The sequence below is a fragment of the Toxotes jaculatrix genome, chromosome 4 (genome assembly GCF_017976425.1).
Source record: "Toxotes jaculatrix isolate fToxJac2 chromosome 4, fToxJac2.pri, whole genome shotgun sequence".
Taxonomy (NCBI): Eukaryota; Metazoa; Chordata; class Actinopteri; family Toxotidae; genus Toxotes; species Toxotes jaculatrix.
The window spans coordinates 11,090,837-11,232,672 of NC_054397.1; the positions used below are offsets into that span (position 1 = coordinate 11,090,837).

A 141,836-nucleotide genomic window follows, 5' to 3' on the forward strand; every position below is an offset into this window, starting at 1 on the left:
TGCTGAAAGAAGACGAACCACACATAAAGCAACAAATGAATAAATAAACCAGTGTATGTATATATATTTTGAAGCATTGACACCCCAACCATCAATGACACATTATGAATACAGTTACTACCATTTAGTTATTATTGTCATTTTTTGTATAACAAACACTCCCGCAACAATCATGACAATACTACTACTACTACTACTACTACTACTACTACTACTACTACTACTACTAATACTAATAATAATTTATCTCTTTCATGTCATAGTTTAATACTGTGTGTGTGTGTGTGTGTGTGTGTGTACATATTTGAGCTATGCTTACTGTAGCAAGTGCTAATAAATGTCGTCTGCATGCTGGATATCCAGTCTGTTTAAATTTGTACGTCATTAAATCAGTCTGGCAGTTGACTACTGGGAACCACAACCCACTCCTTTTCTCTAATGCACAGGGTATTTGTCAGAGTTGTAGTTGTCTAAATGATTTATAAATCAATGCATGTAACCAGCAGAGAAAACAAACATGCAGTAATGCTTTTAATTATTTGATGGCACGTGTGTTTCAAAGAAATGTTTGGCCACTTGTTTGTTTTTAATGACATTATCACATTGCAAAACATTTGAGGTGGTTTCATGTCATCTGTGATTGGCTGACAGACACTATATATATCAGACTGAATATTGGTTCTACACTAACAGTGAATATCACAGCACTTTTTGTTTACAATAAATTGAAAGAGGCAAATATTCAGAAAGGTAAGGATGAATTATACGTGTAGTAATGAAAGGAACATGCTGATGAGATCTTTGCATTTTGGCTGCAGCGGTAATTTTCAGTAATTTTCATGTGACAAGTTGTTTTGTTTGTCTCTTTGTAGATGCAGGCTTTCAGAGTGACGATTGTTGCTCTTGTTGTCATCATGATGCTGGTCTCCATCTCTTTGGTAAGGCACGACCTTTCTGTACTCGACCACAATTTACAACAAGGACACAGTGTGGAAATCTGACTGCTTGCTTGTAGCACTGATTTACCAAAATGTTTTGCTTACTTGTAAAGGCTAAACCAGCCCATGTGATTGAGAAGCGCTCAAGTGAAGAGGTCAGTGTTTACTATGTGTGTAATTACAAAAATCAAAACATTTTCATTAATTCAATTTTACATTTTTCAACCAGCTACTGAGAAACAGAGTTGAGATAGAAATATATTGTAATGAACCGCTCATTTTCTTTTTTCACTTGTTTTTTCCAACAGTATCGCCGCCCTATGATCACCAACAACATGTCGATCACCCAGCTTATTCAGCTGCTGCAGCTTGCGGGGCTCCTTAGAACATGATGGGATCGTGTTTTGAATAAATAACCTACTGGTTTAACGCAAATGAAAGCAATAAAGAACATTTAAAATGCAACTCATTTCATCCTGCTCTTTATTTTCCAAGTGCCTCAGTCTGAAAATCTAATCGCTGATGTGTTCACGTGAAATGTGCTGTGGTGGTGTGACATTGCAGTATAAACATACACTTGCTGTCTGGTATGGACACAAAACCTTTTATGAAAACACGCTCTCTGAGGTTTAAATACCAAAATTAAAATTTACTTATAATTTTCCACATGAATGTTTTAACAATCAGTATGAATATTTTCAACATTTATTTAATTTCTTTGCTTTTGGGAAAATCACAGTGGATATATTTTGGTTATCTATGACTACACCACCAGCAAGCAAATATTCTGGCACCACACAGGCAGGGGCAGCGTATCGGGGAGAACCTGTTCACTGATCATCATTTATAGAGCATTTTATTTCCAATGTGTTTCTTGTCTTTGGCAAAAAGTAAACATCCACAGAGTCTGTACATGCCCACATTGTAAAAGATTATCTGTACATTTCTGTACACAGTGTATCAGTCTTGAGCCAAATAGTGAATTCCATTTTCCCTGCACACAGAGTTCAAGTACAGACAACAATTGCCATAGCAACCCAACTGCAAGAAAAAAAAAAAAAAAAAAAAAATCACAAATGTGCCATGTCACAGTAACAGCACAGGTATGTGTCAGACCCTGTGAGATTCTGTCTGGAAACCCAGTGGGCTGAAAAACATGAACATGCCCTATGAAATAGGAGGTTTTGTTGAATATGTCATCCTCCAGACCTGTGCACTGCTTATAAAAGTCAGATATACACTGTTTTTCTTGGCACATTTCAGGGGTTTAAAGTGAAAATCCATAAGATCTTCAAATAAACATTCAGGCTTTGAGAGTCTCTTGTCCAGTTTGACTCTGTAACAGAGTGAGGACTTCCTGAAATCCTTTGCATTACCACATTGCTGTTTTAAACTGTGCCAGCAGCTGTTTCTGGTGTTCTCCAGTGATGCGTCTTCACCCTGATTTCACACCGAGGGTGAAAACACCATAATTTGACTTTTCTGTTGGTTGTAATACAAAGGAAAGTGGCAGTTTGCCTGACAGACAATGGAAGGCTGCACATTGTTATCGGTTTGCTGTGTGAGTTGCTACGTAATTATTGATATTTGGAATTTGGAATAACTGGAAAAAGACCTGTGGCATGAATACTACACAATGACACCATATGGAAAAAAGATTTCTGCACGATTTTATACATTTCCACCATTATTTAAAAGTTGTGTGAGTTTGTGCAAAGCTTGGCTGTGTATCATGATTGTAAAGAAAATACATTTTTTATTGTTATGATTTTATGTCAGACACTGTGTGCCTCTAGCGTTACTGAAAGCATGTCAGGAAACGACACATCATAAAACCTGCTGCCAAAATGATATTTTTATGAACTGCTCATCAATGCTGTGTTGCTTTGGTCCCTAAGGGCTCAGTTTTTTTTTTTTTAATGCATGTTACTGAGAGTCTTTGCATAGCTGTTAGAGCCACTGTTTTTGTTGTGATTGTGTTCCAATGAAAAAGGAGATGTTACAACCTTAGATACACCTTGTGTTTCTTTATGTTGCCTGCACTTTTTTTTTGCTATAATTTCTATAATAAAACAAAAAACAAACAAAAAACAAAAAAAAAAAAACACTTAGCACATGTAGGATTTTGCTCCATATTTTTGCACAGATGTGAGGGTAGTTCATACACACATCCTGTCTCGATCTTCAAGTCATTTCTGACCTTTTAAGCATTTAACCAAGACCACAGTCTTTCCCTAACCTTAAACATTAGGCACAATAATCATACTTTTGTTGCAGTGAACTGATATTTTGTTGCTGGAGTGGATGTTGTTGTGGTTATTATGAGAGACTGCTACAAGAGATGAAACACATGGTCTTCTGATATTTTTTTACAGATGTCCTGAGTTAATATTTCTCAAATTGGCAGATAGATTGATTCAAAAACTTTTCTTCATTGATAAACATGAAAACATTATTCAGGCATTATTAAATTTTGCTGTTTGCTGTTATAAATGAAAATAAAAATGTCTAGGAGACAGGATTGACTGTGAAGCATGAAATCTTACATCAAATACTTTAGAGTAATATTAATGATACTAAACAGTCTGAACTATGACTCTTCTACTTTATACTGTACATATCAAAGTTTTCAAACCAGTGTTGGTCTTCACACTTCTGCCCCTCATTGGGAAATAAAACTTTTTAAATCTCTTGATAGTCAGAGGAAAAAAAAATCTCTGGATTACACTTGCAACAGGTCGTAAAATTTAATGACTGCTCCAGAGGACATAAATGAGGTCCACCATGAGTAAACAAGATGATTACAGTATTTCAAAAGGATTGAGCAAGTATTGTTTTGCAGGTGAAAATGTGGCTCCAGGGCAACAGATATTACTGTTTCGCAAGAATGGATGGCTCAAATGGCACATCATTCTTCCCTGAATTCAATGGCAAATGTTTGAAATTCTTTTCTAAATGCAGCTGTGTTGTGGCATCGCCTGTCAACGCCTGTTTATGTTCTGCATTTAACTCAGAATTCAAATACTGCATGCTTTGAACAAAGGGAAGTGACACGTGAGTGTGATTATCATCTGTACAAATTGGGCTTAGTGTTTAATTCAGCTCACCTTGGGTCGGAAAATACTTTAAGCCTATCAGGATTATAAACAGGATGTGGCCCTTAATGTTACAAAAATACACCGTCTAGTTGAGCAAGGAAATTGTGTTCACGCCTATTTTGGTTTTGTCTCAGGAGGCTGCCATGAGACCGACCACATCTGAGATGAAGTAACACACCTTTCAAGCGTGAGCCTAATGTGGGCACACGGAGGCTGTTTAAAAGCTAATGGAGCTTCCCGAAGGTACCAGCGTGAAGGTAGAGAACACAAGCTTGATATTTAATTCATTATTAAGCCGTTTACACTCGAACTCCACAGTGGCACGCAGGCAGCTCTAACTTTCAAGGGATCTGAATTGCAGATTGAAGTGCAAGATGAAGTTTTTTCTTCTGATGATTTTCTACTTGGTCAATTCCCCTGTAGCTGTAAGTACAAAAAGAAAAAAAAATCAATACATACTCTTTCCACGTGTAATTTGTGTGAGCTGTGAATAATTTTCAGCTAATATGAAAAACTAAGTATTTTCTTGTGTTTTTTTACAGAATTGTCATCATTATCACAGCAGTGATTCAGATAGTGATGAGGTAAGAATGAATTCTCACCACTTTAGCAGTGAGTCTGACAGTGATGAGGTAAGAATCCTAACATTTATCAACAACAGTGAGTGTATAGCAAGACAACTTTGGGTTTTTTTTTTTTTTTTTTTTTAAATGATTGTGTTTTATTTTGTTGTGCTGCAGAGAGGCAATCGTTACCCAGGGCTTTGGCCCAAGCCATTTCCTCACTGGCCTTCCTTCCCTCTCTGGCCTCTGTTTCCTGGTCTGTGGCCGCAGCCGCCACCTGCTCCTGTCCCACCTCCACCTCCAATCCCACCACCAAAACCAACCACAACCACAACCCCAAGCCCAACTCCAAACCCAGGCACGCAGCCTCCCCAGACCACCGAGAATCCACGAGGAGACAATGGGTGAACGGTGCTGGTCTGAGAGCAGGAACAGCTGATTGAATTACTTTACTTTTATTCTCCAACAGAAAGGGTACTCAGTGATATAGAAATGTATGCTGTGTCTGTGTATGTTTGCATTTATATATGATTTAGGTGTTTTTTAAATTTTGAAGTCACTTTTGAAACAGATTTTATTGTCTTTTACAAAAATACAGATGTATTTGTTTGCAAGTCTTTACATTTCAGTATTGGTTCAGCAGCTTTTCCATATTCTTATGTATCCCTCTGTTAACCACTTTCATGCTTGTCACTTTAAATATAATTTTCTCAGCACAATGTCTTGTTTAACTCTTTTTCACATCAAATCATACCACAGTCCCTAAGAAAATGTAAAGAATGTACTGAAATGTTGTGATTTGGAAGATATAAAATAGAGATAGGCATTTGGTCAAGGTGTGATTATGAGTTTTGTAGAAGGTTGTGTCTTGGAGACGCCCGTGGGAGAATGCTGACGACACACCGCTGTAATATCCACTCAGTGGGCACACACTTCACCATCCCTGGATCAACATAGCTTAAGAGAGGGATGAGCGCTGAGCCTGTAATACCAGCTCTCTGCTTCATCAGTGAAGTCTCTCGGACTGTATTTTTTATCATGACTCAGCCTCTTGACCAATATGTTCATTCACTGAGCTGCACTGTCGACTATGCATTTATTCACAAAAGCTTTGTCAAAAACATGTACCACTGCAATCTCATTCTCACTAATATACATACATATACATTTTAATATACAACTTAATCCCAGTTCTTTCGTGTGTCATGTCTGTGCTCAATTACTCATGAATGTAATATTATTTCCACGTTTGTTGCAAGTTTGTTTGTCAATGTCAATTTAACTTGAAAACTTTATTAAGTAAAATGTCAACCTGCCAAACATCAGGCATAGGCTGGTGCAGGCAAATACTTTTGAATCATGTACTGAACAGTGTTTTTGCATGTTATTTGTAATAATTAATTAGTATTGATGATGAAAGTATGAGGCTTTTTGAAAAATAAATTCTAAGTTGAATGATCTTTGTGGAGGTAACATTTTTGTGGTAAAATGTATTTTTATCTCGGATGATGGTGGGATCTGTCTGTTTGAAGACAACATGACCAATACATGTTAGCAATGTCAATGTCAGGCCTTGCTGCAAAGAGTATTACATTAATAAGAAGTAGAAGTAATATTAATATTAATATTAATATTAATATTAATACAAGAGTTGTTGAATCTTTTGGACATGTGTGGAGGTTATATCCCATCCCAGTTACAATGATAATTTTAATTTTTTTGTGTGTGCAAAACCAGGTTCTCTCATCACTGGAGATTTCAGCTGGAAATTTAGAACCTTAAAAAAACAAAACACATTCTTTTCGCATCTCCTTTGATTTTTGCGTGCCTATTTTTACACCACTGTTATTTTATATTGTGAACTTAATACCTGATGAAGGTCTGTGACTGAAATCTTATTCCTGCTTTCCTTATTCATCTTCTCTTCATTCTTCTTTCTCAGTTTAGTTGCACATCACGCACATTTGGTTTGACCATAATTGCAGCAGTGAGACTCTTGACACATCAGCCGCACCCACAGGTGTTCTGAGTAACAGGAAAACCACAAGTCCTGGGTTCTTATGTGTTTTGTTTGTTCGTTTCTGTAGACATTACAGCATCATAATTGAGGGAAAACAGGCAGTTTAGAGAATTCAGTGGATTTTCTTTGGTTTTGACGTCACTGCTTCATTCACACAAAAAGAAGAGGTTGAATTTGTCTGTGTTTTTTCTGTCTTGTGATTGGTTGTTTCATGCTGTGAGCAGGGCATAAGTCAATGTTCCCTTCCATGCAGCTTCATTGAATTTACTGCATTCCTTGACAGCTTTCATTGATCTTGTGGAAACCAATTCAAAGCAATACTTTTTTTTTTCTTTTTGGAAATGATTACTTTGATCCTATTGTCATGTTTCACCATATTAGTGTCTGCAGTACCAGTAAGTACACTCACATTTTTTCAGTATTTTTCTGTTTAACATTTATAATTTCTCTACATTGAGTTGAAATTTAACTCAGTGTGTGAGATCTGCTGTGACAATGGTCATTTTGGGATTTTTCTTTTATGTTTGCAGGTCCATCCTAACGTCCTTCCTCCCCTGCTGTCACAACGAGGAACCACTCAAGCTCAAGCTCAAGTTCAGCCTATTGAAGCAACAAACCAGAAACCTGAATCTCACACTCTAGCACCGCTTTCCCCTAGCGTGAATCAACCACAGCCTGGGGTCCCGCAGCAGCTGGGTCCCCAGGGTGGACCCCAGCTTGTTCCTTCACCGCAACACTACATCTGGTCTCCACTAGGGGACAATCTGATGATCATCCCCCTACAGCCGAGCATCCGTGGATCTCAGCCTGCTAACCAGCCAGCACTCCCACAGCAGCCTCTGGTAGGACATAAAGAAACAAAAAAAAAAAAATCTAAAAAAAAAAAAAAAAAAATATATATATATATATATATGTATATATATAGCCCTTTTTTATTTATCAATTGTTATTTTCTTGTTTACAGCAATAAAAAATTAAAGCTAATTTTGAGTTTGTTGATGCTGTTGCTGTTTTTTTTTTTTTCAGATTTTCCCTCCTTATGGATACTTCCCTCTGTTTTCATTACCACACAGAAATCAGGTAATGTATTATTAAGAGACACAGTGTGTGACTGATCTCTCACTATCCATACTGCGCTGTACTATAGACTGTAGAAACAAAAATATTTTCCAACCACAATCCAGCTTGAAAGATTTAACCTTGGGGGGCTGGGGGTGGGGGTGTTTAACATATTTCTACAGTGTAGTGCAGGATTTTTTTTTCCTCTCACGTGCACTGTCAACAAGTACCATATAGGAAAACTGAAACTCTTTCATAACAGGCAGTGTTGTGGAAATAAAGACATCTGTACTTTGCCACAAGTTGATTTATGACTCTGAGATGGAAACTGAGGTGATGTTGTAATTGCAATCCTTTGTACTTAATTGACTGGTGTTTGGTGTAGGAGATGGTTAGAGTTGCATTTTTGTCTTATCTCATTGCAGAAATCTTTGACAAAAATTAAAATGTAAATGTCATGTTTCTCTCCATGCAGTTCTCCCCATATGGATTCCCAACGACCCTTGAAGCACCTCTCCCACAAACACCAGCTAATCAACCTCCAAACAGCCCAGTCTTACCTGCAGAAACGCCCGCTGAAGCTGCAGCTGCAGCTGCTCCTCAGCCAGTTCAGCAACAACAGGTATCTCTTGTGTACCTTTATAAAGCTAAATCTGACAGTGGAGCTCATACTTGCTCATACTTGCATTATGATCAGTCTAATTTTCATCCACAGGCTCCCCAAATTGTATACATGCTACAGCAGCCCATGGTAAATGCAAAATACTCAAACTTGGATATTAACCTAATCAATGGTCTTTGAAGTTTCACAGTTTTCTTTCTGATATATATGTATTTTATTTTATTTATTAATTTTTTTTTTAACGTGTTGCGTCATTCTTTACTAGAGCTCTCCTCTTGGCAGTCTCAGCTCAGAAGAGCTTCAGGTACATTAATGCAGCCAAGATTTTTATCTATCTCCCTTAGCTTGTTCAAACAATCTGCTCCGTGAACTCACTGATCCTATTGTTGATCCAACTGTCCTCCCTCCCTTTCCGCTTACTGCACCATGTCTTCTCTGTTTCAGATGGCAGCTAAAATGAGCCAGCTGGGTGCCTATGTGCCCACTGTGCTTACAAACCTGCCTACGGGAGCTGTTCAAACCGTAAGCCAGGCCGCTGGGCTCACCAACGTAGGACAGGCAGGCGTCGTGCCAACTGTGGTGACCTCGTCATCTGGAGTCCCACAGGCCCAGGGGCTGGCCAGCACTGGACCTCAGCCCAACACTAACTGTGTCCCTGCAGCTTTGGAGAGAGCAGCACAGGAGGTGGTCACTGTCCAAACGCCTGTTCAACCTGCACTTCAACCCACACAGGGAAACCTTGTCTGAGGCTTCAGCTATCAGCAGAGATAACACAGAAAGAGAGAAGATAAAACATGTTTCTGATTAAAACTAACAATGAAGTTTCTTGTGTTTAATCATAGTATTTTGCTAACTATGGACAGTTTGTTTTCTTACTTTCATTGTCTTTCCTTTTTTTATACAATATATAATAATAAAAATTGGTAGATGAAACATGAACTGTTCCCCCCTTTTAAAGCCGTGTATTCTTTGTTTTTGTATTTTAGTTTAAATGTGTTCTTTTAAATCAGCATTAACTAATTTTTTTGGCTTCTTGGGTGCAGCAGAGAGGAGCTGTCAGCAACACTTGCATCACCTTTAAAGCTGATGTGATGAACATGCTACGTGTCCCCCAAACACAGAGTAACAGTAGGATCAGTTAGGAGTCAGGTTTCTGGGCACCTGATGAAAGTACATCTAACGTTTACTCTCATTTTACTCTGTTTTGGTTTCCACCAACTCTTGAAGCAAAAAGCTGGTTCTTTAACTGCTAAATACTGTCATGACTAGTCCTTTTGTTTTGTTTTGAACCCTTTTGTGGACTCTTGGACCTTTGTGGACTCATTTTTAGTTTGTTTGGTCAAGTTTTATTAGTAGTTCCTGTTTTATTTTGAAGAGTTGGCCCTTGTGTATCTTGTCTTGTTCTACTTCCTGTCTTTGTCTTGTTTCCCGCCATTTGTGATTGTCTGCCCCGCCCTAATTATTGTCACTTGTTTCCCATTATCTTGTGTCTATATATTGTCTGCATCTCCCTTTGTTTGGTGCCAGTTTGTCTTGTCTCTCGTCCAGTGAACTAGTCTTATCTCTCATCATTGTAAACTCAAGTCAGGTTCTGTATTTATTTGTTACTTTATTTCTTGTTTGGTTTTTGCTCCTTGTTCTATTTTGCTAGATTGATTTTGTGTTTTGTACTTTTGTTTTTTTGTGCCCTTTTCCCCTTTAAGGGTGACTCTTATTTTGCTACTTTGTAAGAATAAACGTTATTGCTTTTGATTTTGTCTGTGGAGTCGTGCATTTGGGTCCAAGTCCTTGCTCTGTTGTGACAAATACTCCATTATGTTCACTAGCTAATCTCTAACTTTGGCTGTTTAAAAAAAAAAAAAAAAAAAAAAAAAAAAGAAGAAGTTGAGCAAATGCTCCATATGCTGAGAAGAACTGCTGAGTCAGATGATAATTATCAATGCTTTTGTAATTAGACAAAGTTTAACAGATTTAGTTTCATGTAACCTACATGCCATTAATTTGGCACTGTGTCTTTGACTTTCTTTGCTGCACCTGATTTTTCTCGGCAACACCCTGATCGTGTTCATACAGTGAGACACATTAGAAACAGCCCTACAGCGTTCTTCGCTATGTAAAATGCACATTGTCCTTCATTAGTCTTTAAAATTTAATTGTGTTTCATGAACCTGATGTTGTTTTCTCAAATGCTTTATGTGTGAACCTGAAATAACTTCACCTGTATGAGAATTTTAAATTTACTCAACTGCCACCGATGGTGCTTACACAAGTGCTTTTTTTTCTCCACCCAATAACACCATAATGTCAGGGGAGTGGACACAGCGGTTGTCTAATCATCAAGTTGAGACGTTTTCTTCCCAGTTAATGGATTTTGGCGCAAGTGCAGCACTTAAGTGTCCCCACCGGCTCAGATACAGTGAGTGTTTGAGTGGTGTATTTTCATTTTTTATTTTTCTGTCACTAATTCACTGTTCCAGTACAGCCATTAAATCAGTCTAAATATAACAAAATGGCGTATGACAGAGTCCAAATGAGTCCAAATTAACAGACTTGACACATGTTGTGAAGCAATGCAGAAGTGGAAGCACTGTAATACAATCATAGCATTCATCATCAAATTATCATCAGCTCTAATACAGTGCATTGCCTGTTACAAAGTTCTGCAAGAGCTCTGTGATGAGATGTGATATTTTAGAATGATCTACCACAGATATAATGTTAAATATCCATTCCCCGAATTGGATTCCAGTTTATATGCGAACCTGTTGACCTCTCTGAGTGTAAAAGATGTTGCAAGGGGCCACTTGATAAAACACATCACGGAGGGATCAAATATGATTAATGTGTGTTTCAAGCCAAGAAATGTATTGCGAGACTTCTCATGGAAAGATAGCTGCCAATGTTGTAATCGTAAAAAAATGAAAATACTTGGCTCATCACCAATACCTGTCAAAGGTTTGCTCGTCCTTTGTTTTCCCAGCAAATAAATAGGAGTAGGTCTCTCTCCACAAATCACACCCCTCCTCAGCAATCCTTCAGTACTCGTGTGCTGCCAGAAAGGAAAGGTAATGTAGACAACTAATATCATATGACATTTCTTAAATAAAACATAATGCAATGACCTGTTTCAAGCTGTTGGAGTGAATGCTGTTGAGAACAATAACAAAAAAAAACCCTTTCTTTGACAGCTTATTTCAAAATGAAATTCATCCTCCTTGCTGCTTGCATCCTTGGGATGGCTCTCTGTGCACCTGTAAGAAAAATATCATCAATTTCTAAATATTTCATGTATAAAATATTGCTCTTCCACATCCCACCACAATATTCAGTGCTGTAAATGACTGACCAAAAAAAAAAGAAAAGAAAAGAAAAGAAAAATCAAACCTTAAGCCCAATGTGCTGGCTGTTTTGAGGCTTTTGATTATTGCATCTTCATCAGCAGATGGAGGTTCCTTAATTGCCATGGACATGTAATTACATATATATTCAAATTCAAATTGTCCTCTTTATTTTCTGAGCATTGCAAAGAATTCTTCTCCATGTTGATTGCAGACAATATACTATTTAAAAATCTAAAGGTTAGTCGAAATTATAATTTTTTTCACTGACCTTCAATCCACTGAAGCTGCAGTATTTTGTCTTTTAAATCCTTTTAGCAGCGGGAGATGTACATGGAGTTTGATATCCATCATGCTCCAGCTCAGGTACGGTAAGACGCAGCTCAGGTGCACTGGTGTGTGCCATGACATACACACAAAGAAACCACAGTAAAGGACCCATTTTCAGTTACAGGTCTGCTATTATCTGTTAACCACTGATGGCAATCTCCACAGCTGTTGATGGCTTTATTACCTAAAGTTTGCTGCTTTTTGTTGTAACCTACATTCATATAAAGGTTAATAGGATTAATATGATGTTTACAGGCAGCCCAGGCCATCCCTGCTGGAGCCCCTGTTGGAACTCTGGAAGTTGTAAGAGCTTAATTGTATTCTATTTAACACTTCACAACAGATTAAACAGTGGTTGTCAAGTGTGCATGTAAAAACATTTGGGCAGTGCTTTGTAAAAAAGACTGCAAAAAATTTATAGTTATAATAATGACAATAGTCAATTAAATGCAATTGTGAAAATTTGGATCTTTAGTCAGATTTGTCTTTTCAGATATCTGAATAATCTTGACTGTTTCATTTCCAGCTTCTCCCGGTCGATGCCCAGAGACAGCTTGTTGGAGGACCTGTGAGTGACACAGTACAGCTTGATATTTACATTACTATTGTGTGTGAATGTGATAGTTTGCAAAAGCTCAGTTCAAAGAATTTGAGATGCACTGAAAGCCTACACTACCATCATCCAGTCCAACAAAAAGCAGCTTTAGAGACCTCATGTAAGCCACACAATAAAGCTAGATAATGTGTGAACCATTACACCTTTAACCACGTGTGTGTGCCTGCATGGCTTTTTACTGAAAGGTCCGTGGTTTCATCAAGCAAGAAATCCCCGAGCCAAACGGCAGAGAGACCAAGGAGGTGGTAAGTGTCTGTAGATTTTATTCTTTCTCACAGAACTCACGTGAGATTTTATTGAGCTAATGATCTCTTTTCTTTCTCATCTCTTCTTCCAGTTCTACCCTTTTGGTTTTGACCTGCCGGATCCTGCTGCTGCTGCTCCCGTTGCCCCTGCTGCTCCCGCTGCCCCTGCTGCTCCAGCTGTCCCTGCTGCCCCCGCTGCCCCCGTTGAACCTATCATTTCTGCTGGTGCCTCTGTAAGAATGGCTATGGATTTGCAGTTTGAGCCATTAAAGTTTAATGAACCAGTAGGATTTGGTCACATTCAGCTGTCAACCATTTAAATGGTTAGACTAATTTGAAAGTAAAATAATAGCCTAAAATTACTGCAGCAGGTAGGAAACTGAGATTGAGTTGGAGTTGAGGGCAACGGGTTCATTCTAAGAAATGAGGGTTGCATCAGAGAAACAGTCTTCCAAGTTTTTTTCTGCTGAGGCGTTGAGAAACATCAACTCATCAGTAAACATGTGAGAAGCTGTCCTCACTCCTGATTGGCTCATCAGAAACCTCTGTCATTTCAGCCTGCCAAACCCAGCGGTGATGATGATGATGATGACGATGACTAAAAAAAATCAGAGTCAGCAGAATGTGCACATTTGTGCGTACACAGGTACACAAATACACAAAATACACATTGACATACATTTAGCACACAGAGTGTGCTCTACTCCTGCATAATTTAGACTTTTACATTTTAACAAAATTTCTTTGTATTCCTGGGTGAAAAAAAAATGAAAGTTTTGTCATCACAAGAACAGTTAAGATGTATTTGCCTCTCTTCCCACTTTAGGTGACTCACAGCTTACCAGAGTGAAAGATGACGAGCCAACACTGCAGTTTCCCAAAGTATGAAAAATGTGATGTCATGCCTTTGAAAAGAAAAGGGTGCTGTGCAACTGCTATTTTACAAAAAAATTGGTGCAATGCTTTCCTATGGAAAAGAAGGCAAAAAGTGCAAGTCTTGTGATCAAAAAAACAAAAAAATGGTTATATGCAACAACTGTTTTTCATCCCTGGTTATCTAAGTTTACTCCCTCTTCTCCGGGATAGGAGATAAGAACAAGCAACAAGTTTCTTCAATTGAATTTTCCTGTCTCTATGCTTTATAACAAAATAAAAATACCTGATTCATTCTCTGGTTCTTTTCTTCAAATAACTATATAACAGTGTCATCAAAATGAAATCTCTAATTACATTTCACATTTTGTAATGAACATTTGTAGCTTTTGGACTCATTCTGCACAAGTTCAATAGTCACAACCAAACAAACACACATCCAGTAAGATTTGAAGACCATACTGTCTCATACATGAAGGAAGTTTTATTCAGTTTTCATACTGTTTAAACATGTGAATAGTTTCTAATTATCTCCTCTGTGTACACCTTTATTACTGTTATCCTCAGTTACTTGGCTTGGATTCTTTCAGCTCGGTTGCTGTCATTAATTAGAAACACGATGAAAATTCAAGCAACTAGAAAATAAAGATCATTACACTTCATTATGTTTTTATATTAGTATTAGGTGTGATGTTGCCATTTCAGATTTTTATGCCTCAGCACTGCAGTAGTGCAGAGTTAATAAAACTGTTGTGATGGCAAAATGAGGAGCAAGCAGAGTGAAGGTGTTCTGTACTCTAGACAGTGTAATCAAACAGTCTGCTATTACACAGAAAGTGGATTTGACCACTGGTCATTTAGTAAAGCTGAAGACTAGACACCTGTACTGTACCTACTCATTGGGTAACATCACTCCCATAGGCTGTGATTGGCTCTCAGGTGAGCTGGCATCCTATAAAAGCCAAAGAAACTCTGTGGAAGATACAACTGGCATCACCTCCAGCATTCGTCAGTCTCTCCAGTGGTGTATTGTTTTTGTCGTGTTTGCAGAAGGTGAGTTGAACATAAGTTATTGGAGGCTCTTTTAATACGTATAAACCGGATGATTTGTAATGATGGATTTTATGTCTATAGGACTTTGACACTGCAAAAATGAGACTGGCCATCCTCTGCCTCTGTCTGGCAAGCACAGCCTCAGCTGCACCAGTATGTTTGAAAAAATAGACAAAGCTTTTTCTCTCACAGCGGGAACTTTATTCTCTCATTTCAGGCAAAGTTCTGTTTGATTTGACTATTATTTAAATTTTCATTGTCTGTTTCTGCTTGTGTTTTTATTTTCAGTCAGCCTTTCATTACCTAACTCATTACACAGGATCCAGACCACAGGTACCACCCCCACAGGTAATCATGCACATACATTGTGAGCTGTTAAACAACTGTGTCAAAAATTGTTGTTTCTACTGTGCAAAAATTTCCAAGTGGACTCAACTATTCTCTGACCATTTTGATGATTTTATGTCCTTTCAGGTGAAAAATCCTTTCACAGCTGGTCAGCCTCTCCCACAAACTGGAATCCCTGGCGCTTACAGTGTGGAACTAGTATGTCACACTCTTTCATACTCCATGTGCAGGCTGTGCTGCCTCTTAGGTGTAGTTTATATGAAAAGTTGCTCTTGTTGTAATTACTTATTGTGCTTACAGTACAACAGTACACTTACACATATTTGTGTTTTGAAGATTTACCCCCACAGATTTCCTGCTGGTGTAGGTGGACCAAATGGTGGCCAGGTAAGTAAACACACATTTTTCAGAACCATGTTCTCTTAAAAAAAAAAAAAAAAAAAAAAAAAAAAAAAGGGGATAAAACATCACCCAACAATTTTCCTTTTTTCTTTTCTCTCTTACTGCAGCCCTATCATGGTTTCATCAAATACTCCATTCCTCAGCCACCAGGCAGACAAAGTGTGGAAGTCGTAAGTGTTTTTTTTCCCCCTTTTTTATTCAGATTACACACAATATTGTGACTGAAAACGCTGTAGTCACTGCTTGTAGGTGATGTATTAAAATTTTTGTGTTCTTGTGTTGTTACATTTGCAGTACTACCCCTATGACTTCTCTCAGCAAAGGGTAAACACATGTCACAAGATACATGATGTAAATATAAAATAACCTGTGACCTGTACAGTACTAAATTAGTGCTTTTACTTTTGTTTCAGATTATGGCAAACATCCCGCCTTTGACAAACGTCCCTCAGGTGAAAAATATGAGACATTATCTATTTTAAATCTCAGTTATGCCCTTTACTGGTTTTCATTTCTTTGTGAGAGCATATTTTAATCGTGGTTTTAATTTTCTTTTTTTCCACAGGTTCTCCCGTTTGAATATCCTCCTCAAACTATTCCTCAGCAAACCCTGAATGTGAGAAAAAGAAAAAAACAAAAATGTCATCTCAGTGCACTTTGAAAATATTCAGTCGATTGATTGTGGGTCTTTGTTTACATTTCTCCCATAAAGTTGGTGTTTTTCTTTTCATTTTTCAGATTCCATCATTTGATGCCAATCCTCTCCCATCCCAGGATCCCCTGCAACCTCTCCAGCAGGACCAGCCCACGCAGGTAAACCAGGTAATTATACAATTACATATCTCTTCAAATTTATTAAAGTTTAATGAAACTTGTACTGCAAAATAGTGCACATACTGAAAATAACATGACTAAATGCCATCTGTAGGGAGAGAAATCAAGAATACTTGCTTTAAATAGCTTCTTTGTCTTTGCAGATGCCAGCAAAGGTGTGACGTGGATGAGAGGCATGAAAAGGAGGTGAAACTGTTTCTTCCTCCTCAACAGTCAGACACATGTATTGGAACAAATTACCTTAAATGATTAGGACTGAATATCTGTTTCATATGTTCTTACTAAAGCTAAAGTGAAATGCCAAGGTGATCATAAAATAACCCATTTTTATTAAGAACACTGTTGCAATAGTAACTTTGTAACTTAACTTTGTAGTCATAGCTTCACAATAACCTGTTAAGACCTGTAAAACCTTTCAGCAGATATCTTCTGTCAGCTATCAACTACAGAATTAGTCTTCAATATTATTGTGGAAATGGAGCATTTTACTACATCTAAGAATTATGCTGCATATTGCTATTAATTAATTTAGAGTTTTCTTTAAATGTCATTTTCTTTTAAGAAATAAACTTTACTTTTTCAAGCAAATTTTTTTGCTCTCACTGTTGCCTCCCACACACCCAAATGGTTTTTCATTTACACTCATTCTCTTCAGGCCTCGGCCTCCCACACGCCCACCCACAGCCCCCTGACTCATGGTTTTTCACGCCACCCTAAATGATAACTTGAAATTGCCCACTTTAAAAGTAACAGTAAGTTTCAACTTACGTCACAAAGTTCATTGTTGAAAGATGGGCTTACTTCATATTCTCTGTTGGCAAAATTCTTATAACAACCCTAGCACAGTAAACAGATTAAAACCTTGATCAAATCAATATTTGCTGTGGCAGGTAGGTTCCAAGCATCTTGGAGAACTTGCCACAGTCCTTCTGTCTCAGTGTCTTCTGTCTCTTCATTTCATCCAGGCTGACTCCATGACGTTGAGACCAGGTCTCTGTGGGGGCCATGCCATTTGTTGCAGGAATCTGAAGATAGTTCTCTATGAATCTGTCTGTATGGATGGATGGATGGTGGTTCATGATAAAAAAGAATTGTGCTGTATTGTAACATATGTAGTCAGAAACTCAAAACCATAATATAAACCATAAACTTGTGAAAAATTCTCAACATTCACAGTGGCACTGCTCAGCAGGTATCATCAAGTAAGGGATCACAACTCAAAGGGTATTGTTTGCACCCCATAGACTTGTCACATGACTTATCAGTGCCTCCCTCTTTGTTCACTCTCTGTCCTTGGTCTTCTGGGGAGCTGCTGGAGCCAACATAACAGGTGCAATGCATCACCCTGATTGAAGGAAAAGTCAGCGCTTGATCAAAAAGATGGCCAGTGTTTCGAGTTCCAGAGCGAGCAGGGCTGAGGCTGTGTGAGTTCCACCTGTGGTATCATGATGGGGGGCAAAATTTAGATTGGCTGTGGGGTCAGAAGTTTGCTTTATTGGTTTTATTCACATTGTGTAAATTGGGGAAATTTCTGAAGTAGGTAGTCACTCTGCTGTTTCTCGGCCCAGCCCACACCGGGACATTCACTGCATACAGGCAATTTAAACTGCCATTGTCTTAGTTTGAGAATTTTATTAGTCTAACCACTATCCTGTTGCCATAGTTTTATCTATTTTAATTACTGTATTTTTCATGTATTTGTTTAAGGCAAATCTTAATTGTGTCACTGTGTGCTCATTCAGTTTGTGCATGTGTGTGAACAACAGTGTTAAGACTTAACTGATGTAATTGATAGACCAGCTTTTTTTAAATTTCATAGTTTGACTTGTTTTTACCGTTCACCTCATTGAGTGTTGGTTTTGTCACTGTTTGTACAGAGCAGAGCATTTTATTACAGTCCTTTGCATAAGGGTCTTAAAATGGGTCTTTAAAATCAATTAAATTGTGATCTACATTTGGAGTCTGTTGTTGATTCATTGGCATGTCTTCACCAGGCATGTCCAGCAAACCAAATCAGAGTAGCATGGGAAGTTGCCATTGTAATGGCACATGTTTTTTTTCCCCCAGCAATATGGGAGGACAGAGACTCCCAGGTGAAAATTAAGATGTGAGCTTTCAATAGTGGAAAGGTAATTTGAAAATGATTTTCCACATGTACAAATTGCCTGTGCAGAAAGGACCATTAGCTCACAAAAAAGGGGAAGCTAAAAGATATATTCTTGTTTTAGAGGAGACTAAAAGGAAAAGCATCAGATATGATTTTCCAGGGGCTAAATTTTCTTAATGGTGATTAAAAAAAAAACAAAAAAAACACACACCCTTTGTTCTTTGTGTTTCAGCTGCTGACAGGACCCTGGGGGAGACTAGTCTGTAGACAATGTTATTGACCAAACCTGGATCAGAGATCTGAAATCATTAATTTGTGCTGCACCCACTGTGACTTTTTTTTAGATGTCATGGAGGAGGCTAGCGCTATGGCGGAGGGGGGGCTTGGAACCAGCGGCCCACTGCCACAGCAGGGCAGACACAACAGTCACAACCTGCTTTAAATGTCCAGAAGCTGAAGCAAGACATCTGTCAAGAGGTGGCAGCTGAGATCCAAGCCCAGGTATCTTGCATTGCACAAGATATGGTTAGATAGTTCAAAGCAGATCTAGGAGCAGGAACACTCACTCCATTTACCCCACCACCTGCCAGTTTCTATGCCTGGACTAGTCATCCCCACCACTGAGGCATGATTATACAGTAGTTTATTGTAATGGAGGGATGAAGAATGTCATGTGGTCACGCCTCTGGATTTTGAAGTAGCTTGAAGCATGGGGGTGCGAATGTGTGAATAACAATAATAATCAAAAATAACCTAATCTTAGCTACATTTCTCACTAGAGGGGATGAAATTCACAACAGCAAATGCATTTAAACTTGTAGAACTCCACAGCACAGAAGGCAAGGGAAGGAGAGGTACCATAGAACAGAAATAACACAGAAAATTACAGTTGCTGTTGGAAAGTGTCTGGCACAGTATCGGTTTCAAGTCTATACTTCTCAATCAGAGCACAGCACATATAATAAAGTTACAGTATATGTGTCTTAAATATTGCATACGCTGCATCATAAATACAACATTTATGATGTACCGTAGCAATATTGGTTACAGCGATTGAGTACATTTGCCCACAGTGAAATGTAACTGTCTTAGGAAAAAAAAAAAAAAAAGAATACCATAATGGGAAAATATCTTCCTGATCCTCACTCCCTGGGGACAAAAACCTGTCACGACAAGTCTTAACATTCATCTCTTCACTTAAGATACACAGGCGCCATCCTCTCACGCTATAGTGGTCTCTCCTTCAGAAGTTTTCTTTCCTGGAACTTCAGATCACAGAAATTCATAACTTCTATCACCCACAGCTGAGGACATGTTGACAGCAGGTTTAAAAGCCCTAATTTGACTTGTCACATGCTCAGTATGATGGCCTTTGCTCAACATAACACTTCTATAGTATTATGAAAGTACCAGGACAAGTATACAAAAAGGTAGTTTTCTAGAAATAAACACTGTGATTGAGAATATGATGGAAAGTGAAAGCAATATATTTTCAGGTCTGGATGGATACAAGGAAAGGAAAGACGACAGCATGTGTGTGATTTTTGATCCCAAACTGTTTGACCAACATTTTTCAGTAAAGATGTTTAGAGGGTGATAACAGAAGAACTGAGCGAAACACAGCTCTACTTCAGAAGTGCTTTCTTGCAGTCAGACAGAAAACAGAAAAATGGAAACAATGCAAAAGCAGAGAGGAGCAACGTAAAAAAAAAAATGGTTTGAAGTTTTCAGACTGTGAAACACATAGAAAGACTCTAGTGCTCTTCATGCCCTTTGATGTGTTTTTAAGCTGGTTATGTCCATAGTACCCAAAAAGTGCACTCTGATTTTGGACAAACTTTACAAAGTGCAGGGAGAAAACACAGTGCGATCCAACAAAATGGGTTATTTCAACTTTATTTCTTTCCATCATGGTTCGATTTTAGCTGTTGTTTAGTTACTTGTTATGAACTGAATTCCCAAGATATCACTTCATCAGAACTGATATTTTTTCAATAACACATAAAAGCTAACCATGTTAGTGATTACATTTAAATTAGGCAATGAATCCACAGATCACATATTTTTATATACATATACTGTACAATGCTTCAACAGGCCCATATAAGGCTAAAGAAAGAATTGATTAAAATTATAGTTTTACAGTAACATAGTTACTGTATTTGTTCATCGAGCCTTGAGAATCACAGAAGGCGTAAACTGGTATGATATAAATCCTGTAATTCCGATGTATTTGTTCTTTAGAAATCAACCCATTGTTTTCTTTACTCAAACCAAGCACAGTTTATTTAAGTTGGCAAAAGGTAGGAATTCCTGTTGATACAGAAAGTCTTCAGTATATAACCTCATTAACCTTCTCATTGCCCCTTTTTTCAAGGTAGAAAACAAAGAAACAATTTCATTGTGTGCCAAGATAATAACAGTAAAAGCTGTGAAGGGCCAATGAAGAGATTATTATCTTAGTTAAACTCATTAGCTCAGCAGGTTTCAGGCAAGAATGTCTAGAATACATTTCTGTAGATTACAGAGTAAGTCCTTCATTATCTGATTTGGACCCACAAAAAAAGAGAAACATGAGAAACCCGCAATGTTCCAAACCGCTCTGATGTGGCGCCACACCAAATACAAACAAGGATAACTGAAAACTCAGACAGTGAAAAAGAGGAACTTCCCATTGGCTGTGTGTGTGTGTGTGTGTGTGTGTGTGTGTGTGTGTGTGTGTGTGTGTGTGTGTGTGTGTTTGTGTGTGTGTGTGTGTGTGTGTGTGTGTGTGTGTGTGCGCGCACGCGTGTGTATTTTTCTACCACACAGACCTGCTATAAATTTGAATGTTTTTGTGCTTGCAAATTGTGTTTGGAAAACTGATGTTAAATGGGCCAAATGGTCTCATTTGAAACATGACAGAAATCATGAAAGAAAGAAGTGTTCAGTGGTTTTACTTAAGTGAAAGTACCAACACAATAATGTAAAAAATAAGTCCTGAAAGTGTCAAACGTTTCTGCAGCAAAGTGTATCCTGTTGCTGATTAATATGTGATGTTATTAGATTGTTATTGTTATAGCTGGAGAAAATGAAGCTAGTTTTTTTTTTGTTTTTTTTACAATTAGATAGGGTCATCTTGTGAGATGATTAATAGATGAGGGGGAAAAAATGCTGCTTCACAGATCTGCACTCTTTTTTGGCTTTGTCTTTGATCTTGTCTTCTAAGAAATATTAGATAACTGGTAACAATTTGTAGGCATGAAATATGTCTGAAATGTGACATGGGGCCCCAAATAAACAACACATTCTTTGTAAACGGGCACAAGCAAAAACATTTAGAAACCGCCGGTTTAATCTTTAATAATGCATTGCATTTTATAAGTTAATAATCAGATTTTTACAGTTAAGCAGCAGATGACATGACATAATATTGTTTTTACATAAAATGTTAATCTGAAACGCACTTCTAAAATGAACCTAGTGGAGTGAAAAGTGTAAAGTATCAAAAAAACTAAAATACTGTAAAATAAAATTCTCTTTAAGTGCATCATTTGAATGAATATACTTTCCATTGCTGCTAAAGTGTGCATTGTAGTACTTTCATGATCCCTGTTACGATCATCACTGTTTTCAGTATTTTGATTTTAATAACTAAACAACTAAAAGCTATTTTTTACAGTACAAGTATCAAGTCAAACTAAGTGGTGCTTCTCAGTCATTATCATTACTATACATGCTTATGTCAGCTTCATGTCAGCTTTTTTTTTTTTTTTGGTTTTAGGGCAATAAAGAGAGCGACATGGGTGCTAAGTCTACTTGCACAGTGTGTAATTACCTATAAGAGGGGCCTTAACCCTACATGCCTCCCTTTTTTTTTTGTAAGTGTAAGGAGATTTCTTCAAACACATAGCTCTGCGTGTTTTACTGGATGTGATTGGCTGTCGCAGGGTGTTCCAGTATATATATGGCATCCATTATAGAGAAGAAGCACTTTTCATCCCTGAGGAGACACATATTCAACTGCTCTCTGCGCCAAGAATAAAAGGTGATGGATTTTCATACAAATTTTACACTGTTAGAAACATTGTCCTGCATATCATGTAGTCTTTCATAGTCAATTATCTACCCTTAATTTATTTTCATTATTTGTTATTTTTAATATTTAAATTTCCTTTATCTAAAATTAAGAAAAAAATATTTTTATACGTCATATGATATGTTTTCTCTAGGAAGAATCACAATGAAGCTGTTGGTGTTCATGATGTGCCTGCTGGCCACTACTTTGGCTGCTCCTGTAAGTCTTTTCCTGACATTATGAAGCTTTTAGTCTGCTCACTGATCCATTTAAAAACTGCACTCAGCACTACAGACAACACTATTGTCCTTTGGACATTGGACATTGCATAAAGCTGTTCCTGTTTGCTCACTCTCCTTTTTAAAATTGCAGGCTCCGGAGAGTGAAAGCAATGAGGTAAATGTGGCTTTTTTTTCTTTTTGCTTTTCTGTGAAGTTTTATATCTGTCTGCCACTGCATGTCACACCATGTTTCTGTCATGTCATCAAATGTACAGTATGATAGATGTCTGACATTGGGAGGATAATTGGCTTAATTGCAGAGCATGTCTGGAGATGTCTGGTATTTCTTCAGCAGGTCGCAGCACATGCTAATGAGGCCCTGAGGTGGATGGAGATGTACAGGATGTACCAGCAGCAGGTAGTGGGGGCTTCACTGTAGTTTGCCAAAAAAAAAAAGAAAGGAAAAGAAAGAAATTTAAAAAGAAACATACATAATCCACTCATAAATTCAGATAGTTTGGCACTGATCATAATCATCAATCTGTATTTTTTCAGGGAGTAGTTGGAAACCCCTTCCTTCCTGCTGCTGATGCTCCTGTAAGTTTATTTACCTACTGTTAGACTTTATCATGACATTAGCCATGGATTTACAGAATATGAAAACTTTTAACATCATCTAAACTTTGGCATACGATCACTGAAGTTTGTGTGTGATACCCATTCATGAATTATTCATTTGTTCAGGCTGATCCAGCTGTGGCAGCAGTGGTAAGCACACATACAGCACCATGGCATCTAATCTGTCACAACTGAATATGAGTTTAAAGTGTTATATTTATGCAGGTGGATGCTGCACCAGCCCAGCCAGCTGATGTTCCCCCTCCAGCTCCTGTGGCTGTTGGAGATGCGTCAGAGGAGGAGACAGAGGTAAGCAGACATCTTCATTAAACTGAATAGAACATAGTTTTTTTTCCCACACATATTACAGATAAACTATATGCGTAGGTCTCCATTTGTTTGGTGTATTTCTCCCTGTTTGGAGGGAGATATTTGCTCCAAAATGTGTTGCAGTTCAGTAGTTTGTACATTTACTACTGCTTACACACAAATGCCACTCCTGCTGAATGTCCCAAAAAAAAAAAAAAAAAAAAAAAGCACGCAGTTGGCTAATTGTGATTTGCCATGCGTAAACAACAAAAAACACCTCCATTGGATTTACCCTGAACAAACACGGGTGGAGACTACCTGTGGACACTGTAAAAATTCACACATTCAGAAGGGGAACAGGAGCTCTGCATGGAAACAGACCCACAGTGTTTGTTTCCCCCAAAACAAACACAGAACACTTATTTTTATTTATTATTTTGAACCAGTTTGTCTTTTTCACAGCAGATATTTCTGATTTCTCATAGCAGACAAAGCACAGGTGTTACAATAACATTAACAACGGCCCTGTCTAATTAAATGTCCCTCTAAGCTGTGAAAGTGTATATGCACAATACCAGTACCCTGAATTTGAAGCAGAGATTACAGCCACCATTAATTCTTTTGGTCATATTTGTGCTTGTCTTCCTGTTTGACTGCATGATGTGTCCTTTAAAAACAGAGGAGAGTTGCTGCTTCGCTGACAGTGACACTGACATTAGTTGAAAATAAATGAATTTGCTTTGCGGTAACAATCACACAGCATGTTTATGTTCTTTGCAGTGGTTTTAAAGTGGCACTCCCGCTACTTAGTTTAAAGGATTTTTAAAAGTGAAGCAGTATCAGAGTCAGAGATATTGTAGGCCAAGCTCCAGTGATGCTGGATCCTATATTTCCTATAATGCGACCGCAATCCTTTGACCCTCTCTGCATCGTCTGTAACCATATCTTATAAACTCCACACCACCAATTTTTTGGATTGTCCCAATATCATCTCTAAATCATTTCTTATTTGCCATGCAAAGGATGAGAACCCTGCCCCCAAAGCTGCTGCTCCTGCTGCCCCCCTAAACTCTGATGAGGTAGAAGAGGCTGAAGAGGTGGAGGCAGCTGAGGCTGTGCCAGCTGTGGTTGAAGCAGCACCAGCAGAGCCGGCAGCAGACCCTGCAGCTGCTGTTGAGCCAGCTGTGGTTGATGTCCCTGTAGACGCGGCACCAGTTGATGCTGCTGCTGTGGATGCTGCTGCTGTGGATGCTGCTGCTGTGGATGTGCCTCCTGTGGATGTGGTTCCCGTTGATGTAGTTCCCGTTGACGTTGCCCCAGCAGCCCCCGAGGTGGTGGCTGTTGATGCAGCCGCTCCTGCCGCAGCCGATGTCCCTGCTGCTGTTGATGCTGGTGCCGCTGATGCCGGTGCTGCCCCACCGGCAGCTGAGGCTGACGCAGCTGGCGTGGCAGCAGATCCTGCTCCACTGTAGTTATCTTCCTCTTATTACCAGCCTGCCCCTCTCTTAGCAGTTAAAACAGAAGCTGAAAACAGCCATGGGTGCTGTAGGGTGCGTTTTCAAAGGATGAAAAAGCTGGGGCGTGCTGAAAAGAGACTGAGGAAAAAATGAGAAAAAAAAAAAGTCTGTAATCCTTTGTAAAGTAAAACAACAAAAGTGTTTTCATTTCAGAAATGTACAATTAAAGCTTTTCTTTGTAATCTTTTTTTTCTCTTTGATTAAAATACGTTTTGCAGTACTACACTTGAAATTCAGATGTGATTGATTAGTCATTGAATTTCCAAAACATGGTAATGGTGAAGATGAGTCCTGTGTAACTGTGAAATTTTGTCATAAAAATGCAAACACCACATCAGCCAACAGGGAGAGCCACAGAACCGCAGGATATCTATCACACCCCAGGGAGGGGGATCTCCTGCTATTAGGACACAATTCAGCACTGACAGAGGGTCAGATTTAATCTCACTCTCATGATTCTCATTCACATAAAAGGAACTGGATCCACCTGATCTGAAATCTGTATTGCCCAGCACGATCTAATAGGATCAGAGTTGGATATGGCTGAGAGTGCTGACTGAGCAGGAGATGCCGGTGTGTGCTTGTGTGTATGTGTGCGTGCGTGTGTGCGTGCAAGCAGACTAAATCCTCTGCTGTTTCGCAAATGGTCAGGAAAATTAGAGCCTGCTGCGGTTAAAAAAAAAAAAAAAAAGACTGTCAACAGAAAATAGTTTTCAGTGTTGTGGATCCTCTCTGAGGATCAAATTACTTAACTGAGTGTTGTCAAAACTTCGCTTGAACGTACCTTGTCTCCCACTGGAGTGGACAAATAAGGAGGATGAGTGACTTTGCCTCTCCTCTTCTCAGCCAACACTAATCCCCAAATCCTTGTCAGGGTCACTGAGACTCCATGACACAGTTAGTTAGACTCAATGCTTATAGGTGTCTAGCAATATTTTGATGTTATTTTTAATTAACATCCTATGATTGAAACAATACGTCTGCTGCTGTTGCTGTGAGTGGTCAGTTACCAGATCTTAAAAAATTACCCTACGATCAAAGGAAAATGGACTTCCCATTACATTAGCGAGTGGAAAAGGTACGTTTGGTTACATGAACCTGAATGGATTATGTTTCATTGCTATACTTTGGAAGCTATATTTTTGTAGCATCACCTATTTGTGCAACCACATTAAATGTAGCATGATATAGTTTTTCTCAGCTGACTTGTTGCGCTTTATTTTCACTTGTAACAGTGTCTGGTTACTTTTGCAAAGCAGTCTTAAATTTTCACAGAACTGGGTATGTCACACAATACTATTACTAAACTATACATACTATTTTACATCATTTAAGATGTCTGACCAAGAAGAATATAACAGCAGGATTGATTAAGATAAAAATCTATGACCTGATGTGAATAGCAGGAGAGGCATACTGCATGGATTTTGTTAAATTTATGTTGTAGTTTGTGTATCATCGACTGCAGACACCTTTTGGAGAATTAGCTGTTATGCAACTGGAAATATACTTGTGCTTGTGTTACCCACTCTTAAGCTTGCTTATAATCTATCAAAATGATGGGCAAAAGTGTAATACATGTAGCTAGGGCTGCATTATTATTTCCATCATGGAGTTCACTGCAAATTTTTTTTCCTTTTTTTTTTGTTTAATTTCAATAAATAGTGATAGTAAATTGTGATAGTGATGATAAAAGTGAAAACTGTCCATTATAAGCTCCCACAGACGAATGATGTCTTCAAATGTCATCACAGGTGGTCTGTCACACTTGTTGTGTGACATCATATAACTGGGACAAACCAGTTCTGTCTGTAAGAGTATTTGACCTCTAGTCGTGTCCAAAGCTTACTCAAGATCTCCACTTATGACTTGTCTTGGCAGGCTAAATTGCAGATCTGCTGCCATGACCACTTCAACCACCTTTCCCCTCCTCACTGCGCCACTGCACAGTGCACAGCACATTGCCACAGACAGTGAAGAGCACAGCGAGGATGACCTGTAAGCAAAACCCCACAGAGGGCTTTCAGTACATTAATGAGAGATGACCTGTCAGTTAATTAACTGTACATATAACATGGTGTGTTCTTTGTAGACGCGCGCCTCAATCAAATCCTCATCATCTGCTCAATATGAATAACAATAACAACAGTGAAGAGTAAGTACAATTATAGTCATGAAGCGATAAGTGAAGCCCTTGTAAAACAGTTTCTGTTTGATGTTTCTTAAAAGTCGCTTTAGAAAGGCATATTAAATGTGTTAATTAATCTTTTTTCCAGGGAGAAAAAGAAAAAAAGGAAAAAAGAGAAGAAAGAGAAGAAGGAGAAAAAAGAGTAATTATGTTATATTACAAAACTCTTAGGAAATGTGGTTTAAAAAAACTGTTTGATGAACAGTTTTCTCCAACACGTTGAATCCCATTACAGGAAGAAGGAGAAGGGGGGGACGGAAAAGGAAAAGGAAAAAGAAAAGGAAGAAAAGGAGAAGGAAAAGGAAAAAGAGAAAGAAAAGGAAAAAGAGAAAGAAAAGGAAAAAGAGAAAGAAAAGGAAAAAGAGAAAGAGAAAGAAAAGCAAAAGGACAAAGATAAGTAAGTACATAATTTAGAGCAGCTTCTTTAAGACAACTTTTCTGACACTGAGTGCTTTCAGGTACAAATTTACACTGCTTTGCTCTTTTCCTAGACCCAAAGAACTTTTTGTCATTAATCCTGCTGGGAATTTGTATTACAACTGGCTGTTCATCATCACGATACCGGTCATGTACAACTGGACCATGATCATAGCCAGGTGACATCTATAAATCAGTGATTCTTTTTCAGCACTACGATCTCCCTGCAGGTCAAACATTCATGAGATTCCATTTGGTTTCATTAAGTGCTAATCATATCCCAGTCCATGTGAAGCTGTCACAATTCGTTGCAATTTTACCAGTGGGCTGGTTTTGTGCAAGGAAATAGCCTTGTTCTTTCAAAAGCTGATGGCAAGTTCTTTGATTTAATTTGAGGTGAACAGCCTTATTCATTTACAAAACCCACTACTGGTGACCTTCTTCTCGTGCAAACAGGGCTTGCTTTGAGGAGCTGCAACATGACTACATCATTTACTGGATTATTTTGGACTATACCTCAGACCTAGTCTACCTGGCTGATATGTTCGTGAGAACCAGAACAGGTAGGTTTCTCAAGTTTTCAAGTACATTGATGAAGTTTCTGTTTTCTGGTAGAAAAACATTCACCCATTTTAGATCTATTGTTTAATTGTTTGTCAAATTTTAACCGCAATGGATCTAATTAGGATTTTTGGGGACACTGATCAACATAAAATAAAAAACTAATTACAATGCGAGACCAATCTTTGCAAACTGATCCAAACTGTGAATAAATATAAAACACTAAATTGCATGAGTGCTGATGCCAAAATCATCACTGCTGCAACCAACTGTTTGTAAAAATTACCTAATAGCTTGAATTTGAAGAGCGATTATCTGTGTGCAGTCAGGGGGTGATTATAGAAAATAATAGGGAATAGTTTTGGTTAACATTAAATTCCAACATTTGTCTGGGACTTTTACTTACACAAAACCTTGTATATTTGCACCTCTCTAAATGCAGGTTACCTCGAGCAAGGTCTGTTGGTGAAAGATAAGAAGCTGCTACGAGATTGCTACATCAACAGCTTCCAGTTTTATCTCGATGTCCTCTCCATGCTGCCTACTGACATCTTCTATTTCGTCCTCGGCCTTGACTACCCAGAGATCCGCATTAACAAGCTGCTGAGAATAGGCCGCATGATGGAGTTCTTCACGAGGACAGAAACTAAAACCAACTACCCAAACATCTTCCGCATCGCAAACTTGATCATGTACATCCTCATTATCATCCACTGGAATGCCTGTTTCTACTTCTCCTTCTCCAAGTCTATTGGTTTTGGGGCAGATGACTGGGTTTACCCGGCTCTGGATGACCCAGAGGAGCCTGACTTTGGGAAGCCAATGAGGAAGTATGCGTTCAGTCTTTACTGGTCCACACTGACCCTGACCACCATTGGAGAAACACCACCACCAGCTCTGGACTCAGAGTTTTTCTTCCACGTGTTCGATTTCTTAGTTGGAGTCTTGATCTTTGCCACAATTGTAGGAAACATCGCCACCATGATCTCCAACATGAATGCTGCCCAAGCTCAGTTTCAGGCCCGAATTGACAACATCAAGCAGTACATGCAGGTAGATGGCTCTCCTCTTCCCATTAAAAAAAATTGTAACAAGGATTTGCGTAATTCAACTGTTGATTGTGTTTTTAATTAATTTTTCTTTTCATTAATAGGTTCGAAAAGTCAGCAAGGAACTTGAGTTGCGGGTCATCAAGTGGTTTGACTATCTGTGGAATAATGGCAAGGCGCAGGATGAAAGAGAAGTGTTGAGGTATCTTCCAGACAAGCTAAAGGCTGAAATTGCCATCCAGGTCCACATGGAGACTCTGAGAAAAGTTCGTATTTTTGCAGACTGCGAGGCAGGCCTGCTGATCGAGCTGGTGCTCAAACTGCGGCCTCAAGTCTTTAGCCCTGGAGACTACATCTGCAAAAAGGGCGACATCGGCCGTGAGATGTACATTATCAAAGATGGAAAACTTGCGGTTGTTGCTGATGATGGTGTCACACAGTTTGTTGTGCTGGGAAGTGGCAGCTACTTTGGGGAGATCAGTATCCTTAATATTAAAGGCAGCAAAGCAGGGAACAGGCGGACAGCAAACATCCGCAGCATAGGATATTCAGACCTCTTCTGCCTGTCCAAGGATGACTTGATGGAGTCACTGACAGAGTATCCGGATGCTAAAAGCATGCTAGAGGACAAAGGTCGGCAGATCCTGATGAAAGATGGCCTGATAGAGCTAGACCCAGCTAACATCATGCCTGAGGTACAGGAGCTAGAGGAGAAGGTCAACAAATTGTACAATACAATGGAGCTGATGCAGACCAAGCTGAAGAAAATTCTGGGAAATTACAAGAATGCTGACAAGGCCCTGAGAGACCGCATCAAAGATCTGGAGCTACTGATAGGAGAGGAGGTAGAAGATGAGGATGAGGAGGATGAAGAGGTGAAAAAAGTAGAGGAAAAAGTGGAAGAAGGAGAAGGAGATGGGGAAAAAAAGGAAGGGGAAGAGGAAAAGGGCGAGGAGACTAAAGAAGACGCAGGAAAAGGAGAAGAGGAAAAGATGGAAGAGGAAAAAACTGAGGAAGCAAAAGACGAGGAAGGAAAGGGTGAAGAAGCAAAAGAAGAGGGGAAGAAAGATGAAGAAACGACAGAGGAAGAGAAAAAATAAAACCATAGCTCCTGTAAAAAAAAAAAAAAAAAAAGCACAATAGAATCTTTCCCACAACAAAATCTTTCTCACTGGACTTGCTTCTTAAATGACTCACACATAATTAAAAATTACAAAAGACAAAAAATAACAAACACTAGAGATGGACTGAATTACATACTGAAACTTCTTCGTCTTCAAAGGTATTGCCACTGTGTATATGTATATATTATAACATTTAAGACTGTAATTCACTGGACAAATATTGCCAATGACAATATTGACATTCAATTTAAATAAAGTATTGGCTTCAGTTGTCCTATTTATTGTGATTTTCATGACTGGATGTGCACAGAGTCAAATACTGAAAAACCTAATGCTGTTCCCAACCCTGCAGTAAACACTGCTGGCCACATGAGGATAGTAAATAGCAAGGATTTACAGGTAATCCCATGGCATACAGTGGCTCTGCAGCTCTGGAAGCTCTGGGGCTGCAGTACGCTCCGCAAAATAACTCAAATCAGTAAGTAACCGATAATAAGTGTAATTAAAGCCGATAGAGGGTTTGAATTAACGCAGTTTATTTCTGTAGCACTTACTCATACACACTTCACAGGGCTTTAGAAATTGGCTTTAATTAAAAAGTAAGATAGGATTAAAAAAAAAACATTTAAAACATCAAAACAATACAAAGAGACTATATTTTCTCTGCAGTATTACAATACGCACACCCTTTACTCCAGAGAGGTTGGTATGGAAAAGGCAAACAGCTCTTTACATTCTGTGATCTCAGTTCCCGTTTCAATCTGTGTTCACACTAACATCACACATCACTGCCGCGGTGCTGATGACGGTATTTGAAAAAAATTGGGACTATTTCTGTGGCTTGACTGATTTTCACAGAGGGATTGTTTTTGTTTTTTTTTCCTTCAAGTGAACCAAGAAGAGAGCAAATGTATGAGCTGAAACAAAAATTCATTACCATAAACAAAACAGAAAGGAAAGACAGTTGTTGGGAGATCACACGGTTGTCCGGTTTCTGGTTTTGAGCTCAGATTCAGTTGGAAAGATAGATTATTCAGCGGAGAGTCAGAAAATACCAGACATTTTGGCATTTACCATTCAAATGTGTGTGTGTGTTTCACATCAAAAGCTCACAAATCGTTCTCTCGCCAGTGTTTTAAGTCAAACATACGTCACTGCCACAATTCACCTGTGAACAGAATTGAACGGTTTATGCTCAAAGCCAGACAAAATAAAAGGCCACACATTTACTCTCTCCTCTAAATAACAGTGTGAGAGCAGCCGAGCATGTGACTATTGATCGTCTTTTGTGTTGGTCTGTTGGCACTGAAGACTAGGTGGCGCCAGCAGAATTGCATTCAAAAGCTCTAATACATTAATCAAGGCACTGATAAAGCCAAACTGAGAAGAAAAGCAACCAATTTGTGATAACTGGCGCAGCTGAATGAGTAACACAGAGATGGCGCTTATTTGTTGGCTTTTATGGAGGAGCTGCATGCACCACCTTTCTGCCATTTTTTCTGACTTATAACTGACAGTGCGGTAGAATAATGTCGTTGTGTTAATTAATGGAGACGCAATGACAGCAGATGGCTTGCATTGCTGTACTGCAGATGGAAGCAGTTTATCAATAAGGTAGAAAGTAATATTTTTTCTCATTTAGTGGAACAAACACATTTACAAGTGGGTTTCATGTTCAAACATTTTTCTGTTTTCATTAATTATTCCACTGATAGATTCATTGCTTATGTAAGTGTCCACTTTATTTTCCAAGAGCCTAAAGTACTGTAACATCTTCAAATGTCTTATTTTGTTGACCCAGCAATTCAGAGCTCAAATAAGTAAATAAATGAAAATAAAATTTGCAATGGAACAAAACAAAGTAACATATTTTTCACACATTTTTCTTCTTGATTATGAAATTTTCTGTCAGTGGCTGTAACTGGCTAACTGTGCAAATTTGTTGCTGTTACACTCTACTATAGCGTAATGTTAACAGAAACAATGAGGACCTTAAAGCCCCATTTCCTCCATTGTGTTTACATCCCATTTTTCCTGGCATATTGATGTTGGTAATTGTCCTTATTTCCTTCCAGGAAATTGTCACTACATTTGATTCCATATTTATTTTGGAATTAAATGTAGAGATTGCTTCTATATTTGCATCAGGTTTCCTCTTTCTCAACAGACTGTAAATCCTTTGCTTTTATCTGGAAGCATACAGTACATTGTACACATATTAATACAAATGTATTAACGGCACATTGTATAAATATTAATGTCACATACTCAACTGTGATAGCTAGTGAAAATGTCTTCACAGACTGGGCAGAGTGGAGTGATGGAGCGCATGCAATTTATCCTGGGGAAATTGCTGCCTATAAGGCTGATTTCCCAAAGGAGATATTTCACTGTGGGATTCAGAGCCTAAGGGGCTTCACTGTATTGAACAGTATTAGGACAACAATCATCACACTTACAGTGGCTACAAATAAAGACATTAGGTCTACTAGCAAAACTATTTACTTGGATCTACCATATATAGTATGGGTCTTAAAGCATAAGGCTGGCCTTGTTCTACATCTTTGTTACTGTCAACAAATCTCTGTGTCTTTACTACACTTTCCAACCTCGTCTGTGGCTCTCAGTCACAATAATACTAATTATGTGTTTGAGTCTTTTAAATTATTTCTTGAAACAGCTGGACACTGTAGTTTTTGGCAAAAGTTACTAAAATAGGAGTTAAAAACTGCATTTGATGGGGATTAATTTTTGCGGCAGATTAATCCACATTTGGTGCACTAGTACTTACAACAGAGCATATAACATCAACTTAAAGTAAACAGAAGTTCATCGAAATGAATGAACATGTCCAACATGGGGCTCATTTGTGTGTTTGCCTAAACCACAGAAGGGACTGTGGATGCGAACCCTGGTTCGTAGTGTGACAGACCACAGATCTGCGGTGTGCATAGTGGGTGCACAAATAGTCTACAACCCCAAATGCCTCCTCCTGGAGACTCTGCTGCCATTAATAAATGTGGGCTTCATTCATTTGTTAAAAAAATTGATTTTGAATGTAATTCAGAAATTTCCTACAAAACATTGTTTGCTGTTTTATATTTTATATTTTAAAATAAGATAAATCTATTTTACGTAGCCTTAAATTTTTAGATACACTTTAACTAGCTGCAAAATTAAACTGTTGCTGATATGTTAATGAATCAGTAATAATAAACCAGTAATGTACAGTAAAATAATATAACGCTTTGAAAGGGGCAGTTTTGCATGGGGAATAACTTTGTTATATTAAGGTATTGCTGATTTTATTTGAGTGAGGGATATATCTGAATACTTCTTCCATTGTTGTCTCTCTGAGAGCATTAAGATATTTTGAAACAGATTGTCCTTCTGGTCCTTCCTGAAATCCAGAACAACAACTGGTACATGAAAGCTTCACTCCTCTTACTCATTTAATGGAGCCATATTGACATGAACTGCCAATACCCTGCCGAGCCTTGTTCCCTCAGGTCTCAGATCATAAAACACAAAAAGTCACGCCCACAGATTGGTGTCACAGTGTGAAACTACAGTATATGTCAGCACGGGAGGGGGACAGACTTCTAGAAATCCTGGATTAACAGAAGGACAGAGAACCATATTTCTTGGTAACATTCCAACATTTTTCCCTATAGCTTATCTTAATGTATAATTATCATTACGATCATTGTCTGGAGTGCACAAAAGTGCACATCAATCATTTCCAGATGGAAGTTAGTCCTCAGTCTTATTGTACTTGCACAGGCAGGAGAAGGTGTAGGAGGTGTGCGCTAAGCGGTCTGTCCATCTGCATGTAAAATGTCTTGTCACTGCTCATTTTTCGTGAGGCTACATTGATAAAACTGCCTGACTCTGAGTTTGTATCAAAATGTTTTAACTGCACTCTAATAACCTTTAATTGATTAGTGTGTGACAGTCTGTTGTCAGTCAACAGTCACACTAGCTGTGTACACAAAACCTAAAGTACTAGAAAGTAAAGCTCTCACATGCTGTTCTTCTTAGGAACGTAATGTTCGGCTGTTAATGACCAAGGTAAGGACTAATTAAGAAATAATTGAGGAGCAATGCTCTTTCATTAGCAAAAAAAAATGCTGTCCCTGGGTACATTTTGAATTGATTAAAGAAAATAGCCCCGAGCCCTGACACGAGTTCTGACACACCACAGAGGTAGCTGTGAAAAGAGCTGACGACAACACTGCAGCTGAAACTATGTAACGACTGCCCTGATATTTTTACAGGAAACTGAAATGCTATAAGAGACATGCAAAAAATGTAATTACCTAATGACAATCAAGTCTCTGCCATGCAGTATACACCATAACAAAGCCACAGCCAGACAATGAGCCCATGGCACCTCATTAAGCAGAAGAGAACAGAGAAGGGTCAGAACTGGACTCTGTGAAAATATTCATCACATGCAAATAAAGCATGTTTTAACCTTGGATAATGTAAACCATATGAGACTTTATGTGTGTGTGTGTGTGTGTGTGTGTGTGTGTGTGTGTGTGTGTGTGTGTGTGTGTGTGTGTGTATGTACTTGTACCATGTACTTAGCAGAGAAAACACTGCCTCTCTCTGCTGTCTACCTTCAGCTCCTTAATTATTTCGTCCCGCATTGTTGCTTAATTCATGTATTTTTACAGAGACACATCTCTGTAAAAAAACACACACACACACGTATGTATATGGCCCATTCCACTCTCCTTTATTGTCAGACTTTAGTCTGACAATAAAGATTAAAAAGGGGCAGAACAAATAGTGATTTCTTCCATTGTTCTAAGCATTAATTTACTTATTTTGCTGAGTGCAGTTTTTATCATTAGGTGAATCTTAAATGTCAGTCTCAGAGTTTTGTCAGAAAAATGGAAGGAGGAATGAAAAAAAAAGAGCAACAATTTGAATGTAAACCTCTTTGACAGCTTTTCAAAATTCACTGGGTCTCGACTTGTCATTGTCAAATCATAAACAGTGTCAGTCTAGGCATCATAAGCAGTCACATTTCCTTGATTCTGTGCAGCATTTATCCAGCTACCTAGAATATATTTCCACAGTATTCCTCAGAGAGCTGAGCTTAATATTTCCATCAGAACCCCTCCATCTATTCAAAGGAGCTGAAAGGTTCAGGAACTAAAAAAGAAAAAATCCAGTACCTCGAAAATAATGACTTGAAAGACCTTAAAATGTGGTCTTTCATTTTTTTTCCAAAATCCTGTTATCAAAACCAGAGTTTTTGTCAGTGATTAGTTTGTATGTGACTCACGGTATTCCTCCTTGCTACAAACATGTTTCTGCAAACTGAATTGCCCATTTATGTGGATTTAACTTAAGACTGGTTCATCCCTGAATATATCAAATGTGTTTTCTTTCAGTTACAATATAACAGCAAGACTTTCATTGCTCTTTAACAGAGGTTGCTCAGATCGTGCAGGAGACAACTGGAGAGCCCCTCAGGGTTTTTAATGGTGATCAAAGACCCCATGTGAAAGCCATGGAGATGATGTCCATGCCTTCGGTAAGTGGTTGCCTCTTTTCTTTTTTTTCTAATAATTGAGTTTTTTTCCCCCTTTTCAATTAATGGACAAACTCTCTTTGGGGTAAATATAGATTTAATATGGCTTGCTGCTTTGAGGTTTTCTTACAGTTTGCAGAAGAAAAACAACACAATACGTTTCATGGTGAAATCATATCAATATTCAAATTTATAGGAATGTCCATGAATTCATATGAACTCAATCACTGAATATGTATGCCCTATTTTCATACTGCACACACTGTCTTATTATTAAATTGAATCTCCATCATGATACTTTTGGCAGTGTTTACATATCCTGGGGGACAAAACTTCAAAATTGCTAGGGTCTGATATGAATTTCAATCAGCATTAGCATGCAGAATTGCAAAGCCAAACAAACAAACTCATTTGATTTATGTGGGCTGGGCCTATAATACATAAAATCCCCTGTTTCAAATCACTACAATATCGTTGTTCACAACATCTCGAAAAGATTCACTGATTTGTTCATTTGGAGTAACTCAGGTTTTACTACTGTGCCACATGTAATATTAATATGAATTTGTTTGTTTACCTTTTGCAGCTCTGTAAACACTATAAATAAGTTAGAATACATTTTAGGAAGTGTGAAATGGGGTGACTCTTTTTTCTCCAGCAGTGAAAACATATGGCTCGTTGTGTTGTACTACAATATAATGCATCTGCATGACACCATAAGTGAGACCTAGAATAGAGTGCAATCACATACTGCATTGTGGTCTAGTGCACTACAGTGAGAATGTCTTATGACTGCCCTCTCAGATTTAAATGTAGCATAAAATGTGCTGCTGTTTCAGTATTCATTCCAACTCCTCTTTAATTCAGAGTGCTGATATAGCTACGCTAAAATGTGAGTTTTCAGGAAAATCCACTTTACTGTGAACTGTGATGGAGCCTTCCTATACTATAACTAGGAATGTGTTGTTTCTAAGAAGAGAATGACTCTGGGTGCCTGCCATTGGACAGTGAGAAACATTGTTGTGAGCTGAAAAGCTTTACTGGATTGATTGGATTTGATCAGCCATGGAAGACATGTAAATGTAACACATGCAGAGCTTACCATAGCACTAAAGGCTATGTAAGCAGATGAAGGAGGTTTATCGGATGTGAACAGTTGGATGTCTGGAGGGGACTTTCAGCCGGTTAGTTGTGAATGTTGGTCTGAGAGGAAAGAGGAGAGCCATCCTAGCATGTTGATAGAGCACTGTACATTTCTACTCTCTCTGGTACAAAAGGAGGATGATATAAGACCTTAATAAGAGAGGCATTAAGACAGTAGCTGATCCAAGTAAAGATGATGATCTGACATCAGTGGAAATCTCAACAGAGATGGCAGTGAACTCTATCAAGTCTTTTGAGACCATAGGTGAAGGGCTGAAAAGAGAGAGTGGTTGTACGCACACAGCCCCTGCAATATTTCAATATCCTGTTTGTGACTCCTTTGATATGCTGCTGACACAAGATCATCTGAAGGGTTGGAGAAGATAAATGTACATAATGTGCGCTGACTGATTATATTGCGCAGAGAGAAAGACCGCGCGGCCCATCTGTTATTCATGAAGTTTAAAACAGCAGCTACAAGTATCAATCAATCTCTTTCACCATTTGTGCCATTTGTGCGTCACTGAGTGCGCACGGCGCCCTGCCTGTTGCTGCTGCTGCTGCTGGAAGAGCAGAGGCTGTGCGCTCACACCCACATTCAACAGGCACTGGCGGATACTTGTTACATGTACAGTTTCGCCGCGTTTCATAAGTGTTACTATATACTGAAAGACTGCGGGAAGGTTGGAAACAACATTCTAGGAACCTTGGGAGGAGATTTGCGCTTTTTAAGGGGTGGCGATGCGTTTATGTTGCGCGCTATGCTGCCAAAAAGCAAATATTCTCCTACTATTCTAGCTTTGTATCTTAGTAGGTAGACCAAACCCGTGAAACAATCAAGGCATTCACTACTTTCGGGGAAAAGGAGAGGAGGATGGCTGCCCCACATAACGGATCCAACATAACGGCGAACTACACCAACCAGTTTGTGCAGCCGCCGTGGCGCGTCGCTCTCTGGTCCGTCGCCTACAGCTCCGTGCTGGCGGTGGCGGTGTTTGGAAACCTCATCGTGATATGGATCATTCTTGCCCACAAACGAATGAGGACGGTGACGAACTACTTTCTGCTAAACCTGGCGTTTTCGGACGCGTCAATGGCCGCGTTCAACACTTTGATAAACTTCGTCTACGCTGCCCACGGGGACTGGTACTTCGGGGAAGCTTACTGCAAATTCCACAACTTCTTCCCGGTCACATCCGTGTTTGCAAGCATCTATTCCATGACTGCCATAGCTGTGGACAGGTGAGCTCATGAAATGCTGTAAGCACAACGTTTAGCGAATGACTGATCCCAAGTCCTACCCACGCCCCTCACCCCCAACTCCCTCTCTCTCCCCCTCATAGCTGTATGTGAAGGTAAACTGATTATGTTTTTTAATAAATGCGAAATATTTTTTTTCTTTTGTACGCGTGCCTCTATGTAAATCTCATCTGTGTTGGAATAAATTAACAGTCAGTCACAGTGTGTGTATTGAAGAAGAAATACACGTACTATGGTATGAAGGTATGTGCTGCACCTCTATACAGCCATGGAGGTGGAATATATTCCATTTTAATGCAGATTACCCTCGGCACACTTTAATCATCAAATAAGCAATGAAATATCCAGAACATATCCACAGAATGGGAATTTTTAAAAGCAATACAGCATGGAGTATCCTTGTCAGCAAAACTCTTTCATCTCAAGTGTTTCACGCATGATTTTTTGGACATCTCGTTTCCGATTATTCCACTTGGCTATGCTGCCTTCCACCAGCTGTGGCTGATTGAATCTTGTGCATAAAAAAAAAAAAGAAGCAGCTCACATCAGTGTTATTTCTTGCTTGAAGACAAATCACACTCCATTTGGCAAGTGTTGTGCAATTAAATTAATTTGATGAACTAACTTGTCCTGTCATGCTCTTGAGAACTTACTTATATGGAGACCCCCATTCCTTAAATTTAAATTCCACTGATGGCATCATAGGATATGTCCCCACATTATTTCATCAGAGTTTGTGCTCCCTGCTGACTTAAACATATATTTTTCCCCTTCCCTCTAGAAGAGTGGGTAATTACTTGTTTGTGACTTGCATCATTATACTGCAAAGGAGGTTACCCAGCAGGGTGACTTCCATCTCACACACCATGGGCCTGTTCCACACATTTATTTTTACATTTCACTGCCAATGAATCATAGACTGAAGCTATTGTCTTGCAAAGGGTCTGCACTGCAGTGAATGATTATGTATAACAATACCCTAGCAAAGATCATCCTTTCCTACATGCTTTCCCACTCTTTTGACTCTCGCATGCACTCATATTATTTATCGTCTTTGGTTTTTTACACCTTCTCTTTCTTTCTTTCTTTCTTTGTTCCTCCATCTCTTTCTCTTTCCTTTCCCCTGTAGTTTCCAGTAATGCGGTGATGCAGTCATCACTATCAGCCGGGCTTTGATACTGATCAGTGGACCGTCATACGTCATGATGTTTGAATAAAGGGATTAGACTGATGAAGGAGGCGGCCATAGCCCGAACATAATGACAAAAAGCACGTAGAACCTGCATGCAGGCGCAGTGTGTGTCTACAGCTTGTGTGCATGTGTCACAGTGTGTTGTAATATCGTGTGAGGTGTTTTCCTCATCCAGTACTTCTCCTTGACACACAAAGGGAACAATGCGTTTCCTCAGGCCGTGTTCATTTTGACTCCTCTACAGCAACTTCCATGCGTTTGTATTTTTGGTCTGCAGTGTCCATTCGATTCTGTCAACTGTGTACTGAGAAAGAGAACACTGCCATGACCTACATGATGTAGATGTAACCTCCGGTCATGCTTTTCGTAACCCCAGTATGGTGCTGTCTCCGCTCTGATGTCTTGAAATGGCATGAGGCCACAGTTCGTGATCATCTGTGAATTTGTCCTTCCTGCTGACTCTCTGTGCTGCCAAGTGTGTTTCCTTGGGCACTGCAGCAAAATAAACTCAGGTTGCGGTGTGAAAAGTAACTGGCGAAGCCTTGAAGCTTTTTATGATAACACCGCTGGTGACTTTTTTCATTTCTCACACCTTTATTTTCTTGTGTTGACGCTGTGAATGTGCAGAATACAGTCATGTCATTAGTGTCACTACTGTATGCAGTATATTGCCACATCACCTGTAGGGATATATATATAGCATTCGCTTCTATAATAATGTTTCAGCATGTGTATTTGCAGCAGTATTGTGTTACACAACGTATGTACAGTTTTCCTGCATCTACCCTTCTACACATCATGCGATACTGAGGACACCAGTACACACTGATACTTTGTCTATGCTTGAATCACTATCTGGAGTCACTCATTAGGACAATCAAATATTCACATAAAGCACTGTGCATATAATATAGTTTAAAAAGTTAACATATTTAAATTCTGTATCTTTTTTTTCCCCCCGAGTGTGGACACTTAATTATGCGCATATATAAAATCCTTTTCAGACCATTCATTCATATGTATGTCCTTATTTTAAAAATGGTCTCATTAAGTTTTTCTTATGCCTTATTGCAACAATTTATACCTCTCACACTTTCATTAGATAGTAACAAGTAACGGTTAAAAAGACTCCTTAAAGTTTAATGCTATGTGCAGGTAGAGGTAGAGGAGACAAAAGGGACACATCACTGAGAATAATAAGTGCTATTTTCTTAAAAGGGTCAGTTCAACTGAACTCCTGCAGATCGTTTCACTTTAATTTGTCTAAGTTTTGAGATAGCCATCTCTGAGATTTCTACATTGATCCCTATACAGTGATGGTTAATTGAATTTTGTTAGTTGCCCACTAAGAAGTCACTAACAAAATGTGCTCTCAGAAACAATGTCCTGGTCACCCTGGATAATCCACAGACTTTGCTCTGAGCTGTTTTCATTCAATCTACATGGAGAAGAAAAGGCTCCATGAAAACTGTCGGCAGTGTGGTCTGTGGATTATCCAGTGTAATGGCGACATTGTTCCTGGAAGGAGATGCTGTTGTTGAATCTTTAATGAATAATGTTTCAATGCTGTCAGCACCTCAAACAAAAGTCCATTTGCTTTTATTGTATTTTGGTGACAGCAGAAATTTCACAGGCTGCTATTTCAAAACCTGAACAAATAAAACCAAACAGCATGGCCAGATGCTACTATTCATAATCACAAGTATTTTTGAGATACCGTTAAGTGAGGGTAGCTGAACATTAAACGTATTGCTCTCATCTGCGGACATCCGAGCCAACACTTGACATTTAGCTGTGCACATAATGTGCACATAATGTTTGGTGGTGTACTGGTATTGGAAGTCTTATCCAATGTAATCTCTGGTAGTTAAACACCAGGCAGTGATGAAGTGAGTGTTTAGTTGGTAATGTCACACCACGCTGACATGGTTTCCAAACAGTATTGTCGAAAAGCTTTCCTGTGCAGTTTAAGTCACGACAGACTCCCAGGTTGAAAAGAAAAACATGAAATGATTTATAATTCTGCTTCTGTAATGTCTCTGTGATCATGCCCAGTTGATGCTGATGGCTCTGGGAATGTGCTTTGATGTGCTTGGATACCAAAAAGGACTGTGTGTGTGTGTGTTTGTAGGTGCACAACCCTGTTTAGCTTATTCAAGTGTTACTGGTGTTGCATGGTGGTTATTGTTCAGTGGTTACAAGTCTATTAGATCAGCCACCGTCATGCAAGCTTGTTGGATCCCAAACAACTCAGACTGCTCTGGCACATACATGATTGGACATCTAACAAGCTATTCTTACTCTGCCATCCACAAGGGCTAGTGAGATACTCAGAATAAATGCCAAGCAATTACTGGTGAATTGACGGGGCACCATTGTTGTTGTCCCTCAGAGAGTTCCAGTCACTGAGGTGACAGGACAAGGCCCATTCTTTAACATCTCATGAAGATTGAATTAGTGGCTCTAAGCCTGTGTTATCAGCTGTTGAAAATCACATGCATCCTGGCTTGGGTTCACGTTCAGCTGGTAATCTCCTGCCAGTTTGGAGGGCTTCACAGTGTCTTTCAGACAAAATCTCATCACAGTTTTTTTCAAACGATTCATCCATCAGTTTCTCTGAAAATTAAAGCTGTCGTGCAGAAAATTTAGTATAAAATTAATTGTTTGATTTGAAGCCAAAGAGTTTGAGAGTGCCATGATGCCACTGCCATAAAGTATATATGAAACAAACAAAAACTATAAAAGCTTTTATGGGGGGGGGTGTAGACTCGCTGAAATTTAGGAAAATATGGGCTGGAAAATCAAGTTCCAAGTTAAATAAAAATTAAATCAATATTAATATACCAACATTTAACATTAGACTTTAAACAAGTATGTCTTTTTAACATACCAACCTCTGCCCTGTAGGTACATGGCCATCATCCACCCTCTGAAGCCTCGTCTTTCAGCCAAAGCCACCACAGGAGTGATCGTTTGTATCTGGAGTCTGGCTGTGGTTCTGGCCTTCCCCCTCTGCTACTTCTCCACAACTCGAGCTCTGCCCCACAGGACCATCTGCTATGTGGCCTGGCCCCGCATGGCTGACGACCACTTCATGTGAGAAATGTTCAGTAAACTTCTTTTGAAAAAAAAAAAAAAGGAATTTGCTTTGATACCAGGCTGTGCAGCTCAGTCTTTTCCACTTCAGTTAACTGTGACAGCTTTGTTCGAGTTCAGATGTTGCTTGTTTTAACTGGTTGTTCCAAACAGATTTATTACAATCTGATTAAGCTATGAGTTACAGTTTTACACACTGTTTTAACTATTGAGTTATTCCTTGTCAACTGCTGTCATAGCAGATCAATTCAAAAAATGGTAGAAAGTAATGCTGGAAGAGCCAAAGGAATTTCTTTTTAATATATTTACACTGGGAGCACATTGCTTCTGACAGACTATGACCCTTTTCATTTATGTTGACAGCAACATGCACTTTCAGTGTTCTGCTGTTACTGTTTTTCAAAACAAAATAGGATATGAGCAGCTTGTAATTGAAAATTCTTTTGCTCACATTCTTTTTTTCAAGAGACTTTGTGTTAGTGTTTTTCTCATTTTGGACCATACAGAAGATTTGATGATATAGCCACACTGGTCTTAGTAAAGAAGTCAAAGCACAACGGAAATGTACAAAAAATGTAAAATGTATCAGGAGACAACGAGGTGCAACCTGTGTTAACGAAGAACATAAAACCTACTGTGTGTGAAAATTTCACCAATTTTTTATAAATGTAAAAACTCTGCATCCGTTTCTGCTCTTTCTTCCTAGGTATCATATCATAGTGACAGTTCTGGTCTACGTGCTGCCTTTAGTGGTGATGGGTATCACTTACACTATCGTGGGGCTGACGCTGTGGGGAGGGGAGATCCCTGGAGACTCATCCGATAACTATCACGGGCAGCTCCGGGCTAAAAGGAAGGTAAGCACGCTTGAGGGGAAAACAGTGCTCAATTCATTTAAGAATACAGATATAACCCGGGGCAGGCCAATTAGCGATTGTGAACATGATGATCTTTGAAAGCTACAAGTCAGAGAAACAGGGATAATCTATAATTTTCTTCCAATGAGCAGCCAGATGCTCCAGGTAGTTATTATATCAATTCTATTTCATAATCTTAAACCGAAAAAGGAGAAAGACAATTTGAGACAATATCCCAATTTGATGCTTATTTGCCGTGAAGAAAAAAGAGATTTGGGAGGTTTTCCATTTTCCCAGTCTTTTCTGTTGCAACTAGAAGGAATACAAAAAGCGTCTGTTGGCATGGAACAGTTTTCCAGCTTTCTGTTGCTGTGCATATATTTGTGGAATTGGAATTTAAGCCTCTGTTTCTATTAATTTAATTATTGTTGCTAAAAACATTTATTGTCTAATGGGGGACATCCCAAATCACCAACAAATCTAATTAATTGTTGCTTGGCCAGTTTTGTGTTCACTGTACATTTATGATATTCTGTTAAGTGTATGAATCAAATACCTCCCTTTTTGTTGTGCTTTATCACAGTAACCAATATTTATACTTTGAAAATGATGGATCATGTTTCTACTTGATAGTAGCAGCAGTAGGTTGACATAGAACCCAAAAACATTATTTTTCTTCACTAAAGCAAGAACTCTTGGCTCTTTAATCATCAGAAATAAACAAAAACTTGAAATATTACATCTAATTCCCACCAATGACATTGAAAAGAAAAAGAATAGTCTACTAAGCTCAAAAATTAGTGAGTAGTGGAGCTTAGCTTTAAGTTTTAATCTCAGGAAAATAAATATTAAGAGTATCATTAGACATTAGACACACTGCACTGTGAACATTTCAGGGAAGAAAACCTTGATTCCACACAGCACAACCTTTGTGGTTGTCACTTGTCTTCAATCAACTGCTTGTCCGTGAATCCAGACAGGCTCAAGCTCTGGAACAGTGTCTTAAGGGCATCATGAGTTTGTCCGCACTTTGGCAGACACATCTGAAGCCATGGCCTTTACGTCTCAGGAGTCTGGAGCTTATTCAAGACGTTTTTACAACGGGAGTGTTTACAGCCACAGTGAAAAGCAAATGTGAGAAAAACAAATCAACACACGCCTACTGCAGCAGCTCTGGTAAATAAAATTATATTCAGCATGGGCAGGTTCAGTTAATTACAATAGATGTTATTATACACCTGGGATCACTCATAGAACTGCACTGTATGTTTTATGGAAATATTTTTTTACTTTAGCTCAGCAGATCAGCAGCTCCCAACCTTTTTTGTCTGTCATGTCCCTACAACTCTATCAGATGAGCTCAAGTGCCCCTTAAACAGATATAAAGCTGGATGTTAATTACCTATTAATTTCAATTGTTGACTCTGGAATTGTTGTTCTGGAAATGGTATGCTTTATCTCTTTTTATCCTCTAGGTTTACGTTTATAGCAATGGCAGAAGCTAGCCATTTTAATTTTTTGTTCCTTACTTTCAGCCGTCTTATAAACTGCTACAGCTTCTACCTTTGATTAATGCTGAACTGGTTAACACGCTTTCCAACAGCCTCAGTTTAAAAGCCAGTGTGTGCACTCCTGCCTGCAGTTCATAAGGCGATGCAAGAATTCATGCTTTATGCCACTGTATTAAACGAGTGAGTGGTCAGCTCTCAAGCGGACTGTCATACAGCACTGAACAGGGTTAGTATAGGAACAGACACAGGTGGAGCTCCCAGATAAAACTCTGCTTTGACATCATGTCGATTCCCCTATGTATCATCAATGGAAAACATTACTTTGCTTCTAATTTTGTCGTCCCTCAGCATGATTTCTTCTGTCTCTGCCTTCACTTGGTCTCACGCTCTCATGCTCTCACCTCTTCCCGAGAATCAGTATTGGCTTCACTACAATGGTCATTATTTCTGAGTCTTCTGAGTCTAGAAAATGGGTCCGTGGGGAGTCTTTCCAGAGTAACTGCAGAGATCAATAAGTGAAAAGGAATATTTGAGTGTCTGGGTGTTTGTGTGCTGTTCTTTGTAGACAGGATTGTTTTCAGTATTACATTCCAGACTCTTTGTTTCTTTTAGTGCCTGTTTCAAAAGCACTTTGCATCATTCTTGTGTGTATGTGTGGGTGCGCGTTAAGTCTGAATTATGAGATTTAAGCCTCACTTTGAGGGACAAAATGTGCTTGTAAGTATGTTTATCTTTCAACTTCTGTCTTGTCTTCATCGCCAGTCTCATTGTACAGTGCCTTTTTATTGTGGATGAATGTCATGCAGGTTGAGAGTTTAGTGCTCACAGGCGCTGGTCAGAATAGGTTACAGAAAGGAGCAAACAGCCCAGGGCAACACTGTAGAGCAGAACTAGCTGGCTCAAAAGCTAATGTTATTACTGTGTCCCAGACTGGGGCATATACTAAATAAATAAAAATATTCAGCTCAGTGAACTGACACAGTAGGAAAAAAATCAGCTAGGTGACCTGCACAAGAATTTAAATGACTGTGACAGAAATGTTGTTTAAAGAGAATCGTTGAATAGTCACAGTTTGAGTGATAAAGGGTTTTTTTTTTTGTTTGTTTTTTGGCTTCTATTTTTCAAATGATCCATACTTTTGCTAATTTATCAATTTGATCTTTTTATTACAAGCCACTTGTCTTCAGACCTGTGGAGAACATCAATTAAGCAACACTGAACACAAACGTCTCCTAATCATGCATACTGTTTATGATATTAAAGAACAAAACTATGGATCATTATTTGTGTCCCGATTTAAATGCTGCATGTTTATTCTTGGCACATTTTGAATATGTGGTGAGTGTACACAGAAAAGTGCTAAAATTAAGTGTACTCAAACACTGAATGTCTGTATGCATTGTAAATCTGTTTAATTTTTTAAGTGTGTCGTTGATGGATGCTTTTGAGCCAATTCACTGCACACAGGAAATTGATTAGCTTCTCTCAGCAGCCAAAAAGTTTAAACAAATTGTGGTCGGAGGGGAAACAACTGCAGGAATACTAAGCATTAAATATATGGAAAACCATTTAGCTTTCTCTACGTGAAGTTTGTTGCCGTCTACCGTATGTATATAGTGTATACTGTCCACCACTAGTATGTAGTGTGGCACTGAAATGCAGGTATTGTTAGGCCAACAGGTAATAACTGAGCTTTAAAAAGTGTAATATCCACTAGACTACCCTAATTGCCCCCCTAATTGCCACTAGCATGGATGTAATCATTTACATTCATGCTAACAGCTCTGTAAGGCTGTATTTAGACCATCACAGCATTGCATCGCAATGCTGTACTGTGCCTCTGTGTGGCAGAGTGACGATGCTAACATGCTGATATTTAGCACATATAATATTATTTTATTATTACTACGTTTACCATTAGTTTAGCGTGTTAAATCGGGGAGTTCCCAAAGTCTGTAGGATTCATCCTCTGATGATCTACAAATTTTCAAAATTATAAAATACATCAATACATCCATTCACTTCTATTGTATTGGGTTGGCAGCAGGCTATTTAGGTAAACTGGTTATTTAAGTTATTGTTTATAGAAAAGCCTGTTACAGTCAGCTGTGGTGATTGCCTCATGCTAACCCCAGACGTTGCCTTATTTGACAAAGTTTGGCCCATCAATAACATCATCAGTAACCAAAATTTCCTATGGTATTTGCTGAACAGTGACACAGTGACACTCAAAACAGCTGTAACCCACTCAAGGCACTGACACAGTAATTTATTTTAGGTCAACAAAATGAAATGAGCCAAAGTAATGAAGCAGGAAGCAGTAAATTCATGCAAAAATAACGTCTGAAGAGCCTTATTATTTCTCAAGCTCTTTCTCAAGTATTTTCACGTGTTTCACCTTCATGACAAATTTCCTGTGCACCTATCAGAGGTCTGTGAGGTGATAGCAAGCAATAAAAAGCTCCATCTTTCTATCAGTTTTCATCATCTTTGCGAAGAGAAAGATTCACCAGTCCATTGTTTTGAGTTAATCCATTTTTCTGCAATCACCACGCCACAGGCGCTCTATTTAAGCTCGCACCTGCGGCTGTGTGTTCGAAATGTCAGTCTGAAGTGCAGCACTAATGACTTGTCATAAGACTGCCGTACAGCTCTTTAAGATAATCTGTGTTCGACTTGTGTTGTAAGTGCCATCAATTGTCCATCCTCCTATTGCTGGAAGTATTGGTGGGTGTTTGTGTGTGTTTGTGTGCATGTGTGTGTGGATGTAAGGATTGGGATGGATTACCTCTACAAGATTGGATTTTTCCAGAAATGAAGTACAACAGTGTTAAGCCGCAGTACATGTGAGTGTCCTGCTAACCTGCAGCAATAATGGGGCTGTTTTAATCCTGACTGGACAGGTGTCAATAACTGTGTCTGTCCAGAGAGAGAAGACAAGCAGAGGTGTGCACAGGCAAGAAGCCTAGACTTGTTCCATAATGAAAATCACAGTAGAAGCAGTTTTTAAGGGTCATTCACCAAGCCACACTATAATACAATAGGGGTTGGCCGCTTTCTTTCGACAGTAAGTGCCTGCCTTAAGTACTGTGGCTATAGTCACATAACCTCCTTTGCTCTTCTCACCAGTGATTGTTCAAGACAAAAATTGAATCTATGTCTTCTTCACACTCTGACAAAGGCTGCTGCTGTTCTTTGGATCTCCCTTTCTTACTTTCTTGGATATTTCTTTCTTCTTCTCTTTTTCTAATCGCTCATAACTACTGACTCCCTTGAGTGCCTTTGAGACTGAGCAGTCTCCTAAAATTACACTTATATCAACTAAATGTACATTCCAAATATGTTTTTGAGGATACGTAATTGCTGCCTCAATTATGAAAGCTGGCTTGCTTTTGTTTCCTACAAAACATGCTGTCGCTGTTTAGTTGTATACAAATTTTATTTTTTTTAGTATTTTCCCAATATCAGTACCTTAAGTGCTATAAGCCTGTAAACAAGCATAAAACAATTATGCAAAAATTTCTACAAGCGATAACCCAGAAACCCTAAAACATAACCCATCCACTTCTTTCAAAATATAGTTCCTGTTGCAAACTTGTAACATATAAACACAGGGTTGCACTGAGGGATCTTTAAAAGACTCACTCCAGTACTCCTTGCTTAATTTGTTCTCTTTCTTTTTCTTCACGTTTCTTTTGTTTTGATGGAATCAGTTTCTCTTCTGTTTAATCGCTCTGTGGCGTTCAGACATGCACCTTGCTGAGGTTTGTCTTTATTGTAGCACATTCCAAATTGTTGGTGGGACTCACTCTGGCTTCAAGCTAACTAATGGGTAGTCATTTACTGGATTAATGGGGGAACATAAATCTAGTGCAGGGGCAAGCCCCAAGACTGTTTTGGTCGGTTACGATCTAACTCAATATCCATTTTGTGCATTAAAAAGCTCATTAGCTGTTGAGTTCCATTAGTTTTCTTTCAAAATCAAATTGGTATAAAACTGATATGTTTTCCTCATCCACACCCATGTGTTTCCCAATGCTCACTTTGAGTTACATGTGAAATACTGTGTTTATGAAGATTTTGATAGCAAGGTACAGTGAGTTTGTTTAAAGTGTTTACTGCATCTTCTTTGAAGTTGTTGTTTTCATTATTTTTACATCAGTCATCTGGCTTTGTAATTATGTTTTTTGCAGCAACATTATTAACACTTCATAATAATCAGACCTTAAAAACTCTTTGAAAGCATCACAAGCGAATGCTAATACAGTCCTAATGGTTCATAAAGCCCACTTGAATGCCTCAATGAGGAATTGACTAACTGCACGCAGTTAATGAATTAGTGAGGCCTTTAGTGTCACATCTAAAGGCCTCAGTAATATAGTGAACCCACTGCATTTTCACACATTTTTGCTGATTAAACCTCTTTTTAGGGCTTTGTGGGTTTATGCAGTCATCTCCTTTGCTTTACTGTTTGTTACACTTGTTAGGGAGAGACAACTTACACCTTTATCACAGTATTAGTCGAGTCCTCCTTTAATGACCAGTATAGCTCTGCCAACCATCAACCTTTAACTTAAATGGAGCTGTGATTAGTCAAAAATAACTAATAATAACTACAATAGCTTAATAACTAAATCAACAACCTGTGGCAGTATTTGGGGCCTTTAATAGAAAAGCAATAAAGACCTGGTCACTGTCCACTAAACAACCAATCCTCCTAAAAATGTTATGGGTTCTGAGATCCCAGACAATGGAGTGCTGTCCCCGCTTCCTGGTTGTAACACTCCATTTGACCCTTTGACTTGGGGGTGGAAGCTGGAAGAGAGGCTAGTCATTGCACCACTCAGTCTGCAGAACGTGCTTCCAAAAACAGGGGAAACAAACTGGGGAAACATTAGAAAGCGCAGTTTAGGCAGAGGAACAGGGCAACAAGACAAGGTAAATTTAAAATGGTTATAAAACAGCACTCACCTGGCTTGGCCAGAAACTCCCAGTTGCCCACATCATAGTACCTTGCTTTAAAAAAAGAAAGCACATAGGTGAGCTCTGATGTGTGGAAGCAAACTGATGTTTTTGGGTCTAGAAAGCCTCATTGGTTTGGGGGTTCCACAAGAATTTGGTGGGGAAGTGAGGGCGTGTAGAGTGGCAGCCACAGAGCTGTAGTTCCGGATAAATGTCTGCAGGAGTTAGCAAATCCAAAAAAAAAAAAAAAAACCTGAACCTGTCGATTGTGATGCAAGTTCTTTCTCATCCCCGGAAAAAAATTAGGATATCAACCAAGTACAAAAAACAATTACGTCACAGTCTGCTGCTCAGTTACCCTTGGCCCTTGTCCCCAGCCCCTGCTCACTTCTTCTGGCCATTGTCCATCTGCCCATCAGATGTCCCCGGACTTTCTTCCAGTCCAGGTACTCATAATGGCCGCTTGGAGTGTTGAAAACAGTCTTCCTTCTTCTCCCTCCCTGATTCCGACTAGGTGGAAGGCATTCCTGAGATCTAGCTTCATGAAGATGGTGGCTCCCCACAACAGTTCAAAAGCGGTGGAGATGAGAAGAAGAGAGTTCTATCTGTTCTTAATCATGTCGTCATTGAGGCCCCAGCAGTCGATACCAGGTTGTAGAGTCTTACACTTCAGGTGTGATATTCTGCTGACAGGCTGCCTTCATAGGTGTTAGTGAAGTAATTTCAGTTGATAGCCCATTTCTCCTCTTACAAGCTTCCTGCCAACAAGGGACCAAGTAAATCCCTGTCCTCTTTGCACTTTGCCATTTAAAGTGAAAATGCCATTCTCCTTTTTGTCCCCATTTTCCATATTGTAGCACTGATATGGAATAGCTTTAGATCACGAAGACGTTTCTTTGAGCCAGTTTGGTGTAAACTGACCCTCTGTATTTGAGAAGTGGGACTGAATGCGTTTGAGATTCTGCTCTCAGACCTGATGGAAGGGCTTAGATGATCGCAACTGCAGGGCTCAGCAAATTGCTTGCAGTTGTCTCTCCTGGTTTGAGGTGTATATGTTGGTATCTTCTAACAAGAAAAACCTGTGAACATTTGCCACGCCCAGTCATAAGACATAGATGGAATTATGTTGACATTTTCCAGAGAGATTCTACCCTAGGCATCTCTCATCCACTTGCCTGCTGCCCTCCTGTTATAAGAAAATTGCCATGGTCATAAAAATCATCTTGTTAAAATTGATGGAATTCACTCTCTCAAACTTATTCATATTTAGCATCTGGTAGATTCACAGCAAAGCCTTGCTGTGAACCACTAGTATGAATGCAGATGTTGTGCCTATCCAAGAACCAAAACCCTAGATGTGTTTTGTTGCAAGGGGAGAAAATAAATTCTCCCCTTAACAAGAAGAGAGTGCTTCCGACTTCCGTAATACAAAGTTATCTGCAGCATGACATGTTGTATCAAAGCTGCACAGAAGCCCCACCTGCTGTGGTGCTTTATCTCAAAATAATGTTAGCTTGAGTGGTTTAAAGGAATTATTTTAAATTTGGGGAAATTTGCCTGTTTGTTGTAAGGTAGGCTACATATGAACACCAGCAGCCTGTTAGCTTAGCTTAGCTTAGCTTAGCACAAAGACTCGAAATGATGGAAACAGCTACCTTGCTCTGTCCAAAAGTAACAAATGTGTTATACCATCATCTCAAAAGCTTACTGCATTGTACATGAATGTAGAATAAGTACAGCATTAAAGTTTGATGTCTACACCGGAGTGGGAGGTAACACTATAGACTTCTCCCTCAGGTTTAGCTGCATATTCAGCAGACAGATCTATAGATTCACCTATCAGTCTTCTCATCTAACTCCCAGCAAGAACTGTTCCTATTCCAATGGGATTTTCTCCCACTTTTTCTCCTGAATGTCCCGCAAATTACTTTTCCATTGGACTCTTGGCTCTAACAACAATGTGTAATGTCACCAGAAGTCTCCACAGGTCTCACAATAACATAATTCTTGGTGATATTACATGTTCTGTTACAACAAACTGCATATCTCAGGACAGTAATCCTGCTGTACAGAACTGTTGGGTACAGTACAATTGCCTTTACTAACCCTATTTTGTGACATTTTTTCCTCTGTGTGTTTTTTTGTCCCACTGGTCTTTGTAGAATAGCAATCCTGACACATCAAAGTGGTAAAAAGAGATAAGACATCCTCCCTTTGAGGTCTGCTCGACTGTATGTAAATTTCCCATATTTGTTCTTCACTCATCTCTTATTCTCTCTGCTCTGTCTGAGATCATTTACATCCAACCTAATAGAAAAACCAACCAAGGTTGTCTGAATGTGCACACATATAAATTCACACAAAAAAGTACTCTTGCATGTACAGTGTATGTAAGATTTATATGGGATACTAATAGAAAAAAAAATGGAAAAAATGTTGGTTTGCAATCAGTGTAGCCCTTTGTTCTAGCAACCTAGAAAGTATTCCCATTAAAGATAATATTTTCTAATCTACTGCAGACAAAGAGCAATTTTAAAAGCCAGCAGCGTGTTAGGAATTTAAAGAAACAGAAATAAGGCTCAAAAATATATTTCTCACTTGCTTTTCTTTTCACCATCAGACCATTGCTAGATGTTGGTGATACGTGATGTGCAGTCATATGGTTCTCTGTCATTAGACCCTTCTTCTCTTCCTTGCCCTCTGCAAAACAACCTCAGCATCACCAACACCGATAAGAACACTGAGACACAGAGAGAATTACTTTTCTTCTCTAGCCAAACCATCGCCCAGTTTTACACAGGACAAAACAAACCAGGCAGTATGTCCAGGAGGAAGATAGAAATAATTGAAGCGTGTGAAATGTTTTTCAATTCAATTCAATTTTATTTACATAGCGTCTTCCACAGTCAAAATTGTCTCAAAGCAGTTTCTCTTTAATGCAGATGTGTCACATGTTAAAGCAGTTATTATGAACAGTTATCATCTTAACCCTGTGAGCCCGTAGGTATCATATATGATACCCACATTTCTGGGACTCATTGCATCACCATCAAGCATAAACTTTGCATTTAACCCTTTTAGATGAACTCTTATGCTCGTATACTGACTCCTGGTAGACACTCCTCACTTTTCCAAATGTTTTGACATGTGTGATACAAACAAAAAATATATTTAGAATTTTTTTTTTTATTTTTTTTTTTTACATTTTGTCAAAGGGACAAATAAAGAGTTCATATTTGAAAAATTAGAATTTTCTGACCATTCTTTCATAGTTCAGGTCTCACAGGGTTAAATTTGTGCCATTTACAATGAATTTATATTGACAAGTTTACACAGCAGTATAAAATGTTAGATAAACTACTTCAGACACCTGCAGCAAAATCCATCCGACCACTGTCCATCTCCATCTGTTTTTAATCAGAGTCAATAAACAGAGGGTTCTAGCACACTAGAAATGTAAGAAATTCAGGATGACAGTCTTCCATCTGTCCTTTTATTGCAAACCGCTGTGGTTTCAAAACAACAGGTGTCAAATGTAAACATGTAGCACATTGATTGTTTTTGTTATTTATGTAATCTTCCTTGCTCACAAGGTGAGGCATTTCTTAAGGTAGCTTTGTCTGACAGACTGACCCGAAGGGGCAAAGATTTTCAAATTTTCTCAAAGACCTTCATTTGAATTTTCCTAGGACTTAATCATCCACTTCTTTTATTAAGCTCACAATGTGGAGTATGAATGTTATTGCTGGTGTGTAACACAGTCAGAATCACTGTCTTAACCTCTTAGTTATTTGTTTAGCAACCTTTTAATTCAGACAGTTCAAGACAGTAATATCAATAAAAGGGTTTTATGTTTGTGTTTCAAGAGAGGAAATTGAAAGAGTACATTTCAGATCTTCTGGCAGGTGGTTCCAGCTCACAGGAGCGTAAAAGCAGAAAAAGCTGCTTCTCCAGGTTTGGAGTTGACTCTTGATATTTTTAAAAGGCCAGCTCCAGATGACCTGAGTGATTTGGAATGTCATGACTGACCATCACTTCAGAAAAGCAGTACATTGTACCAGAATATTCAGGACTTTGTATATGAAAAGGAGCTGCTTAATAATTAATTCCAAATCTCACTGGAAACCAGCAATGCAATTTAACAACAGGAGCTATGAGTTTGTATTTTGCTGTACAAGTTTCTCTGCTCTGAAGACACTTCAGCTGACCTATAGTCCCTTTTGCAAGGACTCTAAGAAGATTTTTGTATGCAATTTTGTCATTGTAAACAAGAAAAAAATTTAATATTATTTTTTTTTTCGTTCCTGGTTGGGTCTTATGACAGCATTCCCAGGCTTTTAGGTCAGACCATTAGTTCAGTAATCAGTGCATCTGTTACCCAGTTTCCCAGACACCCACTCAAAATGTGATGAAATTCTCAATCAATTCATTAAAAAGATTAAGGGGATTAGGCTTCAGATCTCTCCACTATCTCCACCAGTTCCTGTGCTCTCCCACTTCGAATAAATCAATCGGTCAACCTCAACATATCTGGCATGACATCATGCTCATTAGACAGCATTCCCACTTGTCTTTAAAAAGCGATTTCATTTTTGCCAACCCTTCTGTTCTAACTGAATAATGGGTTGGTGTTAAGAATGTACCTTTAGCTGCCACCCATTTCCCTATTTCTTCTTGCTCATTCCTTGTTGGTAGCAAGTTACTTTGTTGTTTAATATGAACTAAGACCCTAATGCTAGACTGTACTTTCCCTTCAAAAAACAAGTGAGTAGGGTGATAGACAGTCTCTTGATTACTCAAAATACGCTCTTAATGATTATTGGATAAGAGAACAAATTACTTCCATTTTTGTCTCTTTTCACTAGCTCTCTGTGAGATTTGGAACCAATTGAAAGACGAATTGCTGATAGATTTTTTGGCATTACGTTTTAGGTACATGAGCCACTATGGGTCCCTCAGATTTGCAACTTAGTGCATAATAATTCATTTTGCAAGATCCATTTGAAATTAGTCCTTAACTCTCAAGAGCTTTGTTTTAACTGTAATCTGTTTTTTCATCTGTTCTCCTCTTGCTGTCTGAGTTTTCTTTCATCTGTTTTCTCTTTTATAAGGCACTTTGTAACTGTATAACATATACCACAAACAGTACATGTAAAAATGTACCCTTTGTACTCCATGTTGTCATTTTTTTCTTTGTTGTTAGGCCTTCTATTTGTGCACAAGTCAGGCTTTGCACCAGTCTCATTCTCATTCTGCAACAGTTTGACATGACAGCAACTGAATTTTTAAACAATGTGTATTCAAGCAGTAGGAGTCTGTCACATTGTGGAATAATTATCATGCAAACATTTTGATCGCTTGTATTTTTCCAGTTGATGGAAATAATGGTACAAATTTTTGCTTGATGTCCGCAATGCTATGTACAAGCTAGAAATTTGCAGGATGCAGCCATGGTATTCCCATCAGCAACATTATGCAATATGAACACAAGACAGTTAGAAATGTGTGCTTTGACATTCTCATTGTCCCCCATGATGATAAATGGGCAGCGGGGGCAGAACTTCTCTACATTCTCAGTATTTTTTTTTTTTTTTTTAGATGTGCTCACAGGCCTAAAGAGGGTTTTATAATGTTTATATAAACCACTGCATGAGCTCACCTAAATCTCCTGTGCCTCGCAGGATATACTTTCAATATTGTTTGTGTAGCTGTGTGAACAAGAGACTACGGATTCTGTCTTTCTATCGCAACCAAAATCTTAGTGCCTGTGGACTGGATGTTACAGTAGAGTATTAGGGGAATGATGCATGTTTTTGCTTTGCTCTGGCATTTTCAAGACTATTGATTCACCTAACCAGGTGCTATTTTTTATTTATTTACCTGTGTATAACACATGATATTTTAGCTGCCACTGAATGTATGTTTAAAAATTTTAAAGAAATGCACTGTCTACTTGTTCCCTTCTAGACTGTTAAAAACTGGCTGATATCACAGGTAGAATAATTTCACTTATTCTGTTATGGGGTGTTGTAAGTATATGTCAAAACAACTAGTCTCCAGTAAGGACTGTGGTAAAGCAGACACATACTTTAAATGTTTCAGAATCCAGTCCCATATAAAATATCCTGTGAGTATTTAGATATATAAGTTGGACTGTATTGAGATGTCTGGCAGACCAAATATGGACAATTTAAACAAGACCCAGGAGGACCTAGCAAATGTATGTCTCTTCCTAAAGGTTATTTATGTATAACAACAGGAGGTTGGTTATTTAGTGAATCAAACGTGTATCACGGTAATACGCTGCTGGAAATAGTTCCCACAACCTCACAGTCTTCTCCTGTGTATCAAAACCTTAAAAAAAGTATATATGTGGCCCATTTTTTGAACATTTACCTCTTCAGTGGAAACGAATGGGCTTGCAGCTAAGCGCCACACATAGGGAAGTCAGCACAACAGATTTTGTTGGCAATAGTCCAAATATAGGTGCACACAGCATTGTCCTTTAAAGTAACTCTGAAAGAACACATTACTGACATAAGTTTCACAGTCATTCCCAAGTTACATTAAAATTAGTTGATCAAATGACCTAAATAACTTTTTTCAGTTTCACTAGTACTGAGCTATATACAGATTTGACTGATACACAGCATATACTTTGGAATAAACACAACACTGGACTCTTCACCTTCCCCTCTAAGCACAATCCTTCTAATTACTGTAATAAACAATTAGTGGAGTCTTTGGTAAAAGAGTACTTCACTTGTGATGGAAACATTTACACTCCCTCTGTATACTTTGGTCTTTATTTCTTTGAGTTCATTTAACATGCACACTGACCTAAGACAAAAATACTGACTGAAGGGTTCAGTGCTGTTAGCAACCTGAAAAAACCTCTTTGAAACGTGCACTCAAAAAAAGGGGAGCCAGGAGGACGTCTGTTTAGATTTCAGGAGGGATGCAATGATGTCTGTTTTGTCTCTAGTAACTTGCCTCTCCAGCCTGCCTCTGAGGAGTCGCACAGTATAATGGATTGTGTTCCCAGTTACCACCCAGAGACAAGCCACAGCAGTTCATTCAGATCACTTCCAATAAGAAACTGAGATTGAAAAATTAATTGAAAGATTGATAAATGAATTGACTTTTCAGGAATTATATAAAGAAATGTTTACAGGTAAATTACCTTAAATGCCAATCCTTGAAATGATGTTTAGTGCCATTTAGTGCTACAGGCATGGTCCAATACAATCTGTAATTGTTGTTCTAATTCTGTTAAACACATAATAAAGTGTTCCCAAGGCCTAATCTTGTAACTGTGTAAAAAGGTTAAGGTTGTTATCAGTTATTGCTATGTGAGAAGACATTTGAGATATTTGTGATGGCACAATGGCACTCCCTGATTTAATTTGCTTAGATTGTGGAAGCAGTGGGAGCTACTACTGTCACTGACTATCATTATTGATGCATTAATGTATCACTATTAGTGGAGGTTTTTTTTTTCTTTGTTGGTTGGTTGTTTTTTGTCTCATATATCTATAGAATATGAGTTTAAATATCAAGATAAAGTTTATAAAAATATTTATATATATTATATATTATTTATATATATTATATCATTTTTGTTGTATACAACTGGATGTACTGAAAACTATCAGCGATTTATTTTTAAACTGATGAACTCTTAAAAACCTGATGATTTCCAGGCAGGTGCTGAAGTGTTCCAGTTCTTGTCACATTACCAGTTATAGGTAATGTGGGTATGTTATACAAACTTTCAGGCAATTCTAACCTTGTTAATGGCAATATCAAATTATGAGAAATTTTGGATCAATATAAATAAACTCAGATATAGGGACAGATGAAGTACTGCCATTTACGCTTTGATTCAGTCTGGTCAGAAGATGGTAACAGTGGTTGACCAGTTAACCTCCCGTATAGCAGATTAGTTTATAGCTTTGTTTAGACTTTAGTGTTACAGTGGAACTTTGCTTAAATGTTTTTAGACATACGTGTCCATGTGAAAGTCTTTTAAGACATTTTGATCAGATATGATCAAGATATGAATCTTTGGAATTGGCGCACACCATCCTGCTTGCTTTTGATTACAGTTCTATAATAGTACATCTGTCTAATGCCTGCAGTGCCAGGTGTGACCAAAATGTAATTCAGAAATGGACTGAAATTACATGCACCAGATTCTTCCCTGCAAATATTCATCAGTTTCAGAGAGTAATGGAAGGTTATCAGAGATTTTTTTTCCTTCTTTATATTTTTCTCTCGCTTTCTCTCGTGACAGCTTGTGAATGTCTCTCATCATTGTTTACGCTCTCTGTGTTGCAGGTGGTGAAGATGATGATCATCGTAGTGGTGACCTTTGCCCTCTGCTGGCTGCCCTATCATGTCTACTTCATTGTGACGGGTCTCAACAAGCGTCTGAGCAAGTGGAAGTACATCCAGCAGGTCTACCTGTCAGTGCTGTGGCTGGCAATGAGCTCCACCATGTACAACCCCATCATATACTGCTGCCTCAACAGCAGGTGGGTAACAACAGGGTAGTGCTGACAGACCAGAAACCAAATTGCTGCAACAGAACACCCCTACTTTAACACTGTTACTGAATGAGAAAACCAAAGAGGAATTGATTATATTATTACACATGGCTGAGTGTAATTGTGTAAGTACTGTTATCTGGTTTACTAGAAGATAAAAAGGTTAGGCCTGGATTCATTATTTACAAACTCTGGAAGAAAATCTGTTAGGAGCTTTTATCATTATGTCCTAATAGTAAAGAGAATGGCCAAATTGTCAAGGGTGCTTTCAAATCAAGCAGAAACAAAACAATTAAAACAACAAAACAAAAATTATTTTATGGCAAAGGAAAATGATTTCCTTCAGTTTATCAAGTTCAGTTCCATGTTTTGTCATGTTGTTTGGTGTCTCCAGTAGTGCAGAGCCCGTTCAACATGTGCCTGTCAGTAGGGGCTGATTCCTTGGCCATGATCCAAACAAGGTTACAGACAAGATGAAACATTCAATGCACATAATAAACTGTCGCAGCTGAGGTCTGCCTTCATGTGTGCTTTGTAAATTTTCCAGGTGCTGCACTGCCCTCATAGCGTAGTTCCAACCTTTTTCTTCATGTCAAGTTAACATGTAGAATCTTTACAGTCGACACTGCACTTCCTTGGGTCTTCAGCAATACATCTGCAAAGTTTTGGAGTTGATCGGATCAGCCGTTTGTCGAGAAAATCTAAATACAGACAGACAGATTTCTCCACTTAGATGTATCCCTCTGATTTTCACTCTTAAAATATGCCAATACCTTCAAGTCTTTCAAATTTAATAAGCTGAAAATGTTACTGCAGAAAATGTTGAAACATTTTGTTGTGTATAGTGGCTGTCATTTTGAAGTGGCTTTCGTTTAATATGTGCACCGACGGTGTGTTTGTTGAACGCCAGTAAAACACGTCTAAGTAGTCAAAGTCTCATTACTCAATCTACACAGAAAATTTTGATTTGATTCTTAAAAAAAAAAAAGAAAAAAAAGAGCATCTAAAGCAGTGTGGTGTATTAATGAATACGACCTCAGTGCATTCAGAAAAGGAGTCAAAGCCAAGCTGTCAAGTATGGTTGAGTACTCTCACTATAAATACAGCACTTCCACATCAATGGATCTCGTTTTTCATCACTCAACAAACATTTAGACGTGCGTCACTAACTGCCTTTTAAAAAGCTTCAGGGACACCTGAATACAGTCTCTTCTTGGCTGAAGAGCCAACCTTTGGTGAAATACAGTATACAGCATATGCTGCTTCTTAGAAAAAAGACCGTGCAGCATTCATTAGAAAACACATTATTAAACGTACCCATTAGACAGATTTACTTGAATTTATTTTCCATTTATTATTTTCTCTCCATTTTCCAAGCACCTGCCTGTCCTTTGTTTGCCAACTCTTCTGCTCTCTCTCTAAATGTGGCACCAGGTTTCGAGCTGGCTTCAAGCGAGCTTTTCGCTGGTGCCCATTCATCAAGGTGTCCAGCTACGACGAGTTGGAACTACGCTCTACACGGCTGCACCCAACACGCCAGAGCAGCATGTACACGCTGTCGCGAATGGATACCACCATGGTGGTTGTTTACGACCCTGCCGAAGGCGATGGCGGTGCCGGTGGTGGCTCTGGGAGGAAGCACTCCCTGCCCACAAGGAAGAGGAGCTATGTCACGTCTCGCCACACTGAGATCACTGGATGCAACGGTGGCAGTGCGAAAACACAAAATGGAGGCCCTCCAAACGCTCAACCAGAGGAGTTCTCTTGAGGAGCATTTCCACAGACATGCATACATCAGAATACATACACACAGACATGTGCATGCGCAAGAGGTTTATACACATGGATAACACACTGTACATACAAACAGTGCACATGGTGTTTGCTTAATTTAGACACAGAAGCATTTTATCGAGGCTGAAGAGATTACTTTAGCAGAAAAGAAACAGTTGGATATGGATATTATTGAATATATTACTTTCATTGATAAGATTAATTTTCTAAGATACTCTGGAGCATGGATGGATTAGCGGAGCTGTCCAGAGGCCCAAGGGCTCAGTGGGCTGCAAAGTCTCAGTTTGACTGTTACTACAGTCAGACACCTCAGTCCCGATTCCAGTGCTAAGATATCCCATTCATATTATATATGTCAGTATTGTCAATCATATATTTAAGTATTGGAAATCCACCGATACGAGTGTCTAGATACAGTATCTATTTTACTATATTTTTGTTCATATTTTCCTTGCATTATACAGCTGAGCCATAACTTTAAATAAGTAAAGCAATTTAAATATGTTTGCAATTTAAATTGCTCCACTGTAAGAAAACATAGTATAATATAGTACATATATATAGTAATATACCGTTTTGTGTGACATCTGGGTTAGGGTTGGAAACTTTGGGAAATATTCCTCCATCTTCATCTTCATCAACAGCATGAATAAACTAGTAAAGTTCAAGATTGTCTTTCAACCAACAGCAGAACTTTAGAGTTAAAGTCAACAAGGCACCGTGTCCCAGAAAAAAAAGGAATGCTAGCAACTGGGATTTGGCGTGTGTGGGGGGCTTTACATGTTTGTGCCCAGGGATCTGTTGTCTCGTAATCCATCCACGCTCAGGAGCAGCCTTAACAATGTACAAGGTGAACAATGATTACCTTGAACAGCATGATCATCTAAAGTTTAGGTGCTGGGAGTTAGACGTTGAAGTTTTCCTCTTATCCTGCCAGGTTTCTGCTGTATTCATAAATTAAGTGACTGCTCCTTCTTCTTCTTCATATACACATTCAGCTCTGCTTGTGATTAGCATTTAAACACAGTCAGTGCACTGCTGTTTCATTAAGGTCTTGGTCTCACGATTCAGTTAACAGATAATAAAATTAATCAGTTCTGCTTGGAGATACACTATTAAAATACATGCCAAAATGGCAAGACCCTCTCACTATGGAGATAGTCTAAAAACATGTCATGGTGATTGTAATTATGTACGTCGTATTTTTCATTTCCAGCTGTAAGTATTAACTGTGAACTTTATTTGATTCAGAGGATGTACTCTGCATCTATTTTGCCCTGAAGCCACGGATGAGCAGTTGCAGCGAGTTGTCAATGGAATAGCTGTTGACTGAACTCTGTTTGGCTCCATATGTGGCTCTGAAAGTATTGAAATTGAGTTTGGCTTTCAGTTATGTAACTGTAGTAAGGAACATGTTTCCTGGTGACTGGCAACAAGCCAGAGGTGAAATCCAGTGTACATTTGTAGCACATCAATAAACAGGCTGCTGGAGGACGAGAGGATTGAAAGCGAACTAGCCAACTAGAGATTAGTGTCTCTCTATCAATTTTACATTTTCAACTAAGTGAAGGGAAAAGAAATAAAGGAACATGCAGAATGGAATGCAGTTAACCTTTGTTTTCTGTTCTGTAATATTCTTTTAAATGCCTTTGTACGAGTAAGTCAGGACAGTTTTGGCTACTGCTCTCTAGTTTCATCCGTCATGCTGTTATCCTGGGTTGCATCTTAATTTAACTCCCTGCTTGATTGCACTACATGTGTTGATACTGCACCAAGCAGTTCTCTTGCCTGCGCCATGTTGGGTTTATGATGCAAGAAGTGTAACCATACTGTGACAGGTAGGATCATTTAAACCACAAGAACAACGTCTCCCCTCTGACTCGGTTCACAGCAACACACAGACACGACCACTAATAGTGGTGAAAAACAGTTACTGTATGTGTTCATGAGTGTTGCTATTTTGCTGGGAATTAAGCGTAATTTTTTTTTCTGTGACATCATTTAAAGATACTGCAAAATATTTTTAAAAAATCATCAACAGTTTGTGACATGTTATTGTACATGTTGATTAACAAATAACAAGAGGTTCCAAGACATTTATTTTGTCATGTAAAAGAGAAAATTAAAGCTTAAATCTTCTACAGAAATTGGAACCATAGAAATTCATTATTATTGTTCTTAAATCTTTCCAACTTTTCTGAATGTTTGAAGACTTAATGAAAGTACTTACTCAAGAATGTGAAGACAAAAGAGTTGTTGTGAATTTCTGTCTCATGTAATTTTAGGTCGTCTGACTTACTGAAGTTGGTTAAATATTTGTATGTGGTGATCAAGCTATTTTTTGTGTTTCTCTGTACAAATGTGTGTGTTTTTGTATGAATATACAGTACAATGTGTGCCTCACTTTGCCAAGTGATGACTATATTCTTTGTTGTATCTTTAAAGGATAGTTAGTTAATTTCAACCTGAGCCTCATTTCTTTGCTCTCAAAGTCATGCAATCAACTCTGATGTTGTCATTAGTTCATGACATATTTTTAACCCTTTTACTTTGAAGGGTGCTTTCATGCATCTTTTTCCAAAACTGGACTCAAGTTGAAAATAACCAGAATTATCCTTTAAGCAAATAATATAAAATTATTATTGCTGAAATGACAGTTATTTTGGTAATTTTAGATAAGGAATTGTTGTTGACAATGCTAACCAACTTTACAATTCAATATCATATTTCTCATTGCAAAACCACCAAAAGGTTTTTTCAGTGCTCTGCAATGGTCGGTACTGATGTATTTGCTTAATGTAGCTTTATTGCAACAGTTGTCTTTACAGTTTCATGAGTGTTTACAGGTGACATTACATGCTTATGATGAAATGTAGCTGTGACTTGTTGCAAATGCAGTTCAATCTGATTGATAAATACTGAGCAATAGTGCTTTGTTTTGTGCTAGTTGTCTGAAACAATGCAGACTAATGTAATAATCCACAACTTTTAAATATCTGAACTCTATGGAAGCGAGCTGCTGTCATGAAAGAAAGGTATTTTATTGCAGTTACCTCTACCACATTTCATAATCGTCTCTGAGAATTTTTATCTTGTTATTGCGAGGTATTTTTATATTGACCTCTACCCAGAGTGTTAAATATTTTACATTGTAAATACCTGTGAACAGGAAGTTCTTAGATAGGAAAACCTACAGCCATACACAGAATAATCTTCTAGTGGAATAAATGTAAGAAGCACTGGTCGGGTGTGAGAAGCAGCGAGCTTGTTGCTGAAAAGACAAAGACGCACACACTTTATCAGCAGAAACTTTAAAGAAAAAGAGAACAACTAATTACTACTACTGCCTTTAAGAAATTAAAAATACACCGAAATGCAATTGATATTTCTAATCTTAAACATTACCCTTGTCTGTAGAAATGATGACTGCATAGCACACACTGAAATCGTGTTCTGTTATTGTTTTGTTTTGTTTTGTTTTGTTTTGTTTTGTTTTGGTTTGGTTTGGTTTGGGTTTTTTTTTTTTTTTTGTCACTTTAGCCACTGAAAAACTTGTGTGTATTTATATCTTGGTTTAAGAGCTGCTGTCAGATTACCGAATTTAGATCAACACAAATGTTGCGGATTATAACATTTAGTTTACCTTTACTAAAGTGTCAATATGTGGTGTTGTTTCTGTCTTGCTATACAGAATTGGTTAATAAACCATTACAAATTCACTGTAACTGTATGAACACTGGAGCTGGAGGGATGCAACACATCTGGAGTTTTACAGTTACACAAACAAGAGATTTCTTTTTCTGAGCCAGCGCACAACTTATGAGAGCAGAGTTGCGAGATGAACAAGCCTGTTTGGAGCACTTTCTCAAAAACATGTCAAAACTACAGTCCAGCATCTCTTTATTGCAAAATCACATAAGGAAGTGATTTAGTGCACGGACTCTGAATGAGAGGCCATGTGAGCAAGACCAGAGGGAAAAAATTGTGAGCAACTGGGAGCAGTTTCACCTGACGTACAGTACGAAAAGTCAGGATAGAAGCTTTAACAATGAGACCACAATTCTTTTAGATAAGCCAAAGTAAATCTTGGCTGCTGTCTTGTTTTTGTCTGTTTTCAAATTACAAGCTACACAGGATGAATATGATGTTTCATCTCACTTCTTCCACAAAACATTATTAGAGCATGGCTTGCCAAATCTGAGAAATGCTTTGAAAATTATATGCTTGGTGAGAGACTTTAGCTACCAGGTGGCAGCAATCAAACCACAACCTTTGACATTGAATACTACTACTATTTTTGGTAGGCAGCAAACTGTTGCAAAGGTCTCACACTCATCAATCAAGCTTCTTCCCAGAAATAGCTCAAAATTAAGTTAATGATCAAAAACACAGCAGGCAGCTGTTGGTGTATTGTTTCTATGTGCAAAACTGTCATCACTGACAACAGCCCTGTTTGCTTGCACATCTTTTTTTTTTCTTTTTTTTATACCACTCTTGTCATTAGAAGGTCACAGTTTAATTACTGGAGGTTGTTTATGCAGAAGGCATCCTGGGAAATATAAGAAATGACAAACTGAAGCTGAAGCAGATGACAAAGGCTGACAGCAGATACAACAAAAGATCAAAAGATAAATTATTTCATCAATTTAAAATTATTTTTGAACTAAAGAAAAGGTGTGTTCTCTCCTTTTTTGAGGATGAATTGACAAAGACAACCAGCAGGAAGATGTCCTAGAAATTTCTTTTAATATTCAGTATTCAAAATATGTAAAACTTTAAAGTACACTCAATCACCCTCAGTTTCATTCGTAAATGTAAAGTAATTGAAAAAGAAGGGATGTTGAGACCTCATCCTTTCTGTGTCTACTCATTTAAACTGACAGAGGATTTCAGCATTTAGAGCCGGAATATTAATTTCAAAAGCACACATAACCTTAGGCTTTTCAATTATTCATGATGGTTGTATTAAACTATTATTTTTACTCTACAGTGAGAACCACTGAATAAGGCAATAGGTATGCAGCAGCTTGTCTCTGCTGCTCACAGCTTTATAGTCTGCCGGCCTGTGACAATGCACATCAGACTCGTTTTTCATGTTAAAGATGTTACATTTAAATATTAAATGAAATGGATGTGTGTATAATGGACACTAACAGAAACTTTATATATTCAATGCAGATCACTAGAGCAGTGTTGAATCTATGCTGTCACATCTTCACATCTCATAAATCTGTCACTGTGCAGTGTCATGTTTACCAGTGGAGGAACTCGTAGCATTGGATTTCTTTTTTTTTTGTTTGTTTGTTTTTTTGATCAGTTTACTCACACACATTTTTTTTTGACAAAGTGTCCCCGCAAAATAGCAGTTTTTCCAGATAACAACTGCTATTTTTCCACCATGAACAAGCAGTGGTCTTCACCCCTAAATAAGGTAATTGTTACGCAGAAATTCGTACTGCATATGGTTTGGGAGTGCTGGTCTGTGTCAGACCACTTGGCAGCTCAGTCATTTTTAGAACAGCCTCTTACCCACCACAGTGTTGGAGAAGGAAAGTAGCATAAATCTGTCAGTTTGATCAGCACCGGCACTATCAAAATACACACTTGACGTCTGGTGATTAAAGTTGTTTACTTCTTCTGGCCTTCTCAGAAGAAAACATTTTAATTGTTGTTTCCACTGATTCTTATGTTAACTTTCAGTAGAGCTGTTTCAGTTATTGCAAGTAATGCTAGAAAGTAACTCTAAAAGAAGCAATTAATAGCCAAAAGCCAAAATAGCCCCCCCTCTTGTCCCAACATCTGCACACATGTCTGTGTGAAAATTCAAAACATTTTCCTTAAGCCCTCAATCTGAAAGAATTTATCAGCAGTGTGGTCCTTCTGAAAGATTTTGGTTCTGTCAGAAAACCTCCTTACATTTCTCCTAGAAATGAGAAAGGGTTATCATGATCTGCTCTCGATATCTGCCACACATGCAGTTGCACTTTACTGTGATCATCTTAATATTTTTGAAATCCTTCAATCATTTATATTTGCATATCACTTTAAATATACTGCATATTCAAAAAGGTATGTTTTTCTCAAGGTTAGCAAACTAAATTCATTTCATGGAAATCTGATTACAGTGGATGTTCATTTGACCAGGATGGAGAGATTTTGTTGGTGCTTCTGTCTCTGTGTATTTTTGTGATATGATTAAACAAATATTTGAGGTTTACAGCTTTCTTCATCTAAAACTACAACTTGTCAGTAAGGGCAAGCGAAAGGTTAATTGGACGCCTGTGTGAGTGTGTGCAGTCAAAGCCAACCCTGTCACTGGTGTTCAGAATCAAGATTAATCAGTGATTACTGAACTAAAACTGACTGAAAACTGATACAAAATTTTGAATTAGTTTCTTTCCTTGATCTCACACCCGAGCACTATCTTCACAGAAACAACCACCACCGTAATGATCTCTTAATCTTAATCTTAATTATAATTCACCTCATTATAATGTTTTGTGAATTTACAGCCGAGGTTCACTCTGCATTAACATACAGTGCAAATTATATCATATTGTACATGATGGCAAGATTCACAGCCTTTAGTTCATTTGTTGACTTTTGCATAGGCATGGCTTGTGTGAAAGCTTTGTTCTTTCTCTTTTGTTCGTGGGTAATGTTGAAGTAATGTTGTTATGAATCTTGCGTTAACCAGCTGATCAGTTACCAACAACTACAAAAAACTTGATAGTTAGGAGCTAGTAACAAAACTATTAGTTGTAAACCAAACCAGTGCAGGCGCCACACATACTGTTAGCATGGAGCATTTTTCATTTCTCAGATGTTAGAAGCCAAACTAGTACATTAAGCACTAAAAATATGCTTGTTAGTGTTAACAAACTTAACATGTCAAATCACATCTTACAGTTTTGTTATTGTGTATTCAGTCTCTATACTCTCACACCAGACAGCAGTAAATATTGGCTTCATCTTTTGTTGCTGAAAGAGATTTCAGACATGATTAGAGGGAAATGTCAAAGTTTTTTTTTTTTTTTTTTTTAGCTTAAAATACTTTCAAAAAGTGTTTTTAAGAAATTCAAAAAGGTAGAAACAAAGTAAGTCATCACTGGCTGAAAGTGAGGGTTGTGGCTGATTAGTGGCCTCTTGATTAGTTTGACAGGAAACACCTGGTGGTGAGGCCATGTGGTAGAAACTGAAGATTGCCATACAGGCATTTTTTTTACTAGTGACACCTCTGCTTCTCCTTCAGTCACAAGTCAAACTATCAGCTGTGAAAAAGACCCATGGAGAGAGGAGACTCATGGACTTTGAACTTCCCACCAAGCTGGACCAGCGAAGACTGCAAAGCTAAATCAGGATGACAGCAGGCAGCATGTAAGTGTCCTCTAATTCTGGCTAGTGAACAGGTTAACTTGATAAATCTGTGTGTGTTCTCCTTTGATTTGCAGTTTCTAGACTTTCCATGTAAAACCAAACTGTGCAGATAAGCCCATGTCATTAGAGATGTTTAGAGATGTGAGTGTTGTATGAGTGTCTGGACACAACAGACCTCTCTCATGACAGACATTGCGACTTGTCAAACACAGATATAATTAATAACGTAAATAATGGCTCCATTCCATTTAGGTATTCTAACAGGGACATAGCAATGCGCCTAATATGAACAGAGCCATCATTAATGCTATTAGTCAAGCCTGTGCTTTTTGCTGCTATGACAAGAGAAAATGCTGGCTGAAAGAAAGGCTATTAATGGGGAATTTCAAGTGTGTATCTGTGTCTAAGTATGTGTGGTAAAAAGAGCGAGTGATGAAGAGCTTAAATTAAATGGTTTCAGTCTGCAAAACATTGTTTGGGAAAAAAAGTACTTGAGGATCTGTTCATGGCTTGTAGCCCTTGGAAGAATGTTTCAGCTCAGCTGCATCTCCTCAAGAAGATGCAGCTCAGCTGCATCTTCTTGAGGAGCCACATGAGCACTTGATTTGAGTGTAGGAATGTAGAATAAAGACTTCAGTGTGAGGTAAGTCTTGCATGACGTACCAGAAGCCTTGGATTGTGGTGATTCCAGAGGTAATTACAGAGCTTACAGTTTGTACAATACAATTTAGTGAGGAAGGCCACAGGGTGCAGAAATTCTACACGAACCAAGAAATTAATTAAAGATGTGGTGAATATATTTCCTACTAAAAAAAAAAAAAAAAAAACAGAACTGATATTCTCTCTGCTCCAAAGTGTACTATTCAAAATAAGATCCTTATTTTAATTACATACAGTGCATTTGGTATATTCATGTCTGATGTTGGTATAATTATTATTAAATTTAAATAGTTGGTCATATTATAGTTGCACCAATATTACCAACCAAAATTGTGAGATGACTTGTGCTTATCTTAATAAACACTGTTAAAATTAATCCTCTGCCCAATACTTTGTGGATTTTCCACTGTCAGTGCTATGCAGGACAAGCCACAGTATTCATCATATGTTTGCCAATATTAATTATCCACTTTGAAAGGATAGTTAAACAGATACAATCCTGTGCTTTCCTGAACAACTTTCAGTCTATAATCTAATCATCAGTTTATTCTATTTTGTGAATGTGCAAGGGTATGACACAAACATTTTCAGACAATATTTATCAAAATTAATCAGCAGTAAGAGAAATTTATAACACAAGACTTGTCTCGGGCATTCAGAGTTCCTCTAAACACTTCAACAGGGTGGTAACAACCTCGACAGGTCACCAGTCTACTGCTGAATATGTTCCTATTAATGTCATAGCAACCAACCTCTATGACGTAAAATTCATGTTCATTAAGCACACCCAATGTGCCTGTTTGGCTCATTTCTGTTTCAGGGATTAGATTTGTGACTACTACACAAGACCACCAGTACTCTCCTTCCCTTTGAGATGGAGCCAGTCATCTTGTGTGGTGGAGATCGGGGGCCAGCCCTTTCCAATGCAGAGAGTGATCATTGTGGAAGAGAATTACTTAAATTTCCTTTGTCTTCCATGTGCAGTGCTCATTTACAACTCATTGAAAATAGTGATTTTTAACAGATCAAATCTCAATAGGACGGATGCACATTTTTGAAGGGTCTATTCATTCAAATTATAAATTCTTATTGCCTGCACAGTATTAATGAGGCAGCAGAAGGCTGACACGCACGCACTGTATACCTAGATGCCACAAAAGTTAAATAAGTAGGTATTTTCTGTTCGGTTTTTGATGATGATATAATTTGGGTCGACCAGAACTTTGATACCAGTGAACAAGCAGTGCATACATTTAAATAATTTTATATACTCTGAGAATTACTAGTCATAAAGTTTTCTTCATGATTGCAGGAAGGGCTGGTGTTGACCTGAACTTCAAGAATGACTCACTTGGAATCACTTGGATACTGTCCGAAAAAAGCTTTAAGCAGTGCGAGTAGTGATGTACACTGAAGAATGCAGAAGAAACAGCTTGGGAGCTTCAGGGTTCACCATAGTATGATGATACTGTTCTACCACTCAATACCGACTCGATAAGGGGATAAACATGAAACAGAGAAGTCTGCTAAAGTGCACCAGAACAGACCAGTTTATCTGTTCATCTTTGAGACAGCAGCAACACCCCCTGCTACAGTTGCTATAGCAGTTAGTTCGTATTGTTGGTTCCTATATTTGTGTTTGATAATGACAAAGATAGGAACCAACAATGCATCGGCAGTCACTGAGGTTACAGCGCAGTGGTTTCAGACTTGTGGACCCCACTATCTTGAGGTTTTTAAATGTTCAATTTAGTGCTGCGCAGGGAGGTAGCATGCAGTGGATTTATGTCTTGTCTGTGCCAGATGTGACATTTTGCATTTGCATCAACAATTCATCCATTTTCATGCCTGTCATATTATTAAACTGCACATAGTGCTGGCTGGTTGGAAAACGATGACCATCCTCATGTAACAGTTAATAAAGGTATGTAAACAAAGCAAGGAAAACTTTATTAACTTTATCATGTGTGGCATTCATAATATATTGTCATATAACACATTCCTGTGCATACTAATCAAGTTGGAAAAATTTTAATTAAATGTAAACACCAGCTTGTGAGCTAATCACAATGACTTTTAACTACAAAGCAATGAAAAGAAGTTCAAACACAAATGTTACTTGAATATTGACATAGCCTTCAGTAGAACAGCAGCCTCTATGTGTGGTGTGTTTGATGACTGGGCAATGGAAACCATGTAACAACACACCTGCGGTTATATCTGAGTTACCTTAGCTGCTCTGTCATCTTGAACCAGTCTCTCCAGCTTTTCTCCTCTGACCTTTCTCCTCTGGATTTTTTTATTTTTTTTATTTGCTTTTTGCACCGTTCTGAGTAAAAACTCTACACAGTGTTTATTAAAGATTAAATAAGGGCTTGGTGTACACCAAGTGTACATTACCACAGAGAGAATAAGGGTACACCCTTATGCCAAAAAGGTGATTTATGACCCTAATTTATAACACCCCCCAACCCCCCGACCACGTGGCGCAAATCCCGCCCCTTTATGGCGTCACTTCATAACCCCGTCTCTATGACATCACTTCCTACCCCCACCCATCGAAACCCCATCCCCATATGACATCACTTCCTAGACCCTCCCACTGTATCCCCCACCCCTTTTCTGACATCACTTCATTCATCCTACCCCCTTCATTGTTTTTCATTCCCTTCAAGACAACATGAAACATATATAAACAAATATAAATAAATTAGGGGTGTTTGATGTGAACATTTGGGTGTGTTTGATGTGAACATTTGGGTGTGCTTGATGTAAAAATTGTAGAAGCTCCTTTCTCCTTGTGCTGTGGTCACATGGAAAGGAGTGCTAAGTGACAGAGTTTCAGATCAAAGAGTCAAGATGCAATGTTGTAGACTCTAAGGCGTCTCCTGACGAGGCATTTGTTGATTTGAGCATGTCACAAAGGTGAGAAATAATGTCTCCTTCCTCCATTTGCTACAACTCACCCCCCGCCCCCCCCAATTTGCTTCAGACGCTTCTATCCCTGGGAAAACCCCTCCCCGCATCATCACACCTCTCCAGCAATTTTCTGCAGGACGATATAAATATATATATGAAAGCGTTTATAAAAGTTCTGAAAATACAAACTTTCAAAGTTGCAAAATAAAATTAAATTAAATAAAATTAAATAAAATTAAATTAAATTGAGGAGCGACAAAAGTCCTTTTCCCGTTCTTCCATGGTCCTTACTCTCTCCAGAATGTCTGAAGGTACGGATCTGCATAAAGTATCACACACAGAGTTTCATATCAAAGGGTCAGTATGCAATGTTGTAGATTCTAAGGCACCTCGTGACAATGTTGTTTAGGATGCATCAAAGAAAAATAAAAACAGAGAAAGGTATAAATGTGCAAGTGAGAAAGTAACGTCGGTACATAGGGATCGGACTACACCGGCAAGATGACTCGTGGTAGGAATACGAATTTATCAGCTTGATCCTACGGCTTTAAAAAATACAATAAATAGATAAATAGCTAAATAAATAAATAAATAAATAAAACATTTAGTATTTTTCTTAGAGGCTACCCTTTGCGCTGAAATACACTCTCCTCCGCATGAAAACTTACCGGTAGACACCGGTAAGTCTCCTCAGAACAGCTATTCATTTAAACATGTTATTTTTAAAATTATTTAACGAGGGTTTCTCTTGTTAAAAAGTGACTCCAGAGGAGCTGGAAGGCCTCAACTTCCAGCTCCTCAGCAGTCAGACTACGGTAAGAGAATATCTGAATGAGAAAAACAGCTGTTGACAAAGAGTTTTAGGCAGGTCACTCATTATAAATACTTACAGATTTAGTAGAACGCGCTGAGCGGTGTTTTGGGAGATCGGATATGTCTGTCGGAGTGTGCAGACGAGATAGCGGGGACGAGGATTTTGTGCCGGCCGTCCGTCGGTCTAAAAACCGTCTAAGACTCCGCCGTGTTAAGCGTCAACATCAGTGGCGGTTTTTGGCACGGGCGAACCGGACAGCCGCCTGGGGCGGCATCACATGGGGGCGGCACAACCACATGAAAAGAAAATCATCTGCGCCTCTAAGCTGTTTTCTATTATCTATCACATTACTGTCTGGGAAATTGGCCAGTTCGCGCCGTCCCCATCTCCCGGCATGCACCAACAGCATATGCATGTACAAATGGCACCCTGACTCAAGGTGGTGGTTAGGTTGGAAGAGTGAGTCATCCCTAGTGATGGTCCTCTAACACTCGAGGCTCCCACACATGCGCGGTGGCGCATGAGGCAGTTGTATTGAACCACTATACCAACGTGTGGTTTGGTCAGTGACGTTTGAAGCAGGTGAGTGCTTCAGATGTCATACAAATTACCTGATTGGTTCGGTTTGTCATGTGAATCACGTGGTGGGATCGAGTGTGTTCAGAGATAGAATAACTCTGTATAGTGGCGGTCATTTGAATTTTTCTTTGCAGAGTATGCCGGTTTGTTGCGTTTGTTAGGTGTTTTGAGAGTTAGTTGTGTTGATATTGTGTTTTTGGAGAATCAGTATATAGAGCAATAGATATATATAAATTAGATATAAAGAGTTATATAGATAGGTATATAGATATGTAATCCTAAAAACATTAGATATAGATAAGACATATAGATTCATTGCATATAAATACACACACACCCCAGCCTCATCTGTGAAGATTATGTAGGGTTACAATCAGCCAAGCAAAATAACAAACATGGTCTTCTATTGTTATTATTATTATTGTCATTATTATTATTATTATTATTATTATTATTATTATTAGTCCACTTTACCATCTGGTGCAGTCAAACAGAAAAGTACTATTTATCCAGCTCCATGACAGTCAGACTCCCCATTTCCCAGCATATGCATGTATAGACTGCACCCTAACTCAGGGTGGTGTCTGGCTTTATGGAGAGTGTGGGAGCCGTCCCCATCTCCCAGCATCCCAGCATGCTAACCTCCTCAGAAATTCCAATTGTTAAATGAGAATAAATGCAGTTAAATCACAGAAACTATGAGGATTTCAATGATTTGTTTTGGGGGTTTTTTTGAAAGCAAACTTACTTTTCTTGTTATCTGTGAAATGAATCTGCTGGCCAGTAGGATGATCATCATATGACTCCTCCTTGACAAAGATGAGATCAGGTTCCCTCTCCATCAGGTCTATTGCCTATCTAACAGCTATGAACATAAAAATGATAGATAGAGATACTTTATTAATCCCCGTGGGGAAATTCGATGACTCGGTCACTGTGCAATGTTGTATTGTGGGACACACAGCTGCACCGTGAACGAAGGCCACTGTGCAATGTTGTATTGTGGGACACACAGCTGCACCGTGAACGAAGGCCACTGTGCAATGTTGTATTGTGGGACACACAGCTGCACCGTGAACGAAGGCCACTGTGCAATGTTGTATTGTGGGACACACAGCTGCACCGTGAACGAAGGCCACTGTGCAATGTTGTATTGTGGGACACACAGCTGCACCGTGAACGAAGGCCACTGTGCAATGTTGTATTGTGGGACACACAGCTGCACCGTGAACGAAGGCCACTGTGCAATGTTGTATTGTGGGACACACAGCTGCACCGTGAACGAAGGCCACTGTGCAATGTTGTATTGTGGGACACACAGCTGCACCGTGAACGAAGGCCACTGTGCAATGTTGTATTGTGGGACACACAGCTGCACCGTGAACGAAGGCCACTGTGCAATGTTGTATTGTGGGACACACAGCTGCACCGTGAACGAAGGCCACTGTGCAATGTTGTATTGTGGGACACACAGCTGCACCGTGAACGAAGGCCACTGTGCAATGTTGTATTGTGGGACACACAGCTGCACCGTGAACGAAGGCCACTGTGCAATGTTGTATTGTGGGACACACAGCTGCACCGTGAACGAAGGCCACTGTGCAATGTTGTATTGTGGGACACACAGCTGCACCGTGAACGAAGGCCACTGTGCAATGTTGTATTGTGGGACACACAGCTGCACCGTGAACGAAGGCCACTGTGCAATGTTGTATTGTGGGACACACAGCTGCACCGTGAACGAAGGCCACTGTGCAATGTTGTATTGTGGGACACACAGCTGCACCGTGAACGAAGGCCACTGTGCAATGTTGTATTGTGGGACACACAGCTGCACCGTGAACGAAGGCCACTGTGCAATGTTGTATTGTGGGACACACAGCTGCACCGTGAACGAAGGCCACTGTGCAATGTTGTATTGTGGGACACACAGCTGCACCGTGAACGAAGGCCACTGTGCAATGTTGTATTGTGGGACACACAGCTGCACCGTGAACGAAGGCCACTGTGCAATGTTGTATTGTGGGACACACAGCTGCACCGTGAACGAAGGCCACTGTGCAATGTTGTATTGTGGGACACACAGCTGCACCGTGAACGAAGGCCACTGTGCAATGTTGTATTGTGGGACACACAGCTGCACCGTGAACGAAGGCCACTGTGCAATGTTGTATTGTGGGACACACAGCTGCACCGTGAACGAAGGCCACTGTGCAATGTTGTATTGTGGGACACACAGCTGCACCGTGAACGAAGGCCACTGTGCAATGTTGTATTGTGGGACACACAGCTGCACCGTGAACGAAGGCCACTGTGCAATGTTGTATTGTGGGACACACAGCTGCACCGTGAACGAAGGCCACTGTGCAATGTTGTATTGTGGGACACACAGCTGCACCGTGAACGAAGGCCACTGTGCAATGTTGTATTGTGGGACACACAGCTGCACCGTGAACGAAGGCCACTGTGCAATGTTGTATTGTGGGACACACAGCTGCACCGTGAACGAAGGCCACTGTGCAATGTTGTATTGTGGGACACACAGCTGCACCGTGAACGAAGGCCACTGTGCAATGTTGTATTGTGGGACACACAGCTGCACCGTGAACGAAGGCCACTGTGCAATGTTGTATTGTGGGACACACAGCTGCACCGTGAACGAAGGCCACTGTGCAATGTTGTATTGTGGGACACACAGCTGCACCGTGAACGAAGGCCACTGTGCAATGTTGTATTGTGGGACACACAGCTGCACCGTGAACGAAGGCCACTGTGCAATGTTGTATTGTGGGACACACAGCTGCACCGTGAACGAAGGCCACTGTGCAATGTTGTATTGTGGGACACACAGCTGCACCGTGAACGAAGGCCACTGTGCAATGTTGTATTGTGGGACACACAGCTGCACCGTGAACGAAGGCCACTGTGCAATGTTGTATTGTGGGACACACAGCTGCACCGTGAACGAAGGCCACTGTGCAATGTTGTATTGTGGGACACACAGCTGCACCGTGAACGAAGGCCACTGTGCAATGTTGTATTGTGGGACACACAGCTGCACCGTGAACGAAGGCCACTGTGCAATGTTGTATTGTGGGACACACAGCTGCACCGTGAACGAAGGCCACTGTGCAATGTTGTATTGTGGGACACACAGCTGCACCGTGAACGAAGGCCAGTCCTTTCCAAAAACTCCATCGATGACTGGAGCTTGAAGAACAGGGTAGTGATTGTGCTTGTGTAACTGTTTATTTGTAACTGAGTTTTTATTAAGAAACAACAATTTTTCTACAGTTTTTGGACTCAATCGGTTTCTTCTTTTACAAACTATTTCCCCAGCCTTGGAAAAAACCCATTCAGACAGCACAGATGAGGCTGGGGTGTGTGTGTATTTATATGTAATGAATCTATATGTCTTATCTATATCTAATGTTTTTTTAGGATTATATATCTATATACCTATCTATGTAACTCTTTATCTATATCTAATTTATATATTATATATCTATTGCTCTATATACACTGATTCTCCAAAAATACACTATCAACACTACTAACACTCAAAACACCTAACAAACGCAACAAACCGACATACTCTGCAAAGAAAAATTCAAATGACCGCGACTATACAGAGCTATTCTATCTCTGAACACACTCGATCCCACCACGTGATTCACATGACAAACCGAACCAATCAGGTGATTCCTATGACGTCCGAAGCACTCACCTGCTTCAAACGTCAGTGACCAAACCACACCTCGGCACGGGTTCAATCATAGACTGTATAAGACATGGACGTAGCACCCGTGACGTCACCCATTGGTTTCGGGGAGTCGTTTTTGTGACCAAACCATGGGCATTTGAGCTGCGCCATCTTGAATTTTAGTGGGAGTGTACTTTCCATATTTGGCGAAGAGGCGGTTACTCTACGGGTCAACCGGGGTCAGCCGGCCGAGAACACGGCCACTTAGCTCGGAGCAACCGAGCTAGCCTAAAGCTAATCAGCTAGGCTAACAAGCTAAGCGGCAGCTACACGCAGCTACATCCATCACACGACAGTCCCCGAGTCCGACCCGACTGCTCGACCCCGTGTAACCGCGACACACAGCATTCAACAGAGATCATAATGTTGCTGCTGTGTTTTAAACATGACTGTTTCAGATAGAGAGGTTTTAGATGGAGCTGCAGGGTTTGGTGGAGTTGTGGGGGGAAATTTATTTCTAGCCTGTTATTTAACTGTGAAACAATCATTATTTCATATTAATAAAATATATTAAAAAGTTAAAACATTATTATTATTATTGTTATTGTTGTCATTATTATTAATGATATTTAATGAGTGAACGATAAAAAAATAATGATGTTAATAATATATTAAAATGTTTAATATTTAATATTTACCGGCTTTCGCCGCTGCCTCCACTCACTATCCACTTACAGTTACAGCAGCACACAAACAACGGCAGCCGCTGACTGACGGAGCTGCTCTGTCCATGTAATGTCGGACTTTTTAAACAGAAAAATGAGACGAAATAAAGTTGTAGCCTCGTATTGCCGCAATAAACGGACTCTGAGAGCACGGAACACACCGCAACAGCGTTCCTAACATTAGCTGCTCCGGTCCTCTATCTGTATCAGCAGCGACCAGAAACCGGCAATTAAGTCATAAGCCAGCGGCAAAATATGCCGGTACTAATTAGCGCAAACATCCAGGTAAAATAGTGAGAAATTTACTTACCGAAAAAACTGCAACACAGACTCCTTCGACGGTCGGTTAGTACAGTCTACGTTACAACAAGCCATACTGTCACAAAAACCTATCCTAACATTGGCAAACAAACACGGACACTGCAGCCCAGCTAACTGCCAGTTCCTGTCTATGGGACAGCCACTCAACGTAACCACGCCCCAATTTATTAAGCCTAAATAACACTTAAACGGTTGTGGTACAAAAAAATTCACCCCCCTCACAGTGTTCACGGAGGTGGAAACTATCAATAGAGACCAAAAACAAAAAATGTACCAGGCTGTAAATATGTTTTTTAAGGCTGTAAAGTTGGCTATTTTAACATGGGGGTCAATGGAGAATTGCTCACTTCTGGAGCCAGCCCCCAGCGGCAGCCGAGGAACTGCAGCTTTTTGAACGCGGAAGTGATCCTCACTGCTGAAACCTACAACTCCCCCCTTGGGTTCAATACAACTGCCTCATGAGCTACCGCGCATGTGTGGGAGCCTCGAGTGTTAGAGGACCATCACTCGGGACGACTCCCACACTCTTCCAACCTAACCACCACCTTGAGTCAGGGTGCCGTTTCTACGTGCATATGCTGGTGGTGCATGCCGGGAGAGATGGGGACGGCGCGAATTGGCCAATTTCCCAGACAGTAATATGATAGGTAATAGAAAACAGCTTAGCGGCGCAGATGATTTTCTTTTCATGTGGTTGTGCCGCCCCCCATGTGATGCCGCCCCGGGCGGCTGTCCGATTCGCCCGTGCCAAAAACCGCCACTGATGTTGACGCTTAACACGGCGGAGTCTCAGACGGTTTTTAGGCCGACGGACGTCGGCACAAAATCCTCGTCCCCGCTGTCTGGTCCGCACACTCCGACAGATGTATCCGATCTCCCAAAACAGCTCTCAGCGCGCTCCACTAAATCTGTAAGTATTTATAGTGAGTGACCTGGGTACAACTCTATGCTGTCAACAGCTGTTTTTAATGATTCAAATACTCTCTTACTGTAGTCTGACTGCGTTAAGTTTATACCTTCCAGCTCCTCTGGAGTCACTTTTACAAGAGAAACCCTCGTTAAATAATTTTAAAAATAAGACGTTTAAATGAATATCTGTTCTGAGGAGACTGGCCTTCAGTTTTCACGCGAAGGAGAGTGCATTTCGGCACAAACGTTAACCTCTAAGAAAAAACGAAATGTTTTATTTGCTTTTTTTTTTTTGTATTTTTTAAATGCCGTAGGATCAAGCTGATAAATTCGTATTCCTACCACGAGTCATCTTGCCGGTGTAGTCCGATCCCTATGTACCGACGTTACTTTCTCACTTGCACATACCTTTCTCTGTTTTTATTTCATTTTATTGTCATGAGACGCCTTAGAATCTACAACATTGCATACTGACCCTTTTTTACGGAAGAGGATTAGGGCCACTAAAAAAATATTTTTTAAATAAAAAAGATTTTTTTCGGGGGTGTAAGAATTCTGACTTTTTTCTCAGAATTCTGAGATTAAAGTCAGAATTCTGACTTTTTTCTTCATAAATCACGTTTTTGGCATAAGGGTGTACTCTTATTCTCTTACCACTATTAGTCTTAGATTCAGTTTAGTGCTAAAAGAGAACCCTCCATGATTATTTTCATAATATTCATCAAATCAAGATTTTTAAATGTTAAAAACAATATAGTTAAATAATTCATTTTGAAAGACGTCAAGAAAGACTGTTTATATTCATGGCATCAGCCATGGTTACAAGTCCCCTATTGACAGTTTCAAAGACAAATTGCAAAAGCAGTTTTTCAGATACATTATTAAAGAAGGTCTTACATTTTAAAAAGTTGTATTGATTTCTTGTTTGGGCACAGTCAGTCTTTGGTTGATTGTCTTATTTAAGGATTGGATTTTTTTTTTCCTGATATGGAGGTGCTTATAGTCTGAATAATCTTCTGAAATTTGTCACAAAGAAGAAGCCAAAGTTATTACATGCCTCAGTGGAGAAGAGTTGAGGTGCTGCAATCAGTCTTTCATCATTTGCAAATAAGGCACATGTATTATTATTTCTGTTAATTCATCAGAGACTTTGATACCTTGCACGTCTCAGTTCTAAATCTGTAGATGTCTTGTAAATCACATAATGAATCCAAAGGTTTGTTCTGGATTTTCCAATAGTCATCTTTGTGGAATTTCACCAATATGGTGTTTATCTGCTGACTTTTGTGAAGCTGGCCTGAGGCCACCGTAAGGGCAGATGAGGTCCTAAAGGTCTTAAATCTTGTCTAGTGTCCTCACTGTTTAGACATCATATCAGGACTGACAGTCACACACAAATAGAAGCACATGTCACATGAAAGAGCAACTACTTTAATCATAGAGATATTAAGACCTTTTGATGAATTAAATCCATTATGGTGCCCTTTGCAGTGTTATATGCTGAGTCGGTCCAACATTATTCTGAATGCAGGAGAATATTTTAGCACTGCTGTCCTTGGGGTTTATTAATATAAGTAGTAAAATCACTAGAAGTGACTGTAGAGTTAAAATCATCTGCAGTGTTATTAAAAGTGGCAGCATAGTATTTTGATGGTCTGTTGATAGATGAGATACATGTTTTTAATAAAAGAGAAAGAGCAGCTTCTCCACTTCTTTCCATTTTTCTGATTTTATGAATGAGTTTAGAGTTTAACCTCCTCAATCTGTCTGGGTTGTTGCCAAGCAGAGGCAAACTTTTTGGTGACCCTGTTGACCTTATCAGTTTCGCCTGACTGGGCAAAAGAGAGCTATTCTCTCATTGTGTCACGTTCATTATTAGCAGGGCTCATGGTGTACTTGACACAGCCGGTGAAGGTCACAGAAGAGGTGGACGATGTGGCAGGGCCCAGGGGTAAGCCTGGGGAAGATGAGGAGTAAAGGAAGGGTGGTCAGTCGTTGGAAACAGCAATTAGGCTGAGTAAGGCAGAAGGAGTTTTAAAATTAATTGTAGAAGGAATTGGGCTAGTGGTTAATTTAACGCCATCTCTTCCAGAGAAAGATAACTTCTGTTGTGATTTGGTGCTAAATAGATAGACTTGACTTGATTTCTATTTTCTCTGTGAATCCTAAAAATGTTGAAGGAGGGGAACAGGAGTACGAATACTGATTTACGAGCTGGTCATCAATGAGCTGAGGTTGTGCTGTTCCCCTTCCTGGTGCAGAGACTGCTATGTTGAATGTGTATGAGAGCACTGACTCATGTCTGGGAGTGGATGTGTGTAGTCAACCCTATCTCCAAAAGATTGTTGTATATGCTGCCAATTACATTTTGTATAAAATATACTGCTGCATGGATTATATTTGGTAACACAATTTTTCCAGTCCACAAAATGTTATGTTCTTGTAGTGTATAGAAATCATAGGGAGGTGGTGAAGGTGAATGGTGTGTATACAAAGTGAAGGACACAAAAGACCTTCAGTCTGGTCAGTATCCTCTACCCAAAGTGCTTGTCGGATCGCCCGTAGCTTCAGAAACCTCATTAACACTTGGTTTGAACCCTTCTCTCCTCTCTCTATGTCTCTGGCTTTTCACTCTGCCTTCAAGTGTGGCCATTTGGAACAACTCTAAACACTTTGGAACTTCTGAACCACAAGAATATAATTTTCACTTTGCTAAACATGTTTGAGATAATTGCATCTTAGCGTGTTTCTGACAAGTCAGCACTGATATGGTGCTACGAGAAAATAACTGCATTAACTGTGTGTTTTTAAACCCAGGCGGCTTGCTTTGTACTTGATAGCGCCAAAAAGGAAGAAACTGAAATTGGTTTTAAGGCAGCAGCTGCCACAGCTTTGCGCGGTGTACCCTCTTCACAAATTAATTGCTGAAGAAACTGCTGTGAGACAGACATCATTCTCTGAGACCAAGTTAATTGTAAATGATAAGAATCTGTAGAGCACTGAGTGTAATGATATCTTGAGGCATTGCTAAAAACTCTGACTGTATATTTTCTTGAGACTTCTTTAACTTTTTATTGTTTTAAAGTTTTTTAGCCTCAAAGCAACAGGCACCTGCTGCCAGGAGCCAGATAAATTTGTTTTGAACGACATTCTAGTCAAGTGCTATAAAGCCTCTCAGAGTCTACTGCAAACTTCTTAAACGCTTTTTCAAGATCACCATCAGAGGTCTTTTTCTCTTTGAGAAGGCTGAAACTGCAACAACTAAAAGAATAAAGGGTGATCCCATACCTCTTCCTCGAATTCCCATTCGGAATTGGCCCCATTCAGAGTAAAATAAAAGAAATAATGTTCACTCTCTTCCCAGTATCCATATTCATTACTTGACCTTAGAACGCATTTCTACAGGAGATCTGTGACACTTTTTTCAGGTCTCCGGCACATCTCCTTGCCATAATTTGAACACTCAAAAGACAGACTAACCAGTTGATGTGTGGTTTCAAGGCAGTCACTCTGCTGGTACTCAAAAACAAAGCCATACTGAATTTAATAAGAAAATGCTGTCATGTGGTAAGGGGTATTTGGCATTTTCCACAGGTTGTTAAGATGTTGCTGGCATGGCTTGTTTAAAGTGTAAACGCTTCTGCTCACAGTTGCAGTTCAGAGGCCTTGCAGGAGTAATTGCCACTGCTGACATGGAAACAGAAGGCATATCTGTATTTGACATTAAACTGCCCTATACTTCTAAGCACAGGGGGTGGGGGGGTTGGATTCCCATCTGTCCGTTTTTATGTCAGAGGTTTCTTCCACTGCTTTGAGCTCATCGACAGAGGCATTTAAAAATGACAGCTTGCGACATTGTATCCATACTGTATGTTTGCAGAGCTTTCAGGTTTGGTTTGGTTACCTATTATTTAGCACAGTTCCACTTGTAGTGCAAAGCCCCATTCAGATTTCAAAACCTCTTTCAACTGAGCCAATATTTGGCAACTGCCAAAATGATATTAACAGAAATTTCTCTTCTAGCTTAACCTATTTATGTCTTGGTAAGAAAATACTGCTTTGATGAGTCAACAGCTACAGTATATTCTAATTGCAAATGCTATTCAATTACAGGTTCATGATGAGAAAAACATTGTCTGGTGCATGATTTAATTTAAACTTCATTACGGATCTCGCAGATTCCTGCTGGAATATGAAGTGAGTTTTTCCTTATAAGATCAGGTCGCAATCAGACAAATATAGTGGCTGGTGAAAACCACTAAGCAATTAACACAGGTATTTTTCTTATATTTATCAGGTGGTGGTGTGCTGCATTTATACTGTAAGGAGGCATCTGTTGTCAGTGTGTCTATCACACATAAAACCTCCGGTGGGAGTTTTGAATGTCACCTTGTTTTAAGTCTTGCTGCCTTCTAGTGGACAGAAAATAAATTAATCCATCTTTAAGACAGTGTAAAATAATCAGAATGTTATCTATAGGGAAGAAAAGAATTATTAATATTAATTTAAGCACTAATCTCCCAAGTTTATCTGTATAGAACTGATGCATGTGATTTTCCTAGTCCACAGTAGATGTCTAGATGGTTATTGTACATTCCTGTATGATAGGGGGGAATAAAAGAACAGCAGAGCCTGATTTCTAACAGACTAACTCAGCTCTGCTGTCACAAAGAACATACATCCGTACAGGACATCACTCCTATCATTCACCTTTACACTTTACAACAGCTCACTTCTGTGTGACAGGTGAACACACTGCTGCACTGCCATCTGTACTTACTGTTCATATCATACATTTTCTGCAGTTATTACACGCTGCCGTTTTGCACAGTTATTATTGCACTCCAATCTTTTTTAAATTGCACTCTGTATTTTGGATTAATGCTGTTTCTGATGTATACAGATTTTTCATATTAATTCAGTGTTGTTTCTATTTTATCCCTAGTCTTCTATGACATCAAAATTACCCTCCCAGGATAAATAAAGTCTGTCTGATTGACTGACTGAAAATTTCAGTCCACTGACAGGCCAAATCCAACATTCAGAGAACAATAGTAGAAAATCCCCAAATCCAGTTGTGCAAAGCCTGTTGCGTCATTACCCAAAAAGACCTGAGGCTATGATCGCTGCCAAAGGTGCTTCAACTAAGAACAGAGTAAAGGATATGAATATTTATGTCAGTGTGATTTTTCTGTTTTTCTTTTTTTAATAAATTTGTCATCCTGGGATTTTGGGTGCTGCCTTATTTTAGCACAAGGCTGCAACATAACAAAATGTGGAAAAAAAAGTGAAGGGATCTGGATACTTTCTGAATGTGCTGTATGTATTTTTCATGAAACTGGTGCTGGGTTTTCTTGGTGGCCTTGCAATCAACACAAAGAAGTGTCAATTCTAGCAGACTGTTCCGTTTCAGAGTTTTTCCAGCTCATATTCCTTGAACCAAGGGGAATGGGAAGTCTGTCAGCTCTGCATCAGTACACTGGAAGGTTTCCAAATACAGACTACTGTTCATCCCTGGGTGCTGCCTTTAGTGAAGTGTGATTTTCGAGTTCATTCATTCGTTAGTTAGACATGAAATAATGCAGACTTGCCTGTAGTGTTAGTAATACAAGTATTGGCAGTGCAAGGAGGACAGAATTTTGTTCCACTGAGGAGAAGCATGTCTGAATATTTAATAAAGAAAATGCAATTCTTTTATCACATCAATTCTTTTGCACATTTTGGCAAAGACTCAATATAATACACAATACTAAATGTTTAAAAGACAGCAACAAATATTCTTAGTCATAATTTTAGTTAGTCACTAAAAGGCTGTTGCCATTACAGTTTTTTCACCATATTATGAGGCCAAGTCATGTTTGACTCTTCTGACTTTAAACAACACACTGGTAGTTGTAGTTAGCAGTTGGTGTTCTCTTGCTTGGTTAAACCTAACAAGGAAAACTTAATTTTAATGCTAAGAAGCCACATGAACTGTTTGCCCTCAACTTAGAGGACAATTACTAATTCAGACAAAGACTGAATTCTGTTCGGCTGCAGAGGTTCTGGATGTTCAGAGAATTGTTCAGCTTTGCACAGCTCTGTGCTAGTGAAAACTCTGCAAGATCAGATTGCTTGAGTTGAATTCAGAGTTGACTGTTAGCACATCTCAGCTTTGGGTATAGACACCTCCTGTGCATCACTGTATAGCTCCTCTTCACAACCTTGAACTGTAAAGCTCCTCTGACTGGAACATATAGTGAAGGGATGTGAAATTGTGCACCGTAGAGTGGAGGAGTGGTGTTTGCTTTATCATGATGCTGACAGCATTTACATGCCCATCCTGGTTTAACTTCCAGATGAAATTTACATACTTTTCTGATAAGGTGGATAACAGTGCTTACAGTGAATGTTGAGGATAATAGGCAGCCTGCCTTCCTCCATCAAACTTTGCCCACTGAAGGATCAAAGAACTCCTTGGGTTTCATCCTGTCAAACATTTTTCCCCAGAGATGGCAAGCAAAGTCATTTGAATGGCAATAAGCAACACTGAATAAAAACTCTTTACTTAATGAGATCCTTGAGGTGCCATGTTACTGACCCCATGCCAAATGAGGACATGTTGTTCTGAATATGAAAACTTGTTATCTGCATTATAAAAAATCTAGGACACCCCAAAAACCTCTAGTCAAAGGCATGCTGTCTGTCAAGAAAATCGACATTTCTGGAAAAGTAAAAAAATATATATATATACATTAAACAGGTATATTGTAAGTATTTACTATGACATTCAGGTGCAGCATGAAAAACAGTAAAGCAATTTAGTTTTATAATGTTTTCTCTTATTCTTTGAGAGAAATCATCAGTCATGCTTTTGTGAATCTTTATGTTGCTGCCTCAGATTTGTTTACGGCTCCAAACTAATTTCCAAAAGCACATACCTACATTGCAGCTTGATCCCTTCCATATTCATGACAGCTACCAGCGCTCTCTTCCAATGTAATTTTTTTCTTTTTTTTTCTTCTTCTTCTCTTTTTTCAGCTGTGATCTCTGTTGTCTGAAAATGTCTATACCATTCAGTCACACATAGGACTAGGGCTTATGAGGTTGTGTTTTTTGTTGCAGTTGAGGTTGTGTTTTCTCCCTATATGACACCCTATCCTTATACCTTAGAGAAACTTTTGATCCTGATCATAAAATGTATATAATTTCCAGATAACCAAGCAGCTGTTATGTAACAGCCTCATCACTGTTCTAAAATAATACAGTTAGCAGCTAAGTGTCTTCTGTCCAGTACCATTGTTTCCCGGAATACACTCCAAGGGCAATGATTTTTATTTGGAATCCACCTAAGCTGCACATTTGTTTTAGGCAATACAGCTTTATCTATTTTCTCTCCTTTTAGAAAAATGAAAGCCATGTTTTTTCTGTCTTGTGCTCCCATTTGGCAGATCATGAGCTGTTTTTATAGTGCCATGAGTAATTGTTCTGGTTCCATGGTGAAATCTGTGTGCCACAAATTCATGACAGAAAAATCTGATTCATAGTAAGCTGGAGGGAACACATAGATTAAATGTTTGGCAGTTTACCGTTAGAAAACATAAAGCCTTTATCTTAGGTTTATGCAGTTCTGAAAGCATAAATGTAATTTCCACATGAAAACAGCTATCTAGATTTCTTTTCTAAGACAATACAACAAGGTAAAGCGTCAAGTTCTTTCTTTATTGCACTGCAAGATATTTTGTCTGATAGAATGTGACAAATAAAGCACAGGATCCTTGTCTGATTTCTCACATTTGGAGCAGTGAAATGCATGACAGAAACATCAATCACAACAGGTTTTCTAAGTGATTACAATCAGTATGATGAATAGATGTCTGAGTAGAGGACACTGATTTTTTTTTTACACAGAGGTCCTGGGTGACAGGAGAGAAGTTATGTGAATGTTAATTTGCCACCTCTGTATGGAAGATGAACTAAAGGGGTGAAATCATCCCTGCTGTTTTGGAAGTTTTCCACTTACTGTATTTTATGTGAGGGTGCACACGTCCTTCAAAGTTGGTACAAAACTGCTTTTTGCTTTCAAATCTAACTTTGTCAAAGTTGAGTGATTCAAAGACAAATGTTATTGTTAAAAGTCTCACAACTCAGCAAGTGTCAAACCCTCTCTCTATTTTGGCCTCTTCCCTAAAGCCCTCTGTGAAATGTTATGGATAGAGATCCAGACAGCCAAATGGCTCACAGAGCGAATTTAACTCAAACTCAGAGAGGACAATATACTGTATTGTAAGGTGGTTTAAATGTAACTATATATCAGCACTGTGTTAAAAACCATCACGATGAGAGTCCATTTTTCCAGTTATACATGCAGTTTTTGCCAGATACATGTAATCTCATCTAAATGCTGCCACATCCATAGCCGCAATCCCACTCCCATTGTCACGATTGGAGATTAGAGGAATAACTACATATAATCAGAAATACACTTGTTCTCTTTCTCATGGTGACAAGAATCTGTGAGGGAGGGCTGTCACTTTTTCTGTAAGATTCAAACTACCGTTGAAAAAAAAAAAAAATTAATCTATAATTGTTTGTTCTAATTGTCACTCAAGTTAGGCTGAGAGAAAGTCAAAACAAAATTTTTCATGGTGGAATTTACTGATGCTGAAGAAATAAGCAGATGGTGCAGGCAAAAGGCATACAAGCGGTTGTTATTGTAAACTGTGGGAGCTAGTGTTGCCAGCGGGCTACAGCAGTGTCCCACACAAGTTGAATATTTCACATTATTTTTCATATTTCAACTGCTGTGTAGGATTTAGGGTGATCTATTGGCAGAAATGGGGCATGATATTCATAATTGTGTTTTCATTAGTGTATAAGCACCTGAAACTAAAAATCTTTGTGTTTTCTTTAACTTGGAATGAGCCGCTTATACATACAGGAGTAGCTATCCTCTTCCATGGAGCCCACCTTTTTGCACTGGACAGAGCCAGACTTCCTCTTGCCCCCCCCCCCCCCCCCCCCCCCCCCCCACACCCCAAATTACTGACATCTGGCCACTGTCCAGAATCCCCTCTCTCAGTTTTCACAGAACTGAATTAGATATGAGTGTCTGTATGAAGATAGCTTGTCAGATGGCAGTGTGAAGAAAATTGCAAAGAAATTAAGGCCTAACTACAACAGATGGGATTATTTATTAAAGCTGGTGATATATTTCTGGTTTGGCAAAGTGATGTCTTCAAAGCTGGAATCAGAATCAAGATTTCTCACGTTCCAAATGGCCAGACACTGTTTGAAATAAGCCTAGCGTAAACAGTGGCTATATGACATTTGGGTGGCAATTTTAATGTAACAGGAGAAATACAAACAATCCGTCTTTACTCTGTGTTGTCATATTCCCTGATAGAATCCAACTCTGGTAGATTGGAAATTGTTGATGGGATTTTCCAGTGAATCTATAGCAATCAGTGTCAGTTCTCTGTCCAAGGTTGCTGCAGGGTCCCTTGACAAGACACTGAGCCATCAACCATGTTGCCTCTTACTTAACCTGTCCTCTCTGAAACCTTTTAACAATTGAGGTCATCTAAAATGGAAAGTCTCATGCCTTTGGAAGTGAAACAGGCTAAAAAAAAAAAAAAAAAAAAGCACAAAATTATAACGAGTGTGTATTGCCTAGTATAATTATTGCATGCATCAAATGAGAAACAGCATTAATGTACATACAGTAAGTTTAGTAATGGTAATTGTAACTTTGTTACCAGATATTTACCAAAACCAAAATATTTACCACCTTCTAACATAGCATGTACACATATTGCTGGCATGGAGTTGCACTCCATTTGTACAAGCACCAGTGGCGGTTTTTGGCACGGGGGAACCGGACAGCCGCCTGGGGCGGCATCACACGGGTGGCGGTACAACCACGTGAAAAAAAAAATCATCTGCGCCGCTAAGCTGTTTTCTATTACTGTGTGGGAAATTGGCAAATTGGCGCCGTCCCCATCTACCAGCATGCACCACCAGCATATGCATGTAGAAAAGGCACCCTGACTGAAGGTGGTGGTTAGGTTGGAAGAGTGTGGGAGTCGTCCCTAGTGATGGTCCTCTAACACTCGAGGCTCCGACACATGCGCGGTAGCTCATGACGCAGTTGTATTGAACCCCTGTGCCGAGGTGTGGTTTGGTCACTGACGTTCGAAGCAGGTGAGTGCTTCGAACGTCATACGAATCACCTGATTGGTTCGGTTTGTAATGTGAGCCACGTGGCGGGATCGAGTGTAATAGCTCTGTATAGTGGCGGCATTGCAGAATAGGTCGGTTTGTTAGGTGTTTTGAGAGTAGTGTTGATAGTGTATTTTTGGAGAATCAGTGGATATAGAACAATAGATATATAATATATAAAAACAGATATAGATAAAGAATCAAAATGAGCGTTTATTCGCCAAGTACGCAAACACATACAAGGAATTTTTTGCCGGCAGTTGTTGTCTCTTGAGTGGTAGAAACCAAAACAAAAAAACCCCAAAGAAATCTATATACAATATTTTCAAATATACAAATATACAAAAATGTAATATACATGAAACATGAAATAAAATGCGTACCAGTCCGGTAGTGAGTGGATTGAAGGGGTTGGAAGATAAATAAAATAAATATAAGAATAAAATAAGACAAAATAAAATGAAATGAAGTATGCAATATGTAAGTTATCTGTTAACTGTACTGTTCAGTATAGTGACTGCTGTGGGGAAGAAGCTGTTCCGGTGTCTGCTTGTTCTGGTCTGGAGGGCTCTGAGGTGCCTATAATTCCTGCACAGTTTTGTTTTTCTGATAATCTTTCTCTCAGGATCACACTTACTCCGCCAGTCACTGTGGCTCAAGCAGAGAGGAGCTTTTCAAAGCTAAAGTTGATCAAGTCGTACCTGAGGTTACCCATGTGTCTGGAATGTGATCAGCATACAGGAGTATACATCAGAATGTGCTGGGAGAAGCTTTAAGGCTGTCCGAATCAATATTTTTATAATAACAAAGGGGCAGGGCATAGTTTGAAAATTTTAGTTAAACAGGTCGCTCATGATGATGAACCCACAGAGAATTATCACGAGACTCTGTATTTCTGCTCAGCTCTTTAGTGTCTTTCAGCTTTTTGTTTTTTGGTTGTTTTTTGTTGTCGTTTCCAGTTTTCAGTGAAAAAGATCTGATAAACCTGCTGTACACCACCATTCCAGCACCAAACAGCAGACGGACAAAGTTAGAAACAAGCTGGTAAACACAGGGCCAGATGTTTTCTTCAGGAGTTGGGGGAAACTGAATAAGGGCTAAATGGACAGTAAATATTGACTTTACACTGATCTGGTGGCCAGACTCATGACTACAAATGAAGGCTGTAGCTGCTCTGGGTCTGCTGGACTGTTTAATGGGCGATGGTTTGCTAATACGTTTGGCACATCAAGTATACAAGGTGATTATGTCAGGTGTTATTTTTCCAGCTTGTTGTGTTTCAGCAGGATTAAGTTAATTACTGTTCATTAGTAAGATTAGACTGTGTGTGAGGAGACCAATCCGTGGATGACAGTGAAATTCCCACTCAGGCAGTCAGTGTAAATCCTCCAATAGGAATGCTCACTTATGCATGAAACTTAACTGAATAACTGATGGAAATTCAGTTTCAAAACCCGCAGTGACCTTTTCAATCCTTTCATTTTTTCCATGTCTCATGTAAGAGAAAATAAGCAATGGATGAGGGATATAGAAAAAATCTGTGTTTAAAGTCAACACAGATGCAGGAAATTTAACCAGACCTAACTTTAACCTGACTTGATCAAATCTAGATGTATTAACGGGCTCTCAGAGGAAAATTCATTACCAGAACAATTCACAGCATGACAGAGGGGCAGAGAGAGATATATTTCTGTGCAGTCAGTGCACAGTGTATTTTGCACCAAAGAGACTGAAATATTGATCTGTTTCCACGCCATTCAACAATTTCTGAATCACTGGCAGCTCGCTGATGATATCTGCTTCATCCCAGTTTATGTATTTGGAATTAATTTGCTTGTAGACAATATGTCTCAAATGTTGATAGACATATTCTATAAAGCTTCATACCCAACCATGTTAATTCAAATATTAATATCCCCCCTATGCTGCTACAGAACACTAGGGTAGTATCCTCTGTTGCTGTTATCTGAAACCATTCAGAGATAACCAAAAATAAAAATAGAGAATAATAGAAACACACTGACTACTGTGTTGATGCAAACTATGAAACTTGTGGTTATTTTTATTTCCTATCTTCAGACACAGCACTGTTTCACTATCTCCAAAAATATGAGTTCAACTGGAAAAAGGAAAATCATCTGCCTCTGAAAGTGTTCACAGTGCCGTATTCTTACTGTTCACTATATTCACCCCCTTGTGTGTCTGCACTTTTCAGACAAAGACATCAGTTGATACTTGGCAGAGGTCAGTCTGGATTTTTTCCCCATTATAAACTGTCACTGTTACTTGGGGGGGTTGGCTATTTTGAATTGTTAATTCTGTATTATTCCAAATCTAAACTCATTTCCAACAACACCACAGTTTTGCTGCCAAACCCTTTTTCAAAACAAGAGCATTGTAATAATTGCAAATAAATATTTGTAGTGGCTTGTATTCTATATGTACTGCATTTTACTGCAAGATGTCCAGATAGGAAAGCACCTTTTGAAATTGTTCATATTGCCCACAAGGGGGAGCTGTTTGCTGAGACTTCTTCTATTTATGGCATCCTGCACCACCTGTTGGAAAGGAAGGTGACAGCAGGAATCCAAACCTTCAGACGTGAACATGTCAAGTTGGCTTTCACAGCCAAAGAAGTCTCACCTGGAAGCTGATTTTAACCATTGAATCACCTGCATGCAATAACTTTTACAGCTGCTCTGTTGTGTTTAATACAGATACACACATACAGATAGTTCAGGTATTTGTTATGCTTTAAGTATACAAAAGACATAATTATATATCATATCTATTATATTTTCCCTTGTATAAACATACCCTCTTCATCACTTTCGGATAAGGGATTCACCAAATTACTTTTGTTGCATTGTTTAGATGAGCAAACTGGAGAGCTCTCTAGAGACAAAGACAATAGTTTAAATACTGTTTATCTACCCTAATGGCTCCACATGTATTGACTCATTTGGTTTAAACAAATAATGTAAATCTTGCACACAATCTTGACAGACTGTTTTGGATTAAATGGAATACATTGCCTTAAGGAGGAATGTACTTTATTTTCTTCTCCAACTCAATCAATAAGTCATTAAAGGTTTGCTATAAGTCACTAATAATGGAGGTTCTGTACCAATGCGGATTCTTGGGGTTCTCCAGCAATTATGTCTTGCACCTTCTTAAGAGACATAAAGAATTAAATCAATGCAACAAAGACTGAGATGTCCTGACTTTTAGCCTCCAGCATGGGTCCTCTCCCAGCCTACATTTCCTGAAATCCAACCATGGCATAAGCATGAACACTCCTTCTTGGAAACAGCAGCCAGGCAATAAAAGGTTGAACTGAAGAATGACTTGCTAGCTTTTCACAGAACTTTCAACTGCATCTCATGGTATTTGTCCATGGATGGAGTTTGAAGACTATGAGAGGATATCTGATTCTGAATCTGACTCTGATTCTGGAAAAAAAGTTTTTTACTAAGCTCTTGTTTCCTGGTTTCCCATGTTTCTTAATGTACTTGTCTCCTGTTAGAGTGCATTTTTTTGTATATTAAGAAACAATGACTGAAATGAATCTTGATAAGAAAATCCCATTATAAAGACATGGTATGCTGTATGTTACTCTGATGAATTATATGAAAGTATACAGTGTAATACATTAGGATACACCTCAGAATAGATAGCACAGCTTTAGGTATAATAAACTGTAATATACCACATCAACAAGTAATCAGGAGACTACCATGCTGTAATAGGCCCAGCACTCTGTCTTTGCACTCTATCTTTGCATGTTATTGTGCACTGATTGAAGTGTATCCCTCGGGCGCGTACCAGTCCAGCTCTCAGTCCACTTAACTGTGGGGTTGAAGATAATAATGGTGACCTCACTCCCTCTTGGCCTCATTCAAGAGCAGCCATTGGTCAAACCTGTGGCAAATGTAAAAGTGTTAATACATATGTTATCTTTCAACAGGTCACAATTTGCTGAGTGCTCACCATTACTGTAACCAGAAACTGACATATCAAGATCTATAGCGACATGCACAAGCTTCTTCTTTATCTCTGGTCATTGCAGTCCTGGTGGTCTGGTTCAATGTCCCTGTAATTTTACTTAGATTTTATTTAAGTGATGACACTTTTGTTACTTAAAGACAGAAGAAAAACAACAAAAACAAATTTCAGATTTCCACTTAAGTTTATTTTTTATTTTACTCTACAATTGGCTAATGATTGTCTGATCTGGATTAAAAGGTCAGTATTCTCGAATCACAAATGCTGAATAATTTGCAGTTTACACCATCAGCCAATTATTAAACTCTTTTTTTGTATATTCTTTTCACAAACCATTAACCATTAACAGTGATAGAAAAATGGGCCCTTGCAGATCTCAAAGGTCAGTTTCCAAAGATAAAGGATTTCATTATCATTATCGAGACAGTTCACACACCAAAAGATTGAAAAGACCATATGAATGTTTAAGTTTATGTTTAAGTTATTTTTAATAGCTGCCGTAGCAGAAAGAAAAGAAAACAGACAATGCACAGCATGGCTTTTTAACTAATAGTGCAATGTAATAGCATCAAGCCCTAGTATCTAAAGACTGATTCTAACAGATTTGGAAAAAGCTGCTAAAACACTTACAACTAAATGAATATACTCGCTTGCAGAAAAATCAATTTCTTTTACTGAGCCTCAGTCTGTTTACTCCCCACTGTGTTGTTTACCGTTTTCTCGGCAAACAACACAATGGGGAGTAAAATCTGTCACTACTACGGTCACTGCACGCTCTCGCTCTGTTTCATCTTCTCAATTTACAATCCGCCGTCGCGCACACTTCCTGTTCGGGAACCAATAGCAGCATAAGCAGAGGGTCACGTGATGTGATCTTCTGTTCTTTGACGTTCACAGTGTTCGGACCCGCAGACAGGGTGAGTTTCTTAAATGAGTGTTTGTAAGTTGGTACTTGACGTTACATCTTATGAATATTATATGCACAAGTTTCACAGCAGTCGTTAGGCCTTTCCTCACCGGGCTGTTGTACCTCAGTTGCATGCCTGTTGTTGTTGTTGCTATCCCAACGTCTCGTGGTACTTGACATTGCGAGCGTGCGGCTAGCCCCGCATATTCCATACAAATTGAAAACAATTTTATAACAGTTTTGTCCAGCCACTGACCATAATTTGCAGAACAATGATAATCAAATTCTGAATAAAAGCATGGCATAAAAATAAGGTATCTGTAGGTCTTGAAAAGTCTTAAAAAGTAATGAATTCAGTTCAGAGTTCAGTCCTTAGGACGACTTAACAAGTCCTGCATTTCGTTGCAGAAGTCTTCCATTTTTTTTCTCATGCCTGCCATAGGGAATGGAGAGCTGAGAGACATTGTACACCTAAATGCCTGATCAGTGAACTTAAGTTAATACAATATAGATTGAGCACTATCATTTACATGAAGGTAGAAGTTATCGCAGGACTGCCTTCTCTTTACCTATATATACCTGATAGAATGTATATAAGTAAAAAGCTCAGCACAGAAACACTATATCGGGAAACACAAAATCAATCAAGAATCCTGTGCTAAAATCACTATAAATTTGGAAGATATCTTTACTTGATTTATGTAACTTGTGTTAACAGCCATAAAGACAAGTGGAAATCTGGTGACTTATCTGTTGCTGTGTTATAGGAATGCTACCTGATTTTGTCAAGTCCTATCACTGCGAATTAAATACTTCAGATTCTACACCTGTCCTACATAGATGCATACAGGTGTGAGGCCTTTTCTAATACCTCAACTTCTACAACTCCATGAATAAAAACTCAAATTTTCAGCAAGATATTTCAAATGTCATTTTTGATTTTAGCAGTGGACATGTGCTGCCCGGTTAGCTCAGTTGGTAGAGCACGAGACTCCGGATGGCACCACCTCCCATGGGCTCACCACCTGTGGGAGGTGCTGTAGGAATTCGGTGCATTGTGGACTGGGCAGGAATTGCCCCCGCGACCTGGGACTGGACCCAGATAAGCGGCAGATGATGACATGATGACAGTGGATGTGTCATACTGTTACTGTCACTTTGGGCTGAAGGATTTGAGAAAAAAAAATTTGGTTTTGGCGTCAGCCCCACTAGAATAAAACCATAAAAGTTAGACTAGTTTTGACTGAGATTTTAATATGACATAATCCCCCCAACAAAAACATTTTATAACATATAAATGCACTGATACATTGATCTGATGAAGTTTTCAATTTATCTTTATCCATATACACAGGCTTTTAATAGCTAAATAACAGGCTCAATAGAGCTGTCACCTTTCTCTTTGGAACAGTAACAGTATGCTTTTTATTTACTGATGTTTGCACAAGGTAGTGATCACGGTATGCATTTTGATCTTGACTTGTTTCACATTAAAAAGCAACTTTAGGCACTAATTGCTATTTTTAAAAAGTGCCCCCCTAAATGGAAACACCCCAGTTTTTTAGATGGTAAAAGTTTATTTCTCAAATTTCCTACTCTGAGACCAACAGAGGCTGTCAGTTTTTGTTTGAAATTTGAAAGTTAATATTCAAACTGGAATAACCAGTTCAAATTCATAATATATGGTCTATAAGTGCAACAGCCCATTTGAGATAGTTTGCCTTGTGATCCAGCAGACGGCGCTCTAAAACTTCACTATCTGCTTGACCCGTGGCATGCCCTACTGACCTATCAGTAAACTGAGTAATCTTATGTTTTAACATTAGCAATTAAAGCGTGTGCACCCACAAATCCCAACAAAGTATAAATCATAAGTACCAAACACACAAATGGAAATCAGTATCTGTCATGTAACATATCCACAGGAAGCCAAACTCTCAAGGATCCCATTCACCCAGAGGAAAGAGAGATAACAGATTCTAAGAGAGGATGAGGAAAAAGGATTGGTTGGTTCAGACAGGGTCACCTCTGACACAGTTTATTGTTTCTCACCACTAAACTCACTTTGCTAAATGTGGAATTATGTGTGTAATATATTCAACAAAAACAAATAACTATCTTTACCTCTTTGAATAACTGATTAGCCTACCCCTGAAGATAAAAGATAAAATGATTGATAAAATACGCTCGCTCATGGGCCTTTTACTATAGGTTACATTTCAATGTGAGTGATATTGTAATTAAAATTAACATGAATATTTATAGCCTTGGACTTTGCATCTGTCAGTTATGGTGTACTATTAAGTATGTAGTCATTATGGACATCTGCCTTGTGAATTCACATTTATAAGATCCGATGCCTTGTAATCTGCATTAGAGGTTTCATAAGGCATAAAAATGTATGGGTGGTCCCTTTATGATTTATCTCTGAGGGTGTAAGGCATTGAGTGAAACGGACCTACTGTTGAACTATTTTGTTTCTCTGCTCAGAAATGTCTGTTGAGAAACAGTCTGTCAATTATTATTTCTTGGCTTAACAGAGATCGCTCTTGTGTTGATACAAACCTAAAGTGAGAAACTTGTTAAGAGCTCATCTTTGCGGTGTTCTGAGATGCACTTATTAGTCAGTGTGTTCTCACCTTTTTTTTTTTTTTTTTAGACTTTCTGGAGGTGACGATGTTTTCTAAACCATAGTGGTTTTGCTTGCTCATACACACATGCTAAGTAATATGTAACTGGCCTTTTATGTAAACTGTTCATCAACTGAGTATATGTTTTACCTTTTAAATCTTATTTCCTGACAAACATTACGACAGCCAATCAGAATTTTTTTTCACATAGCAATTCCTGTGTTTAAATCAATGACTTGTGAACATTTATTCTTTCATTCTGCTGAAATAGACCTTCATAAACACACTTATAAATATCTAATGGATTCTCAGCAGGACTTTTTCATTTCAAAGAAAGAGCTTTTATCATTAAAATGAACCTGTTCTTATTGTTCATGTTTTGATCACAGCAGCAGTGAAAGGAGCACTATGGGCCGCCTGGACAGGAAAGTGATTGTGTTGTCAGCTGCCGCACAGGGGATTGGACGTGCTGCAGCAATAGTAATGAGCTTCTAATAAGTACTTCTCACTGATATATTTCATAACAAATCACAGAGGAAAATTGTTTATTTAATAGCTTGTGGTGCATAGACTCGAAGCAATGTATATTTTTACTTCATTACATAGTTCAAGCAGTTTCTGTGTATGCAAATGGAAGACTTATGATGCTGACATTGCATGATATGTTGTATGTTCTTTACCAGCCATACTGCAACAAACATTTTTTTCTTCCAAATTGTTGTGCCAAAGAAACATACACTATGTGCATACATTTAGTTGCCTGGGAAACAAGAGAAACAGATGAAATCCACAAAGAAATATTCAAACTGTTGTTATTGGAAATAAAAAAAAACCTAATACATTGTTTCATAGAAACAACTGTTTTCACCTTGCATATAGAGTATTTTGTTGTGTGTGTTTACAGTATGCTATCAGTCCACATGGATACGCTGTAATACTGATTCTCCACATGATGCAAACATGGGTTCAAGACAATCCTCATACACAGTCCTCTGGTTATATTATTGCTCAAGAGAGCAAACAAAACACTTGAAAATCTCACACACATACTTGTCAAGATTGGGTCATCATCGCTTCCATTCCCTTCAAGTGATGTCTTTAAGTGTGTGAAACTATGCCTTGCATCATAGGGATTCGTGTTATATGTGGTGTGGAAGAACTCAAATATAAAGAGGACTTACACATTCACACTGTCTCCGATCATTAGGTTCAAATCGCATACTATTAAAGGTTGCACATGGTGTAAAGTGTCTATTTAGCGTTTTCCATTTAGACTTTAAATGGTGCCTTTTGTTGACGTGGTCTGCACTGTGGTTAATGATGCAGTCACTCCATCAGCTATCAGATGACTGCCAGTAGAATGGATTGAAATTGAGAAGTGAGGGATTAGGGTTAAAAAATGTCATTCTAGATACTTGGTAGTAAGACCTTGGTGTCAGCACTCCGACCTTAATTATTGCTTCAAGTCAGAGCGAGTGACTACGTGCATTCAGGCAGCAGTTCAGATTTGATGAGTAGAAAAAAATGACCTGCCCCTCATTTTTCATAATCAAAATCTTATGTAACAAAATGGTTATTTGCTTTGATTTACAGGTTTTCTTATCATCTTTCACACTTTATTATATTATTTTTATATGTTATATTATTTACATTATTCTTTTATCGTTTTTATTCATTTATTATTATTCTAAATATTATTTTCTCATTGCAAATCCATGAGAGTTATGATAGTGTTTCCTCAGGTGCTGTTTTTATTGAGTCCCTTATTTTTCTTTTACACTGTGATTATTGTGTGTGCACGCTCGTGGGGGGTTGTGTAAAGCACTTGTGTAAAGCAGTGATATACAAATAAAGTTTTATTGATTGATTCACATGATCATGATTATATATTCATTTTTTTTGTACAGACATTGTGTAACAGCTCGTAACTGTCTCATGTTTTTCAACTCTAGGCATTTGCGAAGGAGGGGGCCCAGGTAACAGCCACAGACATCAATGGAGAAAAGCTGAAGGAACTGGATGGTATTCCAGGTAAAATTCTTTTCTGTTGGTCTGTAGCTGCCATCTGCTGGGTGACCAGTGTGATGCAGCCAACATGGCTGAGTCAAAAATGATCAGTGATTTGGTCTTTTTAAAAAAAGACCAAAGATATTCAGTTTACCAATATAGAAGACTAAGAAGCAAAATATCAGCAAATATTATTATATTTGGCTTTTTTTTTTCTTGCTTAAAAACTTACTTGATTTATTTAATTATCAAAATAGTTGATATAATTTTCTGTTGATCACCTAATCTGATAAATAGTTTTAGCTCTAAAATTTTGTCCAAATAGATCTTTTTAAGTTTCCGTTTAGCTTAAATGGCCAACAAATACAACAGCATTGCTAAAGATGATATATGATATTTTAAATTCAGTGGCTATGAATTGTTGTTTTTGCATACACTTTGGTTGTACAAGTGTATCTGTAGAACTGTTGAGTCTTATTATACAAATACATCTGCTTTTATTGTTATGAAAGCAGTGCGGGTATCATCATAGTTGTCTGGGACGTTTTCCCTCATCATCAACAGGGATCAAGACCAAGGTGGTGGATGTGACTAAGAAGGACCAAGTGGAAGCCCTGGCCAAGGAGCATGACCATGTAGATGTGCTGTTCAATGTAGCTGGGTACTTTTTAAAATTCATTTTTTTACTTTTAATGTAATGTTAATGTTCTCCTAAATTACTGAATAAGCAATATTTATTATCTCTACTTGGCCTGTAATTAATTCATAGCAAAAAAAAAAAGTCACAGTTGTACTTGTACTGCCTACATGCTGTCCTCACATTTAGCACATTTATCCATCTCATGCTTAATTACATTTCCAAAATCCCCATACCATGAGGTTTAACCTCCGCTTGACCTTTTGTCAATCTCCTTAGCAAAGGTCTCTAAATTGGCGCCTTTAAGGCCCAGCAAAATGATGAGGGGGTTAACGCAGAAGTTGAACCAGCACTCATGGTTTTGGTCCAGTATTTCATGTCTCATAATAATCTATGTGCTCCTCTGTGCTTTGATTATGGTTGACAGTTGAAGTATTTTACATTTTTTAGCTTAATCCGTATGTTAAGATGATGCTGTTTTATATAATAATGTGAGACCATTTTAGCTATTATCAGGTTTATTTGTCATGTGCTGTATACAGGTTTGTGCACCATGGCTCCATCTTGGACTGTGAAGAGACTGACTGGGACTTCACAATGAACGTGAACGTCCGGAGCATGTATCTCATGTCCAAGGCTTTCCTGCCTAAGGTGACCTTTGCCCACTTCACCAAATGCTTAATCACAGTTTATCCTGTTGTTGAGAGAATGAAATAGGCACCGTTGTAAATTTAGTGACATATGCTTTTATTTTGTTCTCATCCTTTGTTCGCCGGGATTAGCTGTATTACTCTGAGCCTGTGACATGATGAGCGGTGACTGCCCAATCACTAATCCAGCTTTAGCTGTGAACTAACCAAACTGTCTCTAAGGGGAATTTTAGCTTGGATCATAGCACATTTGTCAGGTCCTTTTTTTTTTTTTAACATAAAAATGTAAACCTAAGATTGTCACATAATTTTAATCTTCATCTTACCAACTGAAATTTGTTCAGATGCCAACTCTCTGATTTCTTTTGTTGTTCTAGATGCTGGCAAAGAAGTCAGGAAACATTATTAACATGGCATCTGTTGCATCAAGCATAAAAGGTAGAGGATATTCCACACATCTTTTCACTGTAGAACGAATATTATGCCCAATTAAAGGGACATTAAGTCATTGAAGTATGACCATGTTCATTGTAATCCTCTTATCTTCGATGCTTTGCGTGTGTGTCTATGTGTGAGTGACATGTGTTTCCTTGACACAGGTGTTGTGAACCGGTGTGTCTATAGTACTTCCAAGGCCGCAGTAATTGGACTCACCAAATCTATAGCAGCTGATTTCATTGAGCAAGGCATTCGCTGTAATTGTGTTTGTCCTGGTAAGTTAAAAACAAAATGTTAAAAAAAAAGTGTTCTTTTATTTTTCCCTAAGTATTACTCAAGGTTCCAAACACAATAGATAACAACACCCTGTAGACATCCTTGAAAGCAAATTAACCAGATGTTTTTAGAAAAACTGAAGAGCAATTCTAAATAACTGCTGTATAAATTAGAGAGGGTTTTTTCAATCATCATGGTTTTCTATGAGTATTATTTCTACAGGACCCCTGAATTAAACCCTATCTCTAACCGCATTTAGTAATCAAAATCCCCTAATTAGTCAAAAACTATCTATATATCTGTTTTGACAGATTGTCATATACTAAGGCTTTCAAATGTAAATCATTGTTGCTCTTTTATATTTCCTCAGGTACTGTTGATACTCCATCACTGAGAGGTAGGATCCAGGCTCAACCTGACCCAGAACAGGTACTGTGGGATCTGATGCACTGTGTCATTTTCTCCATTCTTAATCTGACAGTAATGCCTGCATGAGTCATGTAACAGGTACATCTTGGTTTCCACTAGAAGAAATCCTGATGGCTGGGTTTTGAAGATAATGAATGCTACAACTGTAACCTCTCTCTACAGGCTTACAAGGATTTCATGGCAAGACAGAAAACTGGCAGAATGTGTACAGCTGAGGAGGTGGCGTACCTGTGTGTATACCTGGCCTCAGATGAGGTGAGAGGTCACAAAGATGTTATATCATTCGTGTATATGGTACATTGTCAGTCAGCAGGGGTATGCACAGTATGTAACCTTAACCCAAATGTAAACTTCTAATAATCCAAAGATATCAGTTCAGATAAAGTTGCTGCTAATTTGTCAGTAGTGCAATAATTAACCAGATACTTGTCTTGGGTCCTCCACAGTCAGCTTATGTGACAGGGACGGAGCAAATTATCGATGGAGGATGGAGGCTCTGAAGCCTGTGACGAGCCCATCGCGACAGAAGTGGAGACAGGTTTTTGAGACAAATCCCTAAAACCCAAATGAAGTGCGCAGAATTTGATTTTCATTTTTTGATTTTGCACATTGTGTTTATAGATTTTGTGGGAGAATGTTCCCATTGTTCAACTTAAGTCTGTGCTGCAAATGTGTTCATGTAGTGCCAAAATAGTGACATACAGAGAAATGCTGACAGACCTTGTGATACACTGTCAACATCACACATGCAGTATAACAGTTTAACAACCTTTCAAATTCACATATTTTTTAATACTGTACAAAGCAATCTGTGTGAATCTCAGTGTGATTAATAATGAAATCGAAACATCGATTAAAACGTCTTCAACAATAAGCTTGAGTGACTTTTCCGTTTAACCTGACCCCCCCCAACCAAGCACTCCTGTGCTCAGTACATACTTGCTTGGACATCACTAATCCGCCTCATTCCCATTTCCCAGCTGGTGTATCTGCCACAGGACTGCCAGAAACGCTGCAGCTTATAGTTCACAAGAGATGACAATGTTAACGATAAGAGGTGAGCTACTCTGTTTTTGAAATAATAATAATAACGTTGTATATCTGTGAAAGTCCCTTCAGAGAAGTCAGGAGTGGTCGCTGTAGCTAGTTACTGTGCTTTTAAATGGGAGTGGAAAGTTCACTGACAGCTGTTGGTAGGAAGCACACGGGCAGCTACTACCGATGCACTTATTATCGGACAACACTAACCTCGCAAAATTTGAAGATTAGCTGTATTAGAATGTGTCGGAGTAGGAAGTCAAAATGAGTTAACTTTAATTGGAATAAATCGGCCGCCGGGTTAAGTCTACCGTTGGCGTTACAGTTATGTTACAGGGACTTCAGTCAATTCAACATGAGGACTAATGCATCGTGTGCCCAGACAAGGCTATCTGTAACTCAGCGTTGGTTTCTTAAGGGGTTGCCAGTTAGAGGACAGTCGAGTATTTTAAGTACTTTGAAGAAGTACGTTGTTACTAGCGTTAGTTAGCTGGCGCTACAGAGATGGCACGCCCGTGTCCGATAATGGATCAACGATCATGATTTATCATGAGGCGTGTATTTGCCTCTTTACCCGCTAATTACTATAATGTTAGCTTGGGTTTCAGCTGTCTCCGCTCCTAAGGGTGTGCACACAGCTTCATTCATAAACTGAACTAGAACGCCAACACAGCCCGTTTCAAACATGTTGTTGGCTTAGCAGGCTAGCTAGATGGCTACAGAAGGATAGGTATGCAGTTGCTAGTTGCTAGTCAACTGTAACCTACTTGAGCTAACGCTGGCTAGATGTGCCATATGGTCGACCTGTAAGCATTGATTAGTGTGGTCCGTTCACAATTGGATTAACCAGCGTCTGTCGCCATAAGCAACTGTCAAAACATTGTAGTAGCGTTAGTTTAGTGTAAATTATTTCCCAACGTTTGTGTGTAACATAGCTTGAATTACAGCTGTTTAAGAATTGAGCAGAGACTGCGCTGAATTTGGGAGGTAAGAGGTTAACAAACCTGAACAAGTGAACACAGCTACCAACACACAGTAGACAGCGTGTAATATTACCCGTATAGAGCCTCATTTAGGTATCAGTCATGTGGCTTGAACTTTGGTACACAAGTTGTAAAAAAATTCCTGAAACCGAATTCAAATTCAAAGTGCTTTATTGGCATGAAACCATGTCTTTGAACATGGGCACCTTACTGTAAAACCTGTATGTTTGGGTAGATAGACCAGGACGTGCGACCAAGCTGACCAAGCATGTCATGCCCATTTCCACACCTGTACCAATATCACTGGTTCTCCATTATTAAGTAAACAATAATTTGTTTTCCTTCTGATAAAACCATGCTGTATGAATAGGAGCCTGAGGTCAGAGCTGGACATACAGAAGCAGAAGTGAAGGAACTGCCCATCAATGGCCAACCCCACCCCTCAGCTTGATGCACTGTGACAGAGAAGTGAGTGGACCAGAAGTACTGTAGCTAACTGCCATGGAAGAAACTCAGCCCAAACCTGCTACTCCGGAGCCGAGCCCTGCACCCAGTCCTGCTCCTAGTCCAGCACCCAGTCCAGCACCCAGCCCACTGCTGGACAGAATTGCTTTACCTGCAGGAAACCATGTGGAGGTAAAGTATTTTACTATTAAGAATCCATTACACTATTTACTCTGGTGGAACCTAGTTTTATTCACTTATTACTGCCTTACCATAACTGTATTGTTGTAATAAGTCTGATTAGAGTTGGTTTTTGATCTTGGGTCTCAGATTGCATAGTCTTTATGGGTTTTTCATATTCTCTAAATAAGACATTTTAAGACACATTTTTGCTGTTTTGCTGTCTATTGCTGTCATGTGGCTCAGCTTCTTTGACACTCATATCTTGTTTTAATTCTTCCATTTTTAATATGCTGTTCTCAAACCTTGTTAAATGAATTGTCTGCCTGAAACCATTTGTTCATCATTCGTGAGAATCAGTTGAAATGCAGCCTGAGAAATATGACAAAGAGGGTGTTCTGGGAGTCACAGTTATCAACTTCTTGGGAAAGTTCATATCTTCACTCTATTATTTGAAGAGAAACAGTATTTTGTAATCTGCTGGTATGACGTATCTCTGTGTCAACAATATTGATAGGACACAGCATTTAATAAGGGTTTCACAATTATACAAAATATACCACAGGAACATATACCAGTTTTTTCATCTTTCCATGAGCTCTGCATTCATATTTGTGTCAGTGCAACACCTTAGATTAGATGTTCTGTTTAAGATGCCTCATTTATTTTGATTGTTGGACAGCCCAGTTACTTGTGTAAGGCCCAGATATTAATAAATGGTGGTGAATACTGGCGACAATAGTACCGGTAATTATTTTTTTGAAACCTGTATTTATGAAAAACATTGTAGGCTCTTATAAATATTGAATTTGTAAACAGCTTTGTCGTGTATTGCCTTTACAAATACAAAGTTTGGAAAGCTAATAAAAAATGTACTATCACTGACCTGTCTTTCTTCATGACCTGATTCTCCTTCTCCAGCACCTAAATGTGAACCAGATTCAGGTGGTGGTACGACGCTGCTCCAGTCCAAATGTTACAGAGGAGACGACCTATTTTATTCCTCGAAACCCTGTGGTGGATGCTGGCACAAACACAGACCCACCAGTGGTGTGCTGCCCCTTGCTCCACAGATTTTGCCCATGTCCACCAAGAGGTCTCCTGGCCTCTCTCGTTACCAAAGGTAATAAAGCAGTTGGTGTCTTTCTGCTTTCACTAACTGCAGATGACATGACTTACCTGTGTGCTCTGAACCATCTAATAAATGCAGCCATGTTGTAAATAAAGAATATTATACATTTATAATTAATAAATGTGGTGATACACACAAAGATTAATACTTTATTTAAATTTCCATAAAACATCATAAGTTATCTAATTACCTTTACATTCATTCCTATATACATATACAAATGGATGAAAAGTGACATATGAAACCAGCATACTGAGTTAGTAAGGTGTTGGGCTGAGTGCTGCTCTGCTAACCCAGACACTACTACTACTTCTAATATGATGGATAGATAGTACATCAATTTTGACTTCTAAGGAGCTTTATCTGTTCAAGGGGAACAACTATTTCTTATAAATTATATTTGAGGAAGTTTCTGAGGTTGACATTTGAAATACAGCAAAAGTGTCTATCATAATTTATTTATCCTTCACTCTCTTACTCCCCCACTTCTTTCTTCTCGTAATGTGGGTAAAAGGATGATGATATAATTGCTGGCATTAATATATTGTTAATCTAATGTCATTCTTCTCTAACCCCCCCCCACCTCCAGTCCTTTTGGCAGCTGTGCTCTTTGGAGTGGTTTGGTCTATCACAGAGGACGAATGTCTTCCAGGGGGAAACCTGTTTGGCATCACAATACTCTTCATCTGTGCACTCATCGGTGGCAAATTGGTGGCTCTCATCCGTCTGCCCAGACTTCCACCATTCCCACCACTCCTCGGTAAGACAGAGAATTCAGTGGTTATGTTTTATGTTCTGGTGCATTTATACAAGCCTTTATTTCATGTTTACTTTTACAGATGCCTCCATCAGGGTAATATTTTGTAACACAATACATCATATTCCAGTGTCAGTGTAAAATTTGATAAGGGAAGTGCCTGCTGTGTTTCTGGCATTTTATGTTTTGCTTCTGTTTGTTTTTTTGTTCGTCTCCACGATTATGGTCCTGTTAACTTGAAAATGCACATCAATGATCCTCCTATTTATCCAGAGATGTTAGGGGAAAAAGACTGTTTGATGTTGTCACTAATTATGAAATACAAGCCATGATACGAGCCTTGATCAGACTCTGGTTAAATAAGCCTACTTCACAAAAAGCGAGGGAGTGCCGTGATTTTACGTCAACAATGCCAGCTTCCAATAAATCACAGCCTTGATCAGAAGATAATGTAGATATCTTCTTTCTTAGCAATTGGCGATGGTTTAAAATGAATGTAATGTGAATCCCTGGTGTTATGAATTGGGAAATGGAAAAACTCTCTAACTGTGCCCCTAACAAGATAAAAATCAAGGAAGTTGGTGCCACTCCTCAATCGCAAATAACATCAAAAGGTAGAGTGAAGCACATCTTAGAGTTTCTTCTCTCTCTGAGCTTCACTTTCCTGTTTTTCTTTTCTTTTTGGGCAAATACTCCAAAGAGTAGCCTAGTTTACCAGTTCAATGTTGATTTCTGTATTTTAAAACATCTTTTGGCATTAACTGCCAAGAGCATTGCTGTGTAATAGAAATCATAGGATAGCGGTCAGTTGTCAGTAACAATTAAATATGTGTTAAATATGTTTTCTGTTCATAACTGTTTAACATGTGCTGTGCATTCATAATCTATTAAATTTTGCATCATTATTATTAATAATATGTTAATTCCTAATAATGTAGTATTCCTAGTAATTTGAATGTGTTTAGCAGAACAGTGTTCAGATGTCCCATGAAGTTTAAGTGTAGGTTTGGATATTGTTGAAACTTGAATTATTAGTGTTATAAGACAGTATTTTCCGTCCACGCTGAGCCTTATAGTCTCAGGTGTCTAGTTTGAACACTGTATGTCCAAAAAGCAGCAGGTGAGCTTAACTTTTGCTCTGTAGCTGCATGAGAGACAGTCCGAAAGAATAAACACTATTTTGAGTTATAAAGGATCATCTTTCCTCTCACACCGTCTGCTTTGTTGTAGGTATGCTGCTGATGGGTTTCCTGCTGAGGAACATCCCGGTTGTAACAGAGGGGGTGTACATTGACTTCAGATGGTCTGCATCACTGAGAAACATCGCTCTGGCTGTGATTCTGGCCAGAGCTGGTCTCGGGTTGGATCCCATGGTATGCCTCATATTCCACTACTGAAGCTTAGTATTTGCACACAGGAGTGCTTAGAGAAGCAATAACTTTGTTCAAGTTTTTTTTTTTTTTTTAATTACTGGTTCATTTCGCCTAAAAATTCTCAAAAGCAATGATAAGTCCAAGTCAGAGTTCACCAGCTTCTTCAAATTGTCAAAAAATCCAAAGTATTCAGTTTCGTGTCTCATGAAAGGAAGACAAGCAAGCAAATCTGAGTTTCAATGAAGCTGTGACAGCAAATGCTATCAGTTCTTTTTCTACATCTGTTTTCATGTTTCCATCGAATAATTAACTAGTTTTTTTAGTATTGCTAAACACCACTAGACCGTATATATGTACAGTATATGTTACAGACTAACTCTCTCAACAAATCCTGTATGTGTCTGTGCTGTCAGGCTCTGAGGAAACTAAAGACCGTGTGTCTACGAGTGGCAGTTGGGCCCTGCATGATAGAGGCTTGCACCACAGCTCTGGTCTCTCACTTCCTCATGGGCTTGCCCTGGGTGTGGGGCTTCATCCTTGGGTAAATATATAACACTACTAACTCTTCTTTCTGTCTCCACTCCATACATTCTCTACTTAAATAGGAGAAACAGACATACACAGTTGCTTTGAGGGACCTGCTCCATAATTTCATTAATGCGTAGGAATGAAATATATTTACCATTTCAAGTCAAACATTATTTTTTGTAATTTTCTTTTTTGATTCAGTAGTTTGACAGTAAGAACAAGAGGCCAGTGGTTTCAGTTCCGCAGTAGATCTGGGGAACATCTTGGAAAGCTCATGAAAATGGGAAAAAAAATACTAATCACAGTAACAAGACATTTTTCAGGTGTTAGGCAGAGCACAGTTACAAGTTATATTAAAATCCTTTTTTGATGTCATTTTTATGCAGCTGATTGGTATTTGGTTAGAACTTCCATTATCTGCTGTGTGAGCAGACTGTTCAGGTCTCTTTGATTGAGGAGTATTTTCCTCTAGTAGGTAGTCATGGAGTGAGCATGTCAAGCTTTAGAAATTAGACATAAAAGGTTGACTAATACTGTATAACATGTTGTACCTACAAGGAACATGTTCCCACAAAGCAGAGAATAGAAAACACACTGCTACGCAAGCATCGCCAGATCACATTACACCCTCTTATCCACACACACACTGTACTGCTGAGGGATGTTTTTCAGGGTTGCTGATAGGATAAATGCATCTGTGCTCAATAATAACATGTGTCTACGGTGGACATGGACATTTCTTTGTCCATGCAAAAACTAAATGAAATAACAGCCTTTGTATTTCTTTCCGTATTTGTGTGCCTCAGTAGTTCCAAAGGAACTTGTCATATGGAGCTTTATTCACTCATGGCCTGTTCCTTCTCTGAATGCTTTGCTTATCAGCAGTTGGAGGGTGGATAGGGGCCAAAAAAATATTTTTGTGCTGCCCACCTCAAATGTTTCTATCATTTTAGAAACATGAAAGAAGATTACTGTCATCATAGGGCAGTGTCGTAATTTTCGGTTCATTCTGTTTTGAGATTCACAGAATTCTAATAAGAAGTTTTAGAATTCAAAGTCAAGTTTATATTTACAGCAAAATTAAGGTACAATGATCAAGGCATCATTCAGGAAACATAATGTCATTCTATCAAATCAGATAGAGTATAAAGTAGATAAATGACTCTCTGCTTTAGTGCCTCCTTTTTGTATCTCTCCGAGTGTATTCAAAGTCTCTTATTTTCCAGAGGCATGTCTATATTTGTTTTTTTTGTTGGAGTAAGTAATTTTTTATCAACTCTCAATCTCCTCCGCATTGCAGGTTTGTGCTGGGCGCTGTGTCTCCAGCAGTGGTGGTTCCCTCCATGCTGCTGCTGCAGAAGGATGGATATGGCGTGGAGCAGGGCATCCCCACCTTGCTGATGGCTGCAGGCAGCTTTGATGACATTCTTGCCATCACTGGGTTCACCACATGCTTGGGCATGGCCTTCGCCACAGGTAACCTGCAGATGCACATGTTTGCGTGTGCGGGGAGGTGAAGGGAAATGAGAAGTGCTGAATTCAGTGTTCTTTTTTGAAATACAATGCCACCTTATCTCCAGGGGAGGGGCATCCTGTGCAGTGTGCTGCAGTGTAGGTCAACACTGAGAAGCACATGAAATAAATAACTCTCATCTGTAGTTTGTCAGGAGCTCAGCAGAGGGTGTAAGTGAGCTCTTGTTAAAACATAAAGGTTTTGTGTGCCAGACCACAGTGCATTATTGTAGAGCTAAAACTGCATGTAAGACACTAAATAAGACCTAGTTACTGTCACACGTTTTTAGGATAATTAATTAAGTTAATAATATTCTATCAACTGTATATTTTCCTCTGCTGATCCCTCTAGGCTCCACTTGGTACAACCTCCTCAGAGGTGTACTGGAGGTGGCCGGCGGGATGGTGGCTGGAACTCTTCTTGGCTTCCTCATTCAATACTTTCCTAGTGTTGACCAGGTGGGCATGGCCTCGCAGCACGATCATGACATTAGCCAGTTTTGCCATTGCTGAGTCATCCTTACACACACAGCCTGTGGCACCACAGCTTGTGCATGAAACAGCCTGAGAAGAACCAACAAATGTTCGTGAAAAAAAGTCAGTGAAGTGTTCCACTTCTTATTGAAAACTCTGAGGACATTGAACAAGAGCACATTGGATTCATCTAAGTGGGAAAGTAGAGTGGGTCAAGAATTTCCTAACATAACAGATATGGCTCTACCATCTCAGCTCCAGAAATGTGCTGTGTCATAACTTGTCACACTCAAGAGTTATAAACAAACCCTTCACTGTAGGAAGGAGACAAGCACCACAGTGTATAAAATATCATCAACCAGCTGACATCTGCTAGCACTATTACAAGTGTGAATTGTCTATACATTTCACTATACTGAAATATTCTGTATATCATCATTGGCTGTCCTTTTCTCCCAGAAACACTTAGTGATGAAGCGTTCCTTCTTGGTCCTGGGTCTGTCCGTCTTTGCTGTGTTCGGCAGCGGTGTGGCTGGCTTTCCCGGCTCTGGAGGCCTCTGCACCCTGGTGCTGGCATTTCTGGCTGGGCTCGGCTGGGGGACAGAAAAGGTAATAACATATGCATACAGTATCCGTCACACGTGTTGCACATGTTTCAGGACTCTATTCAAAGTTATGAATTTTGAGGTTAACGTGGCAGAAAAGTATATTGCACAATGAATTGTTAAAGCATACCACTTCCAAAACTGTTGTACATAAATTTCTTCATCAGTACATTAGTGGTCACATGTCCAGACAACCTCACTAAACATTTTTGTGCTCTGTTTGTCCTAAGGCACGTGTGGAGGAAGTGGTAGGGTGGGCGTGGGACATGTTTCAGCCTCTACTCTTTGGACTCATTGGAGCAGAGATTCGACTCTCTGAGCTGGAGGGACACACAGTTGGTGAGACAAGCACACACACACACACACTTCATAATAACACACAGTGAGATGGCTGTGAGGGATTTAAATGTGACTGTATGAATGTAAATATATTTGCATAGCAAAAAAAAAAGAACTAAAAGAGAGTAAGACTTGTAATCTCTCTGTCTGTGAACCTGAGTCTGTTTTAGCACTCACACAGTATAGTCTATGTACATAGTAGTTCCAGAATTAGTTACTGGAGTAAAAGATTTTAGATTGCTTCCAGAAGAACAACCTTATTCATGCCATGAAAGAGATGAGAGGAGCAGATGTGCTGGGCATTATTAAAACCTCGACTCACATGGTCAGACTGCAGGCTGTTCGTCCTTTTAAAAAAATATGTTCATCCTGCTTCAGTCAGTTTTCCAGATGGTGCTATACTGTGCTAATGTTGTGCCCACGCTTCTGGTGAAAAAAGTTGCAAAAATCACTTGTGGCATTGCTTCATGACTTCTTCTCTTTGTCTGTCTAGGTCTGGGTATTGCCTCTCTGCTCATTGCTCTCCTGGTTCGACTTCTGTTCACCTTTGTATGTGTGTTGTGCGCGGGCTTTAACATGAAGGAAAAAGTGTTCATAGCCCTGGCGTGGATGCCCAAAGCCACAGTGCAGGTATGACAGCGCTGAGATATTTGTCAGCAGTAAACTCCTCTTTCTGGGATATTTTTTTGGGCTCAGATGAATGAATGAGGTCTGAAATTAAGGAGTGCCGCTTTTCCACTTAATTGCCTTCGTAGTACACATCAGAAGATGTATATGTACATATACCAAAATATCATTTAAGTTTCCCCCATGGCGATTTAGTTTTTTCCTCATGGCAATGGTGAATGTTTTTATGCGAGTGAGCACCGAGGAAACACTGCTGTTGTCTTTTTCCTCCTCAGGCAGCCATAGGCTCCACAGCTTTAGACATGGCCAGAACAAAGGACGACAAGCAGATGCAGAAGTACGGCATGGATGTGCTGACAGTGGCCGTGCTGGCCATCCTTCTCACAGCCCCTGTAGGAGCTCTTATTATAGGGCTTTCTGGACCTCGTCTGTTACAGAGACCGAAGAACTCAGCCTGTGGTGAGCGAGTCAAACACAATTTATCAGCTTTTTTCTTAGGTAGGTAAAGTCCTACATTCAACAATTCAGCTCAGCTCAACAACCCTGTGCAACCTTGCTTCATAGTTGTGTTTGAGTGGTAAATATCGTTTCCCTGCGAAGCTTTTCCCTACTTCACCTTTGTGATAGCTGCATCTACTCAGACAAGGATTTGCATAGCTTTAGGTCAGCTGTTTACCCCGACATCCATGCCTTCATGTCTTTTGCATTCACACAACAGTAGCATTGTTGCTGTTACACTGAAAGAATATTGGATTAACCACAGTGCAACTCATGACTGTAGACCAGTCTTTGTCTAATGTAGCCTGGTTTTTAATGAGGCTGTGCTCATTAAGTTTTCTTCCTCTGCCTCTTTTCCATCTTACAGGCACTGCAGCAGGTGAAGATGACAATGAAACTCCTGTCACCTATGAAAGTACACTCTGACACCACCTATCTTAATCCAGCAAGCAAGGACATTTAACGAGACTTCTGGTGTGCGTTCACACCTCGGGTATTTGAGCTTTCTTTTAGCCACCAAGTGGTTCTCTTTGTCTCGCTATCTGCTGGTCAGCTCTTGATGTTTGCCATGCTGCAGGAACACATGAATCACCCTGTATTTATAGCCTCTGGTAGTTTCCAGGCCTCGGGCTCCAAACAAATGACCCACATCCAAGCATCTGCACTGTCATACTGTATGAACGGTATGGAAGAGGTGGTTTTGTTTCTGGTCCCAAGTGAATGTTTAAGTATATATTTATATATATATATGTTAGTACAGGCATGAATGTGGTTTACATTATTGTAAAGGTGGGTATTGTTCCTGTCTGTCCCATTCACTGAATCCTTTACATTTTTTATGACTACATTTCTGTAAGCTATTTCCCGTATTTGGACTTGAAAAGGCAATAATACTCTATTTTATTATAAGCAGTTTCCTTTGGAGGGCTACGCAACTGAATGTAATGACAGTAGCAGTATTTTTTCGTTTTAAATTAGACTACACAGTCGAGACACATTTAAGTCTTTAGGTGTTCTGCACTCAGTACAGTTTTACAGCTATGTGTTTGTGTATTATTTTTTATTTAAATATGTATTAGCTGTTTGTCTTGGTGATGAGAAGCGTTTGTCTAGTTGACAAGAACTCAGGAAAAAATCTAAATAATTCACAGTACTTTCTCCTGGTTTGTACACAGTGCTGCTAAAACTCCTATCATCTACTACATGGCACTATGTCTGCTTTCAATGTCATTAATCAACAGTGGTAATGTCCATATTCAAAACACTCATGTAAACCCAACTTTTTATAGTTTGAATATGAAAGAAAGTAGACTTAGATTTTTTTCATCATGTTTGTTACATAACTGTTGAATTTTTTTTATTACAGAAGTATGCAGTGTAAGTTTTTAATTTGTTTGAATTTATATGGCCTCACTGAAAAAGGTTTGTATGTAATATTAGCAACCATTTGATAATTTTACAGAATTGAGCATTCATTATAATTAGTTCAAATAATAAATTATTTCAAAAATATCAAGAATTTTCCATTGAATTTTTGTTTTAATACAGTTTTTTGTATGTTTAGCAATGACCTAATTATGCAAGTATTTTTTTTTAACTAGAAAGCCCAACTGTAACACCCACCAGTACTGAACTCACCAAATGACTTCATGTGATTTCTTGACTATACAAACACACACAGTAGTTAGTATATGTGTCAGATCAGATTACCTAATCAGTCGGCAAAGTTCTGTCTCCCAAATGTCACTGTTGATGAAAACATGACCACCTTAGCAGAAGTAATATTGCTCACAATGTTCCATTTTGGGAATTTGGGAATTATTAGTAGATGTTACACTGTTGTTAAATTATTTAGGGTTAGGGTTTGGCTAAATTAGGGATTAGGTCTAGGCTAATCCTGGTGGATAGCTTTCCTATAATAATGAATCTCTATGTAAATAAGATCCTGAATTTAAGTTTTACTTGGGGAAAAAAAAGAGTAACAGACACATTTAGAAAGGAGTGAGCTTTCCTGTTTCCTTTTCATTCATTTACACTTATTTCAGCTCAAGGTTACAAAGTGTTCCCCAGTCGTAACAGTGAAAGAAGGGAAAGAGGCTGCAGTTGTGTTTGCCAAAACTGCTGAGTTAAACATCCTGACTATTCCTTTTTACATTTTACATTTCAAATGCAGAATTAATGAATTCCAGCCTGACAGAGGTTCAAAAACACACAGTCATTCATAGACATCCTCATGAAAACACAGATCTGACAATACAAACCATTTATGTATAAAATGTTGCTGATGAATTAAAAAGGAAAATGCTCCAGCAGGAAGTCAACAGCCACTATGACAAAACAGAGGCTAGAAAATACAGTACACTGTAAATATATTATGCTTTATAAGTTACCGTTCTCAAACCTCACCAGGGTAGTGAGGCTAAAATGTATGTAACTGGATATTACTCAACAGTGCAGTGGTTTGAAATGTTTGAAGGCAACAGCTGAATACAAAATGTTAAGCTCAAATGTTTAAAGACTATTAACAAAATACATATGAAGAGTATTAAGTAGCCTCCCATACACACAATAATTTATAAGAGAGTATTTCACATCCATGTTAATATTTGGCACACAAAAAATGAATCAGGTGAAAGAAAACAAAAAAAAAAACAAAAAGGCTGGCTGTTGAATAATATGAGAGAATCGTCCAAAATGAAAACATACAGTGCAAAATGTTGACTGCAGATTGGACTATTCTTATGTATTTCTTTTAAACAACCATTTAACTAGGAATAAACATTTCCCCTGATGGGTTCAAATTATTGAAAATCCTCATAACATCAGTGAAATTATGTTTCAAGTTCCCCCCTCCAAAGTGGTCCCAAAGATCTGTAAATGATTAAATTAAAAAAATGAGACATGACTAAAACTGAATTTTTCAGTAATATAAAAAGATTATTCGGTTAGCCAACAAAAATGAACAAAACAGAAACCCTTCCTAACTCCACAATGCCACCGGAGAACCTAATATACAGTTTTTCTATGTGTTAGGACCACTTCAGATAAAGACTCTGGAAGTTTATTTTTCTGACCAACATAAAAAATGACACCAAAGCAAGATCAAGAGTTGTAAAAAAAAAAAAAAAAACAACAAAAAAAAAAAAACAGAAGACAGACAAAACTACTAACTGTTAAGTAGTGAAAGCTAAAGACTGGGGAGGTGAGAAGAAAACTCCCATTGGCAGTCGACTATAGTATCTTCTTTTTGAGTATAAGCGGTCCCACGTTGTCTCCAGTTAGCTCATTGTGCTTTAAATGTGACTTGTCACAAACAGGAAACTAAAACAGGAAACAACTTTATATTAGCTGATCAGCAAGATACAGAAACATAACTCTTCATCCAGGATTTTTTTAAAACATCAATTAATAGAAAAGGTCAGAAAATATACTTACAGTTTTGGAGCGCCAGCAGCGACAGTAACACACATTTGCACTGTTCAGGTCCTCGATGTCTATCTCATTGACCACTTTGGGGTTCTCCTTCTGGATCTTCAGGTTGATCAGGCTGTCTCTCTGCTTCTTCTTTTTAGGCAGGAATGGGCGAATGGTCAGATAGCCCAGCAGAGCCAAGATACCCAGGAGAGGCAGCAGCCGAAGCCACTCAGACACTACAGATACATTGAATACACATTAGCATAAATACAAAAATTACTATGAGCATGGGCACACCCTGTATAACCATCATCTTATCTCCCGAAACCAGTCTTTCCCGCAGCTGTACTACTACAGTTGCAGTTGTGGTGTTTGGTCCAGCGAGGTGAGGAGAGGGCCACAACTGACTCAACTATTGATGACTTGTTTCAGCCCACGCCAAACATGGTTAGAGCTTCTCAAATGTTAAGATTTGCAGCTTTACTTTTCATTTTCTTTGGACTGTTGGTCAGACAAAATATGCAAGGTTGGACAATATATATGCTGGATCAGCTATAAAAAACAAAAAACAAAACAGTTCACCCCTTATCTGCATTTCTATCATTTCCCATCTAACACCAACAGCTAACAGGGGAAATGCCACACTGAGCCCAGGAAGAGTGCTGTGGGAAAACCCACTGTACTTGATAATACTTTTATGGCAATTAAAATACTTTCAATAAAACCATTTTGACAGTGCTGATCCTTAATCTCTTTAAGGAATGTAAGAGCACTCAATAAGTCTTTCAACTTTTAATCTGCACTCACTGAAATGCCAATTTCAAAAGAAATGTACATTCAGGCAAGAACTGGATTCATCAAACTTAGCTTTAGCAAATCCTAATGACTGGCTAATGAATACCATTTGGTTCTAACATGTCGTTTGTTAAAAAAAAAAAAAAAAACCAATATTTCAGCACTACGTGGCTAGCTCTACTTTTTGACTGTTCTGGGCTATATTTAGGTTAAATATAACACTTTCAAAACTCTGTGTTGGCCAACAGGCCGAGCTGATCTCACTGTTTGGAACTCGTGTGAATCATTTTAATATCAGATAACATAAGGCAAGATATTGCTGTGACACTAAAAACTCAGCGGCCTACAGTGACTCAATGAATGAATGCAACTGAAACTGAATTTAGCAATGGCTCTGATCACAAAACTGTGTTGTGAATTAGTCATGTCATGGCTTTGTTTAATGTTTTCAAAAATTATTCAAAATAATCATGTTGCCTCCTCCAATGTCCTACATTTTTTCTTTTTTTTGCATTTCTTTCTTGAAAAATGACAAACTATTACTCAGTTAAATTGACTGTGACTAACTCGTCGCTTGCAAGCTAGCTAATGTAAAGAGCTCTGTGCTGAAAAGTGTCCCCGGTGAGTTCAGAAGTCATCTTTACAGGACAGTCAGAAGTGCAACACGGCTGCTGCTAATTTACCTGTTAACCTTGCAAATCCACCGATCGTCTCCGGTAACGGAAGCCTCTTGAGGTAGGCTGGAAGCTGGACTTTTATTATCTTTGAAATACTTTCTAAAACCATCTTGAATTGGGCAGGTTTGACTTGAATAGTTCCTGGGGTTCGTTTATGTCACTGCGTTCATTTCTGAGCGCAGGCTGTCACCGGTACGTACACTCCTCCCACGAAACTTGAAACGACCGAAAAATAGGCGTAAACAATTTCGTGAATACACGTAACAACGACCTATGACGGGGGGGAATGTAACCAATCAGCGTTGGAGGAGTTGGTGGCTCCTGATTGGACAACTTGAATCCAGCGTGATGGAGGTGCTTTTTTGCGTACTTAAAGTGCTCCATATAAAATTCTAACTTCAAAGACCTAAATGAATAAGCCAAAATAATAATAATAATAATAATTACATAACATTGCGTCTTATTACAAAAACAAATTGTGTCTTCGCGTGTTAACAGAATAGAAACTCTTGCATATATTTACTGTTTTAATAAAGTTTTCCGACAAAGTTTTGTATAGACAACGTTATATTCTGTAAAACTACCGGAGGTCCTTAAACGATTAACTGTTAGTACATGTAGTGCATGTTTAAGTAACCTCTCTGCAATGGATAACAGTCATGGTTTCAGTTCACTCGGTTTTTCCTCTGATAACAAGCCATTATTACGAAATACTGGCGGTACACCACATTATTGTGGACCATTTTGTTTGACCTTTTTGATACAGTGCAATGCAATAGGGTACAAAAAGCTTGGATGATAAAGTACAAAAAAATTATTTCATATTAGATACTTTACAACACTACTTGTCACTCATGGCCCTGGGATCCCAAAGTGGTAATATATCAAAATGTGTATATCATAATATATGTTAATGTTGTGACATACTGTGAAATTACATGTGCTGTAATAGACTAGTTTTGTCCACATCGCACAGTCCTTAAATTTTGGATCAAAACCCAATGGACCCAATGGCCTGTGGATCTGTGTTTGTCCTACACTATAGTTAAGTACACTGAAGAGAAACAGAGACATGACCAAGAGTGTCTAAACACGTGCATGTAGTAACAGGGCTGGTTTTACCCGGTATTGTGTGACAACATACTGTGATATAGTTTATCAGGAAAAAAATGTCTTCAAGTTACATTTGTAAAACTGAATTTTCCTGCAATTAGTTTCAGACTTAATTTTCCGCTTCTTAAAATTCTGAAGAAACTTGGCTTAATTCATATGGGCCTATTATATATTACTCTGTAAGCTGGCTATTGGTGGGTGTTGTGAGTAAATCTGCAGCATAATACATATATCTTTGCTCTCGATGAAACTGGATTTTTTAAAGGATAAACTCAGCTAATGATTACAGATAGAAAAGGCACAATAGCTACAGTATCTGAATAAACACACTTAGCCACTATCAAGCAGTGACTCTTATATAAAATTTGTAATTATACACACAACATACATGCCCAACTAAATTCCTGGCAAAACTTGGAGAATCCTGTTCTCTTGTTAAGCTCACCAATGTCACATGTCATAACTTGCTCATAAGAGGCAGTATCATTAAAAGTGACAGTGACTCCTCAGGTAACTCCACCCACAAAAACCTCTCAAATACCAAACAGTTAATCTTTCTCACAGATTAGTATGTCATTTATGATTTGATTATATCTCAGAAATTTAGAAATACTGGGATCATTTTTAACAAAATCTTTTTCCCCCAAATGACTGTTTCCAAAGTCAATAATGAATTTTATTAAATCTGTTATTATCATTATTATTAGTAGTAGGAGTAATAGTAGCAGTAGTAGTGGTGTTAATAGTATTGTTGCTGTTGTTGTTATCATTGTTATTATTATTAGCCAAGGATATTCAAGGTGACATTTACTGAAATTATTTTTGTGACTGATGCGCCCTCTAGTGCTGAAAAGGGTTTCTTTCACGTACTCTGTGGAGAACTTCACTACCCAGAAGCCATAGGGAAATATTCATGCAGCCCACTCTATCGCCTGGAATAATTGCAATGCCGGTATTTCTTTTATGTACTACATTCACAGCTCACGAAAATTCCCATCGTCCAATTAAAAATAAAAAAAAAATAAACGCGAAACGCCAAGAGTTAATTAATAAATAAACAAGTTTTAAAGCTGCTTTTAAAAATCCACGGGGATATTAGTAGTCAGCTAAAATCCGGGTGTTAGGTCCTCAGCCTCCGGTGTCATTGGTGAATGACCGAAGATGTCTCACAGCAGGTTGTTTGCCAGGCTGCTTTGTAAGTATTTTTAGTAAATTATAGTTTTAATCGCTTGAAATGTTTGGCAGTTCAGTTGCTATAACAGAAGTATATTTGTTGGCTCTGTGCTGTACATTAACTGAGCTTTCCAGGCTCACACAGGCTTGCACTGGCTAGCAAAGCTCCCCTGGGTTGGCTGTCAGTTAGCTTTGAGGCTAGTTAGCCACATTAGCCTGCCACCTGAGTATACTGGTGAGGCTCATTGACAGTCAGCTAACAAGCTAACTAGCTAGCTTGCCGCTAACGTCCAGCTGAAATCTGGCTTTAACCCCCTACCAGCCAGCAGCCAGGCCAGGGCCAGTGTTGATCTTTGACCTTGCATGTCCTCTCAACTAAATGTGCCATTCGCTCTGCCCCAGTTGTTTCAGTGTCAGCTTAACTCTCGTTTGGTTTTCACTCGGCACTGACTGGAAGCAGATAAGCTGTTGAGGCAGTTTGCTGCAGCCTGCATGCTCACAGCTCGGCGCAGAGATTTGATATCGAAGTTTATTCTTGACGGTGCATTGCCAAGATAACAGTTGGAGTCACTGGTTTATATAAAGAGATAACATTTGTCTTGTAACATACAGTTTGTTAGGACACTGCAACTGAACTTTGCACAGTGTCATTGATAAGTTGTCTTTGACTGGTGCACTGAAAGAAGACCAAAGTTCATTCAGGGGAAATATTGTTGGTATGTGTTAGCCTTGTCAGGTGGTCCTGTCAGACTGCACACATGTAAAACCAAAATGTGGTAGTTGGTCAAACATAAAGTTGAGTCCTCTGAAAGAAGTTATTTAGCTTTAAGACCATACACAGGCTCACAGGTTGTCATAAGACTTTCTTCTTTTTGTTTAATTTTAATTTTTAATAGTTGTGTGTAGTTTATGTTTGATGCATGGGGTTAGCCCACTCACATTTAACAAAGGTCATACCTTTTTGATTAAATGAAATTAGCTCAAGTTCTTAAAACATCTGTGTGTCAGACTAGTGAATTGAAGAGCGGCATTCAGTGGGGTTTTAGCATTCAGTTTTCTCATTGCTATATGAACATTAGTGTCATGTCATCTGTTTATGGAACAAAATCTGAATGAAGTCTTGTTTATTGAGTTCATGATTTAGTTGATAAAATGTAAAAAAAAGTAGTGAATAAAAGGCCAGCAGAAGGTCAGAGGGACCTAAATGACATTTGAAAAGTTGAGACTTGCAAGTGTTTGGCCTTTTTGCTTAATACTTTAAACCATTAATTGATTATAAAAATGTTCACTTTTGAATGTTCTGTTTGATGTAGATCAATCAATGAATCTTTTCAGCACTAAATTAGTCATTGTGTGTGTGTGTGTGTGTTCAAGCCAGTGAGATGTTGATCGCAGCTTTATGTACAATGAAGCTTTACAGTATATTATGAATTTACTTTATAGTGTGTGCAAAGAGAATCAGCTTTGTTTTAAGACCTATGAAACCGCTTTGATGGCTCAGTTGAAACATCTGTTTAACCAGTTACTATATCTCTTGTAACTCATTGTGATATTGTGATTGGTGCAGCATTTTGTAAGTTTTGCCTGTAATGTAAGGTTGTTATTTAACACTTACAGTCCTTGTCTTATCAGTTGTCTCACAGTAGATGTGAAACTCGATGGAGCCTCCTCAGTTGCACTTTGACCTGAATGTGTCTTGCTACTTTATGTGTCTAAGCCTGGGGATTTGAAAACAGCTGTCTGCAGCTGCTGGAAACAGAGTTTATAAGGGCTCTGGTACTGAACTGAACCATGCAGTAAATATGTGTGTGACAGTGAGTGTGTACCTGCAGTATGTAGTCCTTTAATACAACGTCAGTGTTCAATATAAAGAATGCTGCAGCTTTAAAAAATTTTCAACGGCACCATTACACTATAGTGAAGCAGTATTATTGTGCTTCAGAAATATTGTTAAAATACATGCAGTTGCCAGGAAAATTTTAGTTTACAGTTTACAAAATAGGCTGGTAACGTCCTCTTTTGAAACTGATCGCATTATCATACACAGGAAGTTTGGAGAGACCTTTGCAGTAAATTACAGCACAGCGCTTCCAATCAGTCAGTGCAGTTAGACATAATGTGTTCTCATGTGTCAGATTTTCTGCAATAGTTGACACCGTAACAGCTCCACAGCATAAGCACACCATCTCTAATTAAAAATGATGCACAGCAAGAATAACTAAGAATGTTTGTGGTCACAAGTGCAGTAAAACTCAGCTGTCAAGTCTGAAGAAAAGTTGAAATTGTTGCTCAGCAACAGTAAACAATAGTTTCAGAACAAGTAGCTTGTTGCCAAAACACTGCAAAGTCTAAAGTCCAAAGGATAATTTCGTAGAAGAAATGTGTATTTTAACCCTATGCTATTCACTGTGGGGAGAAAGAGCTATGCTATCAAATTGCTATCAAACTGCAAATTGTTCAGTTCCTTAATTTTCAGACTTCCAATGTTTCACATGCATGTGAGTTGTAGTGCAGTTATTGTCCTTGTTTTTGGTGACCAAGTGGATAGAAAGATTTGATTGTATAAGGTTTTGGTATTTATATCTGCCAGTAAAAATCTGCCTTTGTTTCACCTTCTTTCTTTCTTCAATCAGTGCAGCAGAGTGGAGTCAGGCATTGTTATACAGGAACAAGAAAGAACCTCTTCATCAACAAGAACACGAAGGTCATCTGCCAAGGTTTCACAGGGAAGCAGGTTTGTACTGACAACTTGTTGCCATCTGCACTTTTTTATTATTGCTTCACATTGGATTAAGCTACTGTAATCTTATTGTGAAATCTCATAAACAGACAATGAGTGTATGTGTAAGATCACCAGAGAAAGCTTATTATTTCCATCACTTGTTAATATTTTAATTTTCACTTGGTTTCCACTAAGTGTTTACTCAATTACAGAAATGATCAAGTCACAGGTATGTCTCAGAGCACTTTAAAATATGTGCAACATACAGCGCTCTACGTCCTTAGACCTCCAGTTCAGATAAGGAAAAACTTTTATGTCCCCTCTCGCAGATAAACATACATGTAATGAGTGTCATATATACAGAGTAGGCAGAAGTAGCATTAGTAGGATTACAATAGAAAGAAAACAGAGATTTAAATAAATGTCAAGTTTAATTCAAATACCTGTTCTTGGTTCTCTGGTTCATTGGTGTGAGAATTGTTTGTTTGCTTTTAAGGCCTGTAAATCAGGTTTGTTCTTATTTTATTTCAGCTGATTTTTGAGGAAAAATGGAGCTTTCCTTTTTACTTTTTACACCCACCCCTCCCAGACTACCCTTAGTCATTGTTTCAGTCAGTAATAATTACTTTGTGTGATGGATTGTTGATCCTTCTTGTTATTTTTCAAGAGAATGAAAAAGCTCAGGTGATTCACTTTGAACCACGTCCAGTCAAGGAGAATAAAAATCTTGGCAAGTGTGTTCAACAAGCCAGAAACATGGACTTTACAGATTTATATCCCTCCCTCTGTCCTTGTGCACATTGCATTTTTCATCTTCCATTTTCTCTTCAACATAATAAAAGGTTGTTAAATATAGTTCCAGTGAACACTCCGGGTAATTAGAAAAGGATGAGAAATGAAGCAAGTGCTATTGAGTGCACATTGTCGTGTCTTTCTGGCTTGATAAGCAAGCCATTTGTCAAATTTATTGTCCCAACATTTGCAATAATAATGACTGGCAAAAACAGCAAAGTTAGCAGGGTGAAGGAGTATATTACATTTGGAGAAAAAAAATGCTGATTCATAGCTTCTAATTCCTCTTAATAGGCTAGTTATAATTTTTACATTAAGGTCATTTATTTGCACTTGTAGTTATGACTCTTGGCTACTTCATCTATATTGTTTCAGCACCTATTCAGTAATAATTAACTGACTACAGCCCGATAGGATCTGTGCAGCTCAAAATCAGTTTTCACTGCCTTGATGCACTAATTTTCTGGGAAAATACAACTGAGATTCACTCACATGATTCCACCTCCCAAAATAAATTATACTCCCTTTATTGTTATTGCTGTTTTGTCTTGTTTATTCTCATTTCAAATGGGCCCTAATGGTGATATTTGTACCAAACACAGAGCACTATTAACTGCAAGTACTAACAGCTGGCTGAGACTTCAAACACCAATATCCTCTTCTTTACTCATGCTGAAATGTATTCACTTATTAACATCCAGTTTTTGCCCCTTGAGTGACTTTAAGGTTGGAAAATTGGTTTCTTCTGGGCTGTCTTACAGTATCGTATTACATTTTGAGGGAAATATCCAAATCTTGTACACTTGGACAAGATCTTTTTGTCCAGTTGCTATTTCCAAGGTCAACAACAAAACTTCAAGCTGTACTTAGGCCATTTTTTAATGAAATATTCCAAATGTATTCTGCATCTCTTTATATGTATTGTGTATATATGTCTGACATATTTGGTATATGCAGGTTGGAACAAAGTTTGACTGTACAGCACGAGTTTGTACTGATTTGCCCACCTGGTGGATTTTTGAGATATAGAAGGTCAACATTACAAGCCACAATATAAATTACTATTGATGTAGACAGATATATTGTTATCTCTGTATATGTTGTTCAGTAAGTAACAAGAAATTGTGATATAGAAATGCCAGAATATGTGTGATATAAATGAGAAAAAAAAAGTGTCTTCATTTCACTGTTTCACCATGAAACTGCACTGTATCTGTCCTGGAAATTTACAAGCATGGATACATTCACAGTGTCTGTGTGGTTAACTGCTTTCATTGGTGCCACCCCAAACTTTTAAGCTCCTTACTTCATCAAAAACACAGCATAAACCTGTGTGTGTTAGAAACCAAAGCACCGAAAATGGACTTTATGTGTTAGTAATGAGAATTAAATGATAATAACAAAATAATTTATATAAGTTTTCTACGTTTTCTGAGGACCTTCTGGAATTGGGATATGTTTCCACTGACAAGTTAAGAAAAACTTCTGAAATGCAAAATATATATTAATTAGATGTGTTTCTGTTTGGGTTAAAGCAAAGGAAAACTTCATGACTGTCAGGAATAAAATACTCCCAATGTGGCAGCCATGACAGGTTCCCTTATAGCCTGCATGGAAGTGACAGTATGTGAAATATTTTTTTGTAAACTATCTTTCTTGGGACATATTTTACAGTCACCCCTGGAGAATATCCAAAGCTGCTTTTGATTTGTTTTTCAAATGTTCTGCAAGGAGATTAAACTAAGCTTACATCATTATTTATCTGTCAAGAACATTTCGATTCCTTCTTGTTGAATATATTTGCCCATAGCTACATCCCTAGAAGAACCCAACCTCTCTTCTGTATCCATCCCTTTACTCGGAAGCACAGGTGATTAATCCTGGATGGCAGCATATTTCCTCCTTCCTCTCTGTCTGTAATGATATCTCAAGGTTGACGCTGCAGAAGTGGCTGTACCCCACTTCATTACACACTCATACACGCACTGACTCCTCTTTCCCTCTTTCCTTGTAGGGAACGTTTCACAGTCAGCAGTCTCTTGACTATGGCTCCCAGTTAGTTGGAGGTGTTTCCCCCGGCAAGGGTGGTAAGACACACCTTGGCCTGCCAGTCTTCAACTCCGTCAAGGAGGTATATATGGCTCCTTATCCATCTGTGGTTGTGCCTTTTAAAATCTGTTGTAAATATATAAATATGTTAAAAGATAAAAACAGATTTGCAGCTAATGTTCCGTGAAGGACTGTGAAGCTTTACAGATGCGTTTTAAAGAAACATTAGGTGGCACTATTTCATAAGTTTAGAATTTCCTCTTTGTTTAATACACCACCAATACCTTTTATTCCTTCCCTCAGGCAAAGGAGGGCACAGGGGCAGATGCCACTGTGATTTATGTGCCTCCTCCATTTGCGGCAGCAGCCATCATCGAGGCCATTGACGCAGAGATACCCCTGGTGGTGTGTATCACTGAGGGCATCCCCCAGCAGGACATGGTGAGAGTCAAACATAAGCTCCTGCGCCAGAGCACCACCCGCCTCATAGGCCCCAACTGCCCAGGAGTCATCAATGTAAGCTCACACACTCTCACACACTCTCACACACTCTCACACATGCACACACACGCACACACACACACACGCACGCGCACACACACACACACACACACAGATGCACTTTTTTTTTCCAGTTTTTGTGGCTGAAAGCACAAGCACCCTCTCAAGGGTCCAGGAATAATTCAGATTCAATGCATTAATATTCTGCACAGTCAAACTAAAACCTTAAAGATGCATGACTTTCTTATGCTGTTACTTTTTTTTGTGTGTGTTTGTTTTTGTGTTGGTGGTCGCATTAATAATGCGCTTTACATTAATTATAATTTAAAATGTATTTATTTGCAGCCTGGAGAATGCAAGATTGGGATCATGCCAGGTCACATTCACAAGAAAGGAAGAATTGGTGAGGTCTCCTTATTTGTCTGTGGAATCACATGATTTAAATTCTTTGTTTGGATCTTTTGTCATTTAATTTGTATTTTGTATAAAGTATATGTATAAGTCGTCTTTTAAAATCCCAAAGGTTATTTAAGAATATTTGATGAATGACAGCTTGCAGGTTACTAAAATGCTGACTGAGAGTTCTCCAACAAGAAAAGTGTGATGGAAAAGAAAGTTAAAAAAAACACAACTTTATTTATCCTCATACCTTTCTTGCCAAATTAATTTTTTTTCACAGCACTGTACTTAAATCCTAGATTGAGCTTCTGCTGTTGGCAGCTTGATGCTGCTGCTTTCCAGTGAACCTTTACAGAAAGTCTCTTTTCATTCTGCCATCTTTCCCAGAGTATACACGGAACAGCTGTCACAGAGCTGCTGCTGTGATGATGATCTTCTCTCTTTTGCTGTCATGTTGACAACAGTTCAGTCAAAGTTGGGACAGAAATACAGCTGGATTTTATATCATCTTATCACCCTTGATTGCACAGCTTGATTGCAAATTGTTTTAGTAGGGTTTTTACCAAACAATAATAACAAAGCAAATCTTTTTTTGTCTTTCAGGCATTGTGTCTAGATCAGGTACCCTAACATATGAGGCCGTGCACCAAACTACACAAGTCGGCCTGGGCCAGTCTCTCTGCGTTGGTAAGCTTACAATGACCTGTGTCATATTGAATTTAAATTTAGCACACAGTAACACAGCTTTTCGTTTTATATGAAAACATTATTAAAACAAGTAGTTAGCTTGGAATAAAAGAACACATTTATCTCAAAACTGTCTCAAAAAAGTCCTGATTTGCAACACATAAAAAGGGACATTGTAACAAAGGATGGGTGTTGTTATGTTTCTATACTTTTGTCTTTAAGAACTACTCTAGAGACACAAACTTGTATGAAACTCTTGGACTTAGTAGGAATAAGAGGGCAATGTACCACATTCACCCTTCACAATAACACGTCAGATGGTGATGCCTTTCAGCACAGATGTTTTGCATTAAAAAAGGCGCTTACCAACTTTCTGATCATTGCTTAGAATAGCCCTCTCAGGTCTGAGCATTGAAGTTGCTGCTTTCTTTGAAGGGCTCTATTGAGATTAAACAGGTACATTGAGTGTCCCAGATAAGAGCAGAAACTATGTCTTTGTCTTTTCAAAATGTCTTTGACCTCATAATTTTAGGAACGTGAGCTTCATTTCTGATCCACAGCCGGGCAAATTTTCTTTTTATGCAGCACAAACCAGAGGTGTAAAAGTTGGGATTCTGTTTCACATAATTGAAACAAGAGCAAATGACCTTGCTACTAATAAACTGTTCTATGAATATCCTTAATACATGCTTGTTTTCCAATTAATGTTCCTTTTTGATGCGATTGAATGTGAACTTCTTGAAGCAGCTTATTTAGATGGTGTCAGTGATGCTACTGATACAAAGCCATAATATTGTAACATACTGGAAAATAGATCTTATTTTGAAATTTTTAAAAGCTGGTAGATGTATGCCAGGTTTTGCTGTATGAATTCCAGGTAATACAGTAATTTCTGCAGTTTCCATGTACAGATTTGGAACTTCCCAGTACTGCTCATTCTCTTATTACCTAGCTTTTCTTTCCGCCCAATTTCTCACAGCTTTTTTACTGTAATTTACTGACTTCTGCTTTGGATTAGCAACACATGCAGCTGTATAGCACAGCCTGAAACTAGGTTGTTATATGGAACAGTCTTTGTTGCTGTCTTCAAAAACTAATTTAACTTATTAATTCATCAATCTAGTCATTCTCAGTGTAATGATCAGTTGACCCCCTCCCGTCTCTGTTTTCTGCTTGTAGCTATATGCACTGGATCAGCTGGATGTGTTTTTAATTTTATCAGAACATGTATACATACTGTGACAGTACCATTATACCTAACTCAGTTATTTCATAGCAACATAGCAAATATAAGATTATTTTCTTTAGGAGAAAAAGAAATGTTTTTGCCAACTTATTTTAACTTACTTATTACCAAAAACTCTATATTAAAGGGCTGTTTGGACACCGGAATTGACTGAATAACAAGTTGGCTTCATTATTATTTAGACACTTTAATTATGGGATGTCCTTTAGCCAGACTTCATACAGCCAGTGCCGCAACAGTATTAAATATTGTAGAGTTCATTAAGGGGGTTTATTATCATTTCTGCTGGTAACTTCTTAAGTCTGAGTATGACCTAGGGGCTACAGCAAATTATAGTTAGTACAATGTTTAATATCACTGTCCTCATTGTTGCTGGTAATGTAGTTCTCTTTGATTATTATTCGTGTAATTTTTTTTTTTCTTGGTGCTGCCAGGTTTTTTAATGGTATGAATATAAATTTAGATGACATTTTGTCTGTTAAGATTAGTCTTATGGAGATTTACCCAAGCTTTTATACATCCTGGTGTAATTTTCTGTGGAAATTATTTTTAAAAATTGTTATTGGTCTCTCGTGATTTGGAAAAGCTTAGGAAAGGTATGAAAGGAAAGGCATCATAAAACTACTGTGCAGAAATAAAGGTGACGTGGGACAGTTATACCATTAAACAAACTTTTGAAGTGACTTTTAAGCCAAATTGGAAAATGGTGTTCCTTTAGCCTCAGTCCAGTTTAACTTTATTTCTAACAAAAATTGCTCATCCATAGTAACTTTGGAAAGTACTCAAACTTTCACTTTTTTTGCACACTTTATTGCATCAGAGGTTAAATTTAAAGCAGCTATATTCAGTGTTTTTATATTAGCAATAAATCACATGATTTCTTGTATATGAATCCCTTGGAGAATTATCACCATACTCTGTAGTTCCCTTCACCTTTCTTTTAGCTCACTGTTTTGGTTGTATCTAGTTGTTTCTAGATACAGATGTTACACAACCAAAAAACCTCAGATAAACCCTCTGTACACTGCCTGCTCAGCCTGAAAATGCAGATAGATACTGTTATAGTGGAGCATTTTTCAGCTAAAGAGACAGATCTTTACTTCAGGGGTTGGTGAACACCAAAATATATAGAACAATAAATATTGCATTTGCCAGGATAACAGACACGTGTCTTCCAATAAATCTTAATGTTTCTGCTTGATGTGTAAATAGGCAACTGTTTGCTAGCATGTTCACGAGATCAGCTTAGAATATGATAGTCTAACAGTGTATTGTTAATGTGTAGTAATGTGAGTCTGATTTCTGTTTCTCCCAAGTGGTCAGTAAATCTGCAGTTTTGTGTTTAAACGGATTCAGTCTACTTTTGGGGAAACTCATCATACACACATTAACCAGTATCGACAAAACAAAAATTTTCTGATTTTTGTTTGCAGTTGTATTAAAAATTAAAACAAATAAATCTCTTGGTAGAAATGTGACCTGACCCACCTTATGCATGTTGCTAATGATGTGTTAGTAAGGAAAGAAAAGCATGAATTCATCACTAAAAGGGAATAAAAGTTGAGAAATAAAACACTCTAAAATCATGCTGAAACCAAATCAATTCAGAAACATTTCATGTGCTCATATGGAACAATTCATGACCCCAGTGAGCAACTGTTAACAATCTCAGTGTTGATTATCAGACTGTGTCGACATACAGTTGGGTTCTACCTGCTTCTCATTCCGCTCTCAGGCTGGACAGCCTTGTGATACTCAGATATTCACGGGAATTATCCTTTGAGAGTCTTGAGTATACAACAAATGTTTGCTTTGTCTCCTGCAAGGTATTGGCGGTGATCCATTCAACGGAACAAACTTCATAGACTGTCTGGAGGTGTTCCTGCAAGATCCCAAGACAGAGGGCATCATCCTTATTGGAGAAATCGGAGGCAATGCAGAGGAGAATGCAGCAGAGTACCTTAAACAGCACAACTCTGTAAGGAAATAGCACACTGGACACCCATTATTTCACTTCACTCTCCTTGTAATATCCTCTACAACAGCACATCACCTCAGCAGGTATATCTGTTCGTATAAAAAATTTATCCTTTTCTGAATTAGCTCTTAGCCATGCCCTTTCAAATCTATCCGCTGTAGTGAACACTGCAACCCATCATACAACTAGAAAAAGGTGGAACTATGAAAGTGCCGTTTCTTTTTGATCATAGCCTCAGGCTTTCCGTCTTTGTTTTTTAGTGTCTGTGTGATTTGTGTGATAAAGAGTGGCAGATGAGGTGGAGGTATGATTCACAGGGCATATTCTAGAAATCTGCAGTGTTTACAAGCAGCGAACCTTCTGTGATGCCCGCATGTGATAAAGAGGAGTACAGTGATGATTGGCTTATGGAGCCAAGTAGCTGAGAACTTGCAAGTGACATTTTTAACTTCACCAGGCCTCTACTTGGCATTTTGCTCCTTGCAGATGACTTTTAATCTGTTAATTTCTCAGTGTGTATGTGTTTGTTTCTGTGTATGTGCGCGTGCTTATAGCGCTCTTGAGCTGAGAAATGGATTTGATTTGCCCTTGGCTGCTTTAATGCATGCAAATCTCCCGCTAGCGTCTCAGGAGAATAACTTCTCTCACTCGACAAATAAAGTACAAACACCAACTCCCCCCCAACCACCCAATCACCCAGAGTGTTGACAGCGAGGGACAGTTCAAATGAAACACATGCATGAAAAAGCCCAGCAGAGCGTGGGAGTAAGCTGCAGATCTTCTGTTGAAAGTCAATTGTTTAGAACGTCGTACATAAAATAGCATACTTGCATACCTTATTTTTAATAGAGAAAGCTCAAAAGGAGTCTTCAGACATTGTTTTTCCTTTGGAGAAAACTTAACTTTTCTTGATTTGAGTACATTTAAATTCAAGTCACCAATACACTAACCTAGGGCAGCTCCCATATGTGGATATTGTATTAATGTGAAGCACAGTGTTACTGGAAATGAGCAGCAGGTGAGCTCAGCCGAATCTGCCAAAATATATAAATATTACAAAACAGTGCAGACCTCAACTTGATGATAGATTCTTTCTGACAATCTAGAAGATTTAGCTAATTAATGAGCTTCTGCATGAGATCTTTTGCACACTGAACTGTTAGTGAGATAAGCCTTTCAAATTTGTAGCCTCCAACTGACAGGAGAAATAAGTCAACATGTTGTGCACTCATGTATGACAAAACATTTTACTCTGGGTTGTTATGAAGATACATTTTCAAGTACACTCTTCTGGTCTGTATTATCGCCTTATAGTGCCTTATTGATAGCAGTCGCTGAAGAAGTCAGCCATCTTTCATATCACTGCGTCTTTAAAGCCCTGGAAAACTTGTTTTTAAATCCTAAACGTTTCTCCGTAACCTTAAATATTCGTAACTAAAGAGCTGCAAAGATTAGTCAGTTAATCGGTATGTTGATCAACAGAAAATTGTCAACTATTTTGTTAATCAAATAATTGTATTTATCTTTTTTTTAAAGCAAAAACATGAAAATATTTGCTATTTCTAACTTCTAACTAGCTTCTCCTCTAAATGAGGATGTGGTGCTTTTCACCCAGCCCGGCCATCGGCAGGAGGGTCCCCCATCTGAGCCAGGTTCTGCTCAAGGTTTCTTCCTGTTAAAAGGGAGTTTTTCCTTGCCACTGTCGCCTTTAGTGCTTGCTCTGGGGTCAGGCTCTGGGTCTCTGTAAAGCGCTTTGAGACAATTTTGATTGTGGAAGGCACTATATAAATAAAATTGAATTGAATTGAATTTCTTGCAGTAAACTGAATATCTTTGGATTTTCGACTGTTGTTCAGGCAAAAGCCATCTGAAGATAATTTGACAGGAAAAAAAATGGTAGATTGATCGATAATGAAAATAACCACTGCAGCTTCAGTGACACTCAGAGGTAAAGTGTTTGGGAAAAACTCTTGGGCATTATTTATCAAAAACTGAGCCAGTCTGCTTCATCAGGACTGTGGAGGTGTGGTCTGATCAGATTTGATTGACAGTGGCCTGGCAATGTAAGTCTGCTCGGCAGCTGCTGCACAGGTTTTTGTAAACCAACTTAAAGCCTTTTAAAGCAACCTATTTCTTTAATATTTGTAAAAATAAGTAAATAAAAAACACAAGTTGATCCTATAAACGGCTGCCACAGCTTTCATGCTGACTGAGAATGACAGTGGAATGGATATATCATTTGCTACTGACTAGTTAGGACAAATCTAAACAAAATAACCTCCCTTCCCAACAAGAAATCAGCCAACATGAACACAAAGTCAGGCCAAATGAATGGCGTGAAACAAAATGACTGTTAAGTCTGATTATCAGGCTACCATCCAACATCAGATTTTGATTCAAATATTCCTACAATGAAGGGGGTTTCCATTATTTTGTCCACCTTTTGTATATCAACAAGGGTAGGCTAAATAACAGAAACATCTCTCTGTATAACACAAAACAGCAGCACCACAAATGTCATCTTCCAAAATGTTGATACAGTTAAATCAGCACCCCTCTAAAACAGATCTTTAAACATTATAACCTTCGCAAAGGGATGATTTATTGCTGGGCTGTTGTAAGAGACTGCTGCATGCTCAGTTTTAGCTGGGTGTACCTAATACACTGGCAACTGAGAGCACGTGACATAACCTTTTTTCTGAGCCACTTGCAAACCGTTGAGAAGAACACAGACACTACAGTAAAGACATAAATATCTCATGTTTAAAAAGCCAAACTGTTCTAAACTTGGCAGAAACTTGTGTATTCACGTAGGACCACATCACTCATCGTAAACATTTAATTGAAAAAAATAGTTTTCTTTAGACGACTGACGCCTCACATTAACTTGACAAATTCCACCACACTGGGCACATCATGTATCGAATGCTCAGTGAAATTAAAGGTCCAGTGTCATGATTGATTTATGTCATGCAACATTAAATATATTGAACTCCTATTTGAGAAAGACACATTATACCAGAAAGGTGAAGAAGTATTGATTTCAGTATCCATCAATGTTACAGCTGAGTTACTGCAGACTGCTTATCTACTGACACCTTAATTCTGTAAAATTCAAGAAAACAAGCTCATACTTCCCACCAGGTTCTGCTGTCAGATTTTATGATGCAGGGCATATTTCAGGGTTCAGTCTTCATCAGTGTCTTCAAATGCTTGCCAACTAAGAAGTCACCTGTATCAAAGGTATGCCTGTCATTACCAGAGCTTCACAGGCTTTCTGGAGTCGGAAATAGGTTACACACTGAAAAACCATATTACAATTTGCTTTACGCATATCAAGTAGGTCGGAGTATTTGGCACCTGTGCTTCCGTGGAGGTTTACTGGATGTTTTTTTTTTTTTTCTATTTCCACCTCTTGATTTTAAGCCCGGTCTCCATTAGGCTTACCTCCCTTGTAATTCTGTGGAAACAGCACTGGAAACTAACACAGGTTGTAGTCTGGAGGAAGCAAGTGGTTAGAAAAGAGTCAGTTGGCTCCATGTGCACGCACACATGCCAGTTTTATTCATGCCTAGCTGTCATGTTTATAGGGGCGTGTAATTGTCTCACTTTGGCTTTTTAAGCTTGTGAATACAATTCCTCACCTTGGAGCAGGCTGTTTTGTGTTTATAGAGCAAAGCCCTCCACCAGTCATGTTAGCACCCAGAGATGGGGGAACTACCCTATTGGTCTCATAATTAAGGTAATATATCTGAACTGCTAACAGTGGAAGACAAAAGAGGGGTAAACCAAAGGTAGCATGACACCCCTCCCTGTATGCATTGTTAGTACTTAGTATCCAGGGAGGCAGGGATTAATAGAGTAATTAAACCCCTTTCGTTTGAGGTAGATTTAAGACTTTATTCACATGAGGGTGGTTTGTTTATTCTGAACGTGATTTGACTTCTGAATACCAAGTTGGCTTTGGTGCTAAATTGTTTTGTGCTTACATTTTTCAATGCATAGAACAGATGCTTGTAACATATTTAGAGTACGCTTAAGTGATGTTCCTTCTCTCTCTCAATTTCCCTGTTAACTGTGCAAGTGTTAATGTCTCATTAACGGTGCATATCTAGCCAAGGTCCTCAACATTTTCCTGGCTGATATGCGTCTTGCTAGTCTTAATTATCAAAAGTCGTCTCCAGTTTATATTAGTGACTGCCATCTTGTTCCTGCCAGTGTCAGGTTTGAATTTGGAGCTGAAATGCCAGGAGAAGTGGGTGTCTTTGAAGGACCTCGCTGTATTGCTTTGGCTGTTGAGCATGTCGCATTCACTCTCTGAAAGCAGCCTGCCGGATGAGCCACAACCTCTGTTGAAAATCTAGGACTAACTGTGTGTGTGTGTGTGTGTGTGTGCGTGTGCGTGTGCGTGCGTGCGTGTGTGTGTGTGTGTGCAAAGCCGCCCTCTACAATTATACTGTTATTCCTAACTATGAAATATTAGCTGCTATACGTGCACGCACACGCACACACAAACACACACTTTGTCTGTGGCTCATCTGGCAGGCTGCTTTCAGAGAGTGAATGTGGCATGCTCAACAGCCTCCGTCCCTCTTGCTGGTAATGATGTTATTGCTGAAGATGAAATATTAGCTCTCTTCACCTTGGAAATGATCTTAACTGTTGAATGTAACATCCATCAATGAGCAAGCAGCATAGACAGGCGCTGAGCTAATCAGTGCCTGCATGACTAATTACCATCTCAGAAATGAGATGATATGAAATGGCAGGAGCCTGAGCCCCTATCTGGTCATACACCAACCCATGCAATTAAATAGCTTGATTGACCCTTTGTTTTAATAATGCAGGCTGAGACAGAGATGGCTGGTTAGACAAGCCTGTTATCATGGGGGCTCTGTAATGGGAGGACATGGGGTGTTTAATTTCTAATGAATGAATAAAATGCAGGTGCAGAAAATGCATTCTCTCAATTTTTGTTCATCCCACTTCCTTTCTTTGCTTCCACTTCCTTATCTTACTTTGTTGCTTTGCTAACTGTGCTCACATCCTCACACTTTCCCTTGAACTCCTTCATGATCCATTTTCACCTCATTTTACACTCATGTTTTTCTTTCAGGGTGCTAATTCAAAGCCTGTGGTGTCCTTCATCGCGGGACTAACTGCTCCTCCTGGCCGTAGGATGGGCCACGCCGGCGCCATCATCGCTGGTGGAAAGGGAGGAGCCAAAGAGAAGATTGCAGCCCTCCAGTCAGCTGGAGTTGTAGTCAGCATGTCCCCAGCCCAGCTGGGCAGCACTATGTTCAAGGTGAGTCCTTTCTCCCAACCAGATATTATCATGGAAAAGAACAGTAATAGTGATGCTGATAATGTGTTTTGATGGGGTGTGCAGGAGGACAGGACCATATATTCAAGTTTATAGTACAGTATAGTTATAGTATATAATCTTAACTTCTTTTGGAATTATTCATTGTGTATGTGATAGACACTGACATTCACAAGCTAACTTTCTAGCTAACAAACTTTCTCAAAATAATATTTCAACTCATTATAAAACATAATCCCAAATATATTAGACTCAAAAGTCCCCTTTTTCGGTTTTTCTGCCTCACCTGTCTGTTTCATCTTATTTTTTCATGACCTTGGCTTTGCTCTTCATTTTTAGTATTGTTGTGGTCAAATAGCGATAAAAATACTTACTAGCCAAATATACATTACTGTGCTCTGGTGTTTTACTCAGAACAGTGAAACTGATCACTTACAGAAAATGTGTTTAGTTTAGCTTTAAAAATAGCATATAGATAAACAAATACTAAGGTCAGGTCTCAGTTACACAGATGAATAAGCACGCTAATAAAAGCTGACACCCAGCATAATTAATGAGGAGGTATTATTACATTCTAAAAAAAACACTAATAATACTTCTTTTGGCTCCAGAGCAAAATATCTTGTGATGCTGGTCACTCGTAGCACCATCTTTCATCACCGAACAGTTACAAATGTGAGAAGGTTTACTGGGAACAGGAATTTAATTTTTTTTTCTGAGAGTAGCAAGGTTGAGATTGAACTTTTACTATGCCGTAAAGCAAGGCAGAAGAGAAGGGCAGAAATTAATAAACGTGTGTTGACAGTGGCTGAGTTGGCACCACTGCCTCTTTATTTCAATTTATCTCTTGGGAAGCACTGTTAACAAGATGTATAAAAAGTGAAAGCATGTATTACACCCATTCATCATCTTATACTTTCATTAACACTGCTGGCACTACTGCATGCGAATATAGATTTACACACGTTTTTTTTTTTTTTTTTCCCCCAAAGTTTAATTCATAATCATTGTGTGTAATGATGAAAAACGTGCTATGTGCTTTCTCATTTTGCTGCACATTGTGTTCATGCATCTCTGTTAATCTCATTGACCGATGTAATCGAAGTAATAACATGTAAGAGAAGCAAGTAGACATAATACTTTGGGCGCAGGGAAACAACGATGGCCCCAGTTGCAGCTGTTCAGGTGGTAGAGAGCACCTCTGCTGCTATTCACGTGCATGAGTCTCGACATGAGTGTTGAAAACATGAATTTGCAGAAGTGGATACACGCGTCATCATATTTAATTAGAGTTCTATGAATTATGCATAATGCTGCAGCAGATGTTTTTATGCTAAAAACATGATAAGCTGAACAAAAAGTCCTCTTGTCTAGACTGTATGTTCTGTCAACAGCAAATTTATGCTTCCAGTCTGTGCAGAATCAAAAAGATATATGCTGGGGGGGTAATGTGTAAGCATTTCAGTTTAAAACATTCAAAAATTAATGACAATTATCAACAGAATGTGAAGAAGTAAGAGTTTTGACATTATGTGAAAGATGTTTATGTAGTGTGTAGCAGAACTATCTACTGAAGTTAGCATGCTAACCAGTTAGCCCTGGCCCGTATCACGTTGTACCTCAGGAGGTGACAGTGAGTCACTGTAGCCTCCAGTCTGCCCTCAGTCCAACATGAGAGGACGAAGAAGTATAAAATGAAAGAAGGTTATAAACCTGTGTTGCAGCCGTCCTCTCTTGATGACATTCCTCCACTCTTTCCTCAAGCTCAGCCATTGATGCTGCTGCATTAGCTTCTCTCCCTCTCCAGCGTGTTCCTCCACCCTTCTTTTCTCGTCCTCTACTCCTGCCACCACTACATCTTCTCTGCCTCTCTGACGAGGCAGAATTGGTATGAAATCGTCATTGTCGGTTTAACAGTAACCAAAGTAAACTGCCTAGCAATTAGATAATCAGATTGCAAGGTTGGATTTATTCAAACTAATGTTAGTTCAGTGTGAGGGTGAGGGTTGAAACTTGGTTGTGGGTCACCAATGAGCCCAGTAAGAGTGAGCACCCCAAATGACATATACACAGAGAAGGCTGGTTAAAAACTTTGTGGATTTTTTTAACCACTGGCACAACAGTGTGGTGGCCCACCAGGATTTATCTCAGTATGCCCGATTGCCAGTTTGGCTATGGCACAAGGGAGTGGCAGAAGAGACCAATGAGAGTATTTACTTGTTTCTCTTTGATAGGGGGGGACACCCCAACTTTCTGGTAATATGCTGACCCTTATTTGTTTGGTGCATTTCACGTTTGGCCAGTTCTTACACATTGCTCCTTTTAATGTGTTTTCAGCAAAATATAACGTTGGATGGCAGTAATAATGCTCTTACTTCCAAGTGGTCCATCATCAAATGGAACAAACACTGCTGAAGATGCTTTTGTCCTCAGAGTTACATAAGCACATCCTGGCACACTATTCATCTTAATAATAATTACAGATACACTCTGCCAATTCAGTTGTTGTGTAAACAGGATGCAGTGTGCTGATATCATTACCACTGTCTCTTATAAAATTATACAGTTTTCATTTCTAGCCAATGAACAATTTGGTGAAAGTAAAATATGGCTGGCCAAACCATATTTTTACTTCAGATCTTGCTTAGTTTTTTTTCTTTGTCCAAACTAAGTTGTGTCTAATGCACATCTAATGACAGGTACACAGAAAGATGAAACCATGAAACAGAAATAGTTGAATTCTCCGTTCCCTGTCATTTCTGAGTTTAATAGAAAAATGTTTCAGTTATGGTCCTTGGGGAATGGGTAATGCATAATAAGTTGTTTTTATCAACAAGAGTTGAAACAAGTTCAAATGGAGAAGGAAGATCAGATCAGTCTAATATAAAATATCTTTGTAACAGTAAAGGGTTTAAAGTTTAGTTACAAAGATATTTTTAATTACCCATCTCATCTATTTTTCCTAACTCAGTTTTTCAATTTTCTTCGGATCTGGACGTATTTTTGTAATCTCATTTTTAGGATATTTTTTCAATTACTGATGTAATTGTGTGCAGTGTTTGCGATTTGGCTTCTCGTTGATTGGTTATTGCAGACTATGGCTTTTATTATTTTTTAAAAACTGTTTTTATATTGTGAATTTTATACCTGATGAGGGTGCATGACTGAAATGTTGCATTTCTAATAAGACACTGCACAGCTCCTTCTCTAGCTCCTTCTTCTTTGCAAATCAATTGTTTCTGTCTTAGCTCCACAAAATATGATTAATCTTATTCATATGGATTTTCTACAGGCTCTTGTTCACTTAAAGCCCCTGAAAACTTTTAAGTATCTTAAGTATTCCTTTATTACATTAAATATTCATGACTGATTACACAACAGTCAAAGTTAAAGTGAAAAAAAAACAGCCTTATTTATTAAGAGTTTAACGCTCAACAAGTCTTGACAGGAATTGTAATATAAGCAAACAACTCAACAACTGTCGTCAGATTCTTGTTCTTATATTGCCTACCTACGGAAGCCCATGACATAATCTATTTCCAGCTATGCCCTTCTTGCTTCAAACCAGTTAGAAAAGCAAGGATAAGAACACAAATAAAGAAATCTCTCAATAAAATAACCCAAACTGTTCAAAATTTTGAAGAGAAGTTTGTGCTCATGCTCATTGCTCACAGAAAGATATCTAATCTACTGAGAAAATAGTCCTGGGCCTTAGAAACTACAGTATGTTGAAACAAAATTAAATGCACAACTCAATTCATATGCAAGGTAGAATAATTATTACCTTTTACGTGTTTACAAAATAAAAGGAACTCATAATCTCAGCCACATATAGAATTACCCTGTCCCATTCATTATTCATACTTGCACATGTATACATATGTGTGCAGACAAACAGAAACATTTAATCTCCAGTTTCGGTTCCTTCAATAAATTCCAAACTCCAAAAAGTTAAAGGCAGCTCACAAACCGTATTTACGATGCCTGCACTCCTCATACATCTGGCCTCAGGTGTGTCAAAGCGGTTGTCATTGCTAGCTTGTAAATGCCTTGCTATTCACTCATGTCATGTTTTCCTCCGCTCTCCACAGTTTGAATCCAGATGTATTTTCACCCATCCCTTTTGAGTGGCAACCTCTACTTTTCTCATTTTACTCCCCCTCTTCCTCTTGACTTGTCTTGTCAAGTGTCTGAGCCTGTCTCGCAAAGAAAGGCTGTTTTTTTTTCCTTTCCTTTCTGTCACAAACTACTTTACTCGTACCTTTGTGCTATGATTCCTGTCTTGTTCTCTTGAGTTACTGTTTGCTGCTGTGGACCAACAAAGTGTCGGTCTGCTTATGACAATACCGTCCTCCTCTTTTGTTCACGTAACTCCTTCCATCCCACTACACTTTGTCCTCACATTTTTTCTACAACACTGTTCCTAATTACTGATCCTCTTTCCTCTCCGTCTTTTACCCCACCTGATCTGTAAAGTAAAAATCTAGTAACCTAGGCCACATCTCTCCCATCCACCCACCTATCCAAATGTCTCCTCGTTCATTTCGTCCTTCCCAGAAGGGCCCCAAGTTACCTCCCAAGCATTTCAGATTTCAGAAACGATTTCCTCCTCAAGGTGGCAGTAGACCTTCAGGTATCCACAAGGCACAAAGAGGAATGAGCCAACATGTGCATGAGTACTTGTGTGTTCTGCAGACCTGAGAAATGACATTTGCATTAAGTTACTTTCCCCCTGTGGAATGGAAAATTCTCGTGGAACGACATATTCTATCATCTGCGGTTTGTGTGATATTTTCCAAACTGAATATGTAAATAGCTACATCCTGTTTAATGGCTAACATAATGCTCTCTCATTTATAGTCACATGGTTGGACTGTGCTGATAAACACGGCAACTATAACCTCACATAAATCAGATTTTTGCAGATGTGCAGCCCATATCAATCACAGGAAGTGAGCTGTTTTAATGTTGACAACTGGAACTCACTGACACGTACGCACTACATGATTTGCACTCTCCAGGAAAAACAACAGGCTCTCCAAAGCTCTAACCGCCTCTGTTTTCCCCCTCAACAGCTGATCTGATACTCGGGATCAAAACAGAGCTGTGTGAATTCTGTATGAATAAATCATTCACTTCTGTCTATCTCACTTCATTTCACATTGTTTCTTCTTCCTCTCTGTTGTCCACCACTGTAGGAGTTTGAGAAGAGGAAGATGTTGTAAATTGTGCGAGAAAGGCACCCGACCTTTTACCCCCCGCCCTGAAATTGAGATGAACAGCCCGATTCTGGAGGTGGATATGCCCTACAGTATCTGTAAACCCTGATTATTTCAACTACTATGTGCACATACAGTGTTTATATTGTAATTTCTGCCATGAACTTGTACCTTGCACATAATTAAAGAGTAAAACATAGTGTCTTAATGGTATACTGAAGAACTCATTGTACACAATGTCAAAGCTTTATAGATGTTTTTTCTTCCTCCACACAATGTTGACAGCTGAAGGAAGGATGCTATGGTAACCTTGCTGATCTGTTTCGTTCTCTTATACTCCTTCTGTAAGACGTATTCCATCACTCATTTCACTGGCTGTCCACCTGAATAACAAATATTTCTCATATCATTTCCTTGCTGTGTTGTGTCCATACTTTTTTCACCAGGCACTTTCGAAAAACAGATGTGGTCTCATTATGGAATGAGCTCATCTGTCTCAAGGCTTCTAGCTTTTTGAAGTAACATAAGGAGCATAAAAGTCCACATATGTAAAAGAACAGACGGGGATAAAAATATATATATATGAAATACTGAGTGGGCATGATGTTTATAAGCTTTCTGGTGCAGCCTGTGCCAGTTACATATTGTACGTACAGAATCAATTACCAGGTGCGGAGTTAAGATGATGGTGCTTTCAAGGTACACAGCATAAGGATAAGATTTTCTGAGAACTCCATTTACTCGGTTGTATAGGCTGACATGTTAAATCATAGCATAGCATTTCAAGCCGTCTTGTCACTGCTGGTCTTTGTGGGCAAGTAGCTGATTAGCTGCCGGGTCAATGGCACAAATATGTTTCTTTAATAAACTTTGTGAAATTGTTGTCCTGTTAGTTTGCTGTCATTTAGCAGAGCCACTAGCTCCGAGAGGTTTTGTTCCAATCCAATAAGTTTTTGTGGAATGAAGTAATGTACGATCCTACAAATAAGATGCCAGGGAGGAGTAAATGGCCCAGTACAGAAAAACTAGCTAGACTGCAGAAGAACAATTATTTCCAGCTTACTAGTCTGTCAGCAGTTAGCATGACAGCAACAGGAGTGCTAGGATTAGTGTTGCCGATATCGCAATACGCTGCCCTGATGGTGCCATACCCCATATCATCAGTACCGGTACTATAAGAGCCGCATTTCCTATGAGTTGCATCAGTGTGCAACAGCAGGGTAGTGTGTGTATGCAGCACAACGCAGACGCACAAAGCAAAATATGGCATTATTTTTGCTTACATGGCCGACAGTCTGGGCAAGCCCACGGACACAACAAAGCCTGTCTGTTAAAGATGTTTTAAACCTACACAGAGCAACAGAGCCAACATGTCCAACTTGGCAAAGCATCTTGCCAACAGACATGCAAACCTGTTCAACGAATTCAAAGAGAGACAGGTTAGCAAATGTGATAGAGAAAATAATTACATCATGCCCATGCCCTCAAAATATGTCAAACGAGTGTGATTTTTTTTTTTTTTTTTTTTTTTTTGCCGACAATGACATTTTTTTTCACCATCTGAATTTGACAAGACGATTCAGGATAATGATAGCTGGTTCGTTTGACTTGATCTACAGTGACAATTAATGAGAACAGGCTTGTGGTATAGTGTCACTGTCGGTATCAGTATATTTAGGTATCGTATCGAATTTTGACAGCACTACCTGGAATGCTGTGTGTGTTACCTTTCCTCAATATATGCACTCCCTCAGGGTGTGGTCCTCCAAATGTCTTGAAAATTGAGTGTTGCACATCTTGCAGGACACGTTAACGATACACCAGAAGAAAAGATTTGTTTGTTCATTTTAGGACATTACTAAGCTACAGTAGTTCACTAAATAGCCCTGCTGCTTGTCACTACGTCACTAACTTTCTAACATATTTTACATGACAGGAAATGAAACTTACTGGTGTGACAAATCCTTTAAAAAATTATTTCAGTTATTCGGTAGTTGCAAAAGGAAATGCAAAGACTTATTGCTTTATTTATAGACCAATCAATTGATCTAGAAAATACTGACAAATAACAACTGAAATATGTGGAATGGGAAGCGCCATAAAAAAAAGCTGCAGGTTAAATTAACACCTCATTACTGTACACAAAGTGAAATTGGCCTGAGTGGAGGGAAATGAAAGGGGAAGATAAGGTTACAGTTGGTTCTGCTGCCCCAGAATCTTTTTAAATAAACGCACTAGAAACAAAAGAGTGTAATGAAGCATATAATGCCCTACACTGGACATCTCTACAGCCTATTCTTATCTGCTCCACAGCAGTCAGCCAAGGCAGATTATTCTGTGTACACATTGTTAACAATTACTTTTTAATCTGCATTAGCAAATTAACATTAGGGCTGACAGTGGAACGGAGAGCTTATTTGTTTAGAGGCTCAGAAGTTCCTTCTTGTACTGAAGTTGCCAAGCTGTGTACTACTTTGGTTGTTTTTTGCTTTTGTTTTTTTGGTCGGGGGGGGGGGGGGGTTTACAACTTAAGTGTAATTAAGTAGTGGTGATGGTCCACTACTGAGGCTGCACCATGCGATTCCAGCCACAAAAGCAAATAATTCAGTGTTCTTATCTAACCATAAGCCACAGGAAACAAGATTAATGGATT

At 38.8% G+C, this 141,836-nt stretch overlaps 11 protein-coding genes and 1 long non-coding RNA gene across 17 annotated transcripts; 11 read left to right on the plus strand and 1 right to left on the minus strand.

Moving 5' to 3' along the window:
* Positions 1-692: 692 nt before the first annotated feature.
* On the plus strand, positions 693-1,403 carry LOC121181129. The gene is made up of 4 exons (XR_005893988.1): positions 693-750; positions 873-938; positions 1,052-1,093; positions 1,247-1,403. It is a non-coding gene; the product is annotated as an uncharacterized LOC121181129 (long non-coding RNA).
* Positions 1,404-4,244: 2,841 nt separating this feature from the next.
* On the plus strand, positions 4,245-6,051 carry LOC121180825 (anther-specific proline-rich protein APG-like). Of its 2 annotated transcripts, none has more exons than XM_041036484.1 (3): positions 4,245-4,461; positions 4,579-4,668; positions 4,777-6,051. In XM_041036484.1, exons 1-3 carry the CDS (start codon positions 4,411-4,413, stop codon positions 5,005-5,007), a joined length of 372 nt encoding a protein of 123 aa, XP_040892418.1. In that variant the 5' UTR covers positions 4,245-4,410; the 3' UTR covers positions 5,008-6,051. The 2 variants fall into 2 exon arrangements, with proteins under 2 accessions (XP_040892418.1, XP_040892419.1); XM_041036485.1 differs by having other exon boundaries at positions 4,264-4,461; positions 4,579-4,620.
* Positions 6,052-6,850: 799 nt separating this feature from the next.
* LOC121180779 (DNA translocase FtsK-like) lies at positions 6,851-10,052 on the plus strand. 3 transcript variants are annotated; one of them, XM_041036420.1, is made up of 7 exons: positions 6,855-7,014; positions 7,150-7,461; positions 7,646-7,699; positions 8,154-8,300; positions 8,394-8,429; positions 8,566-8,604; positions 8,745-10,052. In XM_041036420.1, exons 1-7 carry the CDS (start codon positions 6,961-6,963, stop codon positions 9,045-9,047), a joined length of 945 nt encoding a protein of 314 aa, XP_040892354.1. In that variant the 5' UTR covers positions 6,855-6,960; the 3' UTR covers positions 9,048-10,052. The 3 variants fall into 3 exon arrangements, with proteins under 3 accessions (XP_040892355.1, XP_040892356.1, XP_040892354.1); XM_041036421.1 differs by lacking the exon at positions 8,566-8,604 and having other exon boundaries at positions 6,851-7,014; XM_041036422.1 differs by lacking the exons at positions 8,394-8,429; positions 8,566-8,604 and having other exon boundaries at positions 6,851-7,014.
* A 1,278-nt stretch (positions 10,053-11,330) lies between these two features.
* Positions 11,331-13,978, plus strand: scpp7 (secretory calcium-binding phosphoprotein 7). The gene is made up of 9 exons (XM_041036693.1): positions 11,331-11,365; positions 11,489-11,553; positions 11,957-12,004; positions 12,224-12,271; positions 12,495-12,536; positions 12,770-12,829; positions 12,922-13,062; positions 13,387-13,475; positions 13,656-13,978. Exons 2-8 carry the CDS (start codon positions 11,500-11,502, stop codon positions 13,429-13,431), a joined length of 438 nt encoding a protein of 145 aa, XP_040892627.1. The 5' UTR covers positions 11,331-11,365; positions 11,489-11,499; the 3' UTR covers positions 13,432-13,475; positions 13,656-13,978.
* LOC121180059 lies at positions 13,452-16,927 on the plus strand. The gene is made up of 12 exons (XM_041035184.1): positions 13,452-13,475; positions 14,624-14,755; positions 14,837-14,908; positions 15,044-15,103; positions 15,230-15,301; positions 15,440-15,490; positions 15,613-15,675; positions 15,800-15,829; positions 15,919-15,957; positions 16,071-16,121; positions 16,244-16,327; positions 16,483-16,927. Exons 1-12 carry the CDS (start codon positions 13,452-13,454, stop codon positions 16,498-16,500), a joined length of 696 nt encoding a protein of 231 aa, XP_040891118.1. The 3' UTR covers positions 16,501-16,927.
* Positions 16,928-22,398: 5,471 nt separating this feature from the next.
* enam (enamelin) lies at positions 22,399-25,261 on the plus strand. Its single transcript, XM_041036552.1, has 8 exons — positions 22,399-22,473; positions 22,658-22,722; positions 22,876-22,899; positions 23,077-23,142; positions 23,280-23,321; positions 23,469-23,492; positions 23,568-23,651; positions 24,674-25,261. Exons 2-8 carry the CDS (start codon positions 22,669-22,671, stop codon positions 25,121-25,123), a joined length of 744 nt encoding a protein of 247 aa, XP_040892486.1. The 5' UTR covers positions 22,399-22,473; positions 22,658-22,668; the 3' UTR covers positions 25,124-25,261.
* Positions 25,262-27,071: 1,810 nt separating this feature from the next.
* cnga1a (cyclic nucleotide gated channel subunit alpha 1a) lies at positions 27,072-36,662 on the plus strand. Its single transcript, XM_041035185.1, has 10 exons — positions 27,072-27,166; positions 27,261-27,323; positions 27,445-27,498; positions 27,592-27,753; positions 27,848-27,952; positions 28,230-28,336; positions 28,777-29,387; positions 29,488-30,421; positions 35,955-36,058; positions 36,642-36,662. The coding sequence occupies exons 1-10, from the start codon at positions 27,072-27,074 to the stop codon at positions 36,660-36,662; spliced, it is 2,256 nt and encodes a 751-aa protein (XP_040891119.1).
* A 1,407-nt stretch (positions 36,663-38,069) lies between these two features.
* On the plus strand, positions 38,070-60,393 carry tacr3a (tachykinin receptor 3a). Its single transcript, XM_041036293.1, has 5 exons — positions 38,070-38,440; positions 42,558-42,746; positions 43,453-43,603; positions 58,417-58,613; positions 60,060-60,393. Exons 1-5 carry the CDS (start codon positions 38,073-38,075, stop codon positions 60,391-60,393), a joined length of 1,239 nt encoding a protein of 412 aa, XP_040892227.1. The 5' UTR covers positions 38,070-38,072.
* Positions 60,394-93,500: 33,107 nt separating this feature from the next.
* On the plus strand, positions 93,501-101,484 carry bdh2 (3-hydroxybutyrate dehydrogenase, type 2). 2 transcript variants are annotated; one of them, XM_041036335.1, is made up of 10 exons: positions 93,501-93,548; positions 96,558-96,648; positions 98,121-98,199; positions 98,740-98,836; positions 99,355-99,463; positions 99,840-99,900; positions 100,062-100,175; positions 100,547-100,605; positions 100,768-100,860; positions 101,052-101,484. In XM_041036335.1, exons 2-10 carry the CDS (start codon positions 96,577-96,579, stop codon positions 101,103-101,105), a joined length of 738 nt encoding a protein of 245 aa, XP_040892269.1. In that variant the 5' UTR covers positions 93,501-93,548; positions 96,558-96,576; the 3' UTR covers positions 101,106-101,484. The 2 variants fall into 2 exon arrangements, with proteins under 2 accessions (XP_040892269.1, XP_040892270.1); XM_041036336.1 differs by having other exon boundaries at positions 96,561-96,648.
* Positions 101,485-101,556: 72 nt separating this feature from the next.
* On the plus strand, positions 101,557-112,598 carry si:dkey-162b23.4 (sodium/hydrogen exchanger 9B2). 2 transcript variants are annotated; one of them, XM_041036870.1, is made up of 13 exons: positions 101,557-101,662; positions 102,997-103,262; positions 104,172-104,373; positions 104,972-105,142; positions 106,370-106,512; positions 106,926-107,053; positions 108,341-108,516; positions 108,905-109,011; positions 109,486-109,635; positions 109,862-109,970; positions 110,464-110,600; positions 110,873-111,056; positions 111,463-112,598. In XM_041036870.1, exons 2-13 carry the CDS (start codon positions 103,128-103,130, stop codon positions 111,519-111,521), a joined length of 1,701 nt encoding a protein of 566 aa, XP_040892804.1. In that variant the 5' UTR covers positions 101,557-101,662; positions 102,997-103,127; the 3' UTR covers positions 111,522-112,598. The 2 variants fall into 2 exon arrangements, with proteins under 2 accessions (XP_040892804.1, XP_040892803.1); XM_041036869.1 differs by lacking the exon at positions 101,557-101,662 and adding an exon at positions 101,809-102,630.
* A 492-nt stretch (positions 112,599-113,090) lies between these two features.
* Positions 113,091-116,161, minus strand: cisd2 (CDGSH iron sulfur domain 2). The gene is made up of 3 exons (XM_041036871.1): positions 115,988-116,161; positions 114,531-114,745; positions 113,091-114,416 (listed from the first exon to the last, which is right to left on the minus strand). The coding sequence occupies exons 1-3, from the start codon at positions 116,088-116,090 to the stop codon at positions 114,327-114,329; spliced, it is 408 nt and encodes a 135-aa protein (XP_040892805.1). The 5' UTR covers positions 116,091-116,161; the 3' UTR covers positions 113,091-114,326.
* A 2,052-nt stretch (positions 116,162-118,213) lies between these two features.
* On the plus strand, positions 118,214-139,592 carry suclg1 (succinate-CoA ligase GDP/ADP-forming subunit alph). The gene is made up of 9 exons (XM_041036974.1): positions 118,214-118,289; positions 120,901-121,001; positions 123,796-123,912; positions 124,134-124,346; positions 124,677-124,734; positions 125,334-125,417; positions 128,490-128,641; positions 133,758-133,946; positions 139,163-139,592. Exons 1-9 carry the CDS (start codon positions 118,256-118,258, stop codon positions 139,187-139,189), a joined length of 975 nt encoding a protein of 324 aa, XP_040892908.1. The 5' UTR covers positions 118,214-118,255; the 3' UTR covers positions 139,190-139,592.
* The last annotated feature ends 2,244 nt before the right edge of the window (positions 139,593-141,836 follow it).

Excerpts from the sequence above, each read along its gene's own strand:
- cnga1a (XM_041035185.1), top strand. The coding sequence starts at position 27,072 with ATGACCACTTCAACCACCTTTCCCCTCCTCACTGCGCCACTGCACAGT. Across the intron at positions 27,953-28,229 it reads TGGACCATGATCATAGCCAG|GGCTTGCTTTGAGGAGCTGC; the intron begins GTGACATCTATA and ends TCGTGCAAACAG. Across the intron at positions 30,422-35,954 it reads AAAAGACGAGGAAGGAAAGG|AGGTTGCTCAGATCGTGCAG; the intron begins GTGAAGAAGCAA and ends GCTCTTTAACAG.
- bdh2 (XM_041036335.1), top strand. The coding sequence starts at position 96,577 with ATGGGCCGCCTGGACAGGAAAGTGATTGTGTTGTCAGCTGCCGCACAG. Across the intron at positions 96,649-98,120 it reads TTGGACGTGCTGCAGCAATA|GCATTTGCGAAGGAGGGGGC; the intron begins GTAATGAGCTTC and ends TTTCAACTCTAG. Across the intron at positions 100,861-101,051 it reads TATACCTGGCCTCAGATGAG|TCAGCTTATGTGACAGGGAC; the intron begins GTGAGAGGTCAC and ends GGTCCTCCACAG.
- tacr3a (XM_041036293.1), top strand. The coding sequence starts at position 38,073 with ATGGCTGCCCCACATAACGGATCCAACATAACGGCGAACTACACCAAC. Across the intron at positions 38,441-42,557 it reads ACTGCCATAGCTGTGGACAG|GTACATGGCCATCATCCACC; the intron begins GTGAGCTCATGA and ends TCTGCCCTGTAG. Across the intron at positions 43,604-58,416 it reads AGCTCCGGGCTAAAAGGAAG|GTGGTGAAGATGATGATCAT; the intron begins GTAAGCACGCTT and ends TCTGTGTTGCAG.
- LOC121180779 (XM_041036420.1), top strand. The coding sequence starts at position 6,961 with ATGATTACTTTGATCCTATTGTCATGTTTCACCATATTAGTGTCTGCA. Across the intron at positions 7,462-7,645 it reads CACTCCCACAGCAGCCTCTG|ATTTTCCCTCCTTATGGATA; the intron begins GTAGGACATAAA and ends TTTTTTTTTCAG. Across the intron at positions 8,301-8,393 it reads AGCCAGTTCAGCAACAACAG|GCTCCCCAAATTGTATACAT; the intron begins GTATCTCTTGTG and ends TTTCATCCACAG.
- enam (XM_041036552.1), top strand. The coding sequence starts at position 22,669 with ATGAAGCTGTTGGTGTTCATGATGTGCCTGCTGGCCACTACTTTGGCT. Across the intron at positions 22,900-23,076 it reads CGGAGAGTGAAAGCAATGAG|CAGGTCGCAGCACATGCTAA; the intron begins GTAAATGTGGCT and ends GTATTTCTTCAG. Across the intron at positions 23,143-23,279 it reads ACAGGATGTACCAGCAGCAG|GGAGTAGTTGGAAACCCCTT; the intron begins GTAGTGGGGGCT and ends GTATTTTTTCAG.
- si:dkey-162b23.4 (XM_041036870.1), top strand. The coding sequence starts at position 103,128 with ATGGAAGAAACTCAGCCCAAACCTGCTACTCCGGAGCCGAGCCCTGCA. Across the intron at positions 103,263-104,171 it reads CTGCAGGAAACCATGTGGAG|CACCTAAATGTGAACCAGAT; the intron begins GTAAAGTATTTT and ends CTCCTTCTCCAG. Across the intron at positions 109,636-109,861 it reads TCGGCTGGGGGACAGAAAAG|GCACGTGTGGAGGAAGTGGT; the intron begins GTAATAACATAT and ends GTTTGTCCTAAG.
- cisd2 (XM_041036871.1), bottom strand. The coding sequence starts at position 116,090 with ATGGTTTTAGAAAGTATTTCAAAGATAATAAAAGTCCAGCTTCCAGCC. Across the intron at positions 114,746-115,987 it reads TGGATTTGCAAGGTTAACAG|TGTCTGAGTGGCTTCGGCTG; the intron begins GTAAATTAGCAG and ends ATGTATCTGTAG. Across the intron at positions 114,417-114,530 it reads GCTGCTGGCGCTCCAAAACT|TTTCCTGTTTGTGACAAGTC; the intron begins GTAAGTATATTT and ends TTCCTGTTTTAG.
- scpp7 (XM_041036693.1), top strand. The coding sequence starts at position 11,500 with ATGAAATTCATCCTCCTTGCTGCTTGCATCCTTGGGATGGCTCTCTGT. Across the intron at positions 12,537-12,769 it reads GACAGCTTGTTGGAGGACCT|GTCCGTGGTTTCATCAAGCA; the intron begins GTGAGTGACACA and ends TTTTACTGAAAG. Across the intron at positions 12,830-12,921 it reads GCAGAGAGACCAAGGAGGTG|TTCTACCCTTTTGGTTTTGA; the intron begins GTAAGTGTCTGT and ends CTCTTCTTCCAG.
- LOC121180825 (XM_041036484.1), top strand. The coding sequence starts at position 4,411 with ATGAAGTTTTTTCTTCTGATGATTTTCTACTTGGTCAATTCCCCTGTA. Across the intron at positions 4,462-4,578 it reads TGGTCAATTCCCCTGTAGCT|AATTGTCATCATTATCACAG; the intron begins GTAAGTACAAAA and ends GTTTTTTTACAG. Across the intron at positions 4,669-4,776 it reads GTGAGTCTGACAGTGATGAG|AGAGGCAATCGTTACCCAGG; the intron begins GTAAGAATCCTA and ends GTTGTGCTGCAG.
- suclg1 (XM_041036974.1), top strand. The coding sequence starts at position 118,256 with ATGTCTCACAGCAGGTTGTTTGCCAGGCTGCTTT. Across the intron at positions 118,290-120,900 it reads GTTGTTTGCCAGGCTGCTTT|TGCAGCAGAGTGGAGTCAGG; the intron begins GTAAGTATTTTT and ends TTCTTCAATCAG. Across the intron at positions 121,002-123,795 it reads AAGGTTTCACAGGGAAGCAG|GGAACGTTTCACAGTCAGCA; the intron begins GTTTGTACTGAC and ends CTTTCCTTGTAG.
- LOC121180059 (XM_041035184.1), top strand. The coding sequence starts at position 13,452 with ATGTGCACATTTGTGCGTACACAG. Across the intron at positions 15,104-15,229 it reads CACAGGTACCACCCCCACAG|GTGAAAAATCCTTTCACAGC; the intron begins GTAATCATGCAC and ends ATGTCCTTTCAG. Across the intron at positions 15,491-15,612 it reads GTGGACCAAATGGTGGCCAG|CCCTATCATGGTTTCATCAA; the intron begins GTAAGTAAACAC and ends CTCTTACTGCAG.